At 43.0% G+C, this 144,179-nt stretch overlaps 5 protein-coding genes and 3 long non-coding RNA genes across 9 annotated transcripts; 4 read left to right on the forward strand and 4 right to left on the reverse strand.

Moving 5' to 3' along the window:
- Positions 1-9,077: 9,077 nt before the first annotated feature.
- On the reverse strand, positions 9,078-15,957 carry LOC132469980 (uncharacterized). The gene is made up of 15 exons (XM_060068127.1): positions 15,921-15,957; positions 14,688-15,107; positions 14,196-14,276; positions 13,600-13,986; positions 13,275-13,376; positions 12,469-12,701; positions 12,175-12,353; positions 11,956-12,049; positions 11,498-11,842; positions 11,278-11,395; positions 11,110-11,201; positions 10,911-11,025; positions 9,714-9,986; positions 9,427-9,594; positions 9,078-9,338 (listed from the first exon to the last, which is right to left on the reverse strand). Exons 2-15 carry the CDS (start codon positions 14,890-14,892, stop codon positions 9,136-9,138), a joined length of 2,595 nt encoding a protein of 864 aa, XP_059924110.1. The 5' UTR covers positions 14,893-15,107; positions 15,921-15,957; the 3' UTR covers positions 9,078-9,135.
- A 6,679-nt stretch (positions 15,958-22,636) lies between these two features.
- On the forward strand, positions 22,637-24,478 carry LOC132469921 (uncharacterized). The gene is made up of 3 exons (XR_009528522.1): positions 22,637-23,065; positions 23,239-23,582; positions 23,831-24,478. It is a non-coding gene; the product is annotated as an uncharacterized LOC132469921 (long non-coding RNA).
- A 27,449-nt stretch (positions 24,479-51,927) lies between these two features.
- On the forward strand, positions 51,928-54,609 carry LOC132469877 (uncharacterized). Its single transcript, XR_009528503.1, has 3 exons — positions 51,928-52,236; positions 53,610-53,677; positions 54,299-54,609. It is a non-coding gene; the product is annotated as an uncharacterized LOC132469877 (long non-coding RNA).
- Positions 54,610-67,359: 12,750 nt separating this feature from the next.
- Positions 67,360-74,018, forward strand: LOC132468547 (uncharacterized). The gene is made up of 5 exons (XM_060066277.1): positions 67,360-67,454; positions 70,250-70,375; positions 70,566-70,809; positions 71,141-71,300; positions 73,846-74,018. The coding sequence occupies exons 1-5, from the start codon at positions 67,360-67,362 to the stop codon at positions 73,983-73,985; spliced, it is 765 nt and encodes a 254-aa protein (XP_059922260.1). The 3' UTR covers positions 73,986-74,018.
- Positions 74,019-78,843: 4,825 nt separating this feature from the next.
- On the reverse strand, positions 78,844-81,830 carry LOC132468548 (uncharacterized). Its single transcript, XM_060066278.1, has 5 exons — positions 81,683-81,830; positions 80,598-80,865; positions 79,752-80,471; positions 79,433-79,574; positions 78,844-79,312 (listed from the first exon to the last, which is right to left on the reverse strand). Exons 2-5 carry the CDS (start codon positions 80,791-80,793, stop codon positions 78,844-78,846), a joined length of 1,527 nt encoding a protein of 508 aa, XP_059922261.1. The 5' UTR covers positions 80,794-80,865; positions 81,683-81,830.
- Positions 81,831-83,486: 1,656 nt separating this feature from the next.
- LOC132468549 (uncharacterized) lies at positions 83,487-90,145 on the reverse strand. Its single transcript, XM_060066279.1, has 5 exons — positions 90,051-90,145; positions 87,130-87,255; positions 86,696-86,939; positions 86,205-86,364; positions 83,487-83,659 (listed from the first exon to the last, which is right to left on the reverse strand). Exons 1-5 carry the CDS (start codon positions 90,143-90,145, stop codon positions 83,520-83,522), a joined length of 765 nt encoding a protein of 254 aa, XP_059922262.1. The 3' UTR covers positions 83,487-83,519.
- A 21,444-nt stretch (positions 90,146-111,589) lies between these two features.
- Positions 111,590-113,702, forward strand: LOC132469956 (uncharacterized). 2 transcript variants are annotated; one of them, XR_009528531.1, is made up of 6 exons: positions 111,590-111,766; positions 111,875-112,032; positions 112,200-112,407; positions 112,534-112,698; positions 112,823-112,919; positions 113,020-113,702. It is a non-coding gene; the product is annotated as an uncharacterized LOC132469956 (long non-coding RNA). The 2 variants fall into 2 exon arrangements; XR_009528530.1 differs by having other exon boundaries at positions 111,590-112,032.
- A 17,442-nt stretch (positions 113,703-131,144) lies between these two features.
- LOC132469879 (E3 SUMO-protein ligase ZBED1-like) lies at positions 131,145-132,914 on the reverse strand. Its single transcript, XM_060067990.1, has 2 exons — positions 132,328-132,914; positions 131,145-132,052 (listed from the first exon to the last, which is right to left on the reverse strand). The coding sequence occupies exons 1-2, from the start codon at positions 132,912-132,914 to the stop codon at positions 131,173-131,175; spliced, it is 1,467 nt and encodes a 488-aa protein (XP_059923973.1). The 3' UTR covers positions 131,145-131,172.
- Positions 132,915-144,179: the final 11,265 nt, after the last annotated feature.

Here is a 144,179-nt window from a genome sequence, read left to right on the forward strand (position 1 = left end):
CAACGTTAATTACTTTTCAATATCCCATATTGAAACTGTGGAACAACCTTCTTGTATGTTGCACAAAAGTAATATGTCTGTACAAACAAAGTGGATTTACAGATATTACCACATGTATACATAAATATTATTCTCCCATAGATGTTGAATGCTATTAGTTACAAAATTATAGCCAAAATATTATGTGTTCAGAAACTAGTGTCTTTACCGATGGTTTTCAACTTATTGCTATTGCTATTTATTGATACGTAGAGGATGAGGGCACTTAGGGTGGCTTTACACGACAACGCTCCCGGGTGAAACCGACAAAATATTTTATCAGATGTGCCTTTCGTTTAGACGGCGACAGCGTTTTTGGGGCTTAAAAACGCCAAAAAATGAACCCACCCTCCAGAGTGGAAATCTTAAAAACGCTCCACCGTCACGTTCCCGTCTAAAGGGTTGAAAACGCAAAAGTGTGCTCTGAGCTGCGCTCGCTGGCTATCCTTGCCTACGCGTTGACGTCATACCCATGTGCAGTACAGCCAAACATCAGAATCAACATTATTTTAATGGCCACACATACAGGAAATTAACATGTCGGATTATATCCATCAGTCTGAGATTCTATCTGCTTTTATAACTATCCAGGAGTCATTTCAGCAAATAAGCCGAGTAGTAACACACATAACAGAACATAGAAGGCGCATTAATTACCTAGGCATAGGGCAATTGTTTGATGCTCCAATTCGTCGGAGGCGAACCAGACAGGTGTGGATTAGACCCGGGAGAACCAGTCTATGGTGGGACAACTTTGTTCAAGGCGAAGTTGACGACAGAGCATGGCTTGAAAACTTTCGCATGTCCAAAGATTCGATTGTCGCCTTGAGTGAGGAACTTCGCCCATACATAGAGGGCATAATAACCAACATGAGAGCACCTGTGGGGGTCCTGAAAAAGGTAGCGTGCACTTTATATTATTTAAGTGACGAGGGACGTCTAAGGAAGACAGCGAACACCTTTGGCTTATCACGTCCGACTGTGTCGGTCATCGTAAGACAAACATGCAAAGCCATAACGGTCCACCTCGGTCCGAAATATATCCAGTTGCCTTTTACTGTGCCCGAGACAGAGGAACTCGTATCCGGATTTCTGCGAGATCATGGAATGCCCCAATGTTTGGGAGCGGTAGACGGGACACATATTGACATAAAACAGCCAGCCGTCAACGCCATGGATTACATTAACAGGAAACACAGGTTCTCCCTGAACGTCCAAGCTGTGTGCGACCACAAATACAGATAGGCTTAATCAAAGTTTTTGAGCTCTCTTGTGCTCTTTCTAAAGGCTATCCCATGTATGTTCCACTATTGTCATTAAAGATGGTAAAGCACTTTGAGTTAAAATATGCTGTTGCTTGCCTTACAGATTCATGGATGTGGTCATAAAATGGCCTGGAAGTGTCCACGATGCGCGTGTCTTCGCCAATTCCAAAGTGAACACGTACCTCAAGACTGGGAAGATACCTTCACTTGAAAGGCAGATAGTGGAGGAAGAGGAGCCAATACCTATCTTTCTCTTGGGGGACCCTGCTTACCCCCTTCTCCCTTACCTTATGAAAGAGTACTCAGGTGGAGGCTCTACCCCATCAGAACAATACTTTGGACTCAGTTTGTGTAGGACCCGTATGGTTATTGAATGCTCATTTGGTCGGCTCAAGGCCAGGTTTGCAGCCCTGAGGCGTCCCATGGACATAAACCTGCGCGATCTGCCTAATGTTATTTATGCCTGCTTTGTCCTCCACAACTACTGTGAGGCCTGTAACGACACTGTGGATCACCAAGTTGAGCAGGAAGCCATACAGTGTGACAGGGATCTGCAGCCTCCCACCCAGGCAAACACATATCTGACTGACAGTAATGAGGTGAGAGGAAAGAGAGTGAGGAGAATCCTCACGAAATACCTTGACCCTTAATGGCCAATGGACCAGACTCTGCCCGTGTGGACACTGACCAAGGTGGCTACTGGCTGTATGTTCTTTACAGCAAGGTGAGCACTGGATCCATGAGGACACCGTGATTTATGCAGATCAGCATACCTATTGTGTATTCAGCACAGCATTGTTAAAAGGACTTTTTTGATTTAACTAAAAAGCCACTTGTTTTCCTTTAGTTATTAGTCCACTTGTTTAGTCCACATGATCAGTGTTTAATATCATGTGTGTTTCAACATCTGCTAGGCTGCAAACTTGTTCTTTATTTTGATTTTTATTGCAATAGACAACAACAATAAAAAAAAGATCCCATGAATAATAAAGTGCCATATTCATGAAGTGTCATATTCAAGTTTTTTCACTCCAGGGCAAACATGTCTAACAGAACTGAGCATGGGCCTCTGCCCAGCGGTTGAGAAAGAATTAAGTGCTTAAACAGTATTTTCGGTTTTGAACGAAAATAATAATATTACAAAATGTAAACTTGGTCTATGACAATGACAAAACGTCTTCCTCATCGGAGTGTTCCTCTTCTAGTAGTCGTCTGTAGGAGGATGGAGGTACAGGGGCCATGGGCAGAGCAGTGTATGAATGAGCAGGGCTCATGTGTTGTGGTGTGTATGAATGTGCGGGGGCCATGGGTGGTGGTGTGTATGTATGTGCGGGGGCCATGGGTGGTGGTGTGTATGTATGTGCGGGGGCCATGGGTGGTGGTGTGTATGAATGTGCTGGGGCCATGGGTGGTGGTGTGTATGAATGTGCAGGGGCCATGGGTGGTGGTGGTGTGTATGAATGTGCTGGGGCCATGGGTGGTGGTGGTGGTGTGTATGAATGTGCGGGGGCCATGGGTGGTGGTGGTGTGTATGAATGTGCGGGGGCCATGGGTGGTGGTGGTGGTGTGTATGAATGTGCGGGGGCCATGGGTGGTGGTGGCTGAGAGGTGATGTGTCTCACAAGGAAATCAAAGCTATGGCTTATCCTTATTTGAGCCTCTGCAATGGTGTCCAGCCTCTCTCTGTTGCTCCTTTCAGCCTGCTCAATGATGTCTACTATCTTCTTTTTCATGTCGAGGTCAGTCTGCACTGGATCCACCCTTAGTCTCTTCTGGAGCCTAACACTTCTATGGCCATCGAGCCTTGCCTTAAGAAGAGCAGAGAGCAGTCATTAGCTGATGATATCTTTGGTATCATATGGCATAGTGTATGGTGCTATTTTTAACACTTTGAACCTATACTCCACTCTTTTGCTATTTATTAAATTACTTCCGGACATTCTTTCTATCAACCCTGCACAAAAAGTTAAACATCCAAATGCTATTTAACTACATGTAATACAGGAGTATTTATATTATGTAGATAGATAGATAGATAGATAGATAGATAGATAGATAGATAGATAGATAGATAGATAGATAGAAACTTTATTTATCCCCAGGGAGAAATTCAGTATGTGACAAATAAACTCCATGTATTTTTGTATTGTCTTGTAAACATACCTGAAGTAGATCTCTCCTGGACTGGACTGAGGTCTCGGGGCTGTCTATTGACTCTACCGGCGGATCAGATGATGTAATGCTCGACTCGCTAGCACTATCCACGGTGTTGTTTACTTCAGCTGTTTCGACACCAGCCTCTATTGTGCTGGTGGCTGGCGACCCACCCCATATGTCATTGCATAAATCAAAAAAAAGTGAGATCACTCTCCCATGGCCACTCCGCCGTTGAGTATCGACAGCCTGCCTATATTTTGCCCGGACTCCTTTCAGTTTGGATCCGATTTGGGTTTTGCATATAGCCTCCTTCTCATGGGGATATGCCGTCCCTCCAGGTATAGGATACTGACGCAGAAATTCGGTCCATATATCCACATATTTTGTCTGACAGGACTCCCAGTCCACTCCCTCTTGTGCCTTTGTGGCTTTGTAATCAACTGTTGTATGCAGCAATAGCTCAACCTCCTCGTCTGTCCAGACAAAGTTTTCTGTTCGCTTCTTTGCCATGTTTTGGTTTTCCGAATTTCGATTTCGCGCTAAGGAGAGAAGTAGAAGGACGTTTCAACGCATACGCGCGCTCTTGGTGTTGTTGTATGGCAGTGCTTCACAGTACCACCTAGCCACCTGGCATGCATACTACATCAGATTTCACACATTTTTGCGTCCCCGTGTGCATGCAGATTTCCACCCAAAGTCGCTCGTCTAAACGCGAAATAAAAAGTGGGAAACGCAACGCCACTTTTGCGGTTTGTGTTCAGATCGTTGTCGTGTAAAGCTAGCCTTAATGAGCGTGTGGAAACTGTAGTTATGAACTAGATATTGATATTTAAATCAAAATCAAACTAAATACCTCAAATATTGGAATGAAATATACAATATAATACTTCCAGCTATTGACTAGTGAAATGTGACAATTATACTTGCACCATTGGCTGAATAAGTAGCTGCCAAAACATTGTTATCATTTGAAACAGATGGATCTTTAAGGGAATATATTTATGGAGAGAGAACATATTTCGACAGACAGACAGACAGACAGACAGACAGACAGACAGACAGACAGACAGACAGACAGACAGACAGACAGACAGACAGACAGACAGACAGACAGACAGACAGACAGACAGACAGACAGACAGACAGACAGACAGACAGACAGACAGACAGACAGACAGACAGACAGACAGACAGACAGACAGACAGACAGACAGACAGACAGACAGACAGACAGACAGACAGACAGACAGACAGACAGACAGACAGACAGACAGACAGACAGACAGACAGACAGACAGACAGACAGACAGACAGACAGACAGACAGACAGACAGACAGACAGACAGACAGACAGACAGACAGACAGACAGACAGACAGACAGACAGACAGACAGACAGACAGACAGACAGACAGACAGACAGACAGACAGACAGACAGACAGACAGACAGACAGACAGACAGACAGACAGACAGACAGACAGACAGACAGACAGACAGACAGACAGACAGACAGACAGACAGACAGACAGACAGACAGACAGACAGACAGACAGACAGACAGACAGACAGACAGACAGACAGACAGACAGACAGACAGACAGACAGACAGACAGACAGACAGACAGACAGACAGACAGACAGACAGACAGACAGACAGACAGACAGACAGACAGACAGACAGACAGACAGACAGACAGACAGACAGACAGACAGACAGACAGACAGACAGACAGACAGACAGACAGACAGACAGACAGACAGACAGACAGACAGACAGACAGACAGACAGACAGACAGACAGACAGACAGACAGACAGACAGACAGACAGACAGACAGACAGACAGACAGACAGACAGACAGACAGACAGACAGACAGACAGACAGACAGACAGACAGACAGACAGACAGACAGACAGACAGACAGACAGACAGACAGACAGACAGACAGACAGACAGACAGACAGACAGACAGACAGACAGACAGACAGACAGACAGACAGACAGACAGACAGACAGACAGACAGACAGACAGACAGACAGACAGACAGACAGACAGACAGACAGACAGACAGACAGACAGACAGACAGACAGACAGACAGACAGACAGACAGACAGACAGACAGACAGACAGACAGACAGACAGACAGACAGACAGACAGACAGACAGACAGACAGACAGACAGACAGACAGACAGACAGACAGACGATCCCAATATCCCATATTGGATCTGCGGCACAACTTTCTCGTACGTTGCCCAAGAGATGTACGCATGTACATACACAAAGAGTATTTAAAGATATTTCCACATGTATACATAAATATTATTCTCCCAAAGATGTCAAATACTATACGTTACAATATTATAGCCAAAATATCATGTGCTCAGAAACTAGTGACATTACTGATGGTTTCCAATGTATTGCTATGGATTTAATGAGACTTAGAGGTTGAGGGCACTCAATGCGCGTATGGAAACTGTAGTTATGATCTAAATATTGATATTTAAAGCCAACTCAAACTAAATACTTCAAATATTGGAATGAAATATACAATATAATATCTCCAGCATTGACTAGTGAAATGTGTCAATTGTACTTGCACCATTGGCTGAATAAGTAGCTGCCAACACATCACTATCATTTGAAACAGATGGATCTTTAAGGGAACATATCTATGGAGAGAGAGAGATATAGAACATATCTAGAGAGAGAGAGAGAGAGAGAGAGAGTAAAGGAGTTTAGGGGTGGGAGAGAGAGAGAGAGAGAGAGAGAGAGAGAGGAAGGTCCTACCGCCCTGAAATTTTAATACCTTATTCTAGGGCCTAACTGGGACCTCCGCACCGAAACTTGGCCCGTTCGGACCCCGAGGGCAGGAAGGGGGGGGCCTGCCCTCGGGGTCTGACCGGGCCAAGTTTCGGGCAGGAAAGGCCCCCCCTTCCTGCCCTCGGGGTCCGACCGGGCCAAGTTTCGGTGCGGAGGTCCCAGTTAGGCCCTAGAATAAGGTATTAAATTTTCAGGGCGGTAGGACCTTCCTATCTCAAAAACTGTTTTTCCACCACATTCTGAACCATTAGGTCTTGCAGGCTACACTTCTGAGGGGCTTTGTCCAAATGATACTCCATTTGGGAAAACTTTTTTTCTCTAAGGGCTAGAACTCCAAATCTCGGATATGTCGTTCACGGGGCCCCGGGAAATGTGTGTAAACATTTTAGCATCCCTAGCTATCTTGAAAAGGCCGGAAAGGGGGCGTGACCTCCAACAGTATGGCAAATGTACATAAGACAGAGGTTCCTTTCTAGTCCCCATAGAGGTGTACATTTGTGGCTTAAGGTGTGTAGACACAGCTGGCCTGTGGCCACGATCTAGAAGTCTGGGGTCAAAAGGTCAAAAGGAGCCGGCACCACGCCGCTTATGAGATAACAAAAAGTGAATGTGTATTTCTCTCGTAACTTTTTGTCATTATTAAAGAGAGGCCTGATTCTCAGGCATGCATGTTGGATCATTACGGTGTAGGTCTGGGGAGAACTTCAGGCCAAAATCTTGCAAGCGAGCCGCTGGGTGAGGTGCAACGACATGAAGCACTTTCTGAGTCATTCCCTGCAGGGCTGGAGCCACAGGTTGAAGCGTATGCGTCCTTTGTGACCCCCTTTGATATATAAGAGACCCTAAGGTATAGCTTACTTGAAAATGTTCTTGTCTCAGTCACCTATTCCATAATTTCCTTTAGTGGTTCGGCCTCCTAGTTGAATGAGCCTCTTTCATATGATACCACCACCACTGGGAAGTGGCAACAATTATCCGAATCCATATGGGGAAGGGGTGTGTGTGTGTGGGGGGGGGGGGGGGGTACTTGTGGACAGTAGGGGTGTACAATAGACGTAATTAGGAAGCAAACTCAGGGGATGGAATGACCTCTCACAATGTTTAATTTAATAAATTGTTTCAAATAACCCTGCCTCGTTAAATCAATGAGTTTGGTGTTTTGCTTTCAAAAATACTAGGTTACAGAAGAAGTCTAAACTGCAGGAAATAAAAACATCCTAGGTGCCTTATAAGGATACCTTGGAATATCTGTCTATTTTTTAACCATCAGACCCTAGTTTACGACAAAAACAACACAATTGACGGCAGCTCCTTTGCCGCGTGGTTTTTAGAGCCATATAAGGATTGGAGGGAGCAACCACCATAGCAACCATGACAGTCAATTGACGTGGAAGCAGCCCTGTTAAAAATATTAGAATACCACCCTACACACTAAGGAGATTAATTATATTTAAATGATTATGACCATGGAGCTTTTACTTGCATGGGTTTACATTTCGTTCTGTGTAGCATGGAAAAATCGGAGAAACACTCCCATTCAGAATGCATTGGTTTACATTTCGTCCTTTGGACGATTTATTTATTTTCAGTTTTTTGAGAAGGTGCTTCAAAAATGCCAAATTTTCTGCAATAATCCAAAATCCAATGGAAAAACCCGTTGGTATGTTGTCAAGGGAACCCAGGGCGACGCTCACTTTCGGGTTGGCCAACACACGTCATCCCTCCGCCATGTAGGCCTACTACTGTAAAAACACATGTTCAAGTTGAATGATAATGCATGAATTTATTCTTTATTCTGCCGTAGTATTTATTGAAAGGGGGGGGGGCATACAAGTCTTTTGGCCAAGGATCCACATCTGTGTGTAGGCTATGTGTGTTCACTGTTCAACCCCGCCCATACTCTCCGTTTTTAAAACAACCCGTGAAGATTGCAACCCTGCATCACCGTCACCTCCCCGTACTGGCAGCGATGGGAAGTTTCCAAATAATTATAATTTATGTATTGTATATAACCAGGAATTTATGTAGGCTTTTTTATAAAAAATAACCTTGTTTGTGCCTTCTTCAGGTGCCTCCACAGAGCTACGCGCGGATCCTGTAGATATAACACGCTATTTTATGTTGAAATGCGACGTAATCCAGTGTTCACGAAAACGTACACTGTCAACGAAAAATTTTGGCGACAAAGTAACCTAAGATAGGTGGCTCTGATGGTCTGTGTTGTTTTTTTAGATCATGTCAAACAAATCAATGTTTTAAAGGTAATCTTTTTGTCTCAATAACATTTCAATATGCAGCCCACTTTGTAGTCAATGAACAAGACAATAAGTAAAAGGCCTTTGTCCAAAATGCATGACATATGCGTCTTAGAGTACCATATTAAGCGCTATATAAACTTCATTTATTATTATTATTATTATTATATGGTTTGTGATTGACCTATGGACGACACTATAGTTAAGTAGCCTACAGTATGGTATGTTTAAATGCGATGTTTTTTGGTATACACTGTTACGGTGTGTGCCACGAGAACCTTACTTGAACACCTTCTACAAGTTAACCACATTCCATATTTTGCATATTTTATCAATACAATTGCCATCACTATTCCATTACTATACTTACAGTATGCATGTATGCATTACATCCAAGCAAAATATTGACTATTTGATGTTTGTGCAATGTGCCATAAATCTTTGTGCACCTCTATAAGTCAAAAACAGCCAGAGGATAAGGAGTTGCAAGCGTAATTTTCAGGATGTTGTCATATATACCTACACACAGCAAACACGAGTTCAACATCTATTTTAATATTGAACACAACATCACAACCATTTTCACTTCCTGTTCACTCCAGATCCTCAAGGTCAGAGCCAGAGTCACTGTCGGAATACACATCTGAAAAGATTGGAAGGACGTTCTCCGCTCCAGTCAAAACTTTGAGGTAGCATTGTCTCGCCAAAGCCATCATTTCCCGGACACGATGCAGCTTCTGTTTGGCGATGCTCTGCAGACCTTTCATTCCTTCCACAGTCAAAGCCCACTGTGAATCTTGAACATAAAACCAAGCCAGCATTAGTGACTTTTTTCATCAGTCATTGATGTGTACATTCATGTGATGTAAAATCTAAAATAATACCTGGCATTGTTGTGCTACAAATCAGCTCTTTTAAGGAATCCCCACGAAGTGTTAAGGACCTCCAGTGGCGGTTCATCTCTAACAAAAGGATCTTTTTTTCTTCCCTTAGTCTCCGTTCCGCCATGACACCGTCAAAAACTCTCCTCTTCGTCCTGAGGTCGACAGAGTCTGTGAAGCATTTATGAAAAGACTTTCACTTTCATGTATGAACGATCAAAATAAATCTAATATAATCCATAAAAAGTGTGCCACATTTGCTGGAACTATTAAACAGCTGTTGTCCCTACCATTGCCAGGTAGCTGCCATGGCCAAGCTGTCTCTTCAGACAGAATGGTTTCAAAGCACAGAGTTTCTGTGCTCGGAACCATTCCGTTGTACTGCTGAACAGCAGCAGTCAAGATCCCTTTCTCCTCCCTGATCTTCCGGCGTGTCCTTGCGCGACCTTTGTTTGAGTCCTGTTCTTTGTAAAGTCGCTGGGAGCGTCTTTTTACACTCACAACCAGCGTCTCTATCTTCCTGGCCAAGGAAGCAGCAGCGTCTGTTGTGCTGCTGGTTGTTGCTGTAGAGAGGAGAAGGGTGTGTTACACTTTGAGTAACTTAGGGTGCACTCACACTAGGCCATCTGGCCGTTTTCACACCTAACCATGCTCAACTGGCCCCATTGTTCTCTGGCCTGCACTCACACTAGGCCATCTGGCCGTGGCCGTTGGCCGTCGCAACTGTGGCCTGGCCACTGTAGGCTCTTGTACATACGTCATCATGTCGTAACACGTCATCACCAAGCGTCCGCTGCATGGACCATAATAAAGTCTGCCGCCAGTCAGAGTTTTAACAACAATGGACAACAACACACAGAACACAGTTCGAGTACTTTTTCGACTTCTCTATGGGACCAACGTGAACCAACAGTTGAACCGCTTGACGCCATGTTTACCGTTTAATGGGAAAGAAGGCTTGTTGCCTTTATTATGTCCATGGTCGTCGCATGGACTATACGTCATCCAGCTCAGGTTGCGTAGCCGTGCGTGTGCGCGTATCGGCTCATTAGCATCTTTACCTAGGCGGCCCGTACCGTAGCAGCACACCTCTCCCATGTGGCCAAGTTGGCCTGGCCAGACTGGCCACACTCACACTGGCAGATTTCAGCACGGTTAGGTGTGAAAACGGCCACGGCCAGATGGCCTAGTGTGAGTGCACCCTTATGTAACACTGCGATTTGATACAAATTATTTAAATCCTCCAATACCCTGTCTGTAACGAAAACCAACAGAAAACACATTTTACTATTAACCCATGAATTAAAGTAGTACTCTGAACTAGAGTATCAGATTATATCTTGAACGCTCTGTTGAAACTAGTTAGTGAAGAATGTTATAAGACGTGTAATCACTAATTCTGAGACTAAGAAAAAAACACAAATGACTGATTAAGACATAAATGTTCGCTATAAACTCTGAAAAACAACAACTAATAATTTACTCACTTTCTGCCCAATCCTTCACATCCCTGACCCAGTCCTCGAATTGCCCATCGGTCGCTGCCAACTCGGCCTTCATCGACTCCACTTCCATTGTCTTCATGTCGAGAGCTTTTGTGGTCTACAAACAATCAGAGACATTGGAATAATTAAGTAAAAATTTAACTCATAACTACCAAAAATAGCTTAAAAAATATATACATACTTTTAAATATCTGCGGGACAGGTAGGTGGCCAAGTTCTTCATCTTCTGCTCATTCCACCGCATGGCCATGAGTGTCAACATGTCGTTACGCCCTACAACAGAAAATATGATCTTATCACTATTTTGCCTATTTCCTAAACCAAAGTTTATACCTTGTCGCCAACTCACCTGCTTTTGACATGTGCTTTGTCGTAACTGCTATCCTAGAGACGAAGGCATTCACTTGTTCCACCTCCTCCCCAAGTGTTAACCCAGCCCCCTCCAGGAATGCTCCACTCCATTTGATCTGTTTAAAACATATTAAAAGACAAGGCACGTTATAATTTGATAATGTTGACGTGAAGGTTTTCACATAAAAAAATTCTGTCATATGTTGATGATAGCTTACTTCACATTTAAAATCATGGGCTTTTGCATGAAACACCGAGAGGAAGGGCTTCATTTCCAGCAGATGTTGAAACTCGGGGCAGCTTTTGATGATTTTCTGCAGGTATGGCCAGTACTTGCAGGCTACATCCATGCAAAAGAATGTAGGACTACTACTGGCCAGCTTTTCCTGGAGAAAAAGGGGATAGGCAAAGATTTCTCCCCTGTACATGTTGAGGGCACAGAGGAGGACTCCATGACGACAAACAGCCAGCTCCAGTCCCTCCTCGTCCAGTTTGCTGGCTGATTTTTGGGACGTCTCTCGAGCCGCCGACCATTCCCCGCCACAAACACCTCTTCCGGAGACCTACAATATAACAATAGATTGATGAAAATGGTTTAGAAACTTACGGTTCATATCAATAATCTTTAATAGGTCAGCATTGTATTCTTGCATATATAAATATAATCTTCAATTACATGTTTTGTTGTGCTGTGAACATGGTTGACAAATCGTGTGACGTCTTCATCCTTTGCTATGAAGACGTCATTGAAAATGGCCTGCTCCTCAGATCTAAATAGAACAAAGGGACAGTTCATGATATCTTGAATTCTAAGGTTAATTTGTAGACATTAAGAGACTTATTTTTTTGTTATTAGAAAAACACTGACATCATGAATATTTTAGATAGATTGTACCTTGCTGCGTTTTTGAAGCGGTAATGCTTGCGGTTTCCATCCACAGAAACCGCAAGCATATCCGGGCTGCATGCTCGACAGGTGAAGGGCTCCTCCTTGCAGAGGCTGTCCACCTCATATCTCACAGCCTCCCACTCGAAGAAGCTTTTCAAGAAGCTATCGCCTGAGATTTTCCCTGTCTATCACAAAAAGGACTTCTTGAACTAATGATATTTAAAAATTAAAATAGAAGGACACGGCATATCTATTCACAATATAAATTGGTCAAAAACAACAAATAACTTCAATACTCACACGCCCAAAGCGGACAGTTCGCTGATCGAGCATTTTTAAAAATGCCTGACAGGACAGTCCAGGTGCAGCCATTTTCAATTCTTCAAATGAGAAGAAAACATCTGTTTCATAGATTGTGACAAAGTGAAGTGTAGCTGGCCAGTAGTCACACCTAAGAACTTCCTCAACTCCAGCAGTCCAAGTGGCTTTGCATGCACTGCAAGCCAACTCTGGCATGCTGAGCTCATGTCGTCCTTGAAAAAAACAAAAAACATTGTTATGTACATTTTCACACACTTAATTATCGAATAGTCTTTCTTAAGAGTATGTTGTGCATTTCTCAATACAAAACAAAACAATGTGATGTTCAGCACATCCATATGAGGCTGGGAGCTGGGCAGGACAAAAATACACATGCATCTAAAAACAAATATCATGGAAAACACCAAGCCTTGTTATGTTTTAATTTAGATGAGTACACCAAGGAGATGAGGATCAAAAATGTAGTACCTCAAAATAGTAGATTTCATAAGACCAGTCAGAAGAAGGAGTTATCATACAGAACTGTCAAAGTTATGTAACGTACTGTATGTATATTCTACATTCATCACGTGTAATGAAACTGGAATCACAGAAAAGAAAACTATGACAAACATTTTTTATAAACATTTAGTTGTTGTGTCGACATCACTGTCTAAATGCATTACTCAATACTCATGTTAAGATATCATACAAAGCTATTACAAACATTTGGGAGTTTGTGAGATGGGATAGATATTATTAAAAACAAACTTTTCAAAGAGGACAAATGTTCTTCACATTCTTACCATTCATTGTGATCACAGCCACAGATTTTCCTGGTTTGATCCTTAATGAGTCTGTTGGACAACCACAGATTTTTTCAGGGATCTCCACAGGTACATAACGCACTGAAAAAAGAAAATGTGGATTAATAATCATTTTTCTTGACTTGGTTATACACCATTGTAAAGTGACGGATATCTGACAAAAAATAGAATGAACTTTACGGTAGAAAATTAAGAAGACTTGAAGAATATGAAGCACACTGCTGATAAGTATTAAAGTTAACACGAAGAAGCTAAATGTTCAGTCAAGCTAGAAAATATATTTTGTACACAAACCAGAACTTACCACAGGGGATAAGGGCCCTATTCAACACATACGTTGTTGGGGGCAATGGCTGGAAGAATCCCGCAGTACTGCCATCTCTGTTGTGGAGGGGGTGTCTGGTGTGCATGCTGACATCACAGTCGGCACAGAAGAAGGGGCGTGGACGGCAATCACGGCAACGGACAACAGCGGAATTGCTCGTACACTGTTGGCACATGTGGGCTTCCACATTTTCTCGTGCAACTGCAGTGTTAACCAGCTGTGGTCTTGCTGCCCTCCAGCTTTCTGAAAAGATCGTTTTTCTGGTGCTCCAGTTGGATGAAGCCACAAGAGGTCTTGGGGTTGGTGCTTCCATCTCATCTCCTGTGGCATCACACAAAGACAGCTGGAGGTCTTGTAAAAACCCCTCTGTTCAAATGGTTAAAAAAAAAAATGAAAACACTAATATTTGTTTATTTAACAGTGTACTGTATGTAGTGGCTGTTAAAGGCATACCATTTTTTCATAATTTTGATAATAAGAATTTCAAATACAAAGGATTGCATACACTGCATATACAACCAAAAAATATCTTAACACAATGCTTTGGGCAATTGGAAGCAACGTAAGGTACATACCAATAGCCTCTGGAGCAAAGACCACCTCAGAGCTAGTGTCAGGAACATCAACAGGAGGATTAGACTTCTGACTGCAGCTAGCTGTACCAGAATAAAAAACAAAGAATTATTCACAGCATTAAAATGGTCTACTTGTCCCAACGCTACTTGCACATGATAGTCGGTTATCAGTTATCAGTGATATCAGCGCACAGATTTAAAAGAAAACACAGACCCCAGCCACGGTCTGTTCCCCCTTCTGACCAAACCCAAATTGTATAAGCCTGTGTAGTCTAGTATGACAATTGCGATAATCTACATAATGTTGTTACTTGAAGAAAAATAAGACAAAATAAATAAATTCACTTTGCAAATCAGTTATCTTAATATTGCTTCTGGTTTGTTAGTCATGGTGTAAAACATTAAAAGCTTTATGTTTTCCTTGATTTGGTATAAACTAAATATGTGTATAGATATATATTATTTTTTTTGTATGCAAAAAACAATACTGACCCTGGTTAGACTGACTCCGCCTTGAGTGTGGTACTCGGATTACGTTGCCATCGCTATCCCTCTTCTTCCACTTAACCTTTGGCAGAGGTGCAGTAGCTTGCTCTTTCTGGAGCCCACCCACCGAGTCATCCACCTCTTGCAAGTCCAGCTTATGAACCAGGTCATCAGAACTCTGGAGCAGATCCTCAAGCTCTGAATCGCTCATGATGAAGACCCACAGACAGATAGACAGGCAACAGAAAGATGAACAAATAAGACAAACACAAAGATAAGCACAGTGACAGTGAGAGACAACGGCTAACAGGTAAAACACATCAAGGACAAGTAAACAAGAAAAGACGTGGCTCTAAAAAGTGCCTTTGGGTGGTTCTGTTTGCAATAAACTAGAAGAGGGTTGGTAGGATGACAAATTTGCAGGATCTGTTGAGAAAAGAGAGGGCAGAATTGGGAACTCAAACTTGATTGAGATACAGAACAGATTGACAAATAAAAGGTAGCATTTCATTTGAAGGGATATGTAGGCTACGCCCACAGATCAGAGAACTTCTGGTGGTAGCATATGACTTATAATACTTATAATTTAATCTAATATTCTGGAAACAAAGTTTAAAGCCTATTTTTTGTGATTTTCCAAACAGAACCGTATTTATTTCAAATATTTTATTCTGCATACATGTTGCTTATGTAAAGAGACTATAATCATTATATGTATACTCTCTCTGATCAACAACGGTATGTATACATGTTGTAGGAGTGGACAATAGTGTGGTAGACTCTTGAATAGGCTGTCTAAATGCTTTAGGTCGATCAAAGCACATCTCAGTCATTGATGCAAGGTAGCCATCACACACCACATTAAAGATTACATCGTGACCTGATTTAAACATTTAGGAAACATGTTTCTTGTTCATAGCAACGGTCAATATCGTTTATGCAAGGCTCTTCAAATAAAATTACACTAAAATAAAGTTTACATTTAAAGACTTAGCCTTTTTCATCCTGTAGCCCTACTAGCTGGCTGTAGGGCTCGGATAGGCTACTAGCTGGCTAAAATACATCTGTGCACATTTATGACGGTGTAGTGTCTTAAATAAATCTGTCAAATTAAATTGCTACTGTACAGCTCTAAATGGGCTACCCACTACATTTGGGCTGATATTATACATTTTTGTGGCGTAGTTTTAGTCCTACTTCTTATTTTTAGTCTCTTAACCATTCAATGCGCGCTCTTACCTGGGGTAAAGCGAAAACTGCAACTTCCGCCAAGGACGATGCTCGGAAGTTCCGGCACAGATGTACGTAACATTGGCTTGTGTAAATAACAAGGATACAATGCTGTGTTAAGGGCAAGAAACGTCACAGATATTTTTTTTAAATCATCGTTAGGGTAAAAACCTAAAAAACGGACATTACACTACTACCGGGACAGGTCCTCTGACTTCCAATGGGACAGGTGCCCACGGCGTCTTTCAGCCCGTCCCTAGCAACCTGACGTCATTGAAACATCTGTCCAGCCATAAACATCGTTCTTATATCTATCAAGTAGGACAGATAGCGTCTATTAGAGCCGATGTCGGGTTAATACATGAGTGACCGGAGCAGATGCTCACAGGAAATCCCAAGAAAGAAGACGCCATAATGTTGTTCAATAGGAGAACATTATTATAAGGTTACATAAATATCTTATTACACGGGTCTTTTCAATGCCGTGGAACGCTCGGTTCACCCTTCACAACTTCCGGCGTGAATTATATTTGATAATTCATCGTTGCCAAGTATAATTGACCGCTGTCAAGGTAAACGAAGGATTTGTTTGGATACTACGAATGCTGGTAACAAATTAATAGTAAAAAGACACACCATGTGAAGTTAGTATTTCGTTTAGGCAAGTATCCGTGTAATGAGCGTCGCCGGTCATTATCTAAAATAAGCCGTTATCGCCTGAAGGCAATAATTGTTCTATACATTATCCCTTACATAACCAGCAAAGACAATGGTTTTATACCCATGATTTAAACGGCTTGCGAGCTGCTGGTTTCAGCGTCCGTAGCAACCATCATAGCAACCATGTTGTAATCATTATGTGGAGACGACTGAAATATTCTTCGCCATAACTATCAAACAAAACATCCTTCATATTCGCACATTCGTAAAATGCACATTTCTCGCTAAAAAATGTTTACATAAACACTTTTAATGGCGTAACTATGCTAAAATACCATATTTTCCGATGAAGCATCTACCCTTTTTTCCATCGCGGTTTGCCTACAGAGCAGCGCACCTGCATTTAATATATCCGTGAATTATCACATATCTCAGAATCAAAGGTGAAAGTAGAAACGGGTGGCCAAACGCTGTCATATTATCACAGACAATTTTAAGTAGAAACGGGTGGCCAAAAGCTGTCATATTCTTAGTTATCACAGACAATTTTTAACAATAAATGTTCTGTACGGAGCTCCTTAAGGGACAATAGGGAGAAAGCTCCCGGACAGAACCTTAGATGGAAGTCGTGCTTAGTGACAAATCACGACAAATACTTCCAATTGATATGCATGAGTTTGAAAATTGTGCTTTTTGACACGAACATTTAGAAAATACGTGTACCTGATCACGTTTCAATAGATTAAATAACGTGACAGTGTCACCTATTTTCGTGAGCCCGGGATGCCTGTACGCTGGCCATTATCGCCCGATGAAATATTCTTCGTCATATCTATCAAACCAAACATCCTTCACATTCGCCGAACGACGATTATGAAAGTAAAAGGCACATTTCTCGGTAAAAATGTTTACATAAACACTTTTAATGGTGTAACTATTCTAAAATATCATATTTTCCACCCAGGATAAAAAGTATGTCCGCCATTTTCACAGAAGAATATCCTAAAAAACTATCCAATAGGAAAGATGCTCACATCGTCTATTAGAGACGTAGTGAGGCACCCCCCATTCCGTATGCAGAAGACGCCGAAGGGTACCTTTAACGTCACAGAGCGAATAAAAAGGGTACCTTTCACGTCAGTCACCGACGCTAAAGGGCCTTTGCCAACAGTCGGTATTTGACGTTCTCGGAGTGAGACTGTGTTGTTGTACGTGTCACAGGAAGTCATGCTTGTAAGCTCGCTCTGCCACCTCTGGATGAATTGATCTTTTAACCTCTGCTCAACAATTTTTTTTCAGCCAGTTAATGTTGTTGTACTTTTGTGTTATCCAGATGTATGACAACCCGCAGTCATCCAGTATCTGTTTCACCTGTGATACCCAGGGTGAAGCATATGCACCGCTGCTATGTAAGCTGTGTAGCTGATTGTACATGATTTTACTAGGTTTACTTTCTTTACTTTCTAACAGTCTCCCCCAATATCCAATTATTCTTTTTTTAACTGTAACACAGAGTGGGTACCGTCCAAGCTCTCCATACACCATATGACTGCAGGTTGTCATTTTAACTTTTAAGATGTACTTAAGAAATTTGAGATGTAGTTTTTCTAACAGATGTAGTTTTTCAAACCCCCACACTTCACATGCATACAACATAACTGGAGTAACCAACTTGTCAAAAAGGTCCAGAGTGACATCTACAGAAAGCTGAAGCTTTCTGCATTTGTTGAGTAAAGCAAACATTGCACGCAATGCTTGCTTATGCAGTTCCTCAATAGCAATTTTAAATGAGCCATTATAATTCATGATGACACCAAGATATCTGAAACAATGTACAGTCTCTAGACTTTGACCGTTGCACACAAACTGTAGTGTACTAGTATCCGCTCTCCTAAAACCAAAACTTGGTTTTAGGAGAACCAAAACTGTAACTTTAGTTTTATCTCTATTAATTTTTAGTTTCCATTTCTCACAGAAGTCACACATATGATTTATAGCTTTCTGTAACCCTCTCTTAGTTGTAGACATTATAATAGTATCGTCAGCGTACATCAGTGCCATTAGTTGTATATAATTGTCTAACACAGCATCATCAAAAGTAATGGGCTCACAACCTTTTTGTAATAGATAATCCTCTAAGTCATTAATGAAGAGGGCAAACAGCAGTGGTGATAAGTTTTCACCCTGCCTGACTCCTGTTAAACTTGCAAAAAACTCAGATTTAGCTCCATTAACATATACGCATGATTTTATATTTTTATACATGTTAATAACTAAATTAAGGAATTTACCTTCGATACCTATTTTTAAGAGCTTATGCCAGAGTGCATCTCTCCAGACTGTATCAAATGCCTTACTATAATCAATGAAACAGCAAAATAAACTTTTCTTTTTAAAGCGGTACAAATCAATGATTTGTTTTAGTAAAAAGATATGATCGACGGTCGAGTAGTCCTTTCTGAATCCTGCCTGGTTCTCCCTCAGTGTAGAATTATCTTCACAAAATGTACATAGCCTTTCATTCAAAACATTCATAAATAATTTACCTAAACAACTCAAAAGTGTGATTCCTCTATAGTTATCGCAGTCTCCCTTATCCCCTTTCTTTTTATATATTGGCACGATTAAACCAAGCACCCAATCCTCGGGGATAACACCTGAGTCCAAGATTTTATTAAACAAGAGGACATATAGAGGCATAAAAATAGTTGAGGTGCTTTTAATATATTCGTTCAGCACTGTATCTATGCCTGCCTTGAAATAGAATTTTCAAGTAAGGTGTACTTAGCCTCCATAGTACACCTAACTTGAAAATTCTATTTCAATGTGCTTGACTTGTTCAAGGCAACCGGTTTCCTGGATTCCTTCAAGTAAACGCAACTTATCACATTTAAGCTCAACATACAAGCTAAACCAAGCTCAACATTACTGAACATTAAAGCTCAATGTGTCTCCAATTTAAGTCAGAATCCTGATGACATTTGATGGCCAGGACAGTTAGGTTAAAATTGGAGACACATAAGTTGCGTTTACTTGGAGGAGTCCAGGAAACCGGTTGCCTTGAACAAGATGAGGCTTGTGTCTTGGGAGTGTCGCTGTCTGAAGTGTCGCTAATATTTGTGGAGGATGGGGGAAGGTCATCTTTATCTTCCATGTCGGTATCATCATCCTGATCATCGACTGTCAGCTTCGACATTCTGGGATGGTCTTTAAAGTATCAGACAGATGAGACAACAATAATTGTTATTACATACTGTATGCCCTTAAGCAAGGCACTTAATCCTAAATTGCTCTACTGAAAAGTGGCCCTGATGTAATTGAAAATTGGCAAATGTAAGTCGCTTTGGATAAAAGTGTCTGCTAATGCGTAAATGTACTCACTTGAGGTCTTCTTTATCCCCCCCTGGACTTGAGCACGGAGAAAATCACGTTCTTTCTCCAGATCATTGATCATTTTGGCTTGCCACTGGATCTTGGCCTCTAAAAACTCAACCATGGGGACTGATGATCCTTGATAGAATGAAAAAAAAAGTGCAGGTCATGATAATGATGATTTAGAATACCTACTGAATCACAGGATAGATTAGAGATAGTTAAAGTCATGCAATAAAGAACTTGATTCAGTTGATATCACGTACAGGGGCATGGTTGTGACCTATATTTTAACACTATGAAAAATGATTATTATATAGCTCTCTATAATGTTGCAGGGGGCTCCATTCACTTTGAATGGGCCTTCTCAACGTTCGCTGGTCAGTTATTTCTGTATAATGACTGCAGTCAATAGCAACGTGTTTTTTGCCTCAGATTCACGTCTGCCTATGCTACATGTTTTAGTATTGGTGAGAATGACCTTAGTAATTTTCCCACTGCTTTTTGCATAACCTGGTTATAGTCTGTTGTACGTTATCTGTTATTTCATGGCTTTGGTTTGTTGTGCGTTATATGTTGAGTGTGTACAGTCTTCTGTGGTCTGTTTTTGTATTGTGTATTTTAATACAGTAATAACACTGTAAAAAAGAAACCAGAGAAACCATTACCTAAGCCAAGACTGCTGATGCTGCTGGGTGTTGTTGAGCCTCCATTGTCTATAGGACACAACAAATTCACATTCAAATCTACATTTAATTGGACAAGCTCATTTTTTATATAAAAAGTATCAGTAGGCTGTATGGCTCATCACCTGTACAATTTGGATCATTTCCAGGCTGTGTGATGTCTGTCATCTCATCTTGTTTTCGGACATTTGTCTTCTTCTTTGCTTTAGGCTAAATAAAGATCAAGTTAAAAGTTTTAGTTTACAGAAGATTTACACTGAATAACTTTGAACATTAAGTACATTGTGCACAATAGCCTCTGGTTATAGAAACCCATTCCCACAGGAAAAATTGAAAACTCATGTGAAGTCCAAATTATGACATAAAAGAGACATAATTATGGAATAAAGACTTCAAATGTTGACTTATCTCATTGGCTTTACATGACTTTTCCCCCTTTTACCAATGCTTTACTGACGGAAATGAGCTTCCATATAGACCTATCAGATTAATTGATGAACAAAATCTATCTTCGGTAATGGTTGATGACTCAAATGGCACACTAGGCAAACCATTAACTTGAGCTGCGTTTTTTTGCATAGGCTACTACGTTTAATAAGTAGGCTAAGGGATAACGTTCTGCGAGGCGGTCATTATCGTGCAATATCTACCGACAGAGTGATGCAACGCAGCCCGACGCGTAGCGGCCCGCTTATCATATGGATACTTGCAAAAGGAGGAGAGGGAACTTCACACAAACATCTTTTAAAATTATTGTATTGCCGTTTCGTGGCTTCCGCGGATAAAGAAATAGTTTGCAACAGAATTTGAACTTGAAACATTCTTTAGAACGCAGCTGATTGCCTTTCACTTTCCACGAAGTTCCATTGTGATAAGTGAATGATCTGTACGATATTATATATTATATATATGCAGACCTGAAGTTTTCTCTCATGTTTTGGCAAGTAGCCGTATGATCAGCGGGATAACGCGTCGGGCTCTGTTGCATCACTCTGTCGGGAGATATTCCACGATAAAGACTAGGCTATCCCTTATTACTTATCCTAGGGGTTGTCATTTTGCTAAAGGCATGGATGTCGTTTAACCAGCTATGCTATACGTTGAAGTGGCTACATTTACTCCAAAGTAGTATGAAGCACTGTGAACCTTATTAAATACACATAGCATGGCTAATGCATTACCACTCCGTTAAGTTTGACAGTGGCAAAATACATAATGATGCCACTTGAGCCTTCTTCACTCAGATTACTTGCTCACACTAGCTATCATGACAGTTAAGCTAATCTGGTCCTCGGCTAGTAACACACTGGAGATGTACTGTCGCTGTTTGACTTTTGACACCACCAGACACTTGTAAGGCAGAGGAGATCTTTCTATGTATGGACATTTTTAATTCATGTAATTTATTAAAAACATAACGTTTCAAAATATTTCATGCAAATTCGTTCAATTTAGGTTAGCTAAGAAATGCTTTCCCCTTGGTATGCTAGCACTATCCAGTGAGTATATCTACACCTCAAGGTAGTGGGTTGTCAATTACCAACACTACATTATACGACAAAATTGTTACCATTTCCACGAGTTAGATTTACTGGATAGAACTTCACTTACCATATTCTTTTTCTGTTTTCCGCCACGAAATATCCAACTGCTCACTCTTCATCAAGCGCCAAAAGAAAGGTCAGACTTTCGCGGGTTCTTTTTGGTGATTGGATGGAAATGGCAAGCACCAGAAGGAAGTAGGCGGGTGGTAAATACTGACTGGTACACAGGAATGTCAATCATTATTCTGCGAGAATTCATTGGCTGTCCGCATTTTTCCATGGTCGAGGGAACTTCGAGTTCAGATCGCCAAGGAGCTGTGTTTTCTTTATCGCTCCAAGACTTTTGAAAATGGTGTCACATTATCAGCTTTTAAGTAGAATACATTTTAGACAATCTCCCAAAGAAAAACATAGGTTTTGCAAGTGGTTAATGAAACAAGTTCTACTTCGAAAATCAATGAATTGTCCCTCTTGCTGTCATCTCATGAAGTTGAGAAAGCCATATGGCACAAAGGAGTCAGCCTGGTGAGTATGCCTGTACTTTTTGTTAGTCTATAGGGGAAAACTGTTATCATTTATTTTTATGCATTATATCAGGGTAATATGTCTAAACTGGAGCAAGTGATGTAGGCTACTGATGGATTTGATATATCATAGACAAGTATGAACATATTCACCATAGGCTTTCCTTGCTTGATAACTTTGTGTAGCTATATTGGCATGGCATGTTTTGACCACTGCTGTCTACTCAAAAATAACCTCAATATTTAATTGTCAGGATATGCCGAGATTCTTGTCACAAAAGGAAATCAGTCACCAGGTCCATCCGAAATGGTTCTCTGTTTGAAAATTCTCATGTTGGGCTGCACACATGGATGCATTTCATATACAGGTGAGTGGATTTATAACCTTCTAAAAGTTAAAAGCTATGTACATATTGTGCTGTAGGCTTATCCATAAAACGTGATATTTCATAATAATCCCCAAGTCCAAAAATAGTACTGGATTTATGTCTTAGTAGCCTGGTAAAAACCAGCCCCTTGTTCTACACTTTGCTTTGTACAGAGGGTCTGGTCTGGTCTGAGAAAGGATTATGCATCAGCAAAGAAAATGGGCTTAAGATACGGTAATCAATGACAATTTAAGAAATTGACTTCAACAGCCACCTCTAAATTTCAGAATTTTGATTTATCTATTGCAGGTTTGCTCAAGGTCTTCGTTTGCGGCAAGTGGACATGCTACAGGAAGGGATAACTGGGAGCTCTGCAACCCTGAGCAAACTTGCTGACAAGATGCGGAGAGTTTGCAAATCTGCGATGAAGAGAATGAGGAGGAGAGGCAAACAAGCTGTTGGAAGAAGAGGAGAACTCGTTATGATCGATGAAAGCAAATTTGGCCATAAAAGAAAGGTATGCTAGTCTGTTTAAAGTTAAGTTAATATTAAGATACATTGATGGTAACCACAGCTAGGGAGTGTCGAGACAATACATTACATAACCTAAAAACAGTATAGTGTTGTCCTTTGAGAACATCACAATTATGAAAGTTTGATTACTAATTTATTGTCTACTAATCTAAATGACTGCAGAGCCATTTTGTTGGTTTACTATGGTTTGTCCAGAGTTTAGAATCTTTACTTTGAATTTCTGAATTTCAGTATAACAGAGGACGGGCCTGTAACCGAAGTTCATGGGTGTTCGGAATGCTAGGCCTCAAGGATGACAGAAGGAGACCCATTCTTAAGATTGTGCGCCACCGTTAAGCAGGCCATCTCATGCCCCTTATAAAGAAGCATGTTCGACGGGGCAGCTCCATTATTTCAGATGGATGGAGGTCTTATCACCATCTTCAGAATGAAGGTTATAATCATCTGACTGTGAACCATCAGGAATATTTTGTCGACCCCATTACAGGTGCACATACACAGAACCTGGAACGTCTTTGGGGTGTTTGCAAGTCAACTATATGGAGACTAAGAGGGAACCGCACTCAAAATATGTTGAAAGATCACTTAGATGTAATTGAGTGGACCTACTGGCGTGGAAACCAATACAAAGATGGACCACTAGGAATGCTGTTACATGACATTAAGAAAAAATATCCTGTGAGAAATGCATGAGTCCTGTACTATACTGTTCATAATGCGAGTTGATACAACCATTACATTTTTTTTGGATTGATTCACTCTGGATGTCTTCTTTACATTTTTGGAATTTAAAACTTTGTAGAAGGGAAGGGAACTATAAGCATATTAAAGATTTGTATGCTATCTCGTATTCATTACATTAATAAAAGAGATATTTGTAGCCTATTTGTGCTAAATTGGCTGTGTGTTTGCTGTGTACAGTGTGCTGTAATGCACTTAATAAGTGTGAATAGGAGGCCACTTTAGATAAGGGAACACATGAGACTTACTTAGTGCCAAATTAATTGTGAATTAAATGTGAAAAGACACAACTTTAGAATAGGGAACCTATTTTGCATTACAAAGACTTCATTATGAGTAATTTGTACACTATTATCCCTTGTGGTTTTGTATCTAATTCCATATGAGTAGACCATCTTTGATAAATATTATTAGGGGTGAATAACTGTTCTTGTGTTACTACCACCTTACAAGCCCCATACTGAACCATGCGTATTTAGATCATAATTCATATGCAACAACTTACTTAATAGCTATAAATAAGGGCTATTTAGGAGCTTATATAGGGTAAATTCTTAATTTAACGTCTATTATGGGTAGAATAAGGTCATGCAGAATAAGGCATTAACGAGTGATTTACAAAGAGTAATAAGTAGCTAGTTCGCTACTAATACACATGTTAGTAAGTAGCCAATTAATGGTGAATATGTGTGTCTTAATGTAAAGTGTTAGCAAAATATTAATTCAGAAGCTTTCATTTGATTCCCTTTTTATTTATATGGTCCTTGTGGTTAAGGAGATTTTCAACATATACTGTTGGAATGCAGAGTTGAGCAAGAAAGCAAAAAATTGGCCCGAAATTGCTTGTAAGTCACAAGCAAGTCTTTCTCCTATCACAAGGAGTCTATAAAGGATATCAGGCCACGGATTATTAGCATTCCATGTTCTCCCCTGGGGCCACTGAGAGGGTCAAACTGTGCCTGAATGTGCTCCATCACTGCCTCTTCCAAAGGATAGTCTATATGAGGCACAGTTACCCTCTCTTGCCAGTCTACTAGCCATGCAACTTCTTCATCAGTTGCAGCAGCAGCAGGGGCAGCAGTAGCATGAGGAGGGGCAAGGCCAGCAGCATGAGGGGATGCAAGGCCAGCAGCATGAGGAGGGGCAAGGCCAGCAGCATGAGGAGGGGCAAGGCCAGCAGCATAAGGAGGGGCAAGGCCAGCAGCAGTTCCTCCAAAAATGTACTGCATGGCAGATTAACTTCTTCACTGCTGCTGGAGACACCCTTGAACAAAGATCTGCAATGGACTCATGTGACCTTCCGTCCTTAGCCCATGGTGATTCCACTGATGGACAAAGTCAGCTTAATCTCTGTTTAGCCTTGGAAGATACACATAATGGAGAGCCCAGACATGCATATCACTGTCAGGGTTAATTATGCCCTCACTCTCCAAAAAGTGAAATAGGCTGTGGTACACGTTTGTGAGTCCACGCCAGAGATCCCCCCAGAGCCTCTCTATGCGTTGGTTGTGTACGCTCCTCCCTTGAATGGCGCTGCCTCGTCTAAAACCTCGGAAGAGGTTCATCATGAGGCACACAGAACTGTTTTCTCCTCCTTTGTCAGTCCTGACCCTGGAGGGCACACCATAGCGATCCACAGCATTGACAAAGCTTTCCAACACTGTGCTGCTGCGGTTGTTGGAGGAGGCAAACAACCAGGCGACTGTAGCCATCTATCCCTCCATGGATCACCATCCTCCACCTACAAAAACATACTTAATATTAATGACATCGCAGCCACTGACATAAAATATTGCAAGTGCAAATATCTGATGTAATAACTGAGTTTAGAAATGGTAAATACCTTATCAACTTGTGGTTACCATCAATGTGCCACAAAGAGTTAGGACCTTGTACTTGGTAAGTCCATCTCTCTGGTCTATGCAGTAAAGATCTAAGTGCAGCTGCCCCAGGGTTTGTGCACAGCATACTTTCTCGCACCCTTCTTCGTTGTACACGGAGTCCCCTTGCACACAGTGCCGCTCGTACAGACTCAGGACCCACCAAGTCATTGCCAGAAACCAGCTCTGTGACTAGGTCATCCAGATCCGATTCGGGCATACTTGAAAATGTCTGGCGCAGGTTTAACACTCTGTTATTAGAAGGAAAAAAATATGTTTAGCACATTATCAATCAATATTGATTGTTTTAAAGTGTGTATGTCTGTGTGTGTATATATATGATACATATACAAATTATAATGCAGTGATGGAAAGCTCTATCACATAATGACAGAGCAAAAACAAATTAAACATGATTTAGCCACTTGCCTCAAACGTCGTTGAACAGTACGTTCAGACACATTAAGAACACCAGCCATCTGAGGCATGTTGAAGCCACAAGACCTCAGAAACAACAGCTGTTGCCGACTGATGGAAAAACTAGGTGCTCCTCTCCTTCCTCCCCGAACCAACTGGGCGTGGTAACCAGAACCAACTGCAAAAACAGGAAAAGTAGTCTTATCCCTTTTTGGGAGAATATTTTATATACAATACGTGTATCTCCACGATTTTCTAAGCACATAGGCCTACAATAATCAACCATCATTGCTCGTTGCTCATCGTTGCTCATTGCTTATGTAATTTGTTACAGCATATTTTTGAGGCCACAGTGTTTTGGTCTTGGGTTTACCCATGTGTCATTTAACATATCCTAGGTCATTATCAGGAGGAGCAAAAATAGGTAAACTGTTCACGGTTCATGTGTTACAATCATGTAAGACAAATTATATTATAATACCTTGCTCTCCTTGATTACCAGCCATTCTGACTTATTCTAACAATTCTGTTAGGTCGCTGAGAATTAGGTCAGCATCTTGGACATTTATCAAATTTCCCCTTGCCCACTGCAGGCTCCTCTGCATTATCTCCAACCTTGGAAAATAAACCAAAAGTTAGGTTGACTTGACCATGACCACCAGCCAGATTATTTTTGTAGCTTTAAATACAGCCCCCTGGTCAATTTACATAAAAAATGTGTTTCTACAGCTCGATGCGTTTTGCAATGAGTCCATATTTAAGGAGATATTACTGAAACGCATCAAAGGAAAAGGTGGACAGATTTCCCCAAAAGAGAGCAATGTGGATCGGACAATATCTGGAATACACTGTCTGCAATGACCCCCCCTAGATAACTTAAACTACTTCTTACTACGCAGAACGGCATCACTCTAATTTCCTTAAGTCGACAGTAAGTTCTCCGCACCTCAGGGGTCAAATAGGAAGATGGCAGCCAACAATATGAAAGAGAAAGAAATACCTGCGTAATGCTGATTGATGTTCACCTACATGAGGCCCGTCCATCAGGAGACGTTGAATGCAGTCGTTGAGAATATTCAAGCAACGCAAGAGGAACGTTCTCCGAGCCATAATTATCTGTTGTGGGTAGCCTATGTCTCCAGCGGTAGTCCTTCACAGAACTGTTGTGGGAAATACCCCAAAAATGCTACTCTATATAATTGGCCGAGCAGGTAACGCCCTTTCGATGCTCACTTGAATAACATCTCCTAATTTACATGTGTAAATTGAATTCCAATGAGTGTCTGCCCCCCCTGCATTGTTTATTACAACTGGAACGGCTTTCCCACAAAACAGGTCTTACCGTCCACCAGGAAATGTACAAACAACACCTCCAGCTATACAACGACACCCTGAACTCAGCCCGCTCCTCCTACTACTCAGGAATCATCCAGTCTGGCAGCAGCAATCCAAGGACCCTCTTCAACACCATTAACACACTCCTCAAGCCATTGGACACCATCTCTCACTCCTTCTCAGTTGAAAAATGCAATAACTTCCTATCCTTCTTCAATGATAAAATCAGCACAATCCACAGCCAGTTGACCATCGACCCCGCCCTACGTCCCAAACCGGATCCCCCCCTAACCACCGGTCAATCCTTCTCCACATTTGCTACCATCACCTCCTCTGATCTTTCCTCCATAGTCTCAACCATGAAATCAACAACCTGCAACCTGGACCCGCTCCCCACCACACTTCTAAAGGCCTGTCTCCCCATTCTCTCCACCCTCATCACTAACACTGTAAACTCCTCTCTATCCTCCGGCCATGTCCCCTCCTCCCTAAAGCTTGCATCAGTCACCCCCGTTTTTAAGAAACCCGGCCTGGATCCTGATTCCCCTAACAACTACCGCCCCATCTCCAATCTACCTTTTCTGTCTAAAATCCTGGAACGTGTTGTCGCCAAACAACTCATCACCTACCTTGACACCAACGACCTCTTTGAACTCTTCCAATCCGGTTTCCGCTCCAAACACAGTACAGAAACTGCCCTCCTCAAAGTGACCAATGACCTTCTGCTATCCTCTGACACTGGCTCCCTAAATATCCTCATCCTCCTTGACCTCAGTGCTGCCTTTGACACGATCAATCACTCCATTCTGCTCTCCCGTCTCCAATCCACCCTTGGCATCACTGGCACCGCCCTCTCCTGGCTTGGATCCTATCTCTCCGACGGACATCAATTCATCGCCATCATCAACTGTCAATCAGCCACTACTCCTCTCATCCACGGTGTCCCCTAGGGTTCTGTGCTTGGCCCAATCCTCTTCATTCTGTACATGCTTCCTCTTGGTCAGATCCTTCGTCACCATGGACTCCGGTTCCATTGTTACGCCGATGACACACAGCTTTAACTCCCCTCCAAAACCATCAGTCCTTCCACCCTCTCAACCCTCTCCAACTGTTTGACTGACACCAAAACCTGGATGCAAAACAGCTTTCTCAAACTCAACTCCAACAAATCCGAAATCCTCATCATTGGTCCTGACACCCTCACTCACTCCACTCTGAACTTCACCCTTAACATTGACGGCTCCACCATCACCCCCTCCACCAAAATCCGTAACCTTGGAGTTATCCTGGACCCCACTCTCTCCTTCCTCCCCCATGTTAACCATATTACCAAAACTGCCTTTTTCCACCTCCGAAACATCGCCCGCCTCCGCCCCAACCTGTCAACTACCGCTGCTGCGACACTCATCCACGCTTTCATTTCATCCAGGCTTGACTACTGCAATGGTCTTCTCTACGGCACCACCAACAAAGTCCTCAAAAAACTTCAATATGTCCAGAACTCAGCTGCACGCCTCCTCACTGGTACCCGCTCCAGAGAAAACATCACACCTGTCCTCCGTGAACTCCATTGGCTTCTAATTAAACACAGAATCAACTACAAAATCGTACTCATCACCTACAAGGCCCTCAACAGCCTAGCCCCCCCCCCTACCTTGCCGATCTCCTCCATCACCACGCCCCCTCCCGATTCCTCAGGTCCAATTCCGCCAACCTGCTACAAGTTCCACGGACTGAGCGACGGACTTGGGGTGATCGGGCCTTCTCAGTTGCTGCCCCCACCCTTTGGAATTCACTCCCCTCCCACATCAAAGTCTCTCCAACCCTCTCTTCTTTCAAATCTGCTCTCAAAACATACCTTTTCACACTAGCCTTCCCCACCTAACTCTTATTCTTCATGTTTAACCTCTGTTTTTCTTTTATTCCTAGTCTGTCTTACATAGTTTTGATAGGGCAATATGTAAAGCGTCTTAGAGTACCATATTAAGCGCTATATAAATTAAATGTATTATTATTATCATTAATGGCCCTCATTTGGCCGATGTAAATCAGACCATTAGGGCCGTCTAGCACCATAGGGGGTCATTCCAATGTTCCCCGGGTCCTATGTTCCCTGTTTTTCCAAAAAAGGGTCCTATGTTCCCCTGTAGCAATATACTGTATACCGGGGAGCATAGGACCCTTTTTCCCCGCAATCTCTCAATCTTTAAAGATATTTAAACTTTGACGCGGCATTCGCGTGATGACAGCCAACCAGCGTTCAACAGCGTGGCCACTGAGTGACATGTGTAACGTAACAGCCATCAGTGTTCAACAGGCCAACTCAGTGCAGCGCAGGCCGGGGTGAACTGCAGCATGGAGGAGAAAGTGATTGTTGCCGTTTGCGTCTCCCGGAGCTCTATATAGTATAAAATATAATAGTATATATAATATGCTATTATAATCTCGCCTCCAGATGGCCGTAGCGCGGGGAGCTCTCGTAGGGATTGGGCTTCTCTGGGTTTGTTTACCGGCGTTGCTATGGTTTCCGGTCTTGTGTGTTCCAACGGTTTATTAGGTAGGCCTATGTAATAAATCTCTGTCTAATCAATACTTCATTCACTGCCTCTTCCGTGGTCCTTACAATATTATGAATAGACTGCTATATTATGAAGCTAGACATGCAATGGTGGTTATCTCCGCCGGAATTTGGCAGTAATGTTGGAAAAAGTAACAGACCGGGGAACATACATATCGGGGAACATTAGAGCATAGGACCCTTTTTGGGAAATGCGGGGAACATGGGACCCTTTTATAAAATTATCCTATGTTCCCCAGCCTCTTATTGCCTTCAAACATCAACATGGTAAACTCCATGAACAGTATCAAACATTCATAGCCTGGCTCCGCCCGCCTAAGTACTTCCGCTCAATTTGAATTTCCCTTCAGTACTAGGTCTGGCCCTGCTGTATGTAATTTGGTTTTCTGGCGCCGCCACAGCGTGCGCCCAATCAGCGAACAGAGGGCGTGTCTGAGAACAATGACGATAAAGTCGTGCGCCAGTTTGAGTTGTTGTTGTAGGTCGGTAGTCAGAAGACAATGGAGAACGATGCGAGCGAAGCTATTCGGTCTGTTGTGGCAACGCTGCCGAATATTGAGAAGTTAAAGCCGGAGCAAGAACAAGCTTTGCTGAGTTTTGTTGGTGGCCATGATGTTGTGCCGCTTCTCCCCACGGGGTTCGTGATTCCCGGCGCATGACATACGTCACAACCAAACGTTAGCGATTGGTTATAGCAGATCCAGAGTGGCACTGGGCAGATCCAATCATTTTAAACTTCAACAGACACCCGCCTTCAAGTGAGTTAACGTTTGTCAATTGATTAGGTCCAGACTCTCTGTACAAATGAAATGAAATGAAGTGAAGTACGAGAGTCTGGTAGAAACAGGCTAAAACATTCATGCACTGATAGAAGAATGGAGTTGGTCTGCAAGGGTAGTTCTAATATTATTTACTTGGGCAGTGTGCTGCCAGGCACCTTCATCACGTTTTTAAAAATGTTTTTGCCTATGTAATAGACAAATTGGGCCAACGTGACAAACTGATTTATGAAATCATTTATATATGAAACCAGGAACTGAACACAAGGGGCATGAAAACAAGGTAAACAAACACATGTTTATCAAAGGAAATGACAGGAAGAACATACATAGAAACACATGAGAAACTACTAGCTAAAAAAAAAAATCAAATGCAATAACTTATGAACACAATGTAGAAACTAAGCCACTACCCATGAAAGAACGAGGAAAAGGGTGAGCAAATATATATTATTATTTTTAAATGAACTGATTCTTTTTGTTTTTAAAGAACAAAAAATAAAAGCTAAATTTTCCCAAAACCCAATGACCCCCTCAGTGCAAGACACATTAATTCCCTCTGCAGACATCAGTTTAAAGTGATTAAACAGTCATCTTAAAAAAGTGTTTGATATATTTACAGTCAGTTATGTCCCATCCCCACTTCTGTAATGGTTTAAATGTTATGTGAAAATGCAGTACAGATTAGGATCTTAAGTCTGTATAAAATGTATGAGTAAATCAGGCCACATTAAACCATGTTGCATTCATATTACGATTGTTAGATATGTATATTACGTAGAATTCCTCAAGCAAGACATATTTGGACCTTGATATGAAATTCAAACATGATGCAGGAGCCAACAATCTATGCACACATTTATTTACAGCTCTGTAGGATGATGAAGGCAGCCAAGAGCTAGTTTGAAACAGACCATCACGCTCCTCCTCAAAGACTAATTACTACTATTACAAACCTCTGGCAACTAATCCTCTCCTCATTTAAACGCAAATGGTTTGAGTCAAGATCAAAGTCAGGAAAGCATCAGACCCAGACTAATAGGCATAGTCTGTCAATGGAATGATAAATGACAATGTCAAAAAGTGATTCAGAATTTTACAATACCACGCACCTTCAATGGCCAACAGCCAGTCCTCAAATAGATAGAGGGTGCTTTCCTCCATCTCCCACCTGTTGCTTCCTTCTTCGCTCCTTGCTTTGACAAAAAGTGACAGAAGTTTGTGCCGGGTGAGTTTTTACCCAGTGTGGGTGAAGACAGGAACAAACTGCCTCCAGTAAGACTTCACCAGGTCCCAGAATCGGCCACAAGCATTCATGCCAGCTGTAAATTGCTGGATCATGCTTGCAACTCTGTTGAATAAATGGTTAGCCAGTTTATTCAGGGTATCTGCAGGTTTCAGCAAGTCAAATTTAAGACTTTTTAAGACCTTTTTAATACCACCTTGAATGAAATTTAAGGCCTTAAACCCGCGATGGTGGGGGGGATCCCGCTGTATTACAACCCAAGCATAGCATGGTCACTCAATGAGACTCATTCAAGTTTACTTTCTGTCTGTTTATTGAACATAAAGTGATACTCCAGGGCTCCAGACTAACTCTTTCCTTGGGTGCACTGGTGCGCCTAAATTTTTAATTTGGGTGCCCCAGCACGTATTTATAGTGCACCCAAGTTGTAAGTTGTTGAGAGGGGGGTGACAGCGTCTGGGCCCCCGGGCAGCTGCACCGGTTGCACCGTCGATATTTACGCCACTGATTAATAATATTTTCACCATTAAATAAATGCCTTCTGTAAGACCTGGGGGGTAGGCTATACCACGAACCTCGTTGAACATACCCAGGCTTTCTTGGGAAAACCTGGCTCGACAGAGCCGCAACTCGCAATCACAGTTAAATGGTACCACGACGCTCACTTTAGATTCAATTAGTTGAACCAGGTTTTCCGCTTTAGGTTCAATGCGCGTTCACATAAAATGGGCGTTTCTCACGTCATTTGACTCACCCTTATGTAAAATAAATCGCGCAAGAGCGGTGTATTTCATCCAAAGCGAGCAATGTATTATTATGAACTCCTACGAGGAATTCAAAGTTCAAATCACAGCCAAGGGGAACACGGTTGCCCATAATATGGCTAGGGTGGCGTGCTGGCAAAATAGCCGACCGTGTTAATTAGTAAGTAAAAAGATTCTGCATATTGTCTAAAAAATATTATGTATCATCATCCCTTTTACCCCCATATATGTGGGGCCCCATGAATTGCGAGCCCAAGTACCGGGAATGCACTCGATCTCCGACCCAATATCGGACGTGCACGTCAAGTTGCTTGCTTTTAGTGGCGTGGTTCAACGTCTCAAATATCAAAACAAAATCAGCCTTGTTGACGCTGCAGATTCGCTCGTTTCGGATGAAAGGCACTGGTCCGAAGCGAGTTATATACGCCGTTTTGTCCCTTCCAGCAGTAAAGGTGCTCGCGATTTGAGAGTCAGGGAACATCAAACCGAAGAGATCTCCTATCCCCTCATTCGAGTTTTAGGACTGGTGCTTGAGCACTGTGTTTAGAATCCACAACACCTCCGCTTTCAGTGTTGGTGTCGCACCAAATGCTGCCCTCAGGTCAGTGCTAGCAGCGCGGACCGTCTGCGGCGGTAGCGCCGGGGCAGAGATGCAAAACGTAGAAATGGCTGGGGTCTGTGTGTGGCTCCTGGCAGAGGTTTTATGTTTTTGGCTCTGCATATGGCTGACGACAGCCTTAATCCCCATGGTGCCGAGCTTGAATGTAGGCTACTTTTGCACGGAATGCATCTGGCCTGTTCTGGGTTGGCAACGGACGCTAGCCAACCTCGGAAACGGACGTCTTCCAGCCAACTGACGTTGAACTTGCATTTACCCATTGTTGCAGACTAGCTAGCAAGCGCGCAGACATCCGTTTATATATGCAGCTAGCAAGAAAGTAGCCCCTCGTACATCTCCTTCCCGAAAAGTCCCGCGAGAAAAATAAATAAATAAATAACCCTGCCCCGACAAATTTAAGACCTCCGAGTTATAAATTTAAGACCAGCATATGACATTTTTGATGAATTTAAGACTTTTTAAGGCCTTAAATTTAGAAAAATGAATTTAAGACTTTTTAAGACTTTTAAGACCTCCGCGGACACCCTGTTATTTTCGAATCATGCCAGGTCATGTAATTATTAGTGCTGTCAGATAAACGCGTTATTAACGGCGTTGACGCAAACCAATTTTAACGCCGTTAATTTTTTTAGCGCGTGATTAACGCAAATTATTATTTTAATATTTTTTAATTATAATTTATTTATTTTTTTCTTTGGCTCAAAACAAAGAAGCAGTAGCCTGACTGCTATGTTCAAGGCAGTATGTTTGTATGTTCATAGATTAATTGCACTATAGGCTTTTTTTTTGTATCGTCCTGTTTTGATCAGTATATGCCAATGTTGTTATCAATAAAAAAACATTTGCACAAGGCTAGCCGATGCACTTCTCCATGTTGATAAGAGCATTAAAATGAGAACAATTAATGGGACAAAGAAATCAAGGGATATTTAGCATAGAATAAAGATTTGCGATTAATCGTGAGTTAACTATGACATTAATCGCGATTAAATATTTTAACCGCTTGACAGCACTAGTAATTATACAACGACTTTTATTTGTATACAGTTTGCATTTACAGTTTGTACATTACTCCATGAGGTTAGAAAGCTTAGAAAATACAAAGACATGGTCTCGCTCTCTGTGGAAATTAGTTATTCAGAACACTTGTTTCACACACTCATGTACACCAACTTCAATTTTCCTGAACAAAGTTACAGCAGTAATACATGCAGGCCACACCAACAAACCCTTTCAGAGAAGTACAGTATATACAGGCCATCACCTCCCAATACTGAAGAAGGTCTGTAATTTTGCACAAAGTAAAACAATCTTACCGATGAAAAATGAAATGCGCCACAACTCTGTTAAGGACTCGTGGGAGATCCTGAAGGTTGGCAGTGTAGACTGTTGGCACACCACAGCCAGCAATCAAGTCCCCACACATCTGTTTCAGGGTCTCCAGGTCCTCCTCTGTGCTGCAGGGCTCATCTTTACAAAGTGAGATTTACATTATGGAGGACATAGAAGGTGAGCATTGTGAATTCCAGATTATTTGGTTGTCTTCTTGTATTTTCATGTTGCACTATAATTGTGAATGTGCATACTTGCAATAAATGCTAAGAGTCATACATAAATGGCATTGCACTTTGTTCTTAGAGATTGTAACACACCTGAAGTAGTACTCTTAAGGTGCGGCCACACCAGACGCGTATCTCGCGTACTTTTTACGCGAGATACGCACGTATAATGTTGCTTGACCATTTTGTGTCAAAAATGGTCGCATACGCGCAATACGCGCTATACCTGTCCCTGAGTGACTTCCACCTCCTGCGACATACGTCCACTGACAAGAACATATATACATAATAAGTTGTGTAACCTGACAAGCGGGACAGTGTTGTAGTAGTATCACTTAATATTACTGCTAACTGGTGCTACCGCTAACCGGCGCTAACTTTTTTCACAGTAGAACACAACCGATAGCTGAAGCCAAGCAAAATACACACACACACACACCAGGAACGCCAATATCCACTGCCACGTCGACCCACGCCCTCTCTGTTTTGTTCCTGTCCCTGTACGACCGCACATGGCGACGATGATATTTTGATCCACCTCCATTTCTGTTCGTGTAGTGTCTGTAGTGTTGATCAGCAGAGAAATAGTCCGCCAAGACGTTGAGGTTGCTTAGTAACCAGAGAATCTGTCCATGCAAGTGAACGGAGCGTTCCCTCTTCGTCATAACTATCAAACCAAACATCCTTCACATTCAACGAGCGAACATTATGAAAGTAAAATGCACATTTCTCGCTAGAAATGTTTCCATAAAAGCATTTAATGGCGTAACTATGTTACTATTTCCACACAGAATAAAGAAAGATGTCGGCCGTATGCTTCTGTCCAAGCTCACTACTCTCTGCCAGTGACGTCGGGTCAAGCTCAACGCTGATTGGGCAACATGGCTAATCGTCATGCGTATGAGCGTAAAAAGTTCAATTTTTTGAACTCTTGAAATGTACGCGATATACGCGCGTATAGCGCGTAAATATACGCTCCTCATACGCGCGTACAATGTTGCTTATACGCGTATTACGCGTAATACGCGCGTAAACCAATGGTTCCCTATGGAAAAAATGGCGATTTCATACGCGAAGTACGCGAAATACGCGTCTGGTGTGGCCGCACCTTTAGTATTACCTGGTCTATCTTGCTCTGGTTATCATTCTCAATTTGGACAAGCCCAAGGTCAAATTTCGTGAGGTCCACCTCCTGGCTGCACATGAGTGCAAAAAGGGAATAATTGAGACAACGAAGGCCTGGTCAATTGTGGATAATGGACCAGGCCGTAAGTTTTCCCGCTGTGTAAAACATATTCTGGTCCAGGGCTTGTAGACCATATGAAAAAAAAAAAGCTCTCCAGGCTTCCCCTCAAAGATCCTCAAATGCTCTGTACCTTGAGCATCAGCAACCTGTAACAAAATGTTAAGGGAAATTTGTTTTGAATAGCATACATGATAGGGTGATTGACACGATCTGGCAGATAGGACAAAATTAGCTTGTGAACCCAGACAAAACTTTACAGGAACAGATTGTGACAAACATGCAAAATGACCAAATGACAAGGAATAGGATTCAGGAAACTAACCAAGGCCCATGGTAAAATCAATAGTTATTGCTCACCTAAAAAACTCCCTCCTAGGCCCGCCGTAGTCGGCTGCCATCTCAGAAACGAATTCAACTGACGGCTCTTTGTGCCAGACATATCGCCTCCTGGCAATCACTGTGACGGTGCTGCCTGCCTCCAAGTTGTCTAAATGAGTTGAGAATTGCCTTGATGTCCACATTGTCCCATAATGGAATCAAGCACTTTAAGTTTCACAAGAAATAACAATTTTACATTGTATATTAACGCAACAAAAAAACATTTCACATTGTATATTAACACAACAAACATTGTATAATAAGACAACATGCGGGTTTATGTGCTTACATCAGGATCATGTGCTTACATCAGGATCACTCCTGTTGGGGGATCCAAGCAGGACTTCCTCCAACTCCTCATCTGATGAGAATGTGATGACATCCTCTCTAAACAAGGGAAATGATTCATGTATAGACATAAATGTCAAAGACGTTCTCATGGTGACAAACACACAAGGCATTAGACAGCACAATGTATTTTTGGAAGGCTATGGATTAAACACAAATTGTAACTTTATGTGCATCATGTTATATCTGTAAATAAAGCAATACTAAAAACTAAATATAACTGTAGGTGGTGGCAATGGGGAGCTTGGGACAGATTGGGACAATGGTATTCTCAAAAAGTAGGATTCTCCAAAAAGTAATTTTACCCATTCCCCTTTATATCATCAAGTATCTTTCTGTGTAGTTTGTAGCCAATGATAATGACAGCCAACACCAAGACTCAAGGCTTCATTTATGTGTATGCCATTACAAGACATTAGAATGGAATTATAATCACTTGCCTAAGCATAGCTTCATGTTCTCCACTGACTGAAGATGCATTGCTATGGAAGGGGGAAAAGTAAAGTTATAGCGGTCGGCAGTTTTAAAAAAATCCCAGAGGAACAGAGACAAGAAGTGGACAATGAATCTCATTCTCTTTTATACTGTCCCTTCTATGATGAACTAAAGAGTACCTTTTGTAAATGAACTGTTGGCTCAAAACCCTGAAATATTCTGGAGTAATGATGATGTCAGGATGGAATCTTTGTTTACCTTCAATGTTTATATGTTAGCCTCTTTTGTTACTAAAGCCAGCATGAACCGTGAGGATGGTTTGTATCGTTAATGTTAGTATTGTTTAGCATCTACTTTTGGTTTTAGGTCCGTCTATGTTTTATAATGGTGTCTTGTAAGCCCTTGTGGGCTGGGCACGCTAATGCATGACACAATAATAAAAAATAACAGTAACAGACTCAAACCCACAGTCAGCGAGTATAAAATTAATCAAATCCATAGCTATCTCGAGGATGGCTTTCTTGAAAAACAAGTGATTTACCCTAGGCTGGATCTCAGGGATGGCAGGGGATAATTCATTCTCAGGGGCAGGACTAAGAAACCAAAAATAACATTTATGCTTTCAGATATTAATTCCAAGACATTGCCTTGCCCATGTTGCAAGTTATAGTTCCACAAATACCCCTTACTTTGTTATAGGTCCGGGTGGCTCAAGGTTTTCTGTGGTGGTGGGGTTGCTGTAGAGCAGGGGTGGGGAACCTTTTTCACATCAAGGGCCATTTACATTTTTCCAAAGTCCTCAGAGGGCCATACCATTATGAAAACATAACTAAAGATGAAAAAAAAGACAAAAAAAGTCTATAACTGCTGTGTTACTAAGCCTCATGTTTGCTGCATTTCTAGACTCACCTAATGTGATGGCTGGAACTTTCTCTAGCAAGGCGTCTGATGTCAGCTGGCAGTGATGATGATGCTACTCGAAGATGGTTTTCCAAGTTTGAGTCAGTCAGTCTTGAGCGGAAGCGAGTCTTTGCAAGAGTCAGTTTTGAAAAGAACTGTTCACAGCGATACGTTGTCCCAAACAGAGATGCAAACTTCAGGGCATGTCTCCTCAGGATGGGAAAATCCTCAGCACGAACATACAGTTTGTAAAAGTCCAGCAGAGAAAGGTTGTGGTACTTGGCTTTGAGCTCGTTGTTGTTTTGCAGATCAATTATTTCCATTTGGAGGTTGTCTGGCACATCAGACGGTTGCACATTAAATGGTGTCGTGTTGGGAAAAACGGTCTGTCTAGCTACTGGACCAGATAAAATGAGACGGAGAGGTAATAAAGTCTATCGGCACGAGGACCTTGGATTTATTAAGTAAAGTGGCAACGGTTATACAGAGTCATAAAGCGTGAGAGATCGAATATGTCTAAGTCCCTAATCAGCGCTGATGGTTCGTCTGGAGCTTCGCCTCCGTGGAAGGTCTGCTTCAGAAGAAGGTGAAGAGTCCCTGTGTGATACAGTCTTATGCTGTATCCTCCTCTCGATGAGGTGTGTGCGTTTGAGGTGTGTGCGGTTCGGTGTGTTTTGGCTCCCAGGCCCTGAGAGAGCTTCGTAACGGGGAGAGTTCCTCGTGTCTCTGGTGTGATAAATTAAAACGGGGGAGTGCCCCCCTGAAATGTCTTGTGTGTGATAATTTAATGTGGCTCTGAGGCCCTGGTATGGGCAGGTGTATCTCTTGGTTCCTCCTAACGGGGCAGAGCTCTCAAAATGTCTCCTGTGTGATAAATTAAATGTGGCTCTCAGGCCCCTAGTATCTGCATGTGTTCCTTCTAGTGAGGGAGAGCTTCGAGGTGTCTCCTGTGTGATAAATTAAATGTGGCTCTCAGGCCCCTAGTATCTGCATGTGTTCCTTCTAGTGAGGGAGAGCTTCGAGGTGTCTCCTGTGTGATAAATTAATGTGGCTCTCCCGTTCTGGAGATGATACTGGTGCATTGTCTGAGTGTCCACCATCTGCCTGCCTGGGAGATGGGGCCTTCAGCTCCGGCCTTGACCTGACTATATATTATCATGTTTGTGTTATGTGTTCGTTGGGTTTAGAGCAAGAGTCGACTATATATTAATGTGCCTGCCATGTGATGTGCTCATCAGGTTATTTTTCCCAACATATCCCCCTCAAGTCGTCGCAAGACGACTTTTACTCATTTGGGGTACGAGGGATAGGACTCCAGCACGGGACTACCATTATAACACCATTAGAAATAACAGAAAGAAGGCAAAATTATCATAAAAACAAACAACCATGAGCATGGGACTAAAACAACTCGCTGGACCGGGCGTATGGGGAACCACGTGGGAGAAACGCTACCCATGCTTCAGACATGGGTATGCCATACACACCCCACCTAGGGGGTGGCATCCACCCCGGCCTTACATCGCGAGCAGACAATACCAACAATACTGGCAGCAGATGATACACAACAAAACCAACACCAAACCATAACAACAACAAAATGCAACAACAAAACTACTAGTAAACAATAACGATATAAACAAAAATGCAACAATCACACAAACACTACACAATAACAATCACAGGAAAGAAATGCAACCATGAAACGTGTCCCTAAATAATAATAATAATATCAGAAAGATATGAGGTACACAACGAATGGCAATCCCCCTCAACCCATCCCTAGATGACCACACACTAAGGATGTGAGGAGGAGTTAACTGGTCGTGTAACAATAAGCAATCACACGCATGGGGTATTCAGGGTAGGCCCGTGGCACGGGAACAACTGAAACCACGGAATAGTCCTGAGCGTCATCACGGGCAGGTGGTCGCAAGGCGCCACCTGAGCATTAGACCCTTTTATTCAACTGCGCTCAGGACCTCATCTGATAAACGGGCAATCAAGGCCCCTGGAATCTCGCCCGTGTGTATCCCCGAGCTCCATCTAGTGGGACAGCGATATAAACAACAACATTTGCGTTCCCGGCGTCGGTTGCGTAGACGCGGGCATAGATATGGGAGTGGCTAAAAACAGTGAAGCGTACAGAAGCGAATACAGCCAGGGGCGCCCTTAAGCCTTAAGGGAACGGGCCGCAGCCCCTGGTACCGGAACGCAGATCCCTGGTCCGGGCGACGTGGGTGCATCAGGTGGGAGGGGGGTGGTGCCGTTGGCGGGGACGGGAATGGGGCAGCCCACCATGTTCTCCAGCCGGATCAGGTCGGGCCCCTCTGGCGGTCCCGCGTCCAAACTCTCCGGTGTATACTCGATCCCCAGGTAAGCTTGGATGGCACCTGTTGCACTTGTAGCGCCCATCGCTCATTGGGCTCTCCATCCATCCTGTGAAGGGGTCATTAATGCCGGAGCTCTCTGCCAACTCTAATCTGAGGGACTGTAACCCTGCCAGCACCCTGGCCACCGACCCATCCGGTGCTGTGTTATTGGGGATAAAAGTACAACATGTCGTCTTCATCATCCCACACACCCCTCCGTGCTCTGCCAATAGCATATCTATATCTATATAGTCCCTTGACCTTATCCGTGGAAAAATTGACAAAACGTTGCTGATTATAGTATATATTATTTATCCAATCAACATTTTTGTTAATAGTGGACCACCAAAACAGGACTGATTTAAACCCTGCCGAAATCTGATTGCATCATCCTTGGGTAGTTGGTCGGCTCCGGGCGTGTCTGCATCTGGCTCCTCCTCTGGCCCTGGAACTTCGTGTTTCTCTTGCTGGAATTACAAACTTATGTACAACAGTTAGATGTTCAAACATATTTTCCTTAATTCTATTTCTAATTACTCTAATGGAAGTCCCTTTTGGGACCCTCAAATGTTAAGTGAAGGCATGGGTCGACCCTTAAGCATTTCATGCGGGGTTAGATGCGTCGTTCTGTTAGTTTTCATGCGATAACTCATTAGTGTCAACCGTAGTGCATTAGTCCTTTAATTTAGTACTCTAATTTAACTTTGTTAATCTTCGTCTCAAGCGTCCCATTCCTCTCTCCACCATACCTTGTGGTTTGAGGAATGTAGACACAGCCTAATCTTTGTTTGACATGCAGATGTTAAATCACTTGTTTGAGTGTTTTCTGAATAAACGCTGCCCTATTGCCTGAGCTAATTTGTGACGGAATTCCAAACCTTGGCATGACTTCTCTAGTCAGAACCTTGATTACCGTAACCGCATTTTGGTCTTCTGATGGGACTGCTTCTACCCATCTGTTGAACACTGTTTTTTCAAATATTTCACACTCATTTAGCTGGATGTCAATCATTGTTTGCAAGTATGGTGAAGAAAAACCTTGTTTTCTAATTATTATTATTATTATTATTATAATTATATTATTTTTTTATATATATATATATATTTTTTTAATTCTCCTCAATACCTCCCCCCTTGGGCAATGGTCAAAACCATGCACATTAAATGATAAGCAAATCTAAGAACGCCGTTGGTGCAACCAACGTCGAAACGTCTAACCTTAACCATCAGCAAACTAAAACCAATCTTTTGGGAAGGGAAATCGAAACCAGTATGTCCAAAACCAAAGCCCAATATGGGTGGGTTTACCATCAGCCGCCGGAGACCACGCTGTTCCAAAGTCATGCACTAAACCGAAAAACGTACATGCGTTAGTGGCCTTCTATACCACAAAGGTAAAATAAAATAAAACGCGACATGCCCCGTTCCAAGACCACCTCTGCTGCCAGAGCTGACATATCTGACTCCTGTTCCTCCTCCACCCTACACCCCAGACGGGACTTCCCATGATTGTTGCAGCTCGTCACTTCATGATCAAGTGAGCCAGTGCCCACAGCGACTCTGCCAAGTAATCGTGACTGTGCCTGCCTTAGGTCGTCCCGGGTGTCAAGGTGGGATCTTACCCGTCGTTGGCTAACCAGCCTTCCATACTGGCTCGCTGCAGGATGCCGTACCTGGAATACAATCAATCCCCACCTATATGGTGGTATAGATCGCAAAGTGGAGGGATGGAGACAGAGTCTTCAGCCCCATCTGCCCTATGCAGCCAAGTGTGTGTGCGTAATGAATACACCTCAGGGAAACTATAAAACAAAAAGTCATTTATCAGAGTTAAAATTATTAAAGTGTTGCAGCAGCAGTAGTGGCATTTGAAAGGTAAACCCACTACTTCCGAATCCAAATTGACAACATAGCATGTAGGACCCCTTCCCAGCAGATGTGGCTTCAATCCACCTGTCATCCTTGACCAAAGAGATACACCCCATATTTTAATAGGTGTAGTCCTACTTGTACAGTTTATCAAGATTACTTTATTTTATTTTATTATTATACTCCTTCTTTATCATATCCATATTTATTCAATTATTCTTTCCTGTGTGAAAATAATATGAATCACTTAGTTAATAGCAACACCTTCTTTAGTCCAATTGCATTAGATTATCATCACTGTTGTCCTATTAAAGTATCAACGTTATTCTCCTTATAACCTCCTCATGAACTTTGATGTTCTTCATCCTGAATGGTAACTGTGTCAGGATGTTCATCATCCTGAATAAAAAACAAAACTAAAACTAAACTTAAAGAAAAACAAATTAGCCATAATGTGAATATCCACTGCGTGTCTCCCTGTGACTCTCTCCCTCCTTCGGGAGAACACGCTCTCTCTCCCTCCTCAGTACGGGGTGCTGTTTGGTGCAAGACAACAGATAAGGGTGGAATGTGGCTTCTCTCTCTCTCTGCGTGTCTCCCTCCCACGTTGGGTGCGGCCATAACGCCTTGAAAGCGAGTGTGCTCTGGGGGCTGGGTGTGAGAGAAACCATGGGTAGTTCCTTTTCTCGGCCAGCAGAGGGGTTGTTCAGGTGAAACCTATGGACAGAGACTACAAGGAACTTCAAACATGGCAGACAGGGAACTACAAATTTATCAAAGCCTGAAAACTCAACAGAGCTCTACCTGCATTCCTTGGATATGTGGTATTTTATGGCGTATGGCCACCACACGCTTTCAGTTGAACGCACTCTATTTCCTTTCGCTGTACTGTGTGTTAGTGTGTCTCTCTGTACTGCCTGAATGGTGTAGCTCGACAAATGGGGGGGGAAATGTGTTCTCTCTCTCTCACCCTTCCTCGCTCCCCTTAGGGTCAAGCAGCAGCTAGGACCGTTAACAGATAAGCCTGGAATGCAACATCCTCAACTCTCCATCATGGAACAAGGCCTAATAACTATCTCTCACACACAAAAAGATCCTTCTGTCCCTTCATTCACAAATAACTTTTCACTTTATTATATATAACTTAATACTGCTCCCCCTTTCCAAATTTCTATATACACAAAACTAGAAGCTGACCACCGAAATTGGTACAGGCCTCGTCAGGCCGAACCAAAACACCCTCACAGGTTCTAACTTCCATACAATTCTAGGGAGGGGAACTACAACATGAGGTGGAGTAGAGGACTTCAAATATGGTGGACGGGGACCTCAAATGGGAGGACTACACATATGGGAAAGGGGATTACACTCTGGGCCTGAAAACCATACAGAGTCCCTTCTCGTGGTCCTGAAACAGCCGTTCATTGTTAGAAAAACACGCACTCTATCGCTACCTCCAACTGTCTAGAGGGAAAATGGTCCCTCTCGATCGTCCTCCGACTTTAGCTCTCCTTGCTATCTCTCCTTGCTATCTCTCTCGCTCCCTCTCACACAAACACACACACACACACACACACACACACACCTAAACAGACCTTTCTCATTCTGTCTCCTCCAAACGCACACACAGAAACATCACCTCTTGCGTACACGCGCACAGAGACGCACACAGCCTTTCTCACTCTGTCTCCTCTAAACGCACACACAGAGACATATCAACAGACCTCTCGTTCTGTCTCCCGCAGACGCACACACGTAGTTTATCTATGCGACAGGTCCAGTAGTAATTCAAAGAAACACAGTAAAAGAGATATCACTTATCCTTGTCAACTTATCTAGGTCTAGTTTTTAACGGGTCCAACAGTAAATGGAAGCAACGCCGTAAAAGGTTATTTGTCATTTGTCAATTTATCTAAGTCCGCAGGTTAAGCCATAGACCGAAGCAATACGTCAGAGAGACATTATTCATTATTATCAATCTATCTATTCTTTCCTTTACCCGTTTTAACGGGTCAAGATAGAGCGGGCCACGCATACACACCCACTGATTCACTCACAGATTCCCTCTTTCTCGCAGACGCACACAGAAACATATCAACAGACTTCTCATTCTGTGTCCCGCGCCCACAATCATCAGACACGGCAAAATAGCGTTGAGCACAACAAAGCAAGCAAGCGCTGCACACATAGCCGGGTTATCATTAATTGATTTATTTCTATATTTAGCCGGCCCACAAATACGCTTGTTCTCTGTCTTTCTCTCTCTCTGGGCCTCTCACACACACACACACACACACACACACACACACACACACACACACACACACACACACACACACACACACACACACACACAGTCTCTCCGTCTCAACCTCTCTGGGCCTTTTACACCCACACACAGTCTCTCCGTCTCTCTCTCTCTCTCACGCATACACACACACACACACACAGTCTCTCCGTCTCAACCTCTCTGGGCCTCTTACACACACACACAGTCTCTCTGTGTGTCACTCGTGCCCCAGGCATACGGTTCCCTCTGCAAAGGGACTCTAACCTTCTTACCACACAGAATTATGTAATACACATTTATTACTTGGCCATCGGTAGTCTTGTATCACTATGACCGATTCTTATAGGCCCTAGTTTTTTTTTCATCTCATTCCCTCTGGATTCCACCCGCGGTCCAGGCATCCCTCCGGGTCCACTCTTGGCCCAGGCATTTATCACTAGGCCATCGGTAGTCTTGTATCACTATGACCGATTATTATAGGCCCTCGTTTTTCTTCTCATTCCCTCTGGATTCCACCCGCGGTCCAGGCATCCCTCCGGGTCCACTCTTGGCCCAGGCATTTATCACTAGGCCATCGGTAGTCTTGTATCACTATGACCGATTATTATAGGCCCTAGTGTTCTTCTTCTCATTCCCTTCTGGATTCCACCCGCGGTCCAGGCATCCCTCCGGGTCCACTCTTGGCCCAGGCATTTATCACTAGGCCATCGGTAGTCTTGTATCACTATGACCGATTATTATAGGCCCTATGGTCTCGAGGGTATTCTTTCACCATGCAACGAGCCGATATTCGATGTGTCACGCGTTCAGGGTCAATCGGATTTAGGGGGAAATACTGGGATGCAGTCCTATTCGTCCCCACGAGATATCCCGTAGCGAACCGTTCTCACAGTCTCACCTCCTAATGTGATTCCTATATAACTATGCAGAGTTTGGATTTTATCAACAGGTTCTGCCTACCTTTTGTTGGGCGCGCGCGAGGTGAGACTGCAGGAATCGGTCCGGTGCTCCGGGGTCCCGAGGTCGTGCCGCTCTCCGTCTCTCGTTTCCCAGTTGCGTGTTCAATTCAGAAAAAATCACGTCAAGGGTCACCAAATTGTTGGGAAAAACGGTCTGTCTAGCTACTGGACCAGATAAAATGAGACGGAGAGGTAATAAAGTCTATCGGCACGAGGACCTTGGATTTATTAAGTAAAGTGGCAACGGTTATACAGAGTCATAAAGCGTGAGAGATCGAATATGTCTAAGTCCCTAATCAGCGCTGATGGTTCGTCTGGAGCTTCGCCTCCGTGGAAGGTCTGCTTCAGAAGAAGGTGAAGAGTCCCTGTGTGATACAGTCTTATGCTGTATCCTCCTCTCGATGAGGTGTGTGCGTTTGAGGTGTGTGCGGTTCGGTGTGTTTTGGCTCCCAGGCCCTGAGAGAGCTTCGTAACGGGGAGAGTTCCTCGTGTCTCTGGTGTGATAAATTAAAACGGGGGAGTGCCCCCCTGAAATGTCTTGTGTGTGATAATTTAATGTGGCTCTGAGGCCCTGGTATGGGCAGGTGTATCTCTTGGTTCCTCCTAACGGGGCAGAGCTCTCAAAATGTCTCCTGTGTGATAAATTAAATGTGGCTCTCAGGCCCCTAGTATCTGCATGTGTTCCTTCTAGTGAGGGAGAGCTTCGAGGTGTCTCCTGTGTGATAAATTAAATGTGGCTCTCAGGCCCCTAGTATCTGCATGTGTTCCTTCTAGTGAGGGAGAGCTTCGAGGTGTCTCCTGTGTGATAAATTAATGTGGCTCTCCCGTTCTGGAGATGATACTGGTGCATTGTCTGAGTGTCCACCATCTGCCTGCCTGGGAGATGGGGCCTTCAGCTCCGGCCTTGACCTGACTATATATTATCATGTTTGTGTTATGTGTTCGTTGGGTTTAGAGCAAGAGTCGACTATATATTAATGTGCCTGCCATGTGATGTGCTCATCAGGTTATTTTTCCCAACAGTCGCAAACACGTCGAGTTCCTTTTGTATATTTTTCTTTTGTATATTTTTTTGTATATATATCATGAAACCTCTCATCAAATGCCTGGATGAGTTTTGCACACTCACCAGCATATTCAGTCGTAACATCAGGCTTTTGTTCTTGTAGGGTGGGAAAGTGCACAGTGTTTCCCCCTTTCCAGCTGTCCTTGCCAAAGCCTTAACTTCACTTCAAATGATTTCACATTTGAAAGCAGAGAGCTGATGAGCTGGTTGGGACCTTGCAGCTTGATGTTTAGCTCTGACAGGTGCTTGCTGATGTCCACCATGAAGGCCAGATCACGGAGGAACTTGCCATCACTGAGCTCCATGACAGGTTTACCCTTCATCTCCATGAAGCGTCTGACTTCTACCCGCAGTGTATAAAACCGTGCAAGCATATTTGCACGACTCAGCCATCGCACTTCACAATGATAAACCAGATCACCATACTCTGACTCAAGCTCGCTGAGTAACTCCTTGAACTGGCGGTTGTTCAGCCCTCTGCTTTTAATGAAGTTTATGGTGGACACAACTGTTTTCATCACATTGTTAAGCTTCAGGGAATGTGCACACAAACTCTCTTGATGTATGATACAGTGGCATACAACTAAATCACTTGGATCCAGACTCAGTCGGCTCATTTCTTTTTTGACTAAAGCAGTCAATCCTTTTTGCACGCCAACCATTGCGGGAGCTCCGTCAGTGGCGATGCCGCTCAACTTCTCAAATGGCAGTTCAAAATTGTTCATGGCCACAATAACTTGATTGAACAAATCCTCACCTTTAGTAGTGCCATGCATGGCTTGCAAAGACAGCAACTCCTCCTTTGTTTCAAACTCAGACGTAATCCCACGCAGAAAAATGGCAAGCTGCGCTGTGTGTGTGATGTCTGTTGTCTCGTCACAGGCCAGAGAAAAATACTCAAAGTCTCTTGCAGTGTTCTTGAGTGTTTTTTCAATATCTTGCGCCATATCAGTAATCCTTTCTGAAACGGTTCTCCGGGACAAACTGACGCTTTGAAATAATTTCACTTTGTCGGGCGCGAGCAGCTCCGCGGCGGCTACGAGGCACTCCTTCACGAACTCTCCTTCAGCGTGAGGTTTCAGCTTCGTGGCTATCAGTTCACTCACCACAAAACTTGCACGCGTAATATTCTCTCTGTCAGTCTGTGGCCGTGTGAAAGCTGCTCTCTGACGAAGAGCGTTAATTTTATCCAAACGCATTTGTCCTTTCAACTCGTCGAGTTTAGCATGTTTCGAGCTGTAATGGCGCTCGACATTGGCCTTTTTCATCACCGCAAGCGCCTCGCCACAAACTAGGCACACTGGCTTGCCTTTCACTTCAACAAAGAAAAAGTCATTTGTCCATTTTTCCTGAAATACGCGGCATTCTGCGTCCACCTTCCTTTTCTTGACAGTCGCCATGATGCATCACTTGTCTGTATCGGTACTTGTCATGTGTCAGTCACTCCAACCCAATGCAGTGGTACGTACATCACATGCTGTATTCACTGACCCTGACGTTGACTTGGACATAGGACTCTCTCTCGGAAAACTAATGACGGGCGATATATTTTTTTTCCTGATTTTTTTTTTTATTCATGTATGCATATATGAAGATATAAAATATAAAAATTGTATTGCATTGCGGGCCAGTTGAAATGGCCTCGCGGGCCGTATACGGCCCGGAGGCCGGACGTTCCCCACCCCTGCTGTAGAGCAATTAGACATGAGTCAGAATATAACCTTATTACCAGAGACAAACGGGACCGCTTAAACAATGTGAAGTAGGCCACAACAAGAAAAAAACACTTGCCTCATTGTGAGTTCCTCACTGGTGGAATTCTAAAGGAAATTAACAGCATTAATTTAAAGCACGACATATTACATTACATGATACAAAATGTAAACAGTAGGCCACTACTTCCGAGCAACTCCTGGTTTGTCTACCCCATCTCTAAGGTTTTTTTTGTGTCTGGGAGAATTCTACAACCAATCTCAGAATAGCTGCAATCAAGCCACCTCCAACAGATTTTAATTGTATAGCCCGGTTCCTGTTGCTAAGGCCTGGTAGCATGTCCTCAAAGTAAAGTTGCAGAGCATGTCTAATTCTGATCTCAAAGAAAAACAAAATGTACCAAATTAAGCAAATCAACTCGCCATCACCCACCTAGCACATGCAATAGTAAACAGCCATGACCATCCCCTGAACTTATTTTTCATACTTTCTCATCTGGCCGCAGACACAGAGTACTGGACTGGAAATAGGCCCATTTTAAAATACACTATTTCTTATTTCTTACGCTGCCACATAACATCTAACCTTGACTGATGTGTGAAAACAATTGTCCCCATGGAGACATTGAAGAACTCAACCTAAAAATCCCTTTGAGCTCAATTAATTCAGACCAGTCATTTCATTGTCATTGTTATTGTTCTGTTTCCAATGTTTCCATTGTACACTTTATTTTCAAATGTTACAATCTCGTTATCCTTCAGATGATTTCACCTGCTTTGCGTCTCGTAGACTGAACGGCACTGCAGGCAGAGTGGATTTGTTATCGACAGCGTTGCCAGATTGGGCAGATTTACCGCCCAATGATAATTTTTCCAGCCTAACGTAGTTAAAAGTAGCCCAATTGGGTGGGAAATCTGCCCAATCTGGCAACACTGCTCACCCGCCAGGGATCCTGCTTATTGGTTCATAGCGCAGCCCGAATAGATTTTTGCGCGAATCAGACGCCTTAAGGTCACACCCACTCAGAGGAGGACTTTCCTCCTCTTTCCCATTGAAACCCATGTTATTCACCGGCCGCCAGTACTTTTGGGGAAATGAATGGGAGTCAACGGAGGCTGAGGGAGGACCTTCCTCCCTGAAGTAATTGTCAATAGGCGATAGGGGGAGCTAATGTCCCTTTACCCAGGGAAACAAACATTATGTATTCAAAGGCATTAAAGTAGTCATATTTAAGGGCATTAATTCATTACAGTAGTCTGGGCAATCTAATTTTTTTTATTCTCAACAATGTTAGGGAGGATCTTCCTCCCTCTCCTCAATGGAGAAGCCTCCACTGCCGTAACCCTTTAAATACAGCGGTGAGCCCCGTGCGTAATGCTGCACCATGGCACTGCTGGAGGACCATGCAAATGGCAGGATTCGGAGGGAGAGGGTCTTCAGAGACCATAACGATTTATTGGTACATAAAAATGTGTACTTTTATGTCAGACCACTTCTTTTTTAATTCTGGGACTGTGCGCTCCGTGCTACTGACAGAGTTCACTGCTGCAGCAACATGTTGCTACTCACTCTGCTTTTTGTTGTTGGTGATCTCAATCCCGTTACGGCCGAACAAAACTACTTTTCGGGCCTCACCCATTTCCACTTCAACCTTCGTGAAATTTCGCTTTTTTTGCTTTTCTCAGTCCTTCTGCCATTCTTTCCGACAAGACATAATGCTTCCATCTGAGTCTGTTTAATATGGAGATCGCATTCATGAGGTCGTTTGCATTAACCATTTATGGTTAAAAAGGGGCGTGTACAGGGTGGAACGTGAAAATGATTCAGCTGCCCACACTTGTAGGCACTCTGTGATTTATAAAGCAAAGATTGCTTAGAGGTGTGCGTACGCAGGGTTTTATAAGTCTGAATATTTTTTGGCGCACGCAAAACTTGGCTTTTGGGCGTATGTACACTTTTAGTAACGATCCCACCACGCACGGTTTTATAAATGAGACCCCAAAGCTTTGCGCTCTATGCGCGTTCACATCAAAGGAGCTGCGATCGCGGGCTGCTGATTTCCTCACAGCCTGAGAGCTATGAGGAATAGGCTACTGTAGCCTACACTATAAACAAATGGTTTTGCTCTTTGTTCATGGTAGTTGTGACAGTTATTTTAACATGTCAGGAGGCAAGCTTCACTCATTCCAGAATGTATTATGCTTTGGCCTATAGCCTACTTGGAACATGTTTTGAAATGGATCTATAGTAGCCCATAGAAATTTGCTCATAACAGGCCAGCTGGAATACAAAGCAAACTCTTTGTATTCCAGCTTTTTTTTGGTGATGTTTTTATGATGTTTTAATGTTGCGTTGTTAATGTGTTAGACAGCTTAGATGTTCTTGGATGTTTTGTTAACCTGATTCCTCTCCCACTCTGTTTAAGTAAAAGTGTGCTACTGCTGCAAAATCTCTCTTTGCTTTTGTTTTTTTCTTTTCTTTAATGTGTTTGGAAATTACTTTTAATGATATTAACTAGATCTTATAAATGGCCTAAACACATCACATTTGTATATCAAAGTCAAGGTCAAGGTTCAACTTTATTGTCCCCGTGGGGAAATTTGTCTTGGGCACAGTGCATCATTGCTTTCTTAACATACACAAGAGTACAACAGAACAAAAACACAACCACAGACACAAACACAATCAGACAAACCAACATTTTAACATCGAGAACATGGGGCTTGATAGACTTAAACTGCACCTTGCTGTATTACATAGAAATCGACAGTATGGGGATCAAGTGCAAGTGTTTATTGCACTAGAACTTATGGATAAAGTGCTATGTGCTACACTCAAAAAAATGAACTAGGGCATGTGTTTGATTAGCAAGCTAGAATTATGTTAACATGAAATGATTGAAACATGTTTTTCGTCATTACATGATTCATTCTTGTTCATAATAGCTGATTTGAAGAAAATGCAGATCAATCAGAAACATATATATCAATCCAATGAGGAGTGGATTAATCAAGACAATGACTGTTGTACTGTGAGCTATTGCGCATGCTCGTTCCCGCCCTTGACCGACCGGATAACACGGACTGATACGGACGACTAGCACTTGCTCCATATTTATCGTATAGCATCCTTCAATTTACGAGGTAAGTAATTCATATCTATAATCACGAATGTATATTATTTAACCGTGTGAGTGTTAAATTGTACTTATTAGCCCTTATGATACATTTCCCAAGTTTTCTCTGTCACTCGTTTCCTAGTAAGCGGTAAGTAGCTCAACTCCGCCTTGCTAGGTTTCTATAATTTACACCCATGGACCGCCCGAGTATTCTCAAAGTTGATTTTCGTGCTTCGTATTGAAAGAAATGGCAATGTATGTGTATACAACCACCACCGTGTGCATTGGTAGCGGGGAGTGCCACCACATAGTCATAGCCATGTTGCTAGCGCACGTGTGCATGGGTAGTGGGGGAGTGCTAGCACATAGTCATAGCCATGGTGTTAGTGCACGTGTGCATCAGTGTTAATTTCGTTGTGTTAATGACACGTTGACAAGCTAAAAAAAAGTTCTTTGATAATAAAAACTAGGACGAAATGTAAGTTTCGTTTTCGTTGACGAGATGAGACACGACTAAAATGTTGGTGGTGCTATTTGGACATTCAAAATGCATGATATTTTCCAATCATTACCCTCCCGTAAGGTTCTTATGCAACAGAAACATGAAACAACGTTCACTCCTCCAGTAAATAGGACGGATCTTAGCTACAGAGGCGGGCCGTCAGGGCCAGCAAAGCCTTCTCTGCTGGACTCGAACCTTTCAGAACAATACATTATTTTTATTAGACATATAATTGATACCTTTGAATATATATATATATTTTTTCATTCTATCTATTTTGCGACGAAGCGGCCGCGCGAACCCGACAAGCATGATTGGCCCGGCCCACGGGAGGCCGCGGCCCCTATGGCATCTGCCCGAATGCCAGACCGTCCAGTCCGTCGCTGGCGCTAATATATATATTATCGTGCTGGAGGCAACGCAACTGAAGGAAAAATAAATAAATACGTATTTAGACTTATGTGAACAAACTTATTAAAATAGAATGAAAAAATAAATAAATAAATATATATATATATTAAAAGGTATCAATTATATATTTAATAAAAATAATGTATTGTTCTGAAAGGTTCTAGTCCAGCAGAGAAGGCTTTGCTGGCCCTGACGGCCCGCCTCTGTAGCTAAGGTCCGTCCTATTTACTGGAGGAGTGAACATTGTTTCATGTTTCCGTTGCATAAGAACCTTACGGGAGGGTAATGATTGGAAAATATCATGCATTTTGAATGTCCAAATAGCACACCACCAACATTTTAGTCGCGTCTCATCTCTCATCTTCAGTTGCGTTGCCTCCAGCGCGATAATATGTATATATTAGAGCCAGCGACGGTCTGGCATTCGGGCAGATGCCATGTTTATAACATTTTAAAACTGTTCATCTTTCTTTTTTTTTCACCAGAAATACATCAGAAAAGTAGCTGTCCCCCTGCTCAGATTTTTGTCTGCTGATACCTTTAGCCTCACATGGTAAGTTAATATTTGTATCAGATTGTTTATCCATTTGTACAAACATAAATAAACATAACATTAAGCTGATATCAGTGTTAAATAATTTTTGCAAACTGAATTTACTCATTCCTGAGGTTGCCTTATGAGTATTTGCTCACATTTTTTTATAAGGCCTTGCTGTTAACAGAGTTCCTTCAGTTTTATCTGTTCAACATTTGATACTACATTGTGCTGTTAATACAAACTCATCACCTGCATCAATATATAAGCTAAAATAAAAAGTCCACTTGCAAAATTCCTAGATTCTTCGCTCAGAAGATGTGTTAAAGTGCTGACCTGTAGCTTGCTATTTCATGTGAGGAAATGTAGTTTGCATGTTGTCTATGATCATATCTTAAATGTTTTAATGATGCTTGAAATAACAATATTGAGTCTCACTTATTTATCAAAAAAAATAACAATAAAACCGCCATTAACGTGTTGTGTGGCATGCATGTGTGGGGGGGATGCAAAGTACTGTCCTTTTTCGTCATAATAAATATCCTGCTTATTTATTTATTTATTTATCAAGATCACATTCCCTTGACATGTTGTATATGAATTATTTGCTAATCTTTATTTTTATTTTTTTTGTTACAGTGACCTGACCTCTATGTGGCAGTGCAGACATTGTGTAACCAGAGAGATTAGCAGGTACAAATTACTGAAACATTATAAACTACATCATCATTATGGGAGAGGCCAACAATATCAATGCAGATATGTAAATTGTCCTTGCACATTCAGGACGTGGACTGGACTCCGAACCCATGTCTATAAAGCTCATTCATTCCAACCTACACAGACTGCTTTGAATTCAGTAACATTTAAATGTGAGGTATGCGGACGTAGTGACCTCTCTACTGAGAAGGATTTTTTTGTTCACATTGGGACACATCTGCGAAGTTGTGAGACGGTTGGTTGTGTATTTCTTGGATGCTCTTTCCAAACCAATATTAATAGTACATTTAACACTCACAAAAAAAGAAAGCATCATCCACACACACTGCAAGATTTTAAAACCAGTGTGATTAAGTTTGTGAACCCCGTTGAAGGACCGGTTGCCTCTGACGGTGTTGGGACTGGCTATCCAGCTGATGTGTCATTTGATGAAGTTGAGGCTGAGACAGTGACAGTAAAGGAAATTGGAGCTGTGGAAAATCTGCCAGAAGTTATTGAGCGGAAAATAGCAGCAATATTGTTAAAATTAGAACATATATTTCATATTCCTGCAAAAGGTGTGGATGAGTTACTGGAAGAGTTGCATTTTCTAAGGGGACAAGGACAGATTACGAGAGGGTTTGAGGAGTGAGTGAGTGAGTGAGTGAGTGAGTGAGTGAGTGAGTGAGTGAGTGAGTGAGTGAGTGAGTGAGTGAGTGAGTGAGTGAGTGAGTGAGTGAGTGAGTGAGTGAGTGAGTGAGTGAGTGAGTGAGTGAGTGAGTGAGTGAGTGAGTGAGTGAGTGAGTGAGTGAGTGAGTGAGTGAGTGAGTGAGTGAGTGAGTGAGTGAGTGAGTGAGTGAGTGAGTGAGTGAGTGAGTGAGTGAGTGAGTGAGTGAGTGAGTGAGTGAGTGAGTGAGTGAGTGAGTGAGTGAGTGAGTGAGTGAGTGAGTGAGTGAGTGAGTGAGTGAGTGAGTGAGTGAGTGAGTGAGTGAGTGAGTGAGTGAGTGAGTGAGTGAGTGAGTGAGTGAGTGAGTGAGTGAGTGAGTGAGTGAGTGAGTGAGTGAGTGAGTGAGTGAGTGAGTGAGTGAGTGAGTGAGTGAGTGAGTGAGTGAGTGAGTGAGTGAGTGAGTGAGTGAGTGAGTGAGTGAGTGAGTGAGTGAGTGAGTGAGTGAGTGAGTGAGTGAGTGAGTGAGTGAGTGAGTGAGTGAGTGAGTGAGTGAGTGAGTGAGTGAGTGAGTGAGTGAGTGAGTGAGTGAGTGAGTGAGTGAGTGAGTGAGTGAGTGAGTGAGTGAGTGAGTGAGTGAGTGAGTGAGTGAGTGAGTGAGTGAGTGAGTGAGTGAGTGAGTGAGTGAGTGAGTGAGTGAGTGAGTGAGTGAGTGAGTGAGTGAGTGAGTGAGTGAGTGAGTGAGTGAGTGAGTGAGTGAGTCCAGATGATTTCCTCCGAAGCACCTTATCCCCCCTGATGAACCCCCCCTCCCCAGGGCAGCCGGCCCCCGGCCGCGGGTGGATGGGCCTCATCACAACCCTATTGATTGATTAACAGTGGTAATGGAGGTGAGGCCTATTTGGTGGGAGTACTGGTAAATGGGATGCGAGGGCCGTGTCTCAGGCAGAGGGGGCCAGCGGAGCTATGACTGTAGGAAGTTGGAAAGTGAGGGCCAGGTTGGGTTATTACCAGTTGAGTTGTTTGACAGTTCTAGTGAGATGTGATCTAATAGTAGGTTTTTCCAGATGGAAATATGAATATTATTTTTTGATTTCCAGTTTGGGACTATTTTCTTCGAAGAATGCTGCAATATAACGATTGTGTGGCTTGGTTTTCCACACTTGGGATTTAATTGACATTTGATTTATGTGTTTACAGTGTCACATACGAATATTATGTTATTGACACATGTTGAACAGATGCTTTATTCCATGAAGTCGCGCCGTCAGTGGACAGTATGGAGTGACAGGATTAAATATAGAGATTCTAAGGAGATGTTTCTGGAGTTATAACTGAGAAATAACGCAGTTGACTTAAATTATTCTGATTACATAGATTTAACGCATGATACAGGTTGAAATTAAATTTATGAAGGGCGATGATAAGACATAATCGTTCTTCTCACTACATTTCTTCAGTCTGACTTCAGTTCACCAGCACACCGTCTGTGTCGCCAATTCTCATTTTCCTCCAAACCATGCGTACGCATGGGTCAGAGTTTGCTTAGGGCTGCGCACATTCTCCCGTCAAGTTAGTTTTTTTATAGATCACAAACTTGGCGAGGAAAGTCATAATCTGCATGTATTAACTGTGGCTAAACATCGACTGCACTGAAGTCATCATAACTTCATAAGTTCTCATTTTCAAATGATTAAGAATACTATTATTGGTATTTGAAGACGTGTCAGTCTTGACTGTGGGTGGTGTGGTCGGGTCCTCTGTGTCTGCTAGTGTCTATATTACAATAATATTTTGGTCTCCATTATCAAACGGAAAAACTTTTATTATGAAGAGCACAGGGCAACGAAGCACACTAGCCAATAAGAGGACCCGCCCACTGACGGAAACCAGATATTGAGTGGTAAATTCGTTTTGTTAAGTAAGAACCAAAAAACGAATCAACAAACTGAAATTTAGATTTTCGTTTTTTTGACAAAACGAAAAAACGGTTTGTTTTCTGGTTTCTGCTAGTGTCAATTATTCCCAGAAAACAGTAAGAAAACGTACCTTGCTCATTTATGTACACGTTCATTCACAGGGGTCTTGAACTTGAAACATGGGCTCCTACCAGGAAAGGCAACCAACAGCAATCATGAGTAATGTCGTTTTTTTTTTTTTAAACTCCCAATTTTTTTACATTTGTATGCCAGACATACTAAAAAAGTAAAAATTAATAAAGATATTAATTTATGGATGTCCATTTAAATTAATCAATAATCCCAAGAGGCCGCTGATTGGTCAGGGGAGTTGTTTGACGCGATGCGAATTTGGTTTGAAATTTAAACCAACGCTGAAACGCTAAACGCTAAAACCAACGCTGATCAATGTTGCACATTACCAACGGATTGTGCATGGAGCCTTACGCCACGGTTCGCTGAAGGCTCAAGAATGCCACCTAAAGGGTAAGAATACAATATCATATTTGAGCTTGCATGGTTTTGTCTATGCTTTACTTGAAAGTGCTAACATCATGCAATTTGCAACAGCAAAAATATGCAATATGCATATTTTTATGTAGCCTAGGTGTACTGTAAAATCTGTACCCGCACTCACTCACTCTATGAAATGTATATCGATGTAAATCTGTGCAATCGGATTTTGAAAATCTGTATTTTGTGCCTCTGAATATAACTCTTTACAATTTTCAATTTATCATTTTCGCCTTTATTTTTCAATGTTAAAAATTCAAAATCAAATATTCAACGTTAAAAAAATCAATCCCCAAATTCCACATGCGACGGAGTATTAGGGCCACACATTAAGATATATTTTTTTTTGCCGTGACGAGATACGCCTCGTGCCCACTGCCTTCATCCGTTGACTGATCTCCATTGACTTTGAATGGGCACGGAGGCAATGGGCACGAGGCGGTTATAAAATGTCGAGCATGCAGTTGAAATTAGTTGGGAGAGATAGCAACCGCTCCACAGGGCCTGCACTGAATCCAATGGCTGGTGTGGATAATTTGGTAAAATAGTATTTCAGAATCGGGTTGAACAATAAAGAGATCCTCGCTGTTTTAGTGAAGAGCCACAGTGTGGTGTTTAGTGTAAGGACGCTGAAAAGGTTGTGCGGAAAAATTCGTCTGTTCAGGAGGAGGCCCTGAACAGACGCGTTAATTTACTAGTCGTCACGGCAAAAATATATTTTTTTCATCATGTGTTGCCCTAATACTCTGTCGTACCAAAGTCACCTGCAAAATTCAATGTATTGTAATGACCTCGCCGGTGACCATAGGCATCGATTACGCCGGGGACACGTCCCCACCAGATTTCGTCATGAATCATTTTGTACCCACCAAAAAAAAAATATATATATATATATCGAGTTTAATTATTATGGATTATTACACGGGTCTTCTCAATGCCGTGGAACGCTCTGTTCACTTGCATGGGCTCTTCACAACTTTGTTAGCTTGTGATAGCTAGACATAAATTGACCGCTGTCAAGGAAAACAAAGGATCTTTTGCCTATAATGACGTCTTTGGTATCACTCCTCAAGAGGTCCGGTAACTTTTCAACCCCAGCGTCTTCGGTTGCTAAGCGACGTCAACGTCTTTGGTGGACTATTTCTCTGCTGATCAACACTACGAATGATGGTAACAAATAAATTGTAACAAGGTAACAAGCCACACCATGTGAAGTCATTTTTTCGTTTTGGCAAGTAGCCGTGTAATAAGCGGGATAATATATAGAACGTCGCCGGTCGAATATAAGCAGTGGGAAGCAATGGGAGCGTGTCTATGTTCCCCGGGTCCTATGTTCCCCTCTTTGTATGAGACTGGGGAACATAGGACCCTTTTTTATAAAAAAAAGGGTCTTTATTGGAGTCTATATTATATTGGTATATACTATCATATAAAGTGCTCCGGGAGTCGCAAACGGTAACAATCACTTTCTCCTCCATGCTGCAATTCACCCCGGACTGCACTTCACTGAGTTGGCCGGTTGAACGCTGATTGGCTGTTACGTTACACATGTCACTCAGTGGCCAGGCTGTTGAACGCCGATTGGATGTCATCACGCGAATGTCGCGTCAAAGTTTAAATATCTTTAAAGATGGATAAATTCTGGGGAACATAGGACCCTTTTCCCAGAAAATGGTTCTATGTTCCCCGCTTTTCCCCAAAAGGGTCCTATGCTCCCCGGTATGTATGGCTACAGGGGAACATAGGACCCTTTTTGGGAAAAACGGGGATCATAGAACCCGGGGAACATATCCCACACAGCAGTAGACTCCTATGCGGATCCGCATAGGGGTCACCAAACCCACGTTACTGAGTCACCAAACCCGCGTTACTGTCACATCCGTTTTGGCGCCGCCCAGAGGACCCGTGTCGGATCCGCGAACGCGGATCCGACGCGCAAGACTCCTATGCGGATCCGCATAGGAGTCACCAAACCCGCGTTACTGCCACATCCGTTTTGGCGCCGCCTAGAGGAACCGTGTCGGATCCGCGAACGCGGACGCGCCATAACGTTTGAAAGCCTATCACCAAGAGCCGAGACGATCATATCATTTGAGATTTTCTTTGCTGGAACACGGTTGCGTAAGTATGATTTATTATTGATTTATTATTATTATTTGATTTATTTGTTGATATATTGTGGATCCTGAGCGGACCCGTGTCGGACCCGTGTCTGATCCGCGGACGCGCCAACACGTTGAAAGCCTATAAAGAGCAGATCATTCAGTTGAGACTTTCTTTCTTTGCTGGAACACGGTTGTGTTACGTAAGCATGATTTATTATTGATTTTGATTTATGTAGGCCTAATTATTTATTGATAGGCCTATATTGCGACATTCACAGTAAACATTGGCCTTTGTGTTTTTGTAATCATCATTTAGACTACGTATGATTGTAATGACGTTGTTTGATATTAGGACTAGCAGTAGGCCTAAATAATTTTTCAGTTAGGCTATCATTTTTTGCACCAGGCTATTGTTAGCTGGGAGGCGATAATCATGTCAGTCTGTAGCCTATTTGATTTAAAATGGAATAGCAATTACGGCAGAATATGTTATGGTAGTTAAGTTAAGTTATCCTTCATTGGGTTAGGGTTAGGGTTGGTCTGTTCTGTTTTAATGTGTCGCTGTTATGTATAAAACGCCGTTCATCGGGAAAATAAGCCCCGACAGAGCGAACCGGCTTGCTTCACCCTGAAGGTGGTGCTGGTGGCTTATTTTCGATAATGACCAGCGACGTTCTATACATTATCCCGCTTATTACATGGCTACTTGCCAAAACGAAAAAAATAACTTCACACGGTGTGTCTTTTTACAATTTATCTGTTACCAGCATTCGTAGTGTTGATTAGCAGAGAAATAGTCCGCCAAACACCAACGTCTTTGGCGTCGCCTAGCAACCGAGTACGCTTGGGTCACCGAGTACGCTGGGATAAAAAAAAAAAAAGATCCCCTGTCCTTGACAGCGGTCAATTATACTTAAGATCGTAAGCGTTTCTGAATAAAATAGCTTTTGAGTAGCTTAGCTCTTTTATTGACCAAGTAGGCCTAATGCGGTATCTCCATAAAAGTTACATTTTTTCAAGCAAAAACTGCTTGTCCCCCAGTGTTGCTAGATTGGGCCGGAATCTTGCAACACTGGCGACCCCCATGACGGCAGAGGGAGAGTTATCATTTTGAAATAATGTTAATTATGTGTAATTAAAAAATATATATGACTTAATTCTAATTCTAATCTTATAGACAATAAGAAAAATATTTGAAGAATTATCACAAAAGTGCTCTTCAAGATGCAGAAGTGAGAAGTGTTAGGCCCAATCCCGTTTCTTTGCTCACTGTCTCAACCCTACATCTCAACCCTAACCCTCATTGCTCATTGCTACCCCTCATTGCTACCCCTAACCGATCCCCTACCAAATGGGACAACCCTACCCTGTGACGTCATCATGGCCTCCCCGTGCCCCCTAGCAGATAACCAGACCCCTGGTAATGTTACAAGTGACAGACTGGCTGCCATTGTCTCGGGCAACGAGCAAGACCCATTGTAAAGATGTTTAACCTGAAATGGTATTTATATTTTGTAATTGGCATGTTTAAATAAAGTGTTATAATTAATTAATTAAAAAAATAATACTATTTGTCCCTCGTAATATACCTCTATTTTGAATGTCACTTAGCTACATGTTAAAGGTGGTATTAGGGTGCAGTCACACTAGGCCATCTGGCCGTGGCCGTTGGCCGTTTTCACACCTAACCGTGCTCAAATGGCCCCATTGTTCTCTGGCCTGCACTCACACTAGGCCGTCTGGCCGTGGCCGTTGCAGCTGTGGCCTGGCCACGGAAGGCTCTTGTACATACGTCATCACGTCGTAACACGTCATCACCAAGCGTCCGCTGCATGGACCATAATAAAGTCTGCCGCCAGTCAGAGTTTTAACAACAATGGACAACAACACAGAGAACACACCAACAGTTGAACCGCTTGACGCGATGCTTACCGTTTAATGGGAAAGAAGGCTCGTCGCCTTTATTATGTCCGTGGTTGTCGCATTGACTATACGTCATCCAGCTCAGGTTGCGTAGCGCGTGTCGGCTCATTAGCATCTGTACCGTAGCGGCCCGTGCCGTAGCAGCACACCTCTCCCAAGTGGCCAAATTGGCCCGGCCTGGCCAGACTGGCCACACTCACACTGGCAGATTTGAGCACGGTTAGGTGCTAAAACGGCCACGGCCACGGCCAGATGGCCTAGTGTGAGTGCACCCTTAGATAATCGGTTATGAACAAGAACACTTTAGAAGAAACACTTTATTTAAATAAGAAACACTGAACCACACATCTAAAAATACACACACATGCATCTAAAAATACACACACACGCACACCTAAAAATACTAACACACACTCTCTCAGCTTTTGAGAGAATGGTGGAGAATCACATCTTCTCCACCATTCCGCCAACTTTGCCTCGCTCTCCTCATGCCTCGCCTGCCCCCTGGCACTCTCCTCTTGGAAGGGGGTCTGGGGTGGTGGAAGAGGTGCCTGGAGTGGAGGAGCATGAGGGTGAGGTGGGGGAGGCTGGTGGCAGTGGACTCAACGAAGTCCTGAAAGAAAACGAATAAGAAGGAAATAGGAATTATATGCCAGAACTGGTTGATATGGCCATATGTTATGTACAAGATATAATAGCTATGTACACAATATAGTCCTGCCAAAAAATACATTGATTAACCATGTAATATTACAATATAATATAATATATTAGTATATATACTATTACTTAGAGAATATTACTAATATGATATAATATATTAGTATAAAGCTTATTTTTAACCTGGAGTCACTAGAACATGGAAGATCTGGATATCATACGACATGATATCCAGCCCGGTCGTATGCAGCCCGGTCTGCAGCCCGGGCGACGGCCGGGCTGCAGAGCCCTAGATCGGGCTCTGCAGCCGGCCGAATACCGGGGTCATGCGGCCCTTGGAAGTCGGCCGCGGACTATCGCGATCTTCCGCGAAAGTCGGCCACAGACTTCCGCGATCTTCCAAGAGTCTGCGGCCGGGCTTCGCAGAGTATGCAGAGTATAATTAATAAAATAATTACTAGTTAATTACAGAGAAAACACTTACATTTGTGTTTTTCCAATCCTGTCGCATCTTTTCGCCCTCCATCTTGTCTAGGATATTTCTTGATTTTCCGTTTTCTCGCAAGGTATTGTGGGAGCAAGTCAGAACTGAAGCGCTTTGAGGGTGCCCATCGAAAATCTCAATTTTGAGGGGATGTTAGCCCTCCCCCTACCCCTTAAGCTACCTTTAAACGGGTATTGGGACATGGCTCCACGGCGCGTGAACGCGCAACAGCGAGGGTTAGGGCTGAGATTTTGAAGCGAGCAAAGGATTGAGATTCAACCTTAGACTGTTTATTAACAAGGCGTTAATGCTTTGAGAAATGCATTTGTCTATTAGTGAAATCAAAATCATGTTATGGCCTTGATGCCCTGGCATGTGGCCTTTGTGCCCTCAAAAAAATTGCCCCGCTGCAAGCCAAGTGGCCTTGCCCCTCATATCACGAAATTCCAGGCATGCGTACCATACAAATAGATCGCAGCAAGTTAACATTTTGGCAAGTTTGGTCTCATATGTAGTGGTTATCTGCCATCCTCTTTATAATGAAAATATGCCATTTTAATCACTGTTATGCTACTGTATGGAACTTGGTCCCCATCTTCTATTTTGTGTTTTCTGCAGCATCTGGATTTGACTATTGCCCGTTCTGGATTTGACTGTTGCTACAATTTCCTCTGCTGGGTTTGCTTGATCAAGTAAGATACTTTCTGGTTTCTTAAAATGTAATGTTGCTCACACATTTTCTAGCAGTTGGAGCATTTCCTGCAGAAAATGCAGTTAAATGGCTTAAATCAAGTGAAGGGATTCGGTTCAAACAACTAATGGGTATTCGCGCCAGTTTCTGATTTCTTATGCTACTGTATAGAACTTGGTCCCCATCTTCTATTTTGTGTGTTCTGCAGCATCTGGATTTGACTGTTGCCCGTTCTGGATTTGACTGTTGCTACAATTTCCTCTGCTGGGTTCGCTTGATCAAGTAAGATACTTTCTGGTTTCTTAAAATGTAATGTTGCTTATACATTTTCTAGCAGTTGGAGCAGTTGGCCACAGAACAAATAATGATACTACTACTGCTACTACTACTAATAATAACTACACAATGCATTTCCTGCAGAAAATGGCACATTTCTATGTTCTTGTCTAGTTTGTAGCAATGAAACAGACAACACCACCATTCAACAATGTGTTTATTTAAATACAACATTAGAAACAATGATTAATGATACATTTTACTTTCTTTTCTTTTTTTCTGAAATGTCTTTTACAACAAAAATGAATAGAAAGACTGTGCCTGTCTCCTTATCAGCCTTAAGACGAAGGACACGTGCAGACGTTCAAAAAAGGCTTAATCAAATTAGGACAGACATGACTGACTTGACAGGAATAGGGGCAGATGACAGAGTTCTTTCTGAGAACACTGCCCAACCCTCTTCAGGTGCACATGCAATGCCAGAGGTGCAAGTTCTTACTGAAGAGGACATGGAATTTGAGGCAGATTTTGATGATGTGCATTGGGATGGATGTGATGGGGATGGGACATCAGGTTCAGATTCTGAAAATGATGATGACCCAACATCACTTTCTGATAACATTGCCAACTGGGCAGTGAGTTTTGGCATTTCCATGGTTGCCCTGACTGCACTGTTGAGTATACTCCATATAACCCATCCCAATCTGCCGAAGGATGGTAGGACCCTTCTCAAGACAAAAATGCATTATGCTATTCAGGAGAAGGCTGGGGGGAACTACCATCACTTTGGCATCCTTTCCTCCTTGAAGTCCACCCTAAGCAAATATGCCAAAACACTGGCAGAGGGCATGACATTGGGGCTGCAGATTAATATCGATGGTCTACCTTTATTTAAAAGTTCCACTGTACAGCTGTGGCCCATCCTTGGCTTACTGGTTAGCGTCCCCATGAAGGAACCTGTGGTCATTGGGGCGTACTGTGGACCAAAAAAACCTAGTTCGGCCACAGAGTTCCTATTTGATTTTGTCAGAGAACTGCAGGAGCTAGAGGCTGGGTTTTGTTTTGGAGATAAGAACCTTAAGATTCAGCTTCACACGGTAGTCTGTGATACCCCTGCACGGGCCTTTGTGAAAAAAACAAAGGCCCATAATGCTTACCATGGGTGCGATAAGTGCCTACACCCAGGGAAATACCAGAACCGGCGTATGTCTTTCCCTGGACCAGAGTACCCCCTTAGAACTGACATCTCATTCAACCTGAAGGTTGATGAATTACACCACCATGAGGGGCCACATCCATTTCAGAATGTCAAGATTGGCATGGTAACACAGTTTCCCTTAGATTATATGCATCTAGTGTGTTTGGGCATTGTAAGGAAACTGCTCCAGACCTGGCTCCGGGGTCCGTTACCAGTAAGACTGCCGGCATTAATAGTGGACAGGATGTCAGGCAAACTCCAGTCCATGAGGCCCTACGTGCCAATTGAATTTGCCAGGAGACCACAGTCGCTTAGGGAGTTGGACCGTTGGAAGGCAACTGAATTCCGACAGTTCTTACTGTACACTGGCCCTGTGGTGCTGGCAGGATTCCTGGACCGGAACATGTACTGCAATTTCATGCTCCTGTCAACTGCTATATCCATTTTGGTGAGCCCTGAACATCTCAACCTTGCTGACTATGCTGGACAAATGCTAAAATCTTTTGTAAACCATTTTGGTGAGCTTTATGGGACAGACCAGATTGCGTACAATGTCCACTGTCTGGTCCACCTGGCAGACGAGGTGAAGAGGCATGGCTGTCTGGACTCTTTTTCAGCGTTCCCATACGAGAACCACCTTGGGAAAATAAAAAAACTCATTAGAAAACCTGAGTTCCCTCTAGCTCAGCTCATTCGGCGCCTTTCAGAGGTTACAGCTAGCAAATTGGATGCTGATGCAGACGTTATTCTGAAAAGGGAGCATTTTGTGGGCCCAATTGTTGTTGGCATGGGAGTTCATGCGCAATATGGGGAAATGCGATGTGAAAGGTGGACGGTAAAACTATCAACAGGGGACAACATGTTTCTGGTGGGGGATAAAGTCTGCCTTATCAAAAACATTATCCAAAATGATAATGGTGTGTACGCTATTTACACAGAATTTTCCCGGCAGTCTCCATTCTATACCTACCCCTTCAACTCTGACAGAATGAACATATTTGCTGTAAATGATGCATCTGATGAGCTGAAGTCGGTTGAGGTGTCAGCGCTGCGACAGAAATGTGTAGCCTTGCCGTACAGGGATGGTTTTGTGGCCATACCTCTCCTCCACTAAATGAAACAAAACAACAAAACAACAAAAAACAAAAACAATCAGTTTAAACAATCAGTTCAAGTTAAAAAACTCTAATTATATAGTTGACTACTGACTATGAATCAGTTCAATCAATCAGTTTAAACAATCAGTTCAAGTAAAAAACTCTAATTATATAGTTGACTACTGACTATGAATCAGTTCAATCAATCAATCAGTTTAAACAATCAGTTCAAGTTAAAAACTCTAATTATATAGTTGACTACTGACTATGAATCAGTTCAATCAATCAATCAGTTTAAACAATCAGTTCAAGTTAAAAACTCAAATAATATGGTTGACTACTGACTTCTGACTATGACTTCCATTACTTAATTACTCTGGATGAAAATTTGCTGTGAGTATTTCAGAAAAGGTTGTATTTTTCCATAATCCATAATTTCATGTTTTCTAAATATGAGATTACATATAATACATAACATTATACGTAAAAAAGCCAGGGGAAATTACATTTTATGCTGAATTTTATGCTGAATTGATGTGCCAACTTTCAACTTTTTCAACTTCCCTTCTCTGCAGAACTTTCCATTTAAAAAAACAGACATTTTGATTGTCATTGCGCTATCGTCTTTCTTTCTACATTAGGGATGAGTTTTCATCTGATCAGATTTGCCAATGGGGACATTGCTGTTGTCCCGGATAAGTGGTGTGATGACGGGATGGTGTACTGGCCAAAATATAAAAACACAGAACGTGCCAAAAGGGCAGCTGCCAACAGCGAGGACCATGAGCCAAACTGGCCAAAATATGATATCACGATCATCAGAACATGTGGTATGCCAATTCATAAAACTCTAGTTTAAAGATAATTTCATGGTTTCTTCTCCTTCTGCTTGGAATAACCAATTCTGTCTAGGTTATGAAAATTATCTTTGCCTTGCATTGTTTAAAATGTTCCATTTATTTGTGGTATGAGCAGCAGTGCTGAGTATGGAGGTTGCACCCAAGAAAAATGTACCAAACAGCATTCTGCCATTGACTCTCTGAGTCTGTCTCAGTGCTCTGCCACTGAGAGTACCTGGGAGTACCAAAAACTCAAAATAAGAGTCAATGGCAGAGTGCTGTTTGGCACATTTTTCTTGGCCACAATCTACATACTCAGCTCTGCTGCGCATACCACAAATGCATGTTCCTTACAAATGTGGTATCATTTAAAAGGGGAGGCTTCAGGCTTTCCAACGATATAAGTTTTCTTGCTAAAAAGCATTTTTACAGCAATGAAAAAATCAACCAAACAAGTTTCCTTACTTTCTGTGCCTAGTTTTCATATCTTTAGTAATAATATTAACATTCTGTGTAGGTCTACAGCTAATTTCAACCTTATGATAATTTTAACATATTATATTTTAGACAACTACAAAGATGCCTGTAGGATTATGGAGCAGTATCAGACCGGCTGCAACACCTCTGACCTACAGTCTGAGGCAGAGCAGGAGTGTGGGCCACCAGTTAAGAGGCAAAGGAGGCCAGTGTAAGTGTGTTCTGTCTTGTTTATGTTTTTGTAGTGATAGGAAGGTTATTTAAAAATAGACCAGAGATGCTTGGACTAAATGTATATTTGGCAATTGTGAGATTGCAATAACCCTGATGATAAGGTTACTTAACAGCCATCGTTTCGGAGACTCTGACCAGAGCGAAGAAGATGTGGAAGATGTAGTGTCTCAGTTGGAAGCACTACCAGTGCTTCCAAGCCCAAGCCAATTTCCCTGGCAGAGTAAGGAATAATCTCTGAACATCTAAATAACAAAATCATAACATTAATATTAGAGATATGGTTAAAGATCCCATGCCATGCTATTTTATGGATGCTTTAATATAGGTATTAGTGGGCCACAAACCCAGTTTTCAAAGACGTCCCCGAAATTCAGCCGTGGTGCAGAGTTACAGCCACTCCGAGCCAGTCGCACATTGAGCTTCCCCCAAATGCGCTGTTTCGGTGGGCGTGTCAAGGCAGGTCAAGGAGGGGGGTGGGGGTGTGGCCCTGAGCAGCTTGTAGCCACAGTACCATGCGCTCTGTTTACGGTGGCTGTATCGCAATGGCTCGTAGAAACCCATATTATACATAGATATCTATATCATATAATATATATTATCACGGCCAAAAGCTGTGTAAGCCTCCAGACGATAGGCTATTATGAATCTCAAACGACCGCGTCTACTTCAGATTGACGTGGAAGTGGAAGAACCAGAGACGTCGGAGAACCCGACGAAGTCCTTTGTGATTCATTATATCGTCTGGACGTGCACACAGCTTTTGGCCGTGATAATATGTATTATTTGATATAGATATATATGTATTATATGATATTATTTAGATATAGAGCTCCAGAACTGTAACGCAAGTGTTGTACACTTCCTTGTTATTTGGATAACCGTTCTGCTGTTGGTGTGATGGCGCATAACACGTCGGACTCTCGTCTCTGGTATTTCTACAACGAGACTCGTAGTGGGGGTTATCTCAGCCATGGTTGAGAATGAATTGGGGGAAAGGAACTTTGGCTTTGACTCCCTGAAGTACATGAACCACGACATGGAGGAGAAAGGGATTGTTGGCCGCGAATGTATCCCGCTTGAGCCCTGCTTCCCGCCGCCTCGGCAGCGGTCAGCGCTAATCACCGCCTCCTGAAGCCGAGGCGGTGGTCCATCGGCAGCGAGGCTCCGGCGGGAGACGACCGCGGTCAACAATCCCTTTGTCCTCCATGTCGTGGTTCATGCCTACTTCAGGGAGTCAAAGCCAAAGTTCCTTTCCCCCCAATTCATTCTCAACCATGGCTGAGATAACCCCCACTAAGAGTCTCGTTGTGGAAATACCAGAGACGAGAGTCCGACGTGTTATGCGCCATAACACCAACAGCAGAACGGTTCTCCAAATAACAAGGAAGTGTACAACACTTGCGTTACAGTCCTGGAGCTCTACATCTAAATAATATCATATAATACATAGATATCTATATCAAATAATACATATTATCACGGCCAAAAGCTGTGTGCACCTCCAGACGATATAATGAATCACAAAGGACTTCGTCGGGTTCTCCGACGTCTCTGGTTCTTCCACTTCCACATCAATCTGTAGTAGACAGAACCGCGCGCTGCCTGCTGCCTGCTGCCGGCGCGAGGCACCACCGCCCGGCTGCCCGCTGCCGGGCGGTGGTGCTTCGCGGCAACCGGCGGCAGGCAGCATGTCGCAGTTCATGTACTTCGATGTCGTTCTGCCATTGCATTCAAAATTCTGTAACTAGCCTGTTACTACGAACTTAGCAACTACCGTACAGTACACATATTAGCATTTAGCACTAGCTCAATCACGAAACCTTCAGAATTTCTGTGGGTGGTTACGAACCAACCAAGTGGGCAGGGCCATGAATAATAATTTGACAACGCTACGTAGCAGTGTCACCTTATCCAGATTGGCTCATTTCTTCTGCCTTTTTCCTTTCATTGGCTATTGCATACAGCAGACAAACTGCATAGATTTCAAACTTACCACAGGTCACAAACTTATTCTGACCTATGTTATTTAACAAACAATAGGAAAAATGTGATTTTAATGGCATGGGCTCTTTAACATTCGTAGTGCTAAAGATATTCCCCTCACCGTGTATCCATTCCTCCAGCTCCACTATCTCGAAAAGTGCCAGGCAGTAGATTCGCTGCTCCTCAACCTGGAGAAAATTGTCCAGGTAAATACTGATAATAATTTTGAATACAGTTGCCCCATCTATCGTAACACAGCAATGGTCACTCATCTCAGATTTTCTGCATACTCTACTGAAATTGTAACTTTCAAAATCTCAGCCCAATATTTTGTCAGCTAAAAACATCTGCATTCATGCAATATTGCCTGAAAAGTCTTAGCATCCAGCATGTAATATTAAATTTATCATTTATCATTATCAAATTGTATTGAAACACATTGTCAATCCATTCATGGGGTTGAAATAGGTAGTGCATACCAAAATGAAACATACAAATTAATGTTCAGCATGACCAGAGATTTTTTGTTTGCCATTGTTTGGCCCTGTAGCTCGCAGCCTACCATGGTTAACAGATCACAAACATTTAATACCAATTTATCTCCCTTAGCATCTCACCATGGGGCAGGACTGCATCACCCTGCACCCGCATTGAGCATGCAGAGAGTTACTCAAGGTAAGGACTGATATATTGAAATCTGAAATATTAGTGAATAGAAAGGCCCCATGGGTATTATCAGTCATGGTTAACAGATGACTCTCGCACACCGCCCACCTCACTATGGGCCAGGAACGGCAGTCCCTCCTCAACTCCCTCCACCCCCTGCACCAGCCCTCAACATGCAGCCTTCTTCCAGCCTGGCCTACAGACCAACATGGCGAGGGGGAAGAATGGCCGATACCATTCCCTGCTCTGGTGAGCAATAACCGACAAATACTGGAGGGTCATTCTGTGCCACAGATTTTGGAAAAGATTCACCATCACATATTTTCCTCAATTTTTGTCAATAACTTTTGTCATTTACTAATGTCAATAGCTAATTTCAGTAATATGAGTAATGAGGATAAACACTGAAACGTGATATATTTGATACACTACATTTTAGCTATATTTCATGTCTGTCAACAGCGGCAGAGTTCCAAATACTCAGCCTGCTGGAAACGATAAAGAACCAGAACGACCAGCTTACGGCTAAGGTGAACCTACTCACCAGTAGGATGAACAGCACCCCGGGGCCAGATGTGGAGATGCCGGACAGCATCCAGTTTCCCCTGGAACAATTGGAGGCAGTGGAGGCATTTGAACAGTTTTTAAAAGAACCGTCAAATGGCCCAGCTCGACAGAGAGTGGTGAGTTTTCTTACTTAATTAGGTTTAGGTTTATTGATTGCCCATGATTATTGCAAATATTCTATTTTAGCAGCCCTGAACAGGCCTTTCCTGAACCGCCTATTCCGAGTGGACAGTCAGTGAGTGACAATCTCCCTGATTTGGCATTGTGTGTAAAGGTGGCACAGGTCCATGAGGGTGTGAGCCAAGTACATGTTTAGATATTTCTTTTTTTTCAGTTTTTCTACATTTCTGGACGCTTTCAACAGGAACAAAAACATTTTAAATGCAACCTAAGCTTAGGATTGTTTACCTACCTGTCTATTTAAAAAAAGATGTCTTTGCCTTTTAGATTTCTTCTTTGGCCAACATTGGAGGCCAGGATGTGAAGCGGGTGACCTGGAACATCCTGGGCAGGCTGTTCACTGATGAGGTCTCCCATCAGATCAGTTGGAAGGGTGTCCACAACAAAAAGCCTTTTAGCAGGATGGCAACAAAGACCTTGCTTTTCAGTAAGTATATAATTCATAGTAATATTAAATACGTTCAAAGTCAATAGTTTGTTGGGGCAGCCTTAAAAATCTTGGCAGTGGCTATTCGTACGGCGACCGAGCTTGTCACGTGACCGCACTTGACCTATCAGCCTTCTCGGCGCTAACCCTAACCCGGCCGACCGTAATTTTAGTAATAACCCTAACCCTAACCTGCAGTGAAAATAGACTAATGCAGTATTTCTACGGCGCGCCGTACGAATAGCCTAATTGCTATTCTTACGGTCGCCGTACGAATAGCCACTACCAAAAACCTTAGCAACCGTCATACCAATATGACCGTGTAGCCTTTTTTTTGACTAGGCCACTATACCATAGACCTTTTTTTTTTTTTTTTTTTACGTCTGATGTCTCTTTTTTTTTTACTCGAAATCAAACATAGTATGACCATGACACCCTGTGCAGCTGATGGCTACTTTGCCTAAGCACATTTTCAGTCAGGTAGGCCTATGCCTGATGTTATGTTTAACACAATGCAATAGCTAGCGCGTCAGTGAAAACCTGACACGGTCACTTATTTAGTAGGGACAATATGCTAGTGAAAATGTTCCTGTTTACTATCAGAGAGTGCAATAATGAATGATAATAACAAAAATCCTACCTTTCTGACATGCACTCTGCTGTGAGATGTCCTCTTTTTGATTCCTTCAGTTTCCTTCGGCGTTGACCATGGGCCTGGGTATACCCATGCTGCCTTGCGCGCAATTTCATTTCCCGCTTTACTTTCTTTCACGCAATCCACCCAACCCGTGGATTATCCACGGTGTCCGTGGGTATGAATGCCAACCGCGCATCTCTACTAGTCTTTACTTTAGGCTACTAGTTTCTTTACTAGTTAGTAACACTAACCTGCCCGTGAGCTCCAGCTGTTCACGGGATTCCCTCAAAGTCAACAATGGATACGTCATGCGATTCCCCCAAATTTCTGGCATGACAAACTTTCGTCGTGGGGGTTTCAAACGTCGCAGACGGGGCCATTGGCCCCGCGGCCTCAAAGGTTCCAGCGCCTATGAGTGGATTATCATGTCAAGAGAAACGCACCCCAGGTGTGGGCAACAGGCCCATCATGTTATCGAAGTAAACGCACGCAAACGTATTGGCTGTGTCACGTTAAAATTGTACCGGGGGTGAAAATTGTACCGGCCTACGTCATCGTTTGTTTACATCCTGACAACCTGACAACCTGCCCTGCAACAGACGACGCGATGCAGAAAACATGTTTCCAAACGACGAAATAACATAATACAGATAGCGGATCGCCATCTGAATTATGATATATAGCGATAACACTTGTTTTTACTTTATATTTGTATATTATTTAATTGTTTAATCGAAACAATAAAGAAAATTGACCGCGAAACGGGCGATCGCGTCAAATGACGCGTCAAATCACGTAGGAAGGTTCTTGAACATTCTAGACTATGAAACCTGCTTAAAACACTCAGTTTACTAGCTAAATTCGATTAAACAATTCAATACAATGCAAATATAAAGTAAAAACAAGTGTTTTCTAGCGATCCGTTATCTGTATTATGTTTCAAGAACCCTCCTACGTCATTTGACGCGATCGCCCGTTTCGCGGGCAAAACATTTGTCATTTGACGCGATCGCCCGTTTCGCGGGCAATTTTTTTTATTGTTTCGATTAAACAATTAAATACAATACAAATATAAAGTAAAAACAAGTGTTATCGCTATCTATCATAATACAGATAGCGATCCGCTATCTGTATTATGTTATTTCGTCGTTTGGAAACATGTTTTCTGCATCTCGTCGTCTGTTGCCGGGCAGGTTGTCAGGATGTAAACAAACGATGACGTAGGCCGGTACAATTTTCGCCCCCGGTACAATTTTAACGTGACACCTGCCTGGTGGTTGCGATAGATTTCAATAATAATTATCTGCCGTATCGATACACAAATACCAGCTGCGCTTTCTCGCTCTCTTCTCTCGGACAGCGAGTTAACAGACACACATCAGCGCCAACATAGCCCCGCCTCCCCTCACTCCGGTCTCTGGCAGTAATTACTAGTCTCAATGCTGTGTGTTAGCTAAAGGTTAGCCAACAGAGCTAGCATGTCAAGTGCAGTGCCTCCGCGACCAGTTTAGGTAGAGAAGGAAAACGGCAGGAGTGCTGTTTAGAAATACTTTGGATTTTAGGCAAATTACCAAAAGACGCATGGGGGCGGGGGCTAAGGATCATCCTCTACATTAGGGCTCGTCTTATACAGTTTTAAATTATCAAATAATACCGGCTGCGGTTGTTCAGCTGGTTCTATTTGCCGTTTATTGCTTCGTTTTCGAAATGTTTCAAGGTGCTTGCTCCAGTAGTCTTCTCCTTGCTGCTACAGTAGGCCCAAAACAAAATACTCGGTTTATCGAAGCACTTTGCATGTTTGCATGCCTAACAGTGGCCATTAATGCACCCTGTTGTTCACCAAATGTGTGCATTCTTCTTAAAGTTAGTAAAAAACCTATTACATAAAATCTGTCTGTTTGATTACAGGTGCTGTGAGGAAAAACGTGGTGACACGGTCAGCCACGGACGCGGAGGTCACCAAACACGCCATCAGGTGGTTCAACCTGGCGGCGGATCGGGCGGCGAGGAGACGTGTCCCTCCTCCATCCACTCCTCCACCCGAATAACAATTAAACAATCATTTGATTGAACTTCTTGTCGTTCACCAGTTATTCATTTTCTGATATTTTAGCTGCAGCGCAGCATTTCATGTTGTAGCCTAATAGATACAATATTTTATGTCTGCACCGACCTATGCCTATAAAGCACTAAATTAGGTCCACAAAATGAATGTAAAGTAGCCTAGCCAACGTAGACTACTTAACAAAAACAGAATAGGCTATAACCTATAATTTTCCATAAATGTAAATGTCAATTTTCTATTGAGTAGTGATTACTTTTGTGCAGTAAATTGATGTCTTGACTTGAACCTTTTCTGTTACTGTCCGTCCACACCAGAAGCGAATTGAGCGACCAAATCGCCGGAAGTCATTCACTTTCTATGGGCAAGAGCGACCAGAGCGACCAAAGCGACCAACGCTACCAGCGGCCAAAGTTGAGCGACCAGAGCGTCAAAAAGAAGTTGAAAACTTTTTAACTTTATGCAAATGACTATTATTCGCTTCAGCGACCAAACACTGACAGCCAATCGGAATGTAGACGCTCTTCGCTTGCGTGGATCCCAGGGAACATCGGCAGGCACTTTGGTTCCTACCTACCTTTATTCACTCACTGAACAAAATGTCGGCTGAAGTATTAATCGCGGCTGTAACTGGGCACCCGGTGTTGTACGAACCCACCCTTTTTCAGTTCAGAGATCGAAACGCCATAGTGGTTTGGATATCAAGTGATGATAAGCGGGAGTATTTATAGGCTACATCTAGAACGTTCGTATTTAAGCGGGAATCATTATAATTTGCTCTACATGCCACCAATCTAACCAACCAATCGCGTGTAGCATGCTTTAAACAAAACCAAAAAAGTATTTGAAATCGTCACATAAACAAACTAATCGACAAGACGAGGGATAAATGACAAGGGATATATCTCTTGTCTTTTATCCCTCTATTCCCCACTATTCACGGAGCCTGAGGTGAATATTTTTTAATTAAATAGTCTAGATAGATAGATAGTCAAGTCTTTATTAATACCAAACGACACAAATCGTCGGGAATCCATTTAGGTGGTTCGTCCCACACAGGACAGTAGCCTACAATACCACACAGAACAAGTCTGACTGGATAATACACACAATACATCACATGAAAACTAGACACGCGTTGATAGATAGATAGACAGAAAGGCCTAGATAGATAGATAGATATGTTCCATTATTTGCCTTGCGGAGCCAACCAGACCTGTGCACGTATGCAAATTAGCCATGTGTCCCAGTGTCTATTTGTTTTGAATGCGACGAATGAGTGCAGATCATGATTTGCAGATCCAGATCAGTGAAACATATTTTAACTACTACAGCACGCAGGGTTTTTTGTTCTCGGTTGTAATTAGCCTACATTTTAGGATTTTTTTTATATTGGGGGGAATCACTGTCCTACTTGTTGTCGAAGCACTTTATCGAACAAGCAAAACCGTCTCGGCAATATGGCCAAGGTGTATGGGAGAGTTCACTATTTGATATGGCTGTCTGTAGGGCCTACTAAACGCATGGCTCCTTTAAATGCGTCTGCATAATTGAATTGTACGTCATGAGCGACTTGAGCGACCAAAGCGAACAGAAAAATTCGCAGCGAAACTTTGTGAGCGACCAGAGCGTCTTTGACGCTTTGGTCGCTCCTGGTGTGGACGTACAGTTATTGTTATGCCTATTGACAATATTGTTAGGTAAAACATACAAGGCAATGCATATTTAAACTTATGGCTAGGCCTATATTGCTGTAGCCTAGGCTAGGAATGATAGTTTTGAGTTTTATCCTATAGTTTAGTTTATCCTATTTTATCCTACAGCAAGAACAGAAGGGATTTTGAAAATAAGATAAACGGGTCCAAAACGGACCCGGGCCAGATGAGCCAGGATCTTTATGAGTCCGTTGCGGTTCCGCGGCAGATGTCTGTATACATTTGCGGGTCCCAAACGGACCCCCAACGGACCCCCAGCGGGTCCCAAACGGACCCGCCACGGAGGTAAGGTTTTAATCGCGGATCCGGAGCGGATGCGGCGCGGAGCCACTGCGGATCCGCGATCCGCCTTCGTCCCTGACGCCTCGTTTCCACATACGTACATTCTCGTATGCGATTCAACCGTCTCCGACCGAAAGTCCATTCATTCCTATGTGATTCTCCGTAATGTCCGTTTTTCCTCCGAGACTCCTCCCCTCCGTAGAATTTCTGTCCGGTATGTCCGTAATATACGTTAAAAAAATTGAACTTTCGCCGTCGTTTTACGGAGATACCGTATGAAAGTTTTTATGTTTTTCACAAAACTTGTAGCCTAAGTACCTGGCAGGCCAAACTCCTCGGCGATCTCTTTCCAAGCCTGGTTGGTTTGTTTTTATCTCTGCATATGTCGATCCTCATGTTCCAAAGTACCGGTCTCCTATCCGCTTATCCGGGGTCGGGTCGCGGGGGGAGCAGCTCAAGCAGGGGGCTCCAGACTTCCCTTTCCCGGGCCACATTGACCAACTCTGACGGGGGGATCCCGAGGCGTTCCTAGGCCAGTGTTGAGATATAATCTCTCCACCTAGTCCTGGTTCTTCCCCGAGGTCTCCAGGGAGACGCCAGCCACCCTTCTGAGAAAACTCATCTCGGCCGCTTGTACCCGCGATCTCGTCCTTTCGGTCATCACCCAGCCCTCATGACCATAGGTGAGGATGGGAACGAAGATCGACCGGTAGATCGAGAGCTTTGCATGCGACTCAGCTCTCTTTTCGTTACAACGGTGCGGTAAAGCGAACGCAATACCGCCCCCGCTGCTCCGATTCTCCGGCCAATCTCACGCTCCATAGTACCCTCACTCGCGAACAAGACCCCGAGGCACTTGAACTCCTTCATCTTTTGTCCGTAAATAAAGTAATGCCCGTACGTAAAACACTAGCGACTCCTTCCGTAAATTTACGGAAGCACGGATACGAAAAACATACGTATGTGGAAACGAGGCGTGAGTGCAAGTGAACTCCGATACGGGTCCGTTTCGCGGGTCCGTTCCGGAAGCCGCAATACCTCCGCGGCGGATCCGCCGCGGAGTCCTTTTGCTGTGTGGGTTAGTTGTTCAGAACGCGTGCTGATACACGTAAAATAACGTCGAATTAAGTCCCCCTGGGCTTGCCATACCGGGTTAACCAGGGTTTGTTTTGTGTGGGATTTTCGCCGTTAATTACGCGTTTCAGTGACCTAGTTTTGTTACACTAAAAGTTTCCTTGAAATACCTATGACTGGACATCGTCACCGGCATTGGCGTCAGTTTGGTTTGAAATGTGCTGGGGACAGAGAGACTCATTCGGAAGTGCATTTTTAGAAGTGCTGGGTACAATGAGGATGCACTCCTTTTTCTCTCTTTAGTGCCGGTAATGAACGTTTCTGAAAGACGGCATAACCATGTAGCTAATTACTAAGGAATAAAATGTATACAAAATCTGTCTGGCACGTTTTATGAAGAAAACGTTTTCAAAAAGCATCGGACATATTACCCACTATGTTCTGCTCCATGTACCCAATGTTGACAACGTGACATGATATGGCTAAGCTAACAACCTAAACAAGAGGAGCTAGGAAAGGAATTTAACTGCGTGTTTAAGTTCAGAAGGGCCAAGGTGTGGCTACACACAGCACTACAAAAATCGTCAAGATTGTAAAAGAAAAAAATATTTGTTGCACAGCTGAACGCTGTAGGGGAGAGCCGGGTCGATTGAAACACTTTGCAGTCAAACGTCTTTTTCAAAGATGACGTTACGTATACAAATAATTTTAACATGTGATCAACAACTCACAGGTGTGTTCTCTTAATTACAAGTGAAATTTAATACATACGTTGGATGATCGAGCTGTTATTTAACTTTGAACGCAAGTTGACATTTGTTTCAAACGCCCCGCCTAGTCGGGACGTTTGAAACACGCATGCGGGACGAATGAAACAGCATATTTTAAAAATAATCTATTGCCCTTACTCTTGTTTTTACGCTACATACCAGACAACATACTAGTGTACTCGTCATTGCTAAAATTTCACATAATTCCGCATACTATAAATAGGTCAAAATATATTTTTGGCCCGTGCGTAATTGTCAAGATGCACATTTCGGTTAAAACTCACCTTTTTTCTTTTGGACGACTAAATTTGCATTACATTTACTTATTTCCCTGTCCTAAGTAATGTTTAAGGATACACGGTTGAACACCCTTTTATTTATTTTAAACAAAAACTACCAGGTCAACAGGATATCACGAGACCTGTTACATCTGAAATGTATCCAAGCGCCGCACGGGGTTAACTTCTTTTCGACACGCTCAGCACGGCGCACAGAAGCATCCGAAGTCTCTGTGGACAGGTAAGTGGCTAAACTTATTTTTTCTGATAAATATTGTGTAATTGTCTGCACATTTACATGAACATTATGTTGAAATCATAATAAGCAGAACTTTGACACTCTAGCTGATGGATGGTAATGGCTGGAGAAAAGGATAAATCGGCAAGCCATGTGTCGTGACCAAGAGCAAGGGTGTAGAAGGCTAGCCTATAGCTTATACCCAGCAGTTCTTAAGTGTGCATGTCCACTAAATTAAATTATTATTGTCATAATTTAATGTAGCCATTGTTATTTTTGATGCGTTACCATGATGGACGAAAAGTAGGCCTACCCTGCAAAATATTTAATAGCCAAGCTCCCACTCATAGCCTAACCCAGGCCTCATAGTTAGTTAGTTAGTTAATCAGTCTATAATGTTAAGTGAATTGTGCTGTAGGCCTACATTTACAGTATTTCCACTGCAAACTAGTGAAGACACATGGACAGTATAGTAGGCTGAATATTTTTATTCTTTGTCACACAGGTGACACAGGTAGTGTGCACTCCCGTCGGTGCAAGCCTCATGCGACCACTTATAGCAAAATACACACTGGACCCACTCTTCCCCAGACATCGAGGCGCTGAAGAGCTCGCAGCACACGAGGCAGCTGACGTCCTCGCTGGATAGGTCTAAATAAATTGGAGATGTAGAGGCAGCAATGGTGGTGAACTCTGCTGCCTCCGGAACAGGACAAACTAGGCCTAAGGTGGGGCTGACTCCATCAGCGGGCCAGGTGATGGTGGGAGGAGCAGCTGAGGTGGCACCAGGGGTGACTCCAGCAAGGGGGGCGGCTTCAGGAGCGGGCGAGAAGAGCCTCTTCTTGGGAGCCCGAGAGGAGGGAGGCTGCTTGGCGGGACGACGCTGCTTCACAGTTCCCTGTTTTTCCGCCTCTAAAGCAGCCCTCACCGGGGTGTCCGTAAGTATAGCAGTTGTCCTGAAACATTAAATTGGACGTTTTAATGATAATTGAATTACTTTAAATGTGGTAGGTCTACATGACTGTAGACAAAGGAAGTCCAGACAAGATATGAGATGCAAGAGTAACTCCACTTGCCTCTTTCTCCCTCTTCTCTTTGTGATCTTTCTAGGTCCGGCCTTAGGGTAAGGCCGGACGATGTCCGGGCTGAATTCAACGGCCTCTCCCTCAGGCCGGACAGCTTCGTCAGGCCCGGCAGCTCGATCAGGTACATCCATGCCTGCCAAAGGACACATTTAAAAAAATACACACTTTTAAATAAATGTTTATAAACACAGCTTCTCTGCCGTCCACTACCCTATGGACTTATTTTATGAACTTGGACTTATGGGACTATTTACTTATCTATTATTAACCTTTGTTTAATCCTCTGTTGCTTCTGATGAACAGTTCCTACCTGAAGTGGCACCTGGAGAAGCGCTGACCTCGTCACCCGAAGCCTGGGGAGGAGGACGGTCTGTCGAATAGGCTCCGGCGAAGTCCTTTTCCTCAAATGCAGAGGGGTTAAAAGGCCAGATCCCTGGACTTGAGAACCCGGAGGTGATGTTGTTCACTGTTGCAGCCTTTGGTAAGGCTTCAGCAACGATGGAGGGCACATCATAAATTGAGATGTTTATCCCTGGGTGGCTCCTCATCCACCTGTCCGCCGCACTGTTTACGTACCCCTTAAGGGGGCCGAAGACACTAATGTCCATTGGCTGCAACCTGTGGGTGCAGTGGGGAGGGAATGACAGCAGCACTATGCCATTGGCTCTGCAGTAATCAATTGCTGCAATTGACAGGTGGGACGTGTGATTGTCCAGCAGGAGGAGCAGCTTCGACTCCTTGGACACACGGGTGTGACTGGTGAAGTGGGCCAGGTACAGGAGGAAGTCTGGCTCCTTCATCCAGCCAGTTGGGTTGCCGCTGCCAGCACAGCCAACGGGTCCACCCCTCAGGAAGTGGTCTTTGAACCGCTTACGGGGGAAGATGAAAAATGGCGGAACAAGGTCGCCCTGAGCATTGCCTGCCAGGGCAACTGTGACCAGGGTCCCCCTCTCCGCTGAGGTCACTGACCCGACCTGCTTCTGCCCCATCTGGGCGACGACACGGTCTGGCACCTGGACAGTGGTGACCCCTGTAAATAGTTGTGTGAGTATAGTTGTATATAATATAGTTGTGTGTATATAGTTGTGTGTATATATATATATATAGTTGTGTGTATATAGTTGTGTTTTATGTTAATAAAGTTCATAGTAAATACCTGTTTCATCAATGTTCCAAATATCCTTGGCCTGGAACTGGTGCCGGTCCAGCACTGTCTTTAAATTTTGGTGGAACAAGTTTACATTACTTAGGTTGAAACTTGACAACCGTTGTTGGCTAGTGGCCTCTGGACGCCGAAGGGAGAGGCTGCCACTGCGCTCCATGAAGGAGGTGAACCAGTCCTTCCCCGCCATGCTCTTCCTCGACCAGGATGCAGGGAATGGGCAGCTGAAGTGCACTGCCAGCTCAAAGGCAAATTTTCTGACCTGAAGGGGTCATAAAAAGTTGATGTACATTTGTGTGTTTATGTTTATGTTTATGTTATTTGTTCATATTTATTAAAGCATGTGCATAGCATACATGTGTGCCTGTCCTACAACTTATGTAGCCCTTTTCACAACACTGACCTCATTAGGGGTGAGCCCAAAATAAATGGCTGCTGCCCTCTTCAGGTAGTCCCTGACCTTTCCCTCCTGCGCTGCGTTAAAAACCCTATTGTGCGGGTTATAGCCAGGGGACCTAGCTGCTTCACTGCCCTCTTCTGCCCTCCGCTTGAGGTAGCGTGACAACGTCACATGGTTAATGTTGTTGGCCAACGCTGCCTGCCTCACTGAGCTCCCAGAATTGACCTCGCTGCAGGCCCTGGCATACACCCATGCAGGAACCAGCCCACGGGAGGTGGTTCTCCTTCTCACGCGCGGCATTTTTCACTCAGTAATAATCTGTTGATGCATGTGATAAACACGTTTTGTTCATTCAAAATATGTTATTAATTCAAAGCAATAGTTATTCATTGCAAAACATTTATTAATTCTGTGATTTATACAGGTAATGATCGTGCAATGTTCGCGTAATTACGCATGATGATGTGCGGGACGTTTGAAACAGGTGTTTCAATCGTCCCGACAGCGACTACTGACACTTAAACCTTTTTTACCTCTAAACTTCAAAACTGTGACATTGCACACTTTATCACAGGTTTAAATACTAATTCATCTGTTGTATAGTGATATTATTATGGCATGAAACATAAAATACAACTATTTATTACAAAAAAACTACCGCAGGAAGGATTTTACTTACAGCTCTCGAAAACAGGTTTGCGGGATAACTTTTGAACGGCGTGACGTCATTACACAAAATTTCCCGGGGTTGGTCAGTCTTGCTTGCTGAACGTAGTGACGAATTTTTACGTGAAAGCCTTGCGTGGTTTTCGAGTAAATCGCTGTGTTTCAATCGTCCCGTGTTTCAATCGACCCGGCTCTCCCCTATCACATCAGGAGCTGGCTGTTCTCAATTCACAACACGCATTCCATCAAAACTAGCCTACATCAGGCATTCTGACCAAAACTCATGAACTCCCCCCCTCAATTATTCCAGAATTCAAGAAGTGACCTGTCAACAAGAGACTGACTCCACCGACTATCAATTGCAAGTTAAAACAGCCGACCACCTGAGTGCAAAAAACACAAAAGACCTCGCCACAGCACCAGCAAATCTTGAGCAATAAATATCGCGTCTTACCTTTATTTATAATAATAATAATAATAATAATACATTTAATTTAGAGGCGCCTTTCAAAACACCCAAGGTCACCTTATGTGGCAGTAGTCTGCAGATGCATCCCGTGGTGTAGCCTACCACAAATCCATTTAGTTCAACAGGTTATCGTTCTGATACTGTCCATGGTACTAGCAACCTGCTCTGGTGCTTCTTATGTATTCAGGCTAAAATGACTTGATTGCCTGATGCCTCATCATCCCAGCCAAAGAGTATTGGTATTATTAGTAATGGCTACTTGCCAAATCGAAAAAATAACTTCACACAGTGTGTCTTTTTCCAATGTATTTGTTATCATTCGTAGCGTTGATCAGCAGAGAAATAATTCGGCAAAGTCGTTGACGCCGCTTAGCAACCGAATACGAATGTAGTCTACAGCATTGAGAAGAGCCGTGTAATAAGTAAGGGATAATGTGTAGAATGCCGGTCATTATCGGGAAAATAAGCCCCGACAGGGCGAACCGGACACCGACGCGCAGCGAGGGTAATTGCTTCGGGGTCATCCCCCCCACACAGCAAAAGGACTCCGCGGCGGATCCGCCGCGGAGGTATTGCGGCGGATCCGCCGCGGAGGTATTGCGGCTTCCGGAACGGACCCGCGAAACGGACCCGTATCGGAGTTCACTTGCACTCAGGGACGGATCCGCTACGAAGGCGGATCGCGGATCCGCAGTGGCTCCGCGCCGCATCCGCTCCGGATCCGCGATTAAAACCTTACCTCCGTGGCGGGTCCGTTTGGGACCCGCTGGGGGTCCGTTGGGGGTCCGTTTGGGACCCGCAAATGTATACAGACATCCGCCGCGGAACCGCAACGGACTCATAAAGATCCTGGCTCATCTGGCCCGGGTCCGTTTTGGACCCGTTTATCTTATTTTCAAAATCCCTTCTGTTCTTGCTGTAGGATAAAATAGGATAAACTAAACTATAGGATAAAACTCAAAACTATCATTCCTAGCCTAGGCTACAGCAATATAGGCCGAGGCATAAGTTTAAATATGCATTGCCTTGTATGTTTTACCTAACAATATTGTCAATAGGCATAACAATAACAGAAAAGGTTCAAGTCAAGACATCAATTTACTGCACAAAAGTAATCACTACTCAATAGAAAATTGACATTTACATTTATGGAAAATTATAGGTTATAGCCTATTCTGTTTTTGTTAAGTAGTCTACGTTGGCTAGGCTACTTTACATTCATTTTGTGGACCTAATTTAGTGCTTTATAGGCATAGGTCGGTGCAGACATAAAATATTGTATCTATTAGGCTACAACATGAAATGCTGCGCTGCAGCTAAAATATCAGAAAATGAATAACTGGTGAACGACAAGAAGTTCAATCAAATGATTGTTTAATTGTTATTCGGGTGGAGGAGTGGATGGAGGAGGGACACGTCTCCTCGCCGCCCGATCCGCCGCCAGGTTGAACCACCTGATGGCGTGTTTGGTGACCTCCGCGTCCGTGGCTGACCGTGTCACCACGTTTTTCCTCACAGCACCTGTAATCAAACAGACAGATTTTATGTAATAGGTTTTTTACTAACTTTAAGAAGAATGCACACATTTGGTGAACAACAGGGTGCATTAATGGCCACTGTTAGGCATGCAAACATGCAAAGTGCTTCGATAAACCGAGTATTTTGTTTTGGGCCTACTGTAGCAGCAAGGAGAAGACTACTGGAGCAAGCACCTTGAAACATTTCGAAAACGAAGCAATAAACGGCAAATAGAACCAGCTGAACAACCGCAGCCGGTATTATTTGATAATTTAAAACTGTATAAGACGAGCCCTAATGTAGAGGATGATCCTTAGCCCCCGCCCCCATGCGTCTTTTGGTAATTTGCCTAAAATCCAAAGTATTTCTAAACAGCACTCCTGCCGTTTTCCTTCTCTACCTAAACTGGTCGCGGAGGCACTGCACTTGACATGCTAGCTCTGTTGGCTAACCTTTAGCTAACACACAGCATTGAGACTAGTAATTACTGCCAGAGACCGGAGTGAGGGGAGGCGGGGCTATGTTGGCGCTGATGTGTGTCTGTTAACTCGCTGTCCGAGAGAAGAGAGCGAGAAAGCGCAGCTGGTATTTGTGTATCGATACGGCAGATAATTATTATTGAAATCTATCGCAACCACCAGGCAGGTGTCACGTTAAAATTGTACCGGGGGCGAAAATTGTACCGGCCTACGTCATCGTTTGTTTACATCCTGACAACCTGCCCGGCAACAGACGACGAGATGCAGAAAACATGTTTCCAAACGACGAAATAACATAATACAGATAGCGGATCGCTATCTGTATTATGATAGATAGCGATAACACTTGTTTTTACTTTATATTTGTATTGTATTTAATTGTTTAATCGAAACAATAAAAAAAATTGCCCGCGAAACGGGCGATCGCGTCAAATGACAAATGTTTTGCCCGCGAAACGGGCGATCGCGTCAAATGACGTAGGAGGGTTCTTGAAACATAATACAGATAACGGATCGCTAGAAAACACTTGTTTTTACTTTATATTTGCATTGTATTGAATTGTTTAATCGAATTTAGCTAGTAAACTGAGTGTTTTAAGCAGGTTTCATAGTCTAGAATGTTCAAGAACCTTCCTACGTGATTTGACGCGTCATTTGACGCGATCGCCCGTTTCGCGGTCAATTTTCTTTATTGTTTCGATTAAACAATTAAATAATATACAAATATAAAGTAAAAACAAGTGTTATCGCTATATATCATAATTCAGATGGCGATCCGCTATCTGTATTATGTTATTTCGTCGTTTGGAAACATGTTTTCTGCATCGCGTCGTCTGTTGCAGGGCAGGTTGTCAGGTTGTCAGGATGTAAACAAACGATGACGTAGGCCGGTACAATTTTCACCCCCGGTACAATTTTAACGTGACACAGCCAATACGTTTGCGTGCGTTTACTTCGATAACATGATGGGCCTGTTGCCCACACCTGGGGTGCGTTTCTCTTGACATGATAATCCACTCATAGGCGCTGGAACCTTTGAGGCCGCGGGGCCAATGGCCCCGTCTGCGACGTTTGAAACCCCCACGACGAAAGTTTGTCATGCCAGAAATTTGGGGGAATCGCATGACGTATCCATTGTTGACTTTGAGGGAATCCCGTGAACAGCTGGAGCTCACGGGCAGGTTAGTGTTACTAACTAGTAAAGAAACTAGTAGCCTAAAGTAAAGACTAGTAGAGATGCGCGGTTGGCATTCATACCCACGGACACCGTGGATAATCCACGGGTTGGGTGGATTGCGTGAAAGAAAGTAAAGCGGGAAATGAAATTGCGCGCAAGGCAGCATGGGTATACCCAGGCCCATGGTCAACGCCGAAGGAAACTGAAGGAATCAAAAAGAGGACATCTCACAGCAGAGTGCATGTCAGAAAGGTAGGATTTTTGTTATTATCATTCATTATTGCACTCTCTGATAGTAAACAGGAACATTTTCACTAGCATATTGTCCCTACTAAATAAGTGACCGTGTCAGGTTTTCACTGACGCGCTAGCTATTGCATTGTGTTAAACATAACATCAGGCATAGGCCTACCTGACTGAAAATGTGCTTAGGCAAAGTAGCCATCAGCTGCACAGGGTGTCATGGTCATACTATGTTTGATTTCGAGTAAAAAAAAAAGAGACATCAGACGTAAAAAAAAAAAAAAAAAAAGGTCTATGGTATAGTGGCCTAGTCAAAAAAAAGGCTACACGGTCATATTGGTATGACGGTTGCTAAGGTTTTTGGTAGTGGCTATTCGTACGGCGACCGTAAGAATAGCAATTAGGCTATTCGTACGGCGCGCCGTAGAAATACTGCATTAGTCTATTTTCACTGCAGGTTAGGGTTAGGGTTATTACTAAAATTACGGTCGGCCGGGTTAGGGTTAGCGCCGAGAAGGCTGATAGGTCAAGTGCGGTCACGTGACAAGCTCGGTCGCCGTACGAATAGCCACTGCCAAGATTTTTAAGGCTGCCCCAACAAACTATTGACTTTGAACGTATTTAATATTACTATGAATTATATACTTACTGAAAAGCAAGGTCTTTGTTGCCATCCTGCTAAAAGGCTTTTTGTTGTGGACACCCTTCCAACTGATCTGATGGGAGACCTCATCAGTGAACAGCCTGCCCAGGATGTTCCAGGTCACCCGCTTCACATCCTGGCCTCCAATGTTGGCCAAAGAAGAAATCTAAAAGGCAAAGACATCTTTTTTTAAATAGACAGGTAGGTAAACAATCCTAAGCTTAGGTTGCATTTAAAATGTTTTTGTTCCTGTTGAAAGCGTCCAGAAATGTAGAAAAACTGAAAAAAAAGAAATATCTAAACATGTACTTGGCTCACACCCTCATGGACCTGTGCCACCTTTACACACAATGCCAAATCAGGGAGATTGTCACTCACTGACTGTCCACTCGGAATAGGCGGTTCAGGAAAGGCCTGTTCAGGGCTGCTAAAATAGAATATTTGCAATAATCATGGGCAATCAATAAACCTAAACCTAATTAAGTAAGAAAACTCACCACTCTCTGTCGAGCTGGGCCATTTGACGGTTCTTTTAAAAACTGTTCAAATGCCTCCACTGCCTCCAATTGTTCCAGGGGAAACTGGATGCTGTCCGGCATCTCCACATCTGGCCCCGGGGTGCTGTTCATCCTACTGGTGAGTAGGTTCACCTTAGCCGTAAGCTGGTCGTTCTGGTTCTTTATCGTTTCCAGCAGGCTGAGTATTTGGAACTCTGCCGCTGTTGACAGACATGAAATATAGCTAAAATGTAGTGTATCAAATATATCACGTTTCAGTGTTTATCCTCATTACTCATATTACTGAAATTAGCTATTGACATTAGTAAATGACAAAAGTTATTGACAAAAATTGAGGAAAATATGTGATGGTGAATCTTTTCCAAAATCTGTGGCACAGAATGACCCTCCAGTATTTGTCGGTTATTGCTCACCAGAGCAGGGAATGGTATCGGCCATTCTTCCCCCTCGCCATGTTGGTCTGTAGGCCAGGCTGGAAGAAGGCTGCATGTTGAGGGCTGGTGCAGGGGGTGGAGGGAGTTGAGGAGGGACTGCCGTTCCTGGCCCATAGTGAGGTGGGCGGTGTGCGAGAGTCATCTGTTAACCATGACTGATAATACCCATGGGGCCTTTCTATTCACTAATATTTCAGATTTCAATATATCAGTCCTTACCTTGAGTAACTCTCTGCATGCTCAATGCGGGTGCAGGGTGATGCAGTCCTGCCCCATGGTGAGATGCTAAGGGAGATAAATTGGTATTAAATGTTTGTGATCTGTTAACCATGGTAGGCTGCGAGCTACAGGGCCAAACAATGGCAAACAAAAAATCTCTGGTCATGCTGAACATTAATTTGTATGTTTCATTTTGGTATGCACTACCTATTTCAACCCCATGAATGGATTGACAATGTGTTTCAATACAATTTGATAATGATAAATGATAAATTTAATATTACATGCTGGATGCTAAGACTTTTCAGGCAATATTGCATGAATGCAGATGTTTTTAGCTGACAAAATATTGGGCTGAGATTTTGAAAGTTACAATTTCAGTAGAGTATGCAGAAAATCTGAGATGAGTGACCATTGCTGTGTTACGATAGATGGGGCAACTGTATTCAAAATTATTATCAGTATTTACCTGGACAATTTTCTCCAGGTTGAGGAGCAGCGAATCTACTGCCTGGCACTTTTCGAGATAGTGGAGCTGGAGGAATGGATACACGGTGAGGGGAATATCTTTAGCACTACGAATGTTAAAGAGCCCATGCCATTAAAATCACATTTTTCCTATTGTTTGTTAAATAACATAGGTCAGAATAAGTTTGTGACCTGTGGTAAGTTTGAAATCTATGCAGTTTGTCTGCTGTATGCAATAGCCAATGAAAGGAAAAAGGCAGAAGAAATGAGCCAATCTGGATAAGGTGACACTGCTACGTAGCGTTGTCAAATTATTATTCATGGCCCTGCCCACTTGGTTGGTTCGTAACCACCCACAGAAATTCTGAAGGTTTCGTGATTGAGCTAGTGCTAAATGCTAATATGTGTACTGTACGGTAGTTGCTAAGTTCGTAGTAACAGGCTAGTTACAGAATTTTGAATGCAATGGCAGAACGACATCGAAGTACATGAACTGCGACATGCTGCCTGCCGCCGGTTGCCGCGAAGCACCACCGCCCGGCAGCGGGCAGCCGGGCGGTGGTGCCTCGCGCCGGCAGCAGGCAGCAGGCAGCGCGCGGTTCTGTCTACTACAGATTGATGTGGAAGTGGAAGAACCAGAGACGTCGGAGAACCCGACGAAGTCCTTTGTGATTCATTATATCGTCTGGAGGTGCACACAGCTTTTGGCCGTGATAATATGTATTATTTGATATAGATATCTATGTATTATATGATATTATTTAGATGTAGAGCTCCAGGACTGTAACGCAAGTGTTGTACACTTCCTTGTTATTTGGAGAACCGTTCTGCTGTTGGTGTTATGGCGCATAACACGTCGGACTCTCGTCTCTGGTATTTCCACAACGAGACTCTTAGTGGGGGTTATCTCAGCCATGGTTGAGAATGAATTGGGGGGAAAGGAACTTTGGCTTTGACTCCCTGAAGTAGGCATGAACCACGACATGGAGGACAAAGGGATTGTTGACCGCGGTCGTCTCCCGCCGGAGCCTCGCTGCCGATGGACCACCGCCTCGGCTTCAGGAGGCGGTGATTAGCGCTGACCGCTGCCGAGGCGGCGGGAAGCAGGGCTCAAGCGGGATACATTCGCGGCCAACAATCCCTTTCTCCTCCATGTCGTGGTTCATGTACTTCAGGGAGTCAAAGCCAAAGTTCCTTTCCCCCAATTCATTCTCAACCATGGCTGAGATAACCCCCACTACGAGTCTCGTTGTAGAAATACCAGAGACGAGAGTCCGACGTGTTATGCGCCATCACACCAACAGCAGAACGGTTATCCAAATAACAAGGAAGTGTACAACACTTGCGTTACAGTTCTGGAGCTCTATATCTAAATAATATCATATAATACATATATATCTATATCAAATAATACATATTATCACGGCCAAAAGCTGTGTGCACGTCCAGACGATATAATGAATCACAAAGGACTTCGTCGGGTTCTCCGACGTCTCTGGTTCTTCCACTTCCACGTCAATCTGAAGTAGACGCGGTCGTTTGAGATTCATAATAGCCTATCGTCTGGAGGCTTACACAGCTTTTGGCCGTGATAATATATATTATATGATATAGATATCTATGTATAATATGGGTTTCTACGAGCCATTGCGATACAGCCACCGTAAACAGAGCGCATGGTACTGTGGCTACAAGCTGCTCAGGGCCACACCCCCACCCCCCTCCTTGACCTGCCTTGACACGCCCACCGAAACAGCGCATTTGGGGGAAGCTCAATGTGCGACTGGCTCGGAGTGGCTGTAACTCTGCACCACGGCTGAATTTCGGGGACGTCTTTGAAAACTGGGTTTGTGGCCCACTAATACCTATATTAAAGCATCCATAAAATAGCATGGCATGGGATCTTTAACCATATCTCTAATATTAATGTTATGATTTTGTTATTTAGATGTTCAGAGATTATTCCTTACTCTGCCAGGGAAATTGGCTTGGGCTTGGAAGCACTGGTAGTGCTTCCAACTGAGACACTACATCTTCCACATCTTCTTCGCTCTGGTCAGAGTCTCCGAAACGATGGCTGTTAAGTAACCTTATCATCAGGGTTATTGCAATCTCACAATTGCCAAATATACATTTAGTCCAAGCATCTCTGGTCTATTTTTAAATAACCTTCCTATCACTACAAAAACATAAACAAGACAGAACACACTTACACTGGCCTCCTTTGCCTCTTAACTGGTGGCCCACACTCCTGCTCTGCCTCAGACTGTAGGTCAGAGGTGTTGCAGCCGGTCTGATACTGCTCCATAATCCTACAGGCATCTTTGTAGTTGTCTAAAATATAATATGTTAAAATTATCATAAGGTTGAAATTAGCTGTAGACCTACACAGAATGTTAATATTATTACTAAAGATATGAAAACTAGGCACAGAAAGTAAGGAAACTTGTTTGGTTGATTTTTTCATTGCTGTAAAAATGCTTTTTAGCAAGAAAACTTATATCGTTGGAAAGCCTGAAGCCTCCCCTTTTAAATGATACCACATTTGTAAGGAACATGCATTTGTGGTATGCGCAGCAGAGCTGAGTATGTAGATTGTGGCCAAGAAAAATGTGCCAAACAGCACTCTGCCATTGACTCTTATTTTGAGTTTTTGGTACTCCCAGGTACTCTCAGTGGCAGAGCACTGAGACAGACTCAGAGAGTCAATGGCAGAATGCTGTTTGGTACATTTTTCTTGGGTGCAACCTCCATACTCAGCACTGCTGCTCATACCACAAATAAATGGAACATTTTAAACAATGCAAGGCAAAGATAATTTTCATAACCTAGACAGAATTGGTTATTCCAAGCAGAAGGAGAAGAAACCATGAAATTATCTTTAAACTAGAGTTTTATGAATTGGCATACCACATGTTCTGATGATCGTGATATCATATTTTGGCCAGTTTGGCTCATGGTCCTCGCTGTTGGCAGCTGCCCTTTTGGCACGTTCTGTGTTTTTATATTTTGGCCAGTACACCATCCCGTCATCACACCACTTATCCGGGACAACAGCAATGTCCCCATTGGCAAATCTGATCAGATGAAAACTCATCCCTAATGTAGAAAGAAAGACGATAGCGCAATGACAATCAAAATGTCTGTTTTTTTAAATGGAAAGTTCTGCAGAGAAGGGAAGTTGAAAAAGTTGAAAGTTGGCACATCAATTCAGCATAAAATTCAGCATAAAATGTAATTTCCCCTGGCTTTTTTACGTATAATGTTATGTATTATATGTAATCTCATATTTAGAAAACATGAAATTATGGATTATGGAAAAATACAACCTTTTCTGAAATACTCACAGCAAATTTTCATCCAGAGTAATTAAGTAATGGAAGTCATAGTCAGAAGTCAGTAGTCAACCATATTATTTGAGTTTTTAACTTGAACTGATTGTTTAAACTGATTGATTGATTGAACTGATTCATAGTCAGTAGTCAACTATATAATTAGAGTTTTTAACTTGAACTGATTGTTTAAACTGATTGATTGATTGAACTGATTCATAGTCAGTAGTCAACTATATAATTAGAGTTTTTTACTTGAACTGATTGTTTAAACTGATTGATTGAACTGATTCATAGTCAGTAGTCAACTATATAATTAGAGTTTTTTAACTTGAACTGATTGTTTAAACTGATTGTTTTTGTTTTTTGTTGTTTTGTTGTTTTGTTTCATTTAGTGGAGGAGAGGTATGGCCACAAAACCATCCCTGTACGGCAAGGCTACACATTTCTGTCGCAGCGCTGACACCTCAACCGACTTCAGCTCATCAGATGCATCATTTACAGCAAATATGTTCATTCTGTCAGAGTTGAAGGGGTAGGTATAGAATGGAGACTGCCGGGAAAATTCTGTGTAAATAGCGTACACACCATTATCATTTTGGATAATGTTTTTGATAAGGCAGACTTTATCCCCCACCAGAAACATGTTGTCCCCTGTTGATAGTTTTACCGTCCACCTTTCACATCGCATTTCCCCATATTGCGCATGAACTCCCATGCCAACAACAATTGGGCCCACAAAATGCTCCCTTTTCAGAATAACGTCTGCATCAGCATCCAATTTGCTAGCTGTAACCTCTGAAAGGCGCCGAATGAGCTGAGCTAGAGGGAACTCAGGTTTTCTAATGAGTTTTTTTATTTTCCCAAGGTGGTTCTCGTATGGGAACGCTGAAAAAGAGTCCAGACAGCCATGCCTCTTCACCTCGTCTGCCAGGTGGACCAGACAGTGGACATTGTACGCAATCTGGTCTGTCCCATAAAGCTCACCAAAATGGTTTACAAAAGATTTTAGCATTTGTCCAGCATAGTCAGCAAGGTTGAGATGTTCAGGGCTCACCAAAATGGATATAGCAGTTGACAGGAGCATGAAATTGCAGTACATGTTCCGGTCCAGGAATCCTGCCAGCACCACAGGGCCAGTGTACAGTAAGAACTGTCGGAATTCAGTTGCCTTCCAACGGTCCAACTCCCTAAGCGACTGTGGTCTCCTGGCAAATTCAATTGGCACGTAGGGCCTCATGGACTGGAGTTTGCCTGACATCCTGTCCACTATTAATGCCGGCAGTCTTACTGGTAACGGACCCCGGAGCCAGGTCTGGAGCAGTTTCCTTACAATGCCCAAACACACTAGATGCATATAATCTAAGGGAAACTGTGTTACCATGCCAATCTTGACATTCTGAAATGGATGTGGCCCCTCATGGTGGTGTAATTCATCAACCTTCAGGTTGAATGAGATGTCAGTTCTAAGGGGGTACTCTGGTCCAGGGAAAGACATACGCCGGTTCTGGTATTTCCCTGGGTGTAGGCACTTATCGCACCCATGGTAAGCATTATGGGCCTTTGTTTTTTTCACAAAGGCCCGTGCAGGGGTATCACAGACTACCGTGTGAAGCTGAATCTTAAGGTTCTTATCTCCAAAACAAAACCCAGCCTCTAGCTCCTGCAGTTCTCTGACAAAATCAAATAGGAACTCTGTGGCCGAACTAGGTTTTTTTGGTCCACAGTACGCCCCAATGACCACAGGTTCCTTCATGGGGACGCTAACCAGTAAGCCAAGGATGGGCCACAGCTGTACAGTGGAACTTTTAAATAAAGGTAGACCATCGATATTAATCTGCAGCCCCAATGTCATGCCCTCTGCCAGTGTTTTGGCATATTTGCTTAGGGTGGACTTCAAGGAGGAAAGGATGCCAAAGTGATGGTAGTTCCCCCCAGCCTTCTCCTGAATAGCATAATGCATTTTTGTCTTGAGAAGGGTCCTACCATCCTTCGGCAGATTGGGATGGGTTATATGGAGTATACTCAACAGTGCAGTCAGGGCAACCATGGAAATGCCAAAACTCACTGCCCAGTTGGCAATGTTATCAGAAAGTGATGTTGGGTCATCATCATTTTCAGAATCTGAACCTGATGTCCCATCCCCATCACATCCATCCCAATGCACATCATCAAAATCTGCCTCAAATTCCATGTCCTCTTCAGTAAGAACTTGCACCTCTGGCATTGCATGTGCACCTGAAGAGGGTTGGGCAGTGTTCTCAGAAAGAACTCTGTCATCTGCCCCTATTCCTGTCAAGTCAGTCATGTCTGTCCTAATTTGATTAAGCCTTTTTTGAACGTCTGCACGTGTCCTTCGTCTTAAGGCTGATAAGGAGACAGGCACAGTCTTTCTATTCATTTTTGTTGTAAAAGACATTTCAGAAAAAAAGAAAAGAAAGTAAAATGTATCATTAATCATTGTTTCTAATGTTGTATTTAAATAAACACATTGTTGAATGGTGGTGTTGTCTGTTTCATTGCTACAAACTAGACAAGAACATAGAAATGTGCCATTTTCTGCAGGAAATGCATTGTGTAGTTATTATTAGTAGTAGTAGCAGTAGTAGTATCATTATTTGTTCTGTGGCCAACTGCTCCAACTGCTAGAAAATGTATAAGCAACATTACATTTTAAGAAACCAGAAAGTATCTTACTTGATCAAGCGAACCCAGCAGAGGAAATTGTAGCAACAGTCAAATCCAGAACGGGCAACAGTCAAATCCAGATGCTGCAGAACACACAAAATAGAAGATGGGGACCAAGTTCTATACAGTAGCATAAGAAATCAGAAACTGGCGCGAATACCCATTAGTTGTTTGAACCGAATCCCTTCACTTGATTTAAGCCATTTAACTGCATTTTCTGCAGGAAATGCTCCAACTGCTAGAAAATGTGTGAGCAACATTACATTTTAAGAAACCAGAAAGTATCTTACTTGATCAAGCGAACCCAGCAGAGGAAATTGTAGCAACAGTCAAATCCAGAACGGGCAATAGTCAAATCCAGATGCTGCAGAAAACACAAAATAGAAGATGGGGACCAAGTTCCATACAGTAGCATAACAGTGATTAAAATGGCATATTTTCATTATAAAGAGGATGGCAGATAACCACTACATATGAGACCAAACTTGCCAAAATGTTAACTTGCTGCGATCTATTTGTATGGTACGCATGCCTGGAATTTCGTGATATGAGGGGCAAGGCCACTTGGCCTGCAGCGGGGCAATTTTTTTGAGGGCACAAAGGCCACATGCCAGGGCATCAAGGCCATAACATGATTTTGATTTCACTAATAGACAAATGCATTTCTCAAAGCATTAACGCCTTGTTAATAAACAGTCTAACACTTCTCACTTCTGCATCTTGAAGAGCACTTTTGTGATAATTCTTCAAATATTTTTCTTATTGTCTATAAGATTAGAATTAGAATTAAGTAATATATATTTTTTAATTACACATAATTAACATTATTTCAAAATGATAACTCTCCCTCTGCCGTCATGGGGGTCGCCAGTGTTGCAAGATTCCGGCCCAATCTAGCAACACTGGGGGACAAGCAGTTTTATTTGTTCAGAAATGCTTGAAAAAATTTAACTTTTATGGAGATACCGCATTAGGCCTACTTGGTCAATAAAAGAGCTAAGCTACTCAAAACCTATTTTATTCAGAAACGCTTACGATCTTAAGTATAATTGACCGCTGTCAAGGACAGGGGATCTTTTTTTTTTTTTTATCCCAGCGTACTCGGTGACCCAAGCGTACTCGGTTGCTAGGCGACGCCAAAGACGTTGGTGTTTGGCGGACTATTTCTCTGCTAATCAACACTACGAATGCTGGTAACAGATAAATTGTAAAAAGACACACCGTGTGAAGTTATTTTTTTTCGTTTTGGCAAGTAGCCATGTAATAAGCGGGATAATGTATAGAACGTCGCCGGTCATTATCGAAAATAAGCCACCAGCACCACCTTCAGGGTGAAGCAAGCCGGTTCGCTCTGTCGGGGCTTATTTTCCCGATGACCGGCGTTTTATACATAACAGCGACACATTAAAACAGAACAGACCAACCCTAACCCTAACCCAATGAAGGATAACTTAACTTAACTACCATAACATATTCTGCCGTAATTGCTATTCCATTTTAAATCAAATAGGCTACAGACTGACATGATTATCGCCTCTCAGCTAACAATAGCCTGGTGCAAAAAATGATAGCCTAACTGAAAAATTATTTAGGCCTACTGCTAGTCCTAATATCAAACAACGTCATCACAATCATACGTAGTCTAAATGATGATTACAAAAACACAAAGGCCAATGTTTACTGTGAATGTCGCAATATAGGCCTATCAATAAATAATTAGGCCTACATAAATCAAAATCAATAATAAATCATGCTTACGTAACGCAACCGTGTTCCAGCAAAGAAAGAAAGTCTCAACTGAATGATCTGCTCTTTATAGGCTTTCAACGTGTTGGCGCGTCCGCGTTCGCGGATCAGACACGGGTCCGACACGGGTCCGCTCAGGATCCACAATATATCAACAAATAAATCAAATAATAATAATAAATCAATAATAAATCATACTTACGCAACCGTGTTCCAGCAAAGAAAATCTCAAATGATATGATCGTCTCGGCTCTTGGTGATAGGCTTTCAAACGTTATGGCTCGTCCGCGTTCGCGGATCCGACACGGGTCCTCTAGGCGGCGCCAAAACGGATGTGACAGTAACGCGGGTTTGGTGACTCCTATGCGGATCCGCATAGGAGTCTTGCGCGTCGGATCCGCATTCGCGGATCCGACACGGGTCCTCTGGGCGGCGCCAAAACGGATGTGACAGTAACGCGGGTTTGGTGACTCCTATGCGGATCCGCATAGGAGTCTACTGCTGTGTGGGAAGTATCAGCACACATGAAAGCCACTCAGCACGCGCCTCAGCACGCGTTCTGAAGGCACTTCGGCGTGCATTCCAGAACGTTCAGGAAAGTTCAGAACGCGTTCCAGTTATATGCTAATTAGCTCCTCCTCTGTATTTCTAAGCCAATAGCTTTGAACTTTTTTCACCCAATCATATGCATGGCTAAACACACAGACAAACTATACACTAAACCATCACCATAACAAGTATGCCGGTAAGTTTGAGCAAACTTTGCAACAGGCAATATTTGCGAATGAAGATCTCTGGAATAGACTGATGCTGTCTGTGTGTTTATCCAACACAGTCTCACTCCCTACTCGTCAAATGTGTGACGCATGGCCAAGGATCCCTGGCGTCAATTTCCGACGAAAAATGGGTACCTTTTTCGTCGTTTTTCAACTCGGGGGTCCGTCAGATAGACATTCATGCAATACCTTTTGCGTCGTTTTTCAACGCGGGGGTCAATCAGATAGACATTCATGTTAATCCCTCACCGTCGGATATAGACGAAAGGAAATCAATGCCTATCAACGGTGATGCCGTCACGTTATGCAACTATTGTCTATTGATTTGTTTGACAGATTCACCATTAAACGTGTTTCGAATGAAATTTCTAGCGAGAAATTTACTTTTTCCTTGAATAATCTTCAGTTTATGTGATTGTGATTGGGTATGATCTTTACCCAGATAGCAAAATGACGTTGAATCAACGTTGAAATATGATCAGGCACTGATGTTGAAAAGACGTTGAAGCCCGACATTGTTTCGATGTTGAAAGCGCTCGTTACGTCCGACATCGAATCAACGTCGGATTTTCAACCATAACTGACGGAGATTCAACCATCATTCAACCATAATCTAAACACCGAAGAAGTAAAAGCTGCTCACGTTTTGAACTACACACTTTTTCCATCTAGATTCCACTTGGGTTTTGGATTGTCGGTGCCGTTAAAGTAGCATTTATAATAGTTTACTAGTTTAACGGCACCGACAATCCAAATCCCAAGTGGAATCTAGATGGAAATAGTATGTAGTTCAAAACGTGAGCAGCTTTTACTTCTTCGCCACCTACAGAGTTTGTTGTACGATCATTAAAAAAAACCATGTTATTTCCCATATTTGATCAATGGAACCAGGAGCCTCGGAGGCGGGATTTATTCTTCAGAGGTCTATTCTGGGTACTGATTCTACCTTCAAAAAATAAAAACACTGGTCAAGGCTGCATTAGATGGCAATATGGAACAATATAAAGAGAGGAATCTGTTGATCCATACACCATCTTAACATCCAATGGTTTGAAGTAGACCAACTCTTCAACATCAACCACCTTAACTGCCTGGAATGGCTTTAAAACAATTTTAAATGCGTGGTAATGCTCATCGAAACAAACCGTTTCTACACCTGAGCCAGTTAGTGTTACTTGCTCATCCTTCACAATAACAGTCCGGATCTGACAAAATACTGGCATCTCATCAGCTACCTCAACGCACACCAATAGACCAGGTCGATATTCAGTGCCATTGCGTTTTACCCATTTCACTGTCATAACATTAGTAGATAGTGCAGTGTTAAGTTTTGCAGCAATTTCAGGGCCTTCCTTCAATTTGTTTAGCTGCAACATAGTCAATCTACACTGGTTGATAGATTCCAAATTCAAGGCCATGTATCTTTGATGTTTTTATGCCAACGTCTTAGTGATATTTTTGAAACTCTTAAGCTGGGTCTTGAAAAAGTTATGTTTTGCCTCGTAACGCATACACCAAGTGTGCAAAATTGGTCCAATTTCCCTTATACATCGATGATAGTGCGTCATGAAATGATGCTTAGGTAGGAGGTTTTCAGAAGGAAATACATGCTTAAAAAGCCGATGATGCAACAATAATGTGTTTCAGGAAGATGGTCATACCATATGCTTGTGTATCTTTGCTTGTGTGACTGTGTCGGAAGGGGCAAGATGGCGCCAGTGTGTTTGTCGGACTGCCGTCAGCTCCTACCTGTCCGGTCGGTGTCCTATCTGTGTTATCTGTTTGTGTTCTCTCTACTGTTTCTTTGGCGTTACTCCGATGCAGCATTATGGACTTATGATCGCCAAACATTGATGCGCATCAAAAGCGCTCAGGAGTCTCAAACTCTTGAGTGTCCTCCTGCTCCACACAACAGACGTCATCCCAGATTCATCCACCCTTCATCCACCCTTCAACAGACGTCATCCCAGATTCATCCACCCTTCTGCGGATTGTATCCACCAGCTTCCCTGTTGCGCTGGCTACCGTAAGAAACGGCGTAGGAACAGGGGAAATCGCGGCGGCATCCGGGTGAGAATCAGGAGAGAAATGAGTTTCTCCCCCGCGCAGCCACGGACTCGCCAGCTCTCCACTGTCTATGCAGGACACAGTGACCTCTACCTGGCCCGGCGTTCGTGGGATCCCAGGTACTCCTGCCATCTGTCCGTCGCTCCATACCGGACGCAGATCCCCGCCAGTCCGGCCCGACCAAGACTGCGCATCCGAAGCGGCGGAGTGAACCTCCAAAACATCCGACCTCTGGAACTCACTCGCTGTCAACTGGTTTCTGTGTTTTCTGCGAAAGCGGCCCTGATTAACTGCAGGTCTGTGTCAAATAAGACGTTCATCCTCAACGACTTTTTCACGGGTCATGATCTGGATTTACTGTTTTTGACTGAGACTTGGATTGCCTCTGGACCCGGTGAGTTATCTGCTTTTGGTGAACTCTGTCCAGAAAACTGTTCCGTCATTAGCACCCCGAGATGCGTTGGAAGAGGTGGCGGAGTAGCTTTGGTATTTAAAAATCGTTTAAAGATTCGGACACTGTCTACTGGGAATTACTCTAGCTTTGAGCTACAGTGCGTAAAAATAGAATCCACTACAACTCCGTTGGTCTGCGCATTGGTTTACAGGCCTCCCAAGCCAGATAAAGACTTTATTAGCGATTTTTCTGACTTTCTGTCGCAATTTGTACCATTACATGACCGTCTGCTGATATTGGGTGATTTCAATATCCATGTCTGTTGTCCAGGCAGACCCATGGTCAGCGAATTCTGCCACGTCCTGGATTCCTTCAGTCTTCTCCAGCACATAGACAAGGCTACTCATGTACTCGGACATACTCTTGATCTTATTCTCTCCTATGGGATTTTTATTGACAAATTAAACATCGAGGACGCATCGTTCTCTGATCACATGCCTATTGTGTTTGATATCACTCTATCTAACCCCATGTGTACAGTTAAAACCCCAGGCCGTTTTTCCCGTTATATTAACTCCCACACTGCAATCCAGTTCTCTGAAATGTTCAAAAAAACTGCATTCTCAACTGCTGATCGGCTTCCCTCCAACCCAGATGAATTGATTTCCCTCTTTCATTCCTCTTGCTCAGACATCTTAAACTCTGTAGCCCCCCTTAAATACAGGCGGCCTAAATTGACATCCCAACAGTGGTTGGATGAACCCACCCGCTCTTTTAGACAGGCCTGTCGGAAAGCTGAACGAAGATGGAAGAAAGACCATCTTACTGTTTCTTTTGACATTTTTAAAAATGCACTGGTGACTTATCAGGCAGCAGCCAAAAAAGCCAGAACCAAACATTTCTCTGATATTATAAATAAAAATTCCCATAGACCCCAAATTCTGTTTGGTACCATAAACTCCATTATCAACCCCCATGTATCCCCAGATGCTGACGCATCCACTGACATCTGTGAAAAATTCTTACAATTTTTCACTGAGAAAATTGAAAACATCAGATCCCAGTTTAACCCCTCCCCATCTGACATTACGCCTGGCTGTTCAGGTGCTACAGTCATTTTTAACACATTCAAACAAGTTTCTTTAGAGGAGCTTAGGGAGATAGTCTCACATATGAAACCCACATCTTCCCCTCATGATGTTGTCCCCTCCCATATCATTAAGGACACTTTTGATACAGTTGGCCCAAGTATTCAAAACATCATTAACTCCTGCCTAGCTTCTGGCACAGTCCCTTCATGTTTTAAGCATGCTGTCGTCCAGCCTCTGCTTAAAATACACAACCTGGATGCTAAGTGTCTAAAAAATTATCGCCCGATTTCTAAGCTTCCTTTTATTTCTAAAGTGATGGAAAAAGTTGTCCTGTCACAACTGCAACCTTTTTTAGATTTAAATGAAATATCAGAACCTCTTCAGTCAGGCTTTAAAACTCTCCATAGCACTGAAACGGCTTTGTTAAAGGTGACAAATGATCTGTTACTCACATTAGATTCTGGTGAAAATGCTATCCTGGTTTTATTAGACCTTAGTGCGGCCTTTGATACTGTGGATCATAACACTCTTCTGACCCGCCTTGAACAGTGGGTTGGTATTAAAGGCACAGCCCTCGATTGGTTCAGCTCCTATCTGAAACATAGGACTTTCTCAGTATCCATCAGTCAGTTCTTTTCATCCACTGCTCCTGTCTCCTATGGGGTCCCACAAGGGTCCATCCTTCGACCAGTCCTTTTCGGCCTGTACATGCTCCCGCTAGGGAACATTATCAGGAAACATAACATCTCATTCCACCTCTACGCAGACGACTCTCAGCTGTATTTTCCACTGAAGTCTAAGGACTCTTTACAACCTCTCCTGGACTGTCTGGAGGATATTAAAGGCTGGATGGCAACTAACTTCCTTCAGTTAAACAGCAATAAGACAGAAGTCATGATCTTTGGCCCTCCCAGATCAAAACACACTCTTGTCAGCAACCTAGATAACCTTGAACCTTTTGTCAAGTCCCATGCTAGAAACCTTGGTGTCATCCTTGATTCAGAGCTTTGTCTTGACAAGCAAATTTGTGCTGCCGTCAAAAACTGTTTTTACCAGTTACGCGTAATTGCCAAAATCAAACCTTTCCTGTCTCCTAAAGACCTTGAAAAAATCATCCATGCCTTCATTACATCACGGCTGGACTATTGTAATTCCTTATACATAGGCCTACCCCAGTCCCTACTAAACCGCCTTCAGATGGCCCAAAATGCAGCTGCAAGACTGCTGACGGGCACTAAAAAACATGACCACATCACACCAGTTCTTGCCTCCTTGCATTGGCTTCCTGTTAATTTTAGAATTCAGTTCAAGGTTTTACTGATTGTTTTAAAGCTCTTAATGGACAGGCCCCTAGTTACATTTCTGACCTTATCCATCCACACCAAGCCCCCAGGTCCCTCAGATCATCTGGCAATGCTCTCCTCCATGTGCCTCGGTCAAGGCTCAAGCGAAAAGGTGACAGAGCCTTTGCAGTTGCAGCGCCACGGCTGTGGAACCAATTGCCCCTGGACATTAAAAAAGCTCCGTCCATCTTTGTTTTTAAGTCTAGGCTCAAAACTCACCTTTTCACTCTATCCTTCCCAGCTTCCTAACCCTCCGGCTGTTGCTCCATCTGTAACTCTGTATATGTCTCTTGTTGTCATTGCCGTCTCTGTTCCTGTTGTCATTGTTTCTGTTGATCTGTCTGCCTACTGTTGCTCGTCTCATATTGTAATTATTTGTTTACTTATTTTTATTTTACTTTATTTTATTTTATTTATATCACTATTATGTACAGCACTTTGGTCAGTGAAAGCTGTGTGAAATGTGCTTTATAAATAAATTTTACTTACTTACTTACTTACTATATGTAACAACAGGAGAAAATGCAATATCCATAATCTGCAGAAGCAACATTAAAAGATGCCAGCACTCATCATCTCTCTGCACTAGATCGCCAAATATCAATGGCATGTTACGCAACAAACACCAGGACTGTATGGCATTAAGACCCAAATCGTTGCTTCCATCAAATAACTTCACTGCAGGGGGACGATTTCTCCTTTCAGAGTAGCCATAGTTAAAAGACTCTATTCTACGTGCCATCTCTCTTGCAGTTATAAAGTTCACCTGAACATACTCCAATACAAGTTTAAGCTCGTACTGTCCTACTCCTTCTAAAACGTCATGCATGATATCTACAGAATAATTTTCGACTGTGTGGAAATATTGCAGAGAGTTCAATAAACATGAACGCTTGACACCATAAACATGAGGTAGCTGTGGATTTGTTTGTGCAGTATAGCAATGTTCTTCATGCATGTCTTTTGTTCGGAATATCACACTTTCTTCATCTTCGCAAAACACAGTTTGAAAATGACTTTTTTCTAAGACACAAAAGCGACAGCAATTCCTTGCACTGAATGATTCTACTAACCCAAACAAGCCATGAATACCAAGATTATCCCCGGTGACTTGCACAATGCTGCCATGTACAGGACTTTTTAAAGTGGGAACTTTAATCCCATCAGTTTCAAGCACTTTTAGGTCACTGACGATGGGCTGAAGTATGGTGTCAAACCCGTATGTTTTAATGTCCTGGGCATGAAAAAGTGCACACAAATGTATATTCACCAAAGAAGAATTTACCTTTGGGGGAAAATTTCTCAGTGTAAAATATATAGCCCCCAATTTATGTATACCTTTTTTAGATCCCAATGGGTTAGCGGTCTCAAAGTCATCATAAAATAATTGAATTTGCAATGCACAACTTTCATTTGAAAAAAGAGGATGTCTCTTCATATACAACCCATCTTTTACATCAAAATATACATTATCCTTGGGAGTATGGCTAGATGTCAACATATCCCTGAGGTTTGGATTTTCCAGAATAGACTGCAATGTTTGCAGAATTGGAACATAGGCAAATTTGTCTGTTACAACGACTTGATCATATGTTCCAGTAGATTGGTTTCTTCTATTTTCAAATCTGACACCAAGTACTTTTTCAACAGGTTGAACAGTTTTCCATTTTTTCCTCAAAAAATACGTTTCGTTTTGATTCTGTATTCAGTGAGGTAAAAGGATTTTCAAGTTTTTCAAACAGTTCTACTTTTTCTTTAGAACCAGTATCCTGAGAAGCTAAGCATTTCAAAGCTGCATCTTTGGCTTGACTCTGCACTTCGAGTACTACCTCTTCCAAATTTGACACTAAAGTATTTAAAGTAGACTGGCCTACACCAGAAACCTGAAGATGTGCAATAGCAGAGGCACACATATCATGAATACTCACGTTGGATACTGGCACGACTTGAGAGCCACTAGCTGATACATCATCACTGTAAACAATATCATCCATTTCAACTTCAGGCTCAATTTCCTTAGCATGTTTTGAGTTTAAGTGTTTTCTGAAACCAGAAAAGGTTCCAAAAACATGACAACATCTTACTTGAGCGCATTTTAAGCGCAGGGACTTTCCTGAACATAAACCATGAATCAATCTTATATGCCTGATCAGCATGATGACACTCACAAAATGTGTCCGGCAAACAAAACAAATCATCCCCATTCTGAGTTAATTTATACACAAACTACTGTAGCAGTCTAGCGCGAATCTCTGCGACACGAGGGCTCTCCCGGACTTTGCCTACGTCTATGTTGAACACAGTGGTCTGTACAAAGGTGTACATGTTTTGGAGCATCTGATTGTACATGATACCAAACACAAAGTGTGTCTTAAAGAGTTTGTCGAAAGCTCCAAGAGAACTGGTTGACCTGCATGGTATGGCCTGCTTGTCAATCACGATGAAGAACTCATGGATGGTGGCCCTATTCATCCCAATGGCAAGAAGATAGGGCTGAGTGGAGCTGGTGATGGCATCAACGTGTTCCTGGACGCTCGTTCCACTCTGATAAAAGATGGGAGTAAAGTTAAACATAGATCAGAATAAAATGCTTTAATCTGGTTCAAGACCGTAATTATTATTAAAGGTATACAATTACGTTTTATATACATCTCATATATTTTGAGAGTTTGAAATGTTAAGTTTTAAGTGGCATAATAGATGATTTATAGGTTGTTTATCTATGTCCATCAATTTAACATCACAGATGTTGGAAAAACACAAGGGCTGCACAGCTCTGATGACTATAGTCCGACAGAAGCTTTTGATTGAGACATTTTAAGTATAATTATACCAGATGTGCCATATTTTTCTTTTCAAGGCCTTGAAAACTTCATTAATTGTCATTACTTAAAAAATGACAATTTCAAAAAAAATAAAACAAAAACATCTCTTGACATTCCGATAACCAACAATACACACCTTCATGAACACAACCAGAGCCCTGTTTCAGGTAGCTGGTTTTGAGACAACCCCGAGTTTGTTCGCTCTGAGTTAATGGAATCTCTGGGTTTTCCGTTTCAGGTAGCAGGTTCAGCGCAACCGAGAGTTAGTTGCTGCGGCAACATACGCCGTGGGTCTAACCTGCTCGGGAGGTGGTTAGACCTACTCTGAGTTTGTTGTTTATAAGGCTGAAGGCAGCTCTCCGACAGAAGGAAGTGTTAGAAATGGCATGTCCTTTTCTACGAGAGCCTGCGGACGTAGAGGCTGCGATCCTCAGAGAGAATCTCTGTGAGGAACGATTATTAAGACCCGGCTGGATATACTTTCTTTTCCTGATAATTTTCTTCACGAGCACTATCGTTTTTCAGCGCAATCTATCATTTATTTAGACCACCTTCTCAGCCCCCATGTTAACTCTCAAACGCACCGGGGGCATGCTTTAAGTAAAAAAATTTTTTTAACGCATTTGCAGAATGATCCGCCCCGTGCATCCCACCCGCTCTGTACTACAGTCACTTTAACATTGTGGCTTTCTCATGATCAGAATAGCTGACTAACCACGGACGCATATTAAGAAACGCATATTAAGAATGCAAGGCAGAAAATACCCTGGTACTGCTTTTAACCAGATGCTTCTTCTCTACATGCACATGCTCAGCATAATCGTCTGCATTGTTCACTGGAGTAAAACCCTTTGAGTAAACTGTTCAACAAAATAACTTGTCCCACCACAGCCCGTGTTTTAATAAAGACAATCTACTTTTTATGAGGATTTCTTTATTTCCTGAAAGCACAAAAAAAGTCATTCATATTGGGTATGTTTTTAGAGCAGGGAACAGTATCCCAGTTTGCACCTCACCCTTTAACTTTAACACACACACACTCCAAAGCATCCTTTTGCATCTTTTGCCTAAGGTGGTCCATATCCAAGTCTGCTTTGTGTATTTGCTTTTCTAGATAGATTTTATATAAGTCTTTGACTGGAAGCTATAGGAATGCAAAAGATGAGATTGGATTTCACACTGCCAAGTAGAGTGTTTCATTCCAGGGAGAATCTTACAGAGGTAAGCTGTGATTTAGAAGTGGGTGGCCTCTCATTGGATTCGATTTCATCCTGTTTGAGAGAAAGTAGATATCAGTTTTAAATTGTACAATGCTATCATCAACTTTTAGAGGTTATTTTTAAAAGGTGTTAACCTCAATAGGCCTTTCCTCTTCCCTTTCGAATGCCGCAGACAATGTTCTCCATCATCTTCCTGTAATGACATTAACGGTTGTGTTCAGCAATTACCAAGACATTATTAATAATCTGTGGAAGGTGAAGAATTGTTACAATTGCATGGAGGTTGGTGAGGGCATCTGGTTCAAGTAGGGCGATGACCAGTGTGCGAATTAAGGGGGAGCAGGGGGAGCTATAGCTCCCCTAGTGGTGACATGAGCTCCCTGGAAACATGGTTTGTGAAATTTTGGGGGAGCTCTAAAATATTTATATGATATCCAAATAAATGCTATTTTGGGCATGTCTTTCTAAAAGGTGTAAAATAAGTGAAATAAAATTATATTTTGAGTTTATGATTCATGAAAACAACGTAGCCTAATGCTCGTCATTATTGCCGCTCGAAGCGTGGGGGCGCTGTCTGCAGCCCCACTACCCAATCACACAAGCTTGTTTAGTTAACTTGCTTAAAAGACTGTCACCTGTGCGCCATTGTTGCTGACATGTCTAAAAAAAGAAAGCAACTCACCTTGGGCGATTTCTATAAAAAGACGCCCAAACAAACTGAAAAAGAGGACCAGCCGTCTGTAGCTGGTGGTAGCACATTGGACGTTGGGACTACTACAAAGCCGAGAGAAGAGGCAGCTAACGTTAGTTCTAATATTAACTTGACCACTAACGTTAACGTTACTGTGGGGGCTAAAGAAACAGAACAAGACGAGCCAAGAGCCAAGAAGATAGCCATAGTAGTAGAGGTCAAAGGAGATGAGGAAGAGGATGATGATGCTGATGATCACCCCAATGGCTCTTCCTCTTCCTTCCCGCCTGCTGCCGGAGATAGGGGATGCGAAGTTGCGGGGGTGGTCCCGGCTGGCTGGACCAGCCAACAGTGGGATGAGTGGACCAAACGCCTACCATGGCTATTCTCCAAGGATGGATGTGTAGGATGTTCTCTTTGCAGGGATGCTAAATGCCTTGTCCTCATTGATAAAACTGGAACACACTTGTCAGAAGAGTGGATTAACGGGGAAGTAACCAGTAAAAGACAAAACAACTTTCGTAAGAAAATATATAAGCACCGGGATAGTGTGTCGCACAACAGGGCAGTTGAACTGGCAGAAACAAGACAAAAAGCAATACTGCCGAACAAGATTCTTGCAATCAACGCAAAGTTGTTGGAGGAAACGGCCATCGCATTCAGATCTGCCTATAATATAGGCAGATCTGAATGCGATGGCCGTTTCCTCCAACAACTTTGCGTTGATTGCAAGAATCTCAAAGTGGTTACATCCAGCAACATCTTTTAGAGTCTAAAAGATGTTGCTGGATGTAACCACTTTGAGTTTTTCATTTCAAAACTGTACGCTTTGTACCACCAGTCCGCAAAGAATACCAGACTACTCCAGGAGGCAGCAGAGGAGTTGAACATGCAGGTTTTGAAAATCGGGCAGATTTTTACCATCAGGTGGGTGGCAAGTAGTTTTAGAACTGTCAAAGCCGTCTGGAACAACTACCCTGCTTTAGCAAGCCACTTTAAAACCGCAAGTGAGGATCCATCTCGCAATGACACTGATAGGAAGAAGTACCTTGGGCTCCACAAACAACTCTCTAACGCCGGATTTGTAGCCGATCTGGCTTGCATGAAAGACATGCTTTGTGAGCTGCAGGCCCTCTCACTAAGGTTGCAGCAAAGGGACATCGATTTAGTGAGTGCTAGTCGTCGTATTCAGCAGTGCATTGATGTACTTTACGCTACAAAAGAGTGTGGAGGTAAATCAGCAGAGAAGGCTGTGGAACGCATATCACAAGGACTGTTCAAAGGTGTGGAGCTAGTTGAGAGCAGCGGTAAGATTAAAAGGGGTCAGTTCTATCAGGCTGTCATCGACAATCTTAAGAAGCGAATGCCAGAGTCAGATCTCGTTCATATGCTCAAACCCCTTGACAAGCGCTTTTGGCCACAGGACCGCAACGCACTTATCCTTTATGGAGAAAAAGAAATACGGGCCCTTGCGAAAACACTTGGCGAATCTGCCAGTGAAGCAGTGCAGGAGTTTCGCGACTGGAAGTTACAAGATGATGCACCAGGCGAAACGCTGCAGAAGCTGTCCATAGCAAGCAGAACATACCTGCCCACGTCATCGGAGTGCGAGAGGGGCTTTTCAGCTGTAAATGACACTGACAGTAAGACTCGCAATAGACTGCGTGAAGCCAGCCTCTCATCACTACTTTTTGTGGACCTTAATGGACCTCCATTTGAGAGATTCGATCCAACTCCTTTCATCACATCTTGGCTTAAATCAGGCCATCGCCTGTCCACATCATGGGTTACTGGACGTAGTCGAGCAGACGCAGCTGAACCTAGGCCTCTGTCGTCGCTTCTGTGTTAGGTAAGACCCGCTTTTATGGACTTGGATTTTGTGCATCGTTGTGTTGTGTATTTGACGTTGCGTCTCTCCAGGCATTGAGACGTTTGTGTGTTGTTTTATAGCTGTATTATTAATAATAATGGCATTATAATTGTTCATGGTTAGGCTGCCGCTATAGGCTGGCTGCTTGTGTGTTCTGCTCTGAGTTGATTTAATTAAACAGTCAAACGTTACTTTGGTGGTCCGTGGATTATTTAAGGTTGGTCTGAAGCACTCCTTTAACCTTGAGCAACTCTGCAACTTCCAAAAAAATATTTGATTTATTTTACAATTCAAAAATGAACCAAACTTTCTTCAAAATTAAGGAAATGATACTGGGAAACGAATAAACCATTATAAGTAACGAATTAACTTAATAAGTGATCGAAATACTTTTATCAACCACCACCCCCCCCCCCCCCCAGCTCCCCCGGAGACCGTGGTATAATTCGCACACTGGCGATGACGCCATCAGTAACTGGAAGAAGATGATTAGACAGTGAAATTATTACTTGAGCCAGAATATTGCCCCATCTAATTTGCAACGCGCTGGGTTGCGTGTACATATTTAATTATTTTGAATAACCAACCTCTTATAAAGGCACTTCTATCCTGGGGGGTGGGGGGGATCAGAGGAGCTCCCCCCGGGATGCCCTCAGCCACAGGACGCATACTCTGTTGGCTGAGGGCCATCTCCTCAGCCTCTGTGAGGGCTGCAGAGGTGGACCCCTTCCAGTCTGCCGGGGCTCTGCTTTTTTTCGATTTGCTAACATGGAGGAAAATGTTACCCTAATATTCAGTAAGCGCTATTTTGAAGACATATATATATATATATATATATAATGCATTTTGCCTAGGAGTAGCCTTCTAATATATCTAAATCCTATTAAATATTGGCAGTGTTGGGGTGGCTGAGAAATGTACTACTTACATTTACTGCTTAAATATAGGCCCATCACATGTTGAATATAGCTGTTAAATTAGGTAGAGCAGGCAAAGCAGCACAATTGATTTGATTTCAATTAAACATTAGATACCTGTTTGAACTATATTTTTGTACTTCATCTTCATTTGCTGCCAAGTCCTCTTGGGGCAACTCGGGTTGTTCACACACACACACACACACACACACACACACACACACACACACACACACACACACACACACACACACACACACACACACACACACACACTATTTCCTGCCGAGCTCTCTCTCACGCTCTCGCTGCCGCGGGAGCAGTTCGGCATACGCGTTCATTAGAATTTCCAATTCCGTGGGGGAAAAGTAAGTGGATCTACGCTTTTGGTCCATGTTTGATCATGTTATCAGAGATCCATTGATGATGGCTCTTCGGCACGCCCTCAACCCAGAGTGAACATACTCAGAGTTGATTAACCCAACGCTGATCACCTGTTCTGAAACCGAAAACCCAGAGTTGCTTTTCAACCCTGAACTCTGAGTCAACCAACTCAGAGCGCAGGATTAAACTCAGAGTATGTTAAACCAGCTACCTGAAACAGGCCTCAGATGTTTTTCAGCCTGGGTTGCTGACACCTTGCCAGGTCTTTTTCGGCCTTGGGCTGATCAGGTGGAGGAGGAGGATAATTGAGGAAAGATCACTGTCCCATCCTATACACAGATACAAAAGAAAGAAAGAAAACCAAAACACATTTTAGAGCTACAGCTGAACCAAGAATAAACCGGGGAATCATAACAGGAAAAAGTCTTAACAACCTACCAGAGCCAAGAGAGGCCTCATCCCCTTCCCTTTCATTTGAGGTAGCTTCTGCACAATAAATCAGTTCCTCAAGTTCACTTGTTGTAGGGAGAGCCTTGCTCTGCTGGATGATCTTTTGTTTGAATGTAGTAGGCCACCTATGTGGACAAATACTTATTTAAACTAATTTTCAATTCAACAAACTGGATTTCCTTTTCATACGTAATGATCATTTATAAAAAATAATAATAATATAGAGTTTGAACCAACCTTTCCAAAAACTTTGCAGCCACATCTTCTCCAAACTGCAAGATGAAGTCTTGCTCAACCTGCATTAGATAAATGACATAGCAAGAGTTAAGAAACATAAAAGTGACAGTTCAGGTTATTTGTAGTGTTGTATGCTTAAACACTCATTTACCAGGCCTTTGACGTCTCGGAACCGTGGAAATTCAGTCAGAACGTCTGAGGAATTCTCTTCATCGAGGACGATCTGACGACGATATTCAAATGTAATCTTCATCTTTTGCTTGATAGTGGCCTCATCAGAAGAATACTTCATGAATGACATGGCCTCCTTGGATTGCTCTTCAGTCAGGGTCATCTCAGGACTTCTTAATGCATCTCTCTTAGCTTTCGGCCCTCCACCAGTCTGACGAGGAGAAGTTCTGGTCGCTGATGTAGCATTGCTCCTCTGGATTGTTTTGAGCCTCCATGCTAAATAACCAGTGCCACTTTCACCATCATAGAAATGTTCCTTTAAATTAAGACAAACAATACTTACTAAGTAGAAAACTGTACTTGTGTACACCCACCACAGTCAATATCTAATTGCTTATTGCATTGTAGTTTCTGTATATTTGTTTGAATGCATAAAAATACTTGCATATTCATTTTTGGAATATGGATCCATCAGGTACGGGAACATGGAAACTATGCCTTTGGCATACATCCATAGGCGTCGATTACGCCGGGGACGCGTCCCCACCAGTTTTCGTAAAGACTCATTTTGTCCCCACCAAAATAAATAAATAAATAAAATAAAAATTCAATGCAGTTTTTTAAAAATGAATGTTAATAGCGCGAGAGTCGAGACAGATGCGAACCAATCCACAAAAAGTCTATCTGGATACGGCACACAGCCGTCAACAATTTGCAACACTTGGATAGTTCTAGAATGGGGGAGGGGTGGGTGGTACGGTGGGCGGCTCCTTCTCTGTGTAATCTGAACCTGACTGCTTGCCGCGCAGCGCGCACTTCCATGGACAATCTGCTGCGGTTGCAGCCTCATGCATTTGAGGAGAGGAGTCCGGAGGAGGTAACGTAACGTATCTACAGTATATTTATTCATGATGATGACAATCTGTACAAACTCCTTTGTCGTAGTTTGACCGAGGGCAGCGAACGATTTATCTTGATAGTTTCTAAGTTCTATCGTTGACGTTGAAAGCTAATAGCCAACATTAGCTTCTAGAAGCCAAGTAGGCCTAGCTCGCTGCCACAGTCAAGTTGGATCTGACCGCTGTTAGCGATAGCATTACATAATTGTATCATCTTAGATGCAGTTAGAGTTTAGATGAGGTAACATTAATGCTACGCTACCCTCGGCCAGTCTTCCCATGTGGTGACATTTTATTTTACCAAAGTTAAGCTTATCTAAGCTTGTTATTGATGGGCTAGGCTAGTGTAACACAATTCCAACTGTGTAGGCCTAGTGGTTATATTTCTGACACTGATGCAATCCATTTTATTATCCTTCTCCAGACCAGACCTGCTGCAAGTGCCTTTGCGTGGACTGAAAAAAGGTGGTTGCATATGCATTACGTTGTGAAAATACCGAAGTAAGAACTGTGACCAGATATGGTTGTGAGTTCAGCATTTAGTTTTTTAATTGGCAAAAAAAACAGAAAAGCTTTTTGATTGCACAGCAATTCAAGCAGAACACAAAGGGTGGGTGGGGGGGGTGTGTGTGTGTGTGTGTGTGTTTTTTTTGTGACACAATATATCCAATAATAACCCAGAAAAACAGCTGGGAAACTACTAAATACAATTTATTGCAAGAAGAACCCTGAAAAACTGTTTTTCTTTATGCAAATTCTTGCAGAACACAAAACTGGGGTGTGTGTGTAAATTATGCCACGCTGGACAACTACTAAATGCAAACAAACGTAAGCCTATTGCATATTCTGTGTTTTAAAATGCCCAAACAAATGTTCACGCCTCTCCGATGTGCCAATGAAGGCAGTGGCTATTTTCTGTCTCGTTATTTTCTCCAGCTTCTCCTTGTGGACATGGCAGACAGACACACTGTTGAGTCGTGACTGCTCCATCGTGGAGCGGAGCCAATTCTTCAAACGACGCAGGGTACTGAAGCTCCGCTTCGCAAGAAGAGACTGGGACCACAAGCAACAGCCTAACAAGAGCCTCCACCTGGGTAAACAGCCGCCTTACTTCTGGTACCATGGTCTTCAAGACATTAGTGACTTCCTGACAAGAATTGAACTTGTAATTTGCCTTCAGCATAGCTAGTTGCATTTGCAGCAGCTGTGCATCCAATTCTGGGTAGAGCTCTACTACCTCGCTAATTTCTCCCGACACTAGGTGTTGCTCCAACGTGGCCAAACGGCCAAGGCCCTCTTGGTTGAACCTCTCATCCAGCTGCACGCTTGCTGTATCGATGGCAGAGAAAAATTGCACCCTGAAAAAGTCCTCTGCCGAAGACGGGGTGTGGCTTTTTGCAGGCCCACCATATCGGTTAGCTGGTTTCCGTACTTGTGGAAGATTTATTGGCTGAAGATCAAGAGATGTGGTGAGTTCTACAGCTCTTGAGTAAAGCCTCATAAATTTCTCGCTTGTTCTCTGTGCCACAAACGCTTTCCTTGTGCAATCAACAGCCTCTAACATCCCGCCAATTGTTACTGCCCTCCCTTGCAAGCTTTTATTGAGACCTTCAAGCTGCAGGAGAATATCCTGCCCAAGGATAAGGCCAAGTACCGTGTTGCCTTTTTGGAGATGGTCAAGAAGGCCACTTGCTCGAGGAGCTGTGACCCCATTCGAGGAAGCCAACTCCTCCAATGCAGCCAAGATCACCTCGTATTGGGTGAGGACCGACTTGATCGCTGGTGTTCGCACAGTCCACCTGGTAGCACACAATGGCTTGATTGTGGTGAATGAGCCATTTTCAGTCAATGCTATCTGTTTAAAGATTGTTTTGAATTTCCCAGACTGGCTAAACAAACATCCAAGGTCATGGATCCATTGGAGGGCATCTCGCACAACTGGTGTGGATAAGCAGGCTTTTTGCGTGACCAGATTCACACAGTGAGGACCACAGTGGACAAAAGTGGCAAGGGGCTGTTCTCCGCGGACCAAAGCTTGCATCCCAGATTGGTGCCCTGACATGTTTGCTGCTCCATCATAGGTTTGGCCACGAAGACCCGAGAGTGGAAGATTGAGACGGAGCAGCACATCGGAGGCAATTCTCCAGAGATGCTCGCCAGTTGTGGAAGAGGCCTCGTACAACCCTACAAACTCCTCCCTTGGTTCCAGATCTTGGTCCACATAGCGGAGGCAGATGGAGATCTGCTCTGTTCCACTGACGTCCTGTGTTCCGTCCATTATGAGGGAATACTGCAGCACAGGTAAGGCAGAAATCTCTGCGGCTATCCCCCTAATTATAATATGACCCATAATTCTCAGTAACTCATTTTGTGTGTCCGGGCTTGTGTAGGGGTGGTCTCTCTTCAGCCAGCTTGCAAGGTTGGGGTCATCCTCCGCCTTATCTCGAAGATAATTTTGGAAGTTTCCATCCAAATTGGCATGGCCCCTAAGAGCCAAGCCCTGTTTGGAGAGGTACCTTACCGCACCTACAATTTGTAAAAGAGCCAACCTGGCTGACTCTTGGGCCCTTGCTGAAGGGCGGCACAGTTTATTTCTTACGGAATCCTTTTTGTGCGCCTGTGTGTTGAGGGCAATTAAATGTGCATGGCTGTTTTGGTGTCTGCTGAATGATTCCCTACTTTTTTTTCCAGTTTCTGAACCCTACAGAGATGAATGTTTTTTCAGCACTTTTGGCCAATGCTGATTTTTGGTTTGCAAAAGCAGTCATACAGCATGGTTCCCGCGGGTCCTTAAAAAGTCTTAAAAAGTCTTAATTTTTTTGGTGTAAAATTAAGGCCATAAATTGTCTTAAATTTACTGTAAATTTGCTCTAGGTATTAAATTTTGCAGAGGGTTTTTTAAGACTGGGAAATTGTCGCGCACAACAAATCACCTAGTGCGTCTTTTAATTACGGCATTTTCAGGAGTTTTACGTTACGTTAACGTTGACATCAGTCATCGGGGGGCCGGTTGCATCTGCAGCCTGCAGCTGCGTCTGTAGGCTAACTTGCTGGCGCTACTTTTAGCTAGTGACGGTTGACATCATTAGGCCAACTTGCGCTACTTTCAGGATGGGACAGTGCAAATTCAATGAGAAATGGTTTGAGGAAGATACGTTTCGGGGGTGGTTGGAGAAGGCAGGTGACTACGAGGCAAGGTGTTGTTTATCCCGAAAGGCATTCATACTAGGGACCATGGGAGCAAAAGCTCTTGAGTCCCACATGAGGTCGCAGAAATATGACATTAGTAACGTCTTGGCTGCTATGTTCCCAGATTCTGAGTTTGCGAAGTCGTTCACCTGCGGTGAAAACAAAACGGCCTATCTAGCCAAATACGGGATCGCATCTTTCATAAAAAGAGAGCTGTCACGCAGCGTAAACGATAAACAGTACGTCCTCATGTTCGATGAGTGAACAAAACCACTAAAAGCAAACAGATGGATATCCATGTGAGGTACTGGCCCACGGACGACACCGACAGCCATGTCTTATCGCGGTACTATGGATCACAGTTCATGCTGGATCATTTTAATGTAAGTATTCCAAACAGTAAATTAATTGAATTGTGTGACGGACTTTTTCCCAAAAATCATATTCGAAGTTTGTTTGTTTATTAATATTAATATTCGAATATTTATTAATAATATTATGAGCATTAAATTCCTTCAGTAAGACCTGGATTGGGCTTCGCGGGGTTTGTTTACCGGCGTTGCTATGGTTACCGGTCCTGCGTGTTCCGACGGTTTATTAGGTATCTAATAAATCGCTGTCTAATCAATACTTCATTCAATGCCTCTTCCGTGGTCATTGCAATATTATGAGTAGACTGCGTCGGGTTCTCGCTCTCCCTCTTGGCCTGCCATAACAGGTTCGAATATTAAGGGCTGCCTAATATTTGTTTGAATTTTGATTTATTTTTTGATATTCGTGTGTGTGTGTGTGTGTGTGTGTGTGTGTGTGTGTGTGTGTGTGTGTGTGTGTGTGTGTGTGTGTGTGTGTGTGTGTGTGTGTGTGTGTGTGTGTGTGTGTGTGTGTGTGTGTGTTTGAGATCACTGTCAGCCGTGTTTACATGGACACATCTGATCCGCATAGTTGTGGAAGAACAGCTCAATCGGAATAGAAAAGGATCATATAATACGCCTCAATCGGAATACAATTATCTGTTCGTAATATAATTCTATTCGGCTACAGAAGAGGTGGTGTAGTCTGCTATAATCGACATGCATACACTTATTCCGATTAGTTTGGGGTTTAACTTAGGAAAGCTGCAGTAGTTCGCATTTGGTCCACTCCGCACTCCAAACTTGACCGCTGTCAAGGACGGTGGATTTATTGCCCGATTCATGTCTTTGTTATCACTCCGTAGTAGTTACAGTAGTCCGGTAACATATCAACCCCAGCGTGTCCGGTTGCTAAGCGACGGTCATGGGTGACTATGGGTGACACGGGTGGGTTAATGTGTTCGCGTATCGTCGTGTCCGCGCGCTTCTGAGATAACTTTGCAAGAGTACTACTACTGCTAGTACTACGGCTACGGTTGATGTGTATAAGTGACTCAATTATACACACCTTTTCTATCAAATAATTTTTCTGACATTTTTTGGGTCTTAATTTATGTATGTGTTGGTCTTAAAAAGTCTTAAATTTGACTTTAAAAATGGTGCAAGAACCATGTACAGGGGAAACACAAAACCCCCTTAACTTGCTGGCTGTAGTGCAGCCAAGGGAATGCTTCATACCAAATATCTTGGAAGGTAAGAGTCCTATTCTGCAGAATTTGTGGCTCAATTTCTCGTGCACTGGGCTGGTACGGGCTATCCATTGGGTGTTCAAGGCAGATCCCCTCAGTTTGAGTAGCTGGCTGCTCCTGAAATGTAGTTAGTTCATTGGATGTGAGTAAGTGTAAATAGTTCAGTGTGTAAATAGTTGCATTTTTGTGGAGTAGTCCAGTAGGATTGAGGACTGCATATTTGGCAAACAGAATGCAGATTTCAATGTTGACTTGATTTAAGATCATTGTTGCTGCCTGTCTGTATGTTTATTTGAATACGATCAGGTCTTTCTCAAGACATTTGAGGGCCTCACCTCGTCATGCTCATCTGCCTGTTCCTGCATTTCTTGGTTTATCTCAGATGGACCTGGGTCCTGTTCCTGACACAGTCCATGTACAAATTGAATGTAACTTGTTTCAATGTATTGAATCATACTTTAATTTCACAGGGTGAAATATTGTTGTTCATGTAGTGTTGCCTTTTTAAATGGAAATCTGTCAATTGACACACAGGTTTGTTTTTCTAGGGTGACAGTACTGTGAGCGGCCAATAATGGGAAAATGTCCTTGTGACGAGTCCATCCAGGCAAGTCACAATGCTAATCTATATTTTAAGCCATGCTCTTGGCCACTTAACATGCTCAAAATGTCATTACAAGCAAAAAATATTTTTTTTTTCTTCAGTTACGTGTTGACCTCACCTCTCCATTGTCTTCATCCACAATTTCCTGCCATTCACTAAGTCAGTGGTTCCCAAACTTTTTTTCAGGGGACCCCCTTTTGGACTTGAGACTGTTTTCGCGACCCCCCGCCCCAGCACCTCCCCCCCCCAACTTAGTGCATAATGTTACTATGCATAATAATAATGTTCAAAATCATTATTATTATTATTGTTATTATTATTATTATCATTATTATTATGCAGTAGTAATCATCACCATTATTATTATTGTTATTTTTAATAATGTTATTATTACTATGTAATATAAATCTTCAGAGACAGCCATGTAAATATGCAAATATAGCCTTTTGGCTTAAGTTTTATTATAAAACAATAAAAAAATTATTCATGACAGTCAATGATAAACAGTACCCCCACAACCCATCCCAGAACATATAATATTTTTCACCTTGTAGCAATATATGTATATACCGGTATATTATTATTTTTTTATTTTTTTAAATCAATACCTCCTCCCTGGCCCACCCCAAAACCATTAATAGTAAAGCATCAACAATTGGTCAGTAACAATATAACAATACTAACCCAATCCCCACCCCAAAAAGTTGTTTTTTTCAGTGACATGGGTGTGCTTGCCTTTCTGCACAAAGTTTTTGAAATCTTGGTGACAGCTTTGAGATTGCCACTCTCAGTTCACTTTCAATGTCCAACCTTGACCTGTATTTGTTCTTGATGGAGGCCACTGCAGAAAAGCCTACCTCGCAAAGGTAAGAAGTGGCAAAAGGGAGAAGTATGGACACAGCCTTTCCACCTAGCAACGGATAGTCTTTCTCCACTCCAATCCAAAAGGCAGGCAGTGACTTGGCCCTAAACTGCTGTTTTAATCCTATGTCTGAAGTGACGTCAATGAACTGCTCCTGTTCAGCGACACTGAGGTGAGCAGGTGTCCTTCCACTGAAGGGGTCTGTTAGCCATTCGTAGTGTGCCACTGCATCGGTTGTTGGGAAGTATTTTTGAAAATGCAGTTGGAGGGCAGAGATGTGGGACTGAACGCATGTCAAAATGGAGTTCTGACATCCTGTAGTTTCCAGAAAGGCATGTAAGTTCTGAAACGAGTCTGTGTGTCCCTCCTCCAGTCTCTGCCCCCACAGTTCCAGTTTCTTCGAAAAGGACTGCATTTTAGCAGCAAGTTGAGGGATGTGGGTGCTGGGTCCTTGCATCTGGAGATTCAACTCGTTCAATTTCTGAAAAACATCGCTAAGATATGCAAGTGCCAACAGAAAGTGTTCGTCATTGTATCTAGTCGCAAGGGCATGGCCCTCCTCCTCGAAAAAAACGCGAATCTCCTCTCTCAACTCAAACACCCGGCTTAACACTTTCCCACGCGAAAGCCATCGCGCATCACTGTGGAACAGGACGGCCGTGTGCTTGGAGCCCATCTCTCCGCACAGCGCTGCGAAAAGCCTGGCTTTCACCGGGCGCGTCTTGATGTAATTGACCGTCGCAATTACGTCGGTCATGACAGCATTCAGGTCTGGACTCAGCTGTTTTGATGCAAGCGCTTCGCGGTGAATCATACAGTGAGTCCATTGTACGTTGGGGGACGCACCTTTGATGAGCGCTTGCAGTCCACTGCGCTTCCCAGCCATAGCCTGAGCCCCATCTGTGCACACTCCAACACAACACTCCCATTTCAAATTTGCCCCTCGTATGTAAGTGTCAATCATTCGGAAAAGTTCATTAGCAGTGGCTCTTGTTTTCAGCTCTTTGCAGAAGAGAAGATCCTCTCTCATGTCCCCCGAATCGATGAAACGTATGTACGTGATCAATAAACAGTCCTTGTTGCTGTCAGTAGCTTCGTCTACCTGCAGCGCAAACCAAGTGCTAGCACGAACTCGGTCAGTCAGCTGTTCTTCAATGTCCTCAGCCATGTCGTGTATACGCCTGCCGACGGTGTTGTTTGACAGAGGAATTGATTTCAGGCCTAATTTGTTCACTGTTGCCTCGTCTCCCATGATTCTAACTATTTCAATCACGGCGGGCAGGATCACCTCCTCGCCATCTGTGTGAGGCTTCTTTGCCTGTGCTAACAGGTAGCTCATTTTATACGAGGCGAGCTGTGCATTGGCAGTTGTTGATGCTAATTTCGTGAAAGACCTACGCTGTGCCCGAACTTTTAAAAGCTCTTCTCTAAAAAAATCAATCGGCTTGTTTTTATGTTCGGGGTGTGTTGTCTCCAAGTGGCGCTTTAGTTTGTTCGGTTTTAAACTTTCGACCGCTAGCACCTTCAGGCAGAGAAGGCACTGCGGCCGCTCCTCAGCTCCCACCATCACACTGGTAAACCCCAGTCCCACGAAAGCATCGTCAAACCTCCTTGTCTTGGCTAGGGTCGGTGTCCTCGATGATATGCCGGGTGGTGGCGTCGTCGCAGCAGCAGCAGCCTTTCTTTTTTGACCGAGTGCGAGAAATTTCTCCATCGTGAAATCAACGAGATAGAATTATGGTCGTCGCTGAGGAAAACTGAATCACTGAATTAATCACTGCGGGCCGATTATCAGACTGACATTCGATGGCGGGAAAAACCGACAAATATAGAATCAAAGGGTGGGGTCACAGGGGGTTCTTTTCAAAGGTGGATTTCTCTCTGCAAAGTGGCTGTGCATTAAAAGCCTATTCTGACGCCAGTATTTTAATATAATGTTTCATATAATTATTCGTATATATATATATATATATATTTTTTTTTTTAATATGCAAACTGGCCCATCTCTCCGCGACCCCCCTGACGGTGCTCCGCGACCCCCAGTTTGGGAACCACTGCACTAAGTTCTGATTGACTTGGTTCCTCTCCCTGATCAAATGTAAACAAAGACAGAAGATTGATAACTTCATTGATTTAGCTCTGTCTTATTTATTTATTTTAAAATGCAGTGTTTTCTCCTTTTAGGAACTTGTTTCTGCCAACTCACCTCTTCATTGCCATCTACCAGTTCCTGCCTTTCATTAAGCTCTGATGCACTTGGTTCCTGTTCCTTATAAATAAATATGTGTTAACTCAATTGATTATGCCCTCTATTTTATGTGATTTATGTGGTGTGCAAACAAAAGTCTTGTAACCTTTATTGTAATGATATGACCACTATGACGGTATGTTGGTTGTGGTATGTTATCAATATTGTAATTGGTTTTTGACAAAATATTGGTTTGGAGTGTGCGTTTGCCTTCTACCATGGTTGTTACTCGGTACAATATGGATGATTTACGACCATCTAGTGGGGAGTCTGAAAACTGCTAACGAAACGTCATTGAAGTGAAAATAAAATAAATCATTCGTACTGTTGTAAATTCAAAATTAATTTAAATAGGAAAGCTAAACGTTAAAGCACATAGGACAAAACACTCCAGCACTAGGCATGTTAGCCAACAGTGTGTCGCGCTGGTAGAGGCTAGCTATCTACAAAAACCTCAAGAATTACAATATATTTCTAGAATAAATATTAATTTAGCTGAGCTCATAAGACACTAGCACACTTACAGTGCATGTCGGCTTCAATTGCTTGGCTTTAAAAAATGCTCTGATGTCCGGTCCACTCCTTTTTGACATTTTTCTGTATAATTGACTAGGTAGGATCAGAGAATGTCGTGCTCTGGTTGTATCGCTATCTCGTCTTTTTTCAGTCGTGACTAAATGTCCCCTCTGCGGCACCGTAGTTGTGGATTATTTTCGTATGAGGTGCCAGCCTGACTTGGACAATGAATGAGATATTATTAATATACCAATACTCTATGGCTGGTATGCAATGATGAGGCATCAGACAGTCAATTAATTTTAGCCTGAATACATAGGTAAAAAGCACCAGACCGCTAGTACCCTGGATGGACAGTGTCAGAGCGAAAACCTGTTGAACTAAATGGATGTGGTTAGGCAGCAGGCACGCAGGCTACACCGCGGGATACATCTGCAGACCACTGGCACGTTGATAAAGGTAAGATGCAATATTTATTGCTTAAGATTTGCTGGTACTTTGGCGAGATCTTTTGTGTTTTTTGCCCTCATGTGGTCAGCCGTTTTAACTTGAAATAGTACTACTAGCCATAGCCTCCAAGTAGCCTCATTTAAATTATCCAGTGTTAGCGTTCTTACGGTGTTGGGTATAGACTAGTGGAGATTACGATAGTGGAGTTGGTGGAGTCAGTCTCTTGTTGACTCAAAGTGACTTTTGGTCATTCGCTTTGCTTGAATTATGGAATGATTGTGTGGGGGGGAGTGCATGGGTTTTGGTCAGAATGCCATGTAGATTGGATGGATGTTTGTTGTGAATTGAGAACAGCCAGCTCATGATGTGATATGAAGCGTTCAGCTATAATTATTTTTAGCTTTTTCGATCTTGACATTTGTAGTGCTGACTGTGTGTATACGTTTGCCCCTTCTGAACTTAAACACGTAGGTAATAAGACCCTCTTTGTTTATTTTGGTATAGCTCATGTCATGTCACGTCAACATTGAGTGCATCACGGAGCAGAACATTGTGGGTCATCATGTCCAATGCTTTTTGAAAACGCTTTCTTCATAAAACGTGTCAGACATAATTTTTTTGTAAAATCTTATCAATTAGTAAGCTACACAGGTATCCCGCGTCTTTCAGAACCTTTCATGACCTGCGCTAAAGAAAAATAAGGTGCATCCCCAGCACTTCTAAAAATGCATTCCAGATTGCGTCTCTGTCCCCAGCACATTTCAAACCAAACTGACGCCAATGCATACATCTATCTGACATGCCGTGGCGGTGCCATCCTGCAACGGGTAAAATAACAATAACAAAAAAGTCTACTAAGATGGAATGTTTAAAGTTTACGAACTAAGTCTATAAATAAAAACAAAACTAACTGATGAAAGCAGAGAGGTGTGATTGAACAGCCAAATCAGATTTTACTAACAAGAGTCCAGTAAAGTTTCTCTTACCCATGAGTTTCAGTCATGTCGGCAGCAAGGATGTTCACCATCTGTCGCCGTGAAGAGTCAGTTAGACCTTTTGTCCTGTTGTATTCTTTCACAATGCGGTCTCCACCTGGTTTCTTAGCCAGGGCTGATTCAACTAACTGTGAAACACAGAAAATACAATAAAAAGTGAGCAATCCCCAAAGGAATCTGCCACATCAAACATTATACACATCAACATACGTGTTTGGCATCTCAGTCTTGTTTCTGCCATTTTGCAGATGGACTTGAATCCTCCTCCAGGATGATGGTGTCATCAGAAGTGCAAGATAAAAGTTCTAGGATGACTGAATCTTCAGGGTTGTAGTTAGAAAGTTCCAGTGCTGCATCAGGCCGTGAACTGCCTGTTGCTCCCTCCAATGCTACACATGAGGTGTGAGAGAAAAAAAAAATCCCATTTGTCAGTTTCCCACAACCTACATTTTTAACCGAGTCTAACTCAAAGAAGAGTCAGAAAGAAAAAAAGTCATGACAGAAACTTACTGTGTTTGAATCTGATTGTAAATACACCAGCATTTGGCTGCTGTGCAACGTCTTCAAAGACGTCTGCGTCCACCTCCGTTCCCGTCTCATCATACACTGTGACGCCTTTAGTGGGTGGTGGGATGGAGAACTTCATGAAAGCTTAGGGAAAAATACACAAACAGAGGCTTTAAACCCTAAAAACCCTTAGTGACGTGGTCACTGTGTAGGGCACCTAATGTCATCGTCATTATTATTTACATACAATTTTACACTCAATACAAACTCGACAAAGCTGAACATCATTGGTTGCTGTGACCCTATAAAGAAAATACACAAGAGCTAGCTTGCCAGAGAGCAAGACAAATATTTTCAACCATTAGAATATTGATAGCATGAAATGACAATGTCCACTTTGCTTTTGTTTTTACAATATAGTATGACTAATACTTACCAGCATCCAAGAATTCTTCCAAGTTTGGCTCAGTTATCCTGACATATTTTTGTTCCACATTTATTTTAGTTTTTATCAACATGATGGCACCTGTAAAATCAGAGATGAGACAATTTTATCATCTACAGCACAGCACTTTGACAGTAGCATATAGAAGCTGGGGATATGTTATTGATTAACTTAAAGCCCTTTAACATCAAGCAGTTATTCCTCAGAATAATTGCATGCAAATTCATTTTTTCATGAAATCAATTCAGAATCCATCAGATTTAATGGATTCTACATATGCACACCGTTGTGGAACATTCATGAAGGTGAAAAAATATCTGGATGCAACTTGATCAGTAGAAACGGCTAAAAGCCCTTAAAAAAAATAAAAAAAATATAAATAAATTTTTTCCCGGTCAAATAACCACGCTTGGTGGGAAACGTCTAAAAGCCTCGGACTGCACGGGACATACGCGCGGTAGCGCATGCGCTGTCAACAGTAGTTGAAAGCCGTCAACAGTACTATTTACGCACTCCTAAACGTTGACATGGCTGAGGGGAAACGAGCTAATGGTGCGTTCGAGTATTCTCTGCGAGCCGACTCGGATCTCGGATCGGACGCCACGCCCACACTAAAATCGTTTTATTATGTTTTGAGCGTAGGTCGTCGGAGAAAAACATGGACGCCACCCGGAAAGCTATTGTTGCGGTAGCATTGGCCGACTACTTCTACTATTTTCATTTATATTATTTCAGGACTACGAAATAATATAAATGAAACGGTGCGTTTTCACCGTACGAAAACGCAGCCATTTGAACTTCTACAATTTTCACTTAATTTCATGTTTCAATGTATCTTCTGCATATGTAAGTTATTACAGCAATACGAGTGATTGAAATTGCGATTTAAACCACCAAAGCGGTCCAAACACAATGAAAACAGTTCACTGAATGTCACACTGGGCGCATCCATCTTCAATTCTATCTCGGAAGCCTCGCTCGGTCACCGCTGAGTTCAAACGAGATGGCGAGATCGACTTCCGAGGAAAAGGGGCGTGTTTGTGCGTGTCGCTAGGCAACGTCCTCGGAGCTCCGAGACGGATGGATATTAAAACGCACCACCTACCATTTTCACCCTGAGTGGGAGGAAGATTATTTTTTTGTTTATTCTCATTCAAAGCCTGTTAGTTTGATCTGCAATGCAACGGTGGCGTTGGCAAAGAAAGGGAATCTGGAGCGGCATTTTAAAACTGTACACGGGAAAAAGTTTTGTGAGGTTAGTTACTGCAGGCTGGGAACGATGCGTGTGGTTTTGCAATGTTGACACTAGACTGGTCGATTTCGGGAGGTTGGCTACTTGAAAAGTAGATCTTGAGTCAAAAAAGGTTGGGCACCCCTGCCGTAGGCACATTCAGTGCGTTTACATGACACTCAAGAAAGTCAAATTATTGGTAATTGCTAAAGGAGAAGTGAATGTCATTCATGTCTCTTTCCCTCATCCTCTCTCTCTCCCTCTCTCTCTCATTCTCTCTCTCCCTCTCTTCCACCCTTTCTCTCTCCCTTTCTCTCGCCTTCTCCATTTCCTTCTCTCTATCCTGCCGAATTTCCTGCAGCCTATCGAGGAGGGCAGTCTCGCATGGATCCGTATTCGGCCTGACGCTTTTCCTCTTTCTTTTACCCCCACGGGAGGCTGATGATGTCGGGGTAGGGGGATGAGATGATGGGGTAACAGACTGAGGAACGGTTGAAGCCACTGCAGTCAGGGTGGTGGGAGGGTGGGGTTGAAGAAGAGAAGAGGTAGAGGCAGAAGTCATCAGAGTGGTGGTAGGGTCAGATAGGGAGGAAGAGGTAGCAGAAGCCACTCGTGTCGCGGTGGGAGGGTGGGGTGGAAGAAGGGAAGAGGTAGAGGTAGAAGGGTGAGATGTGGAAGAGGTAGTGGTTAGAGGGTCAGATAGAAGTGGAAATTGGGATAGGGATGAGGTGGGGTTGGGGGTTGATGGAGGCGCCTGATCTGCCTGCAAATTAGGCCTTTCCTCCTCCTCCTCATCGCCTTCCTCACCTGCCTACAGAAAGACACCTGTTTTCAAACATCCTGACCAAGTAAATAGCCTACCATTACAAAATACATTGAGAACAGTCTGTCTCTCCACACACACACACACACACACACACACACACACACACACACACACACACACACACACACACACACACACACACACACACACACAAACGTTGATATTATGCCTACATACCGGTAAATTTGATTCGGTGGACCTGTGCCGGATGAACTCGCTCAACCAGCTAAGTTGGGTCAGGATTTTAGGATAGCCGAAAGTTATTTGCCCAGCACCACTTCTGCACGCGATCTTCCATTTTTTATGCGCTCTGGCGTATTTGTCCCGGACAGCTTTCCAGTCTGTTTTAACTTTTGCAACCGATTTTTCCATTGCACTTGCAACCTCCCTCCACGCATTCTCCAAAGCATTCTTGTTGGAATGTAACATGGATGAAGTGTCATATAAATGCTCATATAATCTAATTTCGCTCGCACAATTTTTCATTTCATTCGAATTTTCTTCCGTTAATATAACCTATAGTTGAAATTAACGTACAATATTTGCAGTATCGCCCCCACCAACAACGCATGGTATTGCATGGATCGGCAGGTCGCGTATCAAAAATCTGGAGGACGCGTTTTGCTACGCGTCGACGCATAATGGCGGCCGAAGCGTCGCGTCGCGTAGCCTTTTGGACGCGTATGCGTAGCGATGCGTCGACTATGTAAGGGCCCTAAATCGTTTAAAAACAAGACATTCTGGAAGAAAAAATAATAAATAAATAAAACAAAAACAAGACAAAACAAACAAACAATCAAGACAGTGATCAGTTAGATGTTGTGTGCGAGTTTGAACAGGTGGGTTTTGAGTTGTGACTTGAAGGTTGTAATGGTGTCCGACTGTTTTATGTGTGGGGGGAGGGAGTTCCAGAGCCTGGGTGCTGAACAGCTGAATGACCGGGCACCCATTGTAATGAGTCGTGATGTGGGGATACATAGTAGTCCAGCAGAGGTTGAGCGGAGGGAGCGGGAGGGAGTGTATTCTTGGAGGAGGTCGCAGAGGTAACTGGGGGCTAGGTTGATGGTGATAGAATGATGGTGGTCCACCGAATTGTACTTTGAAGAGTTGCCAAGGTGTCTAAAGAAACATAACTTCACTAAATACTGGCATTCATAAATATAGACTTCTCCACTCGATACTACTTCAATTAATTTTGGTTATGGCGATGTTCGAACCGTACCTGTCAGAACTGCATGGCAACAGTTACATAGGCCTACGGTTTGAAATCGTGTATTTGTCCGAATCAATCACGCAGCATGATTCGCTGAACATTGCCAGGACTGCAATGTTGTAGAAGTCTTGCATATAATATTCATACAATGCAAATTTGTTATCAGCCGGCTATCGCTTCGGAGTTAAATGGTAGGAGTAGCCACGTTTACATGGACACATCTGTTCCGCATAGATTTCTATGCGGAACAGAAAATGATCATGTATACGCCTCATTCGGAATACAATTATCGTTATTAATAATTATTAATAGAAGAGGTGGTGTATTCCGTTTTAATCGCCATGTATACACTTATTCCGAATAGATTGGGGTTTAACTTAGAGCAGCCGCAGTAGTTCGCAATTGGTCCACTGAGCTCCGTCTGTACTTTTAAGCACACCGAACTTCCCCGCTGTCAAGGAAAGTGGATTTATTGCCTGATTCACGTCTTTGTTATCACTCCGTAATAGTAGTCCGGTAAGCGTGTCCGGTTGCTAAGCGACGGGACATGGGTGTTTATTAATGACGTGTCCGCGGCGTCCAAGATAACTGTAAATTAGTAGGCTACTACTAGTACTTTTGCAGGCTGAACGTTAAAATACTTCTTAACTTAGAGAGATGGCAGCTGCAGTAGTGCGCAATTGGACCTTCGAGGATTCCTGGTTACTAAATTCCCGTAAGACCACTCTCTCCCACCAGTCTTGGCTGCGGACTCGCATCCAAATTCCTCTTGTTTGCGGCGGAGCTTAGGGTAAATATAAAGATCTGACGAGAAATTGACGTTGTGTCGAAGATAAATCGAGATTTAAAACACTTAGACTAATTTAAGAGAGAGAGTGTAAAAGAAATCGAGGGTTCCGGAGCAAGAATTGAAAAAAGACTTTATCGTGAAGAAAAACAACAACGACAACAGCCTGAGTAAGTCTATAGAGTCACTGTTCGAACATCGATTCCAGCTTCCCTTTATACGCATACAAACATACAAGAATTTCTTTGTCCCAGTGGGGTTTCCGCCCAGTCAATCTTCGTCTCAGCATGTTATCAACCAAGCCCTGGTCTGAGGTCCGCATGGATTTAACCTCGTTAGCCAAGATGACCCAAGGCTGAAAGGCTGAGGTCAACATGGCTTGACCCCGCAGCTTCTTGCACATTCCTGTGTTCCACCATCTGCTCTGAACCCTAGGCTTCGCAGGCATCATGTGTCTTCCACCATTAAAGATAAAAGACTTTATACTAATCATGGTTTACCATAGAATATACTCATTAATTTCTACCACAGTTGCTGCGCTGTCCTCCTCCTTCTTAATTGAAGGAGCAGGTAGATAAAAGCTCTCTCCTGCTGTGCTTTCATAAAAATCTAATTTAAAATCCCCGATAGTGATAAGATATCCATTATGTCGCCGCCGGTCCAGAGATGTGTCAGGTGTGCGCGAGAGACATAACGGACACTTTTGTTACCGCCATGTATACAGTACATTCGGAACACATTTTAGGAGCAGATCTATGCCGCATAGAAATCTATGCGGATCAGATGTGCCATGTAAACGCGGCTAGTGTGTGATTAGGCAAACATGACATTTCAGGACATAAAGTCACGTGACCGCAAAGTGTTTGAAAGTTCTAAATGTCACCGCTAGTTGGCGTTCACACACTTTAGCAAAAACGTACACACACTTACACAAAATATTTCCGGAAATAATGAAAATTTAGGACAAGTGAGATTCTTACACTAGATGCATTATTTAAGACTGCAGATCACTGTAGCATGGTCAGAAAAGTCAGGACCATGATTTTGTCCTGACATTTCAACACGTCCTGACTTTGTTGATGTTTGTCCAGACATTTGTCCCAACTTTTCATGGAAACAAACACACACACACACACAAACACACACACGCACACGCACACACAATGCATTTCGCTGCTCAACTTGAACATGTGTTCTTACAGTATAGAGTGGTGGAGGGATGACGTATGTTGGCCAACCCGCCCTGGGTTCCCACAAAAAGCCAACGGGTTTTTCCATTGGATTTTGGATTATTGCTGAAAAATTAGCATACTTGAAGCACCTCCTCAAAAACTGCAAATATATAAATAAATAAAAATAACGTGCTCCAAAGAACGAAATTTAAACCAATGCATTCTGAATGGGAGTGTTTCTCCGATTTTTCCATGCTACACAGAACGAAATGTAAACCCATGCAAATAAAGACTTCATGGTCATAATCATTTAAATATCATTAATCTCCTGAGTGTGTAGGGTGGTATTCTATTTTTTTCAACAGGGCTGCATCCAGTCACTTGACCGTCATGGTTGCTATGGTGGTTGCTATCGACCACCCCCTCTAATCCTTACATGGCTCTAAAAACCACGCGGCAAAGGAGCTGCCGTCAATTGTATTGTTTTAGACAGATATTCCAAGGTATCCTTAAAAGGCAGCTTGGATGTTTTTATTTTCTGCAGTTTAGACTTCTTCTATAACTTATTTTTGAAAGCAAAACACCAAGCTCATTGATTTAACGTGGCAGGGTTATTTGAAACAATTTATTGAATAAATATTTGTGAGTAAATCCTTCTCCTGAGTTTGCTTCCTATTTATGTCTAGTGTACACCCCTACTGTCCACAAGCATCCACCCCCCCTCCCCATATGGATTTGAAGAATTGTTATGGATTTGAAGAACCCTCATATCTGAGGGTTCAGAAGGCCTGAACCCTCAGATATGCATGTTGGTAGGGTGTAGGTCTGGGAAGAACTTCAGGCCAAAATCTTGCAAGCGAGCCGCTGGGTGAGGTGCAACAAGATGGAGCACTTGCTGAGTCATTTCCTGTAGGGCTGGAGCCACAGGTTGAAGCGTATGCGTCCTTTGAGACCCCCTTTGATATATAAGAGACCCCAAGGTACAGCTTACTTAAAGGTTCTCGATTCAGTCACCTATTGCATCACTTCCTTTAGGGCATCGGCCTCCTAATAGATCATTGTAGTATAATTGAATGCCCTCTTTCATATATATGATACCTCCACCACTGGGACGTTGCAACAATTCTCCAAATCCATATGGGGAGGGGGGGGGATGCTTGTGGACAGTAGGGGTGTACACTAGACATAAATAGGAAGCTAACTCAGGCGAAGGAATGACCTCTCACAAATATTTATTTAATAAATTGTTTCAAATAACCCTGCCGCATTAAATCATTGAGCTTGGTGTTTTGCTTTCAAAAATAAGTTATTGAAGAAGTCTAAACTGCAGAAAATAAAAACATCCAAGCTGCCTTTTAAGGATACCTTGGAATATCTGTCTATTTTTTAACCATCGGACCCTAGTTTACGACAAAAACAATCCAATTGACGGCAGCTCCTTTGCCGCGTGGTTTTTAGAGCCATGTAAGGATTAGAGGGGGTGGTCGATAGCAACCACCATAGCAACCACGACGGTCAAGTGACTGGATGCAGCCCCGTTGAAAAAAATAGAATACCACCCTACACACTCAGGAGATTAATGATATTTAAATGATTATGACCATGAAGTCTTTGTTTGCATGGGTTTACATTTCGTTCTGTGTAGCATGGAAAAATCGGAGAAACACTCCCATTCAGAATGCATTGGATTAAATTTCGTTCTTTGGAGCACGGTTATTTTTATTTATTTATTTATCTTCAGTTTTTGAGGAGGTGCTTCAAATATGCTAATTTTTCAGCCAAAATCCAATGGAAAAACCCGTTGGCTTTTTGTCAAGGGAACACGGGGCGACGCTCACTTCCGGGTTGGCCAACATACGTCATCCCTCCACCACTCTATACTGTAAGAACACATGTTCAAGTTGAATGATAATGAATGAATTTATTCTTTATTCTGCCATAGTATTTATTTAATGGGGGGGGGGGGGGGGGAATAATAAGTAGTGATGGGATTTTCGGCTCCTTTGCGAGATGCGGCTCTAATGGCTCTTCTTACTGTGGAGAGCCGGCTCTTTCGGCTCCCAAACGGCTCCCCATACACATGTTTTACATTATTAATTAATTAATAGCTTAAACCTAATTTTATAACATTTTTTTTCATTATTGACATTGTTAAGCACTTATGAGTAAAAATGCAGCATAACAATGCTTTATGAATAAAACCTTTATTACAAAATAGCACCACTTCCAAAAGAAATAACTTAAAAAAATGTAGCAGTTAAATATAAATACAAACACCCACCACAATACAAAAAAGTAGGCAATCAAAGCATAACAGAAAAGCCACAATACTAATATCAAATAAAGTGCTTTTAAATTTAAGTATAACACTATGACAAAACAAAACAAAGTTTTGAACCACTCACTCACTGTATTAAACACAGATACCCATCACAGTATGAGAAAAGTATTAAAGCAGCTTCATGCCAAAAAGGCATAATTTCAAGTATTATTTAGACCTATAGTGCTATTAAATTAAAGTATAAAACACATGTGAACAACACAAGTTTTGAACCACTATAGAGATAAGGAACTCACTGTATCACTCAAAGACTTACAGATTGGCGTTGAGAAACACCAGGGGCCCTATTTTAACGGTCTGAAACGCAAGTGGGAAGCGCAAAGCGCAAGTAGCTTTGTGGGCGGTTCTACGGCACTATCGCTATTTTACAGGCGGATAAATGACACTTGCGTCGCGGCGCAAGTGTCAAAAGGGTTGGTCTGAAGCAGCCTAATTACCCGTAGGTGTGGTTTGGGCGTAACGTCCAACAAACCAATGAGAGTGCCAGCTCCCATCCCCTTTAAGAGCCATGAGCGCATTTGAATCGGACGAGTTGATATTTTGACAGCGCGTCTGCAGTCTCCGATGAGACAGATGCACATGAATTTCAAACTGCAAATGGCTCAGTTTATTGCCAAATAATATGGCCTAATTCACACATGGAATAAGGGGTTTTCTTCCACAACTTCAGAAATACTGAGTCTTCAAATAAATTTCGCCAAAGAAAACGTATATGATATAACATATGATATGCGGTAACTGTGGTTCTATTTAATGATATACGCAATACATTATAAACATTGTTTCTTATCAGTATTGTATGCTATCCTAATATGCATGTGTCCCCGCGGTAATAGACATTGCCATTGATTGTATTATGCGTTACGTGTTTAGTTTGCGTGTGTTTAAACAGAGCACACACGCGCGCCCGCATTCATTCATTCTTTTTAACACTCACTCGCGGTAAAACAATGTTTTTCACGATCAAATACTCATCAATCCTAAAAGTTATGGGCATGTAGGCCTACACGATGTCTGTGTCAAGAAAATATGTTTTTGCTGTACGGTGTTTGCAGATGCATTGATTTAAAAGTACAACTTATTACCGCTGCATCAGCTGTTCTTTCCCAAATAATTTACCAAGAATGTGCAGCTAGGTAGATCAGAGAAGCAAAGTGTATGCGCGAGGTGCACAAGCAATCCGTATGCATCGCATGCGCATGTATGCATCCGCCCTTAAAATAGCATCTGAACAACGCGCCACTGACTTTAAACCAGGTATTTCCTGGTCAGTAGCGCAATGGTATTCAGCAACGGCAAAATAGCGTTTGCGCCAGAACACGCCTCCTCCTTCCGCCGAACCGCCCCTTGGGGCGCATGATCAATCCCTAATTTACTGGCGAGTGGCGCTGGTGGGAAAAGAACGCTCTGCGGCAGTTGTAAACTAGCAACGACACATGCGCCAGTGATTAAGTCACTTGCGCCGGATGCAAGATAGGGCCCCAGGTGTCTAAGCTTGGCAGGGCTGATCCTGTTCCTTCTCTCAGTTATGATCTGTCCAGTTTTGGAGAAGATCCTCTCTGATGGGACGGATGTTGCCACTATGCACAGTCTACGTGCCATCACGTAAGAGAGCTGTGGATAGATCAGTGCCTTTGTCTCCCACCACCTCAGTGGGTCGGCACTGCGCTGGAAAAGAGGCTCCTCAAGGTAGGACCTCACCTCCAGAATAGCATCAGCTGTAGGATTCCTGGTTGCAGTGTCTCCGCTTGCCCGCTCCTCAAAAAACCTCCAAACAGCCGATGCTTGGGGCTCCTCCGGCTCATGTGCTGCTGCTCCCTCCTCTCCTCCATGACCCCCTTGCAGGTGAGATGACTGCCTATGCCTGGATGCTGCTGTGGTAATTATTTGGAGGGCTTTGTCGACTGCTCTGTTGTCACTAAAGGCCGCCTTTTTGAAGCGGGGGTCGAGGATGGTGGTTTCGGACAGAACTGCATTGTATTCCATCCGGTGGAATTTTTTGTCCATGCTTGAAGAGAGGGAATTCACCAGATCCTTCACGCACGCTGTGGTGACTCTGCTCTGGTGCTCTGTTGTCACCCTCTGAAGACCCCTGCACAGTATGAGCATTTTGGAGGCAGTAACATACCTGAAAAAAGAAGCATCAAAATATTATATTTTATATAATATTTATTCATTTAGGCTATTTAGCAATATTATTTTAAGCTTCACTTCTAAATTGCTTGACATAGGCTACTAATATTTTTTATTTAATAATATTATTTTCAGCCACTTCTAAAGCTGTTTGTCAAAAAAAATATTTAACAAATAAAAAATTACAATGATAATAACATCCTAATAAAGTTTAATAGGTCATAGTAATATTATAGTAAAGTTCAATGAGATGATGTTTGAACACTGTACCTCTCTGCGCTGATCTCCACTGTGACCTGGTCAAAGGGCTCCAGGACGCTGCAGGCCTCTTGCAGAGCCTCCCACTCCTCTTGGCTGAGAGGAGCCACAGGTGCGTTGATGACCGCCAATGTTGCGATAACCGCATCCTTAGATTCCAGGATTCGCTGGATCATATGGAATGCCGAATTCCACCGGGTGACACACTCCTGTTTGAGCTTCAGCTCTGCCATAGACATCTGCCGTTGGGTGGATTTCAGTTTTTGGGTGGCTGCTGTGCTTCTGTGGAAAAATTCCACTATGGCCTTTACTTTATCCACAGTGGGCTTTATAGCCCTCAGAGCATTTCTCACAAACAGATTTATGGTGTGAGCCAGGCATGGATGGTGTGTCCATTTCAGCAGCTGAATGGCTTTTGTTATATTGGCTGCATTATCTGTGACACAACACACAACTTTGTTCTCCATCCCCCACTCTCTTGCCACTCGGTGGAGCTCTTCAGCCAGGTTTTCTGATGTGTGCCTGTCACTAAATTCAAAGCAGTCCAGTAGACATGATGCCATACTGTAATTTTCTATGAAATGGCAGGTGACGGCCATGAATGACGTGGTGGCGCGGGATGTCCAGCAGTCAGTTGTCAGGCATACAGCTGAGGCTGTCTTCACCCTCTCTTGCAGGGAGGCCCGTGCAGCATCATATAGGCCTGGGATGAATTTCTGTGTGAGGGTTTTTCGGCTGGGGAGGGCATACATAGGATTGAGGGCTTGGCAAAAATTCCTAAATCCAACATCTTCAACAATGGAAAAGGGTTGGTAATCTCTGGCCACCATCTTGGCCAACTCCTCGTCTGTCTTGCTGGAGTTAAGGATTTCTGGAGGAACTGCTTCATAGAGCTCTGGGTTGTGGGTGCATGAGGGTGGGTTGCAGGCTGGGGTGTAAAAATGGAGGCAGTTGTTGCTGATGCTGAGGGAGCAGTTGTTTTGGCACCTGAGGAAGCTGCAGCTGTTGCACTTGCGCTGGCAGACGGTTGTGGTTCATTTTCTGTCCTCGACTCCTCCAGCAACACCGCTGCATGCGATGTCCGCATGTGTCTGTGCAGGTTGTTAGTGGAGCCTGCACGATAGGATATTCTGGTTTTGCAGAGTCTACACTCTGCCCTGGTGGAGTCTGACGTAGCATTAAAATGAGTCCAGATTTTGCTCCGTTTTCTGTCACCACTCATTATCACACAGGCCTATTCAATTGTCACACTGACTCCCCTTCTTTATGCCGTGTGTGCTTCTTGACTGCTGCGTGCGTGACTGTGCATTGACACCTGCCCACGAACGCTATACAGCTTGGCCAATTGCCTGCGGTTTCCAAAAAAAAAGTGGAGAGAAACTTTTTTTTCAGTGTTTTCCCGGCATATTATTAATTGAAAGCTGCGTGTGATTGGTCAGATGTGTGGAGCACACGCTTGACAAGAGGGCAGTGGAGACATTAAGGCACAGACGGAGGAAAAAAAAAACCTCTGCTTTACCACAGGCAGAACGCGCAAGGAGAGAGAGTGAGAGGGGGAGGGGGGGGAGAGAGAGAGTGAGAGGGGGAGGGGGAGGGCAGGGGGAGAGACAGCGAGGCACCGCAGGAGAAAAAAAACGAAAAGCAGAGCACAAGCACAGCGACAGGGAGGCGGAGAGAGCGAAAAACTGAAAAAAAAAACGGCTCCCAAATAGGATCTTAAAACGGCTCCCATCGTAGAGCCGGTTCCAATCGTTCACGTCAAAGAGCCGGCTCTTTGAGCCGGGTCGTTCGAGACCGACACATCACTAATAATAAGTAATAATATTTGAGGGAATATTTATTTTTGTTGTTTTAGCAGCGAAATGCATCATGTGTGTGTGTGCCTGTGTGTGTGTGTGTGTGTGTGTGTGTGTGTGTGTGTGTGTGTGTGTATAACACGCTATTTTATGTTGAAATGCGACGTAATCCAGTGTTCACGAAAACGTACACCGTCAACGTATGCTTTTGACGACTGGGTTGGCTCTCAGATATACGTGTTTCTAACAAGATCATATCATTAAAAGTTACATAAAGTAACGGTATATTAACACAAACGCAGGAAACACTTGAGCTGCTAGTTTAGTGAAAGCAGCGTCCATAGTAACCTGACGTTGTTGAAACATGCGAGCGAGCCGATAAAATCTTCCTAATAACTATAAAACTAAAGATCAGACACAATCACTGACTGAAGATTATGCAGGTAAAAAGTATATTTCTCGCTAGAAATGTTATTAGAAACACGTTAAACGATGAATCGGTCCTAAAATATTGCATTTCCCATTCAGATAATAAAGATTAATAAAGATCATACACATTCACTGACTGAAGATTATTCAAGGAAAAAGTACATTTCTTGCTAGAAATGTCATTAGAAACACGTTTAACATTGAATCTGTCAAACAAATCAATAGACAATAGTTGCATAACGTGACGGCATCACCGTTGATGGACATTGATTTCCTTTCGTCTATATCCGGCGGTGAGGGATTAACATGAATGTCTATCTGATTGACGCCCGCGTTGAAAAACTACGCAAAAGGTATTACATGAATGTCTATCTGACGAACCCCCGCGTTGAAAAGCGACGAAAAAGGTACAATTTCTTTGTCGGTAATTGACGCCAGGGATCCTTGGCCATGCGGCAGCGTCACACATTTGACGAGTAGGGAGTGAGACTGTGTTGGTTTATCCAAGCATATGATTGGGTGAAAAAAGTTCAAAGCTATTGGCTTAGAAATTCAGAGGAGGAGCTAATTAGCATATAACTGGAACGGGTTCTGAACTTTCCTGAACGCGTTCTGGAACGCACACCGATGTGCCTTCAGAACGCGTGCTGAGTGGCTTTCACGCGTGCTGACACGCGTTAAACTTGTTCAGAACGCACGCTGATAAGCGTAAAATAACGTCGAATTAAGTCCACCTGTTCTTGCCATACCCCGGCAACCCCCAACACGGTCTCACTCACGTGCAAGCCCCCACCTTCCTGTTCTTCCAAGGGCCTCCCCCAGCTGACCCAATGATTCGCCCCCACACTGATTGACAAGAAGAACATTGCAATACATGCACATAGAACAACTGGCATAACGGACAACGAAATACAATGCAACATATAACACACAAACTATTTAAATGTCCCTGGGTTGCTACAGTATGAAATTATGGGCTTGCAGGCGAAACGTAGACGGCGTAGCCTACATGAGTTATGATATTTTATAAAACGGGTGGCTTAAATTCAGCGATCTGATTGGTTCCTAACTGTTGTATAAGATTCAAGATTCAAAGTGTTTATTGGCATTTGCACAAAAGAAACTTGTGGGCGTATACATAACTGCTATGACGTCCAATAATTTTTGGAAAGTTTGCAGAGTTTCTTAGGTATCTAATAAATCGCTTTCTAATCAATACATCATTCACTGCTTCTTCCGTGGTCATTACAATATTATCAATCGACTGCGTCGGGTTCTCCGACGTCTCTCCCTCTTCCACAAATAATCATAAAAAGTTTTACTCATTTATCTAAAGTTATATTTTTCTTATATTCTTGCTATAAGGTCTGCTGGAATGTTAGAAAGTGCTCAGTATTAAATACATCTTTTTAAATTGCTATGTTTATTCTAGATATTATTGTTGATGACGATGATGATGATGATAAACACAAGGGGCCTCCAGTGGTCTATTTGGTGCTCACACTGACAGTAAAACTGTTTTCTTTTTAACTAGAGTCTTTCACTTCTCCACCTTTGGAAAGGTAAGTTTCAATACAGTTCCACATCCAGACATAATGATGAAATAAAGTCTTATAGTAGACAGTATTGCAATTTAATATAGGTGAAATGTTTCAAATTTAAGATAACAAATGCTATTAATTTCTATTCCAGTCTCGGAAAACGACCAAAACAGCCACATTTATAGTAAAGGCCATTGACCAGCTTATGCACTCCGCTGAGTATGCCCAGAGTGAGGACTTTTGGGTAGCGGCGTGCATGCACCTGGGAATTCCACTATCCAGAGGAAATAAAACGTGACTGAAGCATGCATACGAAATGCATAAAAAGGTATAGTTTAATGGAAAATTTTAATGGGAACTTAGATGGTAATACAGACATAAAATTGTATATCTTCAACCAAAATATTTGGGAGTAAAGCAGCAATGCTGTGTAGACAGCTACCCTCTCTCCCATATAAGTCTAGCATTAAAAAATTACATTGATTATGTTTTTACGTGTCATGACCTGATGACGTGTCAGCATTCCTACATAACATTGCTGCAAATGTTTTCTATCACTTATTTTATTTGCAGTGCATACAGTACTGTCCCTCAACAATTGCTCACTGATGACCCAGCAGTGTATACAAATATGGTTGTTTCCCTGGGCCCCTTCTGCTCCATGTGACCCCTTGGGGTCTTAAAGATAACAGAAAGAAATCAGTTTGTTCAAACATTCACTCGTTCTGTTTGATCAAGAGGGCCTGGGCTACCAGACAAACACAGGCAAATGGGATTCATGGAGATTACTGTAACCAATTATTCATTTCAGAACAAGATATGATTTTTTTTTTGATGCTGTTATTCTTATGTACTTCAGCCCCAGATGACCACACCTGAGGTGACCACCTCCGGCCACACCAGCCCTTCTGATGACCACTTGCGCAATGTCACCAGCATCCTCCGCCGCCTTCAGCCCGGACAAATATTTTGTAGATTCTTTGCCTCAGTGTCCTGCCTTCTTTTTTGTTTCCAAAGAAGACTGGTAGGCATTGAGGAAGACCCAGGTGAAGCGGCAGTTCTCCAGCCTCGACTGGACTGCGGTGATGTCAAAGGGCATCAAGGAGGTCAACCCGTACTGCAGCTTTGCCTTCAAGCGGCATGCTGTGAAGACAGTGGGATCAAGGAGGCGTGGGGCCCTGTTCAAGGCTTCTGCGTATTGTGCCTTTGAAGATTGCCCTGTCCAGGTTGAGCTCACCATTGATGATGACTCCCTGAGGGCCAATTTGACCTTCACAGGGGAATTTGTGCGGCACAGCAGGAGGCAGCTGGTACGCAGGCCTGAGTCTGCTGTAATACACGAATGTTACATTAAGTCATGTAACAACAACAAGTCCATTATAACACATGATGTGTAAACATGGTATCAGTAAAAATTGTTTGCTTATCATATCCAAATTAATTAATTTGAGGTGATGTGTGAATTGGCCAAAGTTATCCTAATATAAATTTTCCTTTTTATACCAGAGTGAATTGGGGCCATCGCCATTTCTTCTGCATTTTCAAAATTTGCTAAGAAATGTGCAAATGGACAGAGATGGTGACCCAAATCTGTATCGATGCCCAAGCATTATTTCCACTCTACTGCAGCATCTCCTCCCTCAAGCTCCTTTGTGGACTGGCATCCTCCTGGGTTAGTCTGGAGTAAACACAGCCTGTTCCCAATTAAAGTCCTCAACCTTTTATTCTAGCTCTGTGGTGTCCTCTACATAAATTCCAATACATAAATTGGGGTTATTGTCCCATAAGTTAATTTCTTTCCCACCTACCCTATCCTCAGGTGACCTGGGACGCCACGGGAAAGGGCCAGTTTATTTGCAGCTGTCAAAGAAATTTGAGAAAGCAGCAAGTACAGCTAAACAGGTATAATATCAGATCAAAGTTAATGTTGCTCATAAAGGCATATTCCTTATGAAATACTGCAATATTATTGAACATGCCACAAGCACTGCTCCAGTGCTCCCTTTGAGCTGCACTGTGGCTGCCCACTGCTTTGGGTGAGCCAGTGTGTCCTTAATAATGTCACACCCCCGAGTGTGTGTCTGTTCCGGAAAGGGTGGAAAGCAGAGAAAGTCCCCCCCCCACACCCCTCTGCTTAATTTATTCCTAGTCCTCATTTAGTGTGGGTGCATTGATTTGATGAAAGGGGCGAACATACTAATTATTGACCAAAATGTTTCAATTGGGCACAATTTCTATGTGTCAATCCAGAACTACACACAGGACAACAGGACCCAAGGGATAATGGAGAAGAGCCAGTGGGACTTGAGGAAAGTCAGGCTCCAGAGCAGGCGCTTCAAGAGGATGGACGATTTTGTGGCCATGCATAAAGTCAGCACGAATGCCCTGCTAAGGGAATATGCTGACTCACTGAAGAAAAGGAGGAAGCAGAAGGTGATATGCTATTTCTACTTAAATACTTATGTATTTAACTAACTCTCTGGGAGAGGCATTTTTTATGGACTCATACCACTGTAGATGTTTGTATATAAAGCATATAAAGTGTGTGTATATTTCACATGAATGAACACAAAATCCTTGTATGCATGTATTTATGTGTAGACAATGAAATGTGTGTGCAAATTCTAAAGGTTAATTCTGTGAAACCGGCCATTCAAATCTTTGATTGGTTTTGTAGAGACATCAGGTGGAAACTGAGAAATGGAAACAGAGAAGCCAAAGGAAATGGGGAGTGTACGTGGCACCAAGGAAGAAGGCATTTACCTTTTAGACAACAAAGGTAAATGTCATACTCATTGAAAACATTAGTGAGCATCCCTCCTAAGGATACCAACAATTGTCTTTTGACTCAGTATGCCCATATATATTTGAAATAAATACAGGCATGTCGGAATCACAGAGTAGTGTGAAATTTAAGGAAAGGAATATTTCACTTAGAGCTTTTTCATTGTTGTGTTCTGTACACTAAATCTTAGAATGCTGAACCTTTGAGCACTGCTCACTGCCCATCTGAAAGCCGCCCATCCTCACCCCTCTGCCCTGTGAACGTCCTTCACCTTTTTTTTTTTTTTCATTTCATTTTATTTGTTGAGCACTCTTCATTCTGGGCAGAATCTCAGAGTGCTGAAGTTTAAAAAGTATACATTTTTAAAAAGTAGGAAATTTACGAATAAAAAGGTTTTTAGGCCAGTCTTAAAACAGTTTAGTGTCTGTGTTGCCCTTAAGTGGTCAGGGAGGCTGTTCCACAGTCGAGGGGCTGCAGCGGCGAAGGCCCGGTCGCCCATGGTGCGTAGCCTGGTGTTTGGGATCTGCAGACTGTTATTGGATCTGAGGGGGCGGGTTGATGTTTGGGGAGTGATGAGTTCTTGCAGGTAAGGGGGGGCATGACCGTTTATGCATTGGTAGGTGAGTAGGAGGACTTTGTAGTCAACGCGGGATGAGACAGGGAGCCAGTGCAGTGAGTGTAAAATGGGGGTTATGTGGTTGTATTTCCTGACTCTCATCAGGATCCTGGCAGCGCTGTTCTGGATGTACTGCAGCTTTTGGATGTTCCTGCCAGTGATCCCAGTGAACAGTGAATTACAGTAGTCCAGTCTTGAGGAGATGAAGGCGTGGACGAGCTTCTCAGCATCTGGCAGGGTTAAAATGGGGCGGAGCTTGGCGATGTTTTTGAGATGGTAGAAGGAGATTTTGCACAGATGCTTTATATCGGGGGTCGGCAATAGGCGGACCGCGGTCCGGGTCCGGACCCAACTGACGTCCTCTCCGGACCGAGACACAATTGCAACAATAATATTAATAATGCGATTTTTTTTTTATATACCGTATTGGTCCGAATATAAGACGGCCTTTTTTTCCAATCGAAATAGGTCCGAAAAAGTCGGGTCGTCTTATATTCGGGGTCTAGTATTCAGAGCGCAGTTTCTCTTCTTCGCCTCTCCCTTTAAATGTCAATACACATTCGCGGCCGCAGGTTGCGCCAGAAATTGGTTCCGGGAAGAAGTAGTCCAGCGTCCTTAACAACCAGACCGTTACCGGTGTTTAAAGACAGGCTGACCATTAGAGACAAGTGGCTCAAAAGTGGGTCAGGTCAATCAACAACAGCGGAGGAGCTATGATGCCAATTTTAAAATAATGGTCGTCAATAAGGCAGAGTCAAGTAACAACTGCCAAGCTGCCAAGATGTTTGGGGTCACGGAGTGTAACGTAAGAAGATGGCGAGCACCAAAATAACGTCTCAAAGACGTCAACAGTCAGCGCAAATCCTACCGTGGTCCTCAAAGTGGCCGTTTCAGTGAGGTTGACCGGAGAGTTTTTGAAAACGTCAGAGAAAACGCGCTTTGGGCGGTGCCGGTGGAAGCGGAGCAGCTGGGGAGCGATGACAGCGAGACCAAACACAGCGGGGCAGAGGACGTGTGTGAGCGATAGACAGAGATCGGAGGAGAAGTTTGGCGAATTTTGGTTAAGTTTAGTTAAATATGTGGCCTGTATTTTTCTATGTTATTTAAAAATGTTCCCAATGTTGCTTGATATTAATTTTGAATCATACTGTACATATTTTGCCTTGAAAGTGCCGTGGCCTTTACTGGCATTATTATTATTGTCATTGATATAACAAGTGTTTAATTCACTGTTCTTTGTTCTGCAAATCTGGTCTGCAAATCTGTTTGTGTTGAAAAACGGGGGGTCGTCTTATAATCAGGGTCGTCTTATATTCAGACCAATACGAGTATATATAATTTTGACCAAGAGATTTTAACAACTAATGTTTGGGTGACTTTTATAAACCCGTTAAATACATTAAATTAACTATAACTTTATGGTAGGCTATGTTTTTGTTTAAACCTTATAATGCCAGTAGCCAATCAGATGATAGCCTGCCCTACGAGCTGTGCGACTGGTGCACGCAAGCACGGCAAAATTGACAGAAGAAAAGAGTGCCTTCAGTTGAGAGAGAAAGCTTCATTGCAGTTGAAGAGAAAGGTAGATTGTGAGAACAGAGCTTTTAAAGAGGAGTGTTCATTCTGCCTGCATGCAGCTCTAAGCCTGTGTGCCTGATCTGCTCCGAGACGGTGGCGGATAGTCAGTTGTTGACCAAACTGATACTACTAGCGCCTTAAGTACTTATATTGGCTAAATATGCCTCTGAATCATAATGCACACCTTGACTGTTGGTACATAAAACACATGCAGTCCTATATCAGTGAAAACAACGGTCATAAAAAATGTGTGATAGACCCCCGGACCCAAGCTTGAGGATTTTTTTTTAAACTGGACCCATTAGGATTTTAATTGCCTACCCCTGCCCTAGGGCCTAGGCAGAAGAAAATGAGGATGCAATATAATTGCTTATTTTTTATAGCTGCTCTCATTTCAAATCATAGACTTACACCCTGGATCATAGACCTTAATTGCAGCATTGATTAAATGTTAATCCTGACTTTCAGTTAACCTTACTGTGGAGGAAGAGGTCGACAGAGGTGGTTGTTGCGGTACTGCCATCTCAAATTAAGGGTCGGAGCATCTATGTACACCACTCGGAGCTGCGTTCACTACGGCCACACCTGTGGTTGACAGGAGAGGTAGGCATCTTTAAACCTCTTCCTCTCACTGCTTGTCTGCACTGCTTACACACTTAGCAATAGCAATCATACTGACGGGCGAACTAGTGAATAGTTGTTATAAGTAATAAAAGGAAAGTTGTTGGTTGCTGTACAGCTGCTACTCTGAGTGAGTGGTGCGCTCATAATAGGCCACATACTGTATATATGCCAGAATGACGTTATTCATTTCAATGGCCAAAAAAATTGTTTGCTTTCATGTGGTGATGCTGTGTGTTAATGTTAATCAAACATTACACTGTGTTCATCAGATAATTCATGGATTGATGCATCTCAGTGCCTACACACACAATGTGGTAGACACCATCTACCTGATGGACCATTACACGGCAGGTGTGATTTTGTTTGGTGACAGAGCCACAGTACACCGTCAAAGCTTACCTAAGGTATAAGTTCAGTGTCTGTTTGTGCATTTGATGGTATGTTGTGTGATGGGAATACTTACTATTAGGGATGGGCATTATTAATTGATGATCGATCATTGATCGTTAAGAAATGTGTCCATCAATTTATATTGTTATCGATCAAAAGGACGTTTTTTTATCTGGCATTGAGAAGACACGTGTAATAAAGCGGACTACACCACCTCTTCTATTCCACATGGAATTCTATTCCGATTGAGCTGTTGTTCCACTTCAAATCGGACCGGAAGTGTCCATAAACGCGGGAGAATGAACAATCAATTTCCATTGCATTTTGAATATAGCATATAAATAGTTAATTTTAATGTAAAAATATTAACGATTAATCGATTAATTGATCGTTAATTCTCCCGACGATCTACTAAGACAATTTAATCAAATGCCCATCCCTACTATACAGTCGTTCATGAAATAGCTGGGATGAGAATCTTCAAGTCCTCTTCATTAGGAAGCACTATGTATTTTCACTGTCTGAAAGCTTTCTTGTCCATGCCAACATTTCTATCAAATATGGTCCAGAAGATAGACATCATGATACTCATAGGTAAACAATTGACTTACATGTTCATTAAATCATCATCAAACATTGTTTTTTCATGCTGTAGGTAAACTTTGAAAACTATGATGCGATGCTGTCATTCATCCATGTGAATGGTAATCATTGGAACATGCTGGTTTGTTGCCTTCTTAATTTTCACTCAGATGTTTGTTATCACATCGTGAAATAAAGTATTAATTACAGTATACCCTCTCTTCTTTCACAGTACATTCATGCAAAGTCTGGCACAGTCTTCCAATTGGATCCATCACCAGCATCCTCTGAGCTTGAGGACTCTACACATGCCGCCACGAAATACAGTCAATATTCAAGCTAGAATTCTAAACATTTGAAGTCAGTCATGTTTACATTCAACAATGGCAGCTGTTTCTTATTGTATGACCTCAGTAATCAGTGGTATGTTTGAAGATATGTCCATATGCCTTATATGGCATATGGACATATAAGGCATCCCCGCGAGCGGGGACACTCTCCCGAGCTCATGCAGATCGGACGCACGAATCTCTCATCCGCCCATCCTCTTCACCGGTAGGAGCGGGGTTCTTCTTTGTGGGGAAGAAGGATGGCACACTTCGTCCCTGCATCGACTACCGGGGATTGAATAACATCACGGTGAAGAACAAGTATCCCTTGCCCCTCATTAGTTCCGCCTTCGTCCCCCTCAACCTTCGCAACGCTTACCACTTGGTTCGCATCCGGGAGGGAGATGAGTGGAAGACCGCGTTCAACACACCTTTGGGTCACTTCGAGTACCTTGTTATGCCCTTCGGACTCTCCAACGCCCCCGCTGTGTTCCAGTCCCTGGTCAACGATGTCCTCCGGGACATGCTGAACCGCTCCGTGTTTGTTTACGTCGACGACATCCAGATTTTTTCGAAATCCGTGGAGGAGCACCAGGTCCACGTCCGGTAGGTCCTACAGCGATTGCTGGAGAATCGTCTGTATGTCAAGGCGGAGAAGTGCGTCTTCCACGTGCCATCCGTCTCCTTTCTGGGATGCATAATCGGTCAGGGCCAAATCAGCATGGACCCCTCCAAGGTCTCTGCGGTGGCCAAGTGGCCCTCCCCCCCAACCCGCAAGAGACTGCAGTAGTTCTTGGGATTCGCCAACTTTTATCGGCGGTTCATACGAGGCTACAGTCAAGTCGCGGCACCTCTCACGGCCTTGACCTCCACCAAGGTCCCCTTTTCTTGGACTCTGGAGGCTGAGACCGCATTTCGGGAGCTCAAGCACCGCTTCGTTTCTGCGCCCATTCTTGTGCAGCCCGATCCCGCTCTTCAGTTTGTGCTGGAGGCCGACGCTTCTGACACCGGAGTGGGCGCGGTCCTCTTCCAGCGTTCTACCTCTGACCACAAGCTCCACCCCTGCGCCTTCTTCTCCCGCCGGCTGTCCCCGTCAGAGAGGAACTATGACGTCGGTAACCGCAAGCTTTTGGCCGTCAAGCTCGCGTTGGAGGAGTGGCGGCATTGGCTGGAGGGCGCAGACCAGCCCTTTAT

Source organism: Gadus macrocephalus, chromosome 12 (assembly GCF_031168955.1).
Source record: "Gadus macrocephalus chromosome 12, ASM3116895v1".
NCBI lineage: Eukaryota > Metazoa > Chordata > Actinopteri > Gadiformes > Gadidae > Gadus > Gadus macrocephalus.

What these genes read in the sequence shown, in the direction of transcription:
- LOC132469980 (XM_060068127.1), bottom strand. Translation starts at nt 14,892, where the DNA reads ATGAGCGATTCAGAGCTTGAGGATCTGCTCCAGAGTTCTGATGACCTG. An exon ending in GCGGAGTCAGTCTAACCAGG is followed by an intron (nt 14,277 to 14,687) that starts GTCAGTATTGTT and finishes ATTCTGGTACAG; the next exon opens with CTAGCTGCAGTCAGAAGTCT. An exon ending in CGCTTCAAAAACGCAGCAAG is followed by an intron (nt 12,050 to 12,174) that starts GTACAATCTATC and finishes TGTTCTATTTAG; the next exon opens with ATCTGAGGAGCAGGCCATTT.
- LOC132468547 (XM_060066277.1), top strand. Translation starts at nt 67,360, where the DNA reads ATGGAGCAGTATCAGACCGGCTGCAACACCTCTGACCTACAGTCTGAG. An exon ending in GCCCAGCTCGACAGAGAGTG is followed by an intron (nt 70,810 to 71,140) that starts GTGAGTTTTCTT and finishes TTTGCCTTTTAG; the next exon opens with ATTTCTTCTTTGGCCAACAT. An exon ending in AACAAAGACCTTGCTTTTCA is followed by an intron (nt 71,301 to 73,845) that starts GTAAGTATATAA and finishes GTTTGATTACAG; the next exon opens with GTGCTGTGAGGAAAAACGTG.
- LOC132468548 (XM_060066278.1), bottom strand. Translation starts at nt 80,793, where the DNA reads ATGGCGGGGAAGGACTGGTTCACCTCCTTCATGGAGCGCAGTGGCAGC. An exon ending in TTCTCCAGGTGCCACTTCAG is followed by an intron (nt 79,575 to 79,751) that starts GTAGGAACTGTT and finishes GTCCTTTGGCAG; the next exon opens with GCATGGATGTACCTGATCGA. An exon ending in AAGAGAAGAGGGAGAAAGAG is followed by an intron (nt 79,313 to 79,432) that starts GCAAGTGGAGTT and finishes TTAATGTTTCAG; the next exon opens with GACAACTGCTATACTTACGG.
- LOC132468549 (XM_060066279.1), bottom strand. Translation starts at nt 90,145, where the DNA reads ATGGAGCAGTATCAGACCGGCTGCAACACCTCTGACCTACAGTCTGAG. An exon ending in GCCCAGCTCGACAGAGAGTG is followed by an intron (nt 86,365 to 86,695) that starts GTGAGTTTTCTT and finishes TTTGCCTTTTAG; the next exon opens with ATTTCTTCTTTGGCCAACAT. An exon ending in AACAAAGACCTTGCTTTTCA is followed by an intron (nt 83,660 to 86,204) that starts GTAAGTATATAA and finishes GTTTGATTACAG; the next exon opens with GTGCTGTGAGGAAAAACGTG.
- LOC132469879 (XM_060067990.1), bottom strand. Translation starts at nt 132,914, where the DNA reads ATGGCCGTCACCTGCCATTTCATAGAAAATTACAGTATGGCATCATGT. An exon ending in GTGGAGATCAGCGCAGAGAG is followed by an intron (nt 132,053 to 132,327) that starts GTACAGTGTTCA and finishes TTCTTTTTTCAG; the next exon opens with GTATGTTACTGCCTCCAAAA.